Genomic DNA, 127,908 nt, shown 5'->3' with positions numbered 1-127,908 from the left:
TGAAAACAGGCCCTCAAGTAAACAAATAATGTGAAATGTGGCAGGTTGTTGACTGTGCAGAGAGAGATAACAGTGACCTCTAGTGGCAGAAAGCAGTGACAATAATCCATGTCAGCCATCAGCCACAACACATTCATTCCTACTTAGATGTCATATTAAACAGATATTTGCTAATAAAAAATAAACAGAACAAACAAAAGAAACAAATTCGAACACGCGTCAACTCAACGTTTACGGTCCCCTACTGCCTGAAGAAACCACATGTCAAGTGAAAAAACTTCTTCGCGGAAAAGTAAACGCCGGGATAATATTGGATTATCGATCACCAGAGGAAACTGCGACGCAAGTTACCAGCCTGTAGTCTCGGACGGACTCTGGTAAGCTAACGCTACTAAGCTAGCTTGCATCGCGCCGATGGTTGCGGAACGTTACTCGGTAGTGCGACTACAGGAGCTGTGCACATGGATAAGGTGCAGTAACTGTGCTAAGTGATACTGTGCAGGACTCATTGGATTGTTATAATGGACCAACAGGAGCCAGAGGCAGCCAGAAGTAAAAGGCAAGTGAAGATGACAGAAAAGGCTGTAGATGAGGCAAGGAATAAACTAATACAGCAAAGGCGGAGTAAGCTAGCTCAGCTCACAGGCAAAAGGAGGGAAATAGAAAGCATTACCATAGCATTATTGCATAAAAACTGAGCAATGGTTATAGGGAGTTGTTTGGTGACTTTGTTGAGATAAACTATGCTCTGAAACGGTTCCTTACTGAAGAGGAATTTATGGAAGACCAGCAGTGTTGGTTTAAACCTAAAGAACACGAGGCAAACATTTTCATTGTTAAAACTGAAAGATGGTTGAAGGTGTTCGATGAACGTGATGAACAAGCAAATCTATTACATTATAATGAAATCAAGCCATCAGATAGGATATCTGCAATACTGTCTACCATCAGCAGAAAGAGTGGGAAACCCGCATCTGAAAGTGGTAGTGCTGTCTCATCCACAGTGTCATCTATGCGCCTTAAAGCAGAGGTGGAAAGGCTGAAATACTAGCTAAGGTTTCCGAATTAAAATAAAAACAGGAATTGGAAAGGCAGGAAGCTGAATTAAAGGCAAAAACAGAGGAGTTGGAGTTAAACACTGCTTTAGCAACTTCAGATGCTAAGCTTAAAGTGTTGGAAGACTTTGAATCTGGGCACAGGTCGATTATAGAGTCAACACAAGGAACAAGGGACGTAAAAGAAAGGCATGCGGGTCACAGTCATGGGGAGACTGGTCCAGTCCATCCCCATAACCCACAGCTAAGCAAATATGGTCGTACGGTGCAGCAGCACAGGAACGCTGACATTAGCAGCAACGTTGTGGAGACATTATGTAGCGTTATGCAGCAGCAAGCTAACATTTCAGAACTAATGATGGAGCACCATAAAGGATCAACTCTGCCACCAATGGACATTCCCACCTTTAAAGGAGACCTGCTTGATTACCATCTGTTCATAAGGGCCATCGAACATGGAGTAGAGGACCGCACTGAAAACAACAAGGATCGGCTCTACTATTTGGAGCAGTTTACTAGTGGGCAGCCCCGAGAGCTAACTAGAAGCTGTCTCCACATGGAGCCCGCGCAAGGATATAATACGGCCAAGCAGCTTCTCAGAGAACAGTTTGGAAATGAGCATGAACTTACATAGACAAATGTCAGGGTTTAGGACTGCAGTACCCTGAAGGACCATGTGGGGTCCTCAGTGATCCAGTTTATCCTGTCACATGTGTGTGGTCTTGATTGTTTTCATTGTGTTCACCTTTGCCTTGTTTTCTAGCCTTTAAAAGGCCACCTGAGTTTCTTTGTGTTTGCCGATTCTTGGAACTTGCCACCTGGAGCTTAGCCATGTGAGATTCTAGATGCTCTACCTCTGTTAATCCTTTTTGGTTTTTGAGATCTTTTGTCGCCTCTTTTTTGGGACACCCTTAGTTACCTTGTTAAATGCCCACAACTTGTTTTTAGTTGTCTAAAAATATTTTTGAGTTACTGTCCAGCCTTAGGGAATCCTCCTGCTCTCTTCAAGTAAGGAAACCTTTTTTGATTCCCTACAAACAACTCGTCTGATCCTGATAGACAAAGCCTTAAATTGGGCTCCTATTAAACCTGAGGACGGGGAATCCTTAAACGCCTACTCACTTTTCCTTACTGGATGCTGCAACGCCATGATGGACAATAGCCACATGGAAGAAATGAGTTGTTCTGCCAGTATGAAAGCCGTGGCCACCAAGCTGCCTTACAAGCTGAGAGAAAGATGGAGGCAAATGGTTTGTGACATTCAGGAACAGCAGAACATAAAAGTAAACTTTAAAGACCTTGATGGTTTTATCCGTAGACAATCAAAAATCGCTATGCATCCAATATTTGGGGATATAAGGGATGGCCAACCAATTAAACCAGGTCCATGTGTGCACACAGAGACTAAGATACAGGATTGGAGAAGCAAGAAAACATTTAAAACAAGTGCAAGGCACATTGACCACACGTTTGAAGACATTACAGAGGACGGTGAGCAAAGAATGCAAAGCGTTCCATCAGATACTGTTACGACAAACCCATGCATGTTTAGACTCATGTAACGGGTTAAGAGGGAAGACACATAAATACAAAATAGAGTTTCTGCGTGGCAATCGAACAGGAAAGCAAACCTGCCGCCAATACGGACAACAGTTTGGATTTTGCAGTCACTAGTGCAATGGTACGTGCAGAAAAAAAAATATGTAGAGTCACTCGGGCAATTTCATTGAGCTCCCGAACGTCTTTAGTAGAAAAAACATACCTGTAGGCACGGACAACATTCCACGTCAGGAAGATTTGAAAAGATGGTCTCACCTTAAGGACGTGAGCATTCCTGTAATCAATGCAGAAGTGGGACTGCTCATCGGAGCTAACGCACACAAGGCCATGGAGCCATGGTAGGTGGTGAATAGTGTCAATGATGGACCCTACGCCGCAAGAACCAGGCTGGGGTGGATTGTAAACGGACCATTAAAGGAAAGTACTGCTCGCCAACAAAGGGGAAAACCATGTAAGGTTTCAGCAAACTGCATCTCAGTAACAAGACTCGATGACTTGGTGGATTTCTCTGAGAAGGGAAGAGACGAAGCCCTGACGCCAAACCATCTCTTGCTGCTAAAGGGAAAACCTGCATTACCACCTGGATTATTCGACCGTGATGATCTCTACACTCTACAATGTTAATTGTTTAAAACAATTGGGGGCCGGTGTTGTAGGAGCCAAAATGTGTATTGTGTTGCAGTTGCATGTTCAGTTAATCAGATCATGTGTGTGTCTAATTTCACCGTTGTGGGGGTCACTGTCATTTGTTTGTGTATAAAAATGCACGCGGGTTGCGCACTGACGTCACCCAGTTGTACGTGATGAGAGGTTTTGCGGTGGTTGGTAAAGGACAGTGGCGGAGCGGAGCTGCACAGTTTTTTGACCGTGTATAGGACAATATTGTGACATATACGCTTTGTATATTGGTACCGTGATACTCACGGAATAAAGGAAGCTGTATTTCGAGAACATTGCATAAATGAAGACAGTTGGCTTTCACAAACTGAGCGAAGCGGTGTGAGATTGCTTCTTGCACTAACCTCAGCTGATATCAGTGTTCAAACTGACCGATACATGTTGTAACCTTCGCTGTAAAAAAAGCAAATCCATCAAAATTGCACTCCCCCTGTATTTGTTTTGTGCCAGAATGGGGTGTGTGCTTCAAAGGCCAGAGGACAGACTTGGACAGGAGACAACTTGTCCCAGAACTGAACTGAAAACAGTAAACAAACTCAAGTAAACAAATGATGTGAAGTGTGTCAGGTATTTGTTGACTGTGCAGAGAGAGATAACAGTGACCTCTAGTGGCAGAAAGCAGTGATAATAATCCATGTCAGCCATCAGCCACAACACATTCATTCCTACTTTGATGTCATATTAAACAGATATTTACTGTCTGCAGAAAAAAATATTCTAATTTTAACGTTTGAGTTTTGGGTGAAAGTTTCCCATTAACTCCTCTGTGATGCACCTCATTATCTATACTGCTTTGCTTATTTCCTGTCCTGGAAAAATCAACAGCTTCATATTTTGGTACATTAATGGAAAACTGACATAATGTACATTTTGAAAATGATTAAAATACTGAGCTAACATATAATTTTTTCAAATATTCTTTATTTAAATAATTAGTTTACAAGATGCAGTATTTTTTGCCATGTAACAGCAATAAGAAAGTTTCTCCTCCAAACCAGCTACAATGTCGAAGCAGAACTTTGAATAATTGTATACTTATTTTCCTGTTTTACATAAAACTCTAAAACCCAAGCACAACTTTGAACAGAAGAATTTACACATATTGAACTTTTTCTTACCCTATGTTGTTGTCCTTCTATATTTGAATTATTGATCTGAAAACCTCCCTCACATTCAAACTTTGTTCAGACTTATGATAGTTGTCTGCATGACAGATTCACAGAGACTTACTGTTTTTTACACACTTTACTGAGGAAAATACATCATTGCATTTTAGGTTGAATGCAATGAAAAACTTTAATTGCAGTACCTTTACAGTCTATTGGCCTCTCAGGAGCCGGTCTGCAGAGTAACAAGCAACAGCGCAGGGAACGTGCCTGGGACGCAGCCACGGCAAACACTCTCATGTACAGAACTACGATGACAGAGACGGGGACACCGAACGTCACAACCAGGTCGACGGCCCCTGTGACGTAGTCGATGACAATCAAGCACTCTCCGTGGCAGGAGCTGTACCTGCTAGATGGAGTCAGGCCATCCTTTACAAATACGCCGCTGTAGCAGACAGAACAGAGCCAACAGGTGCACACACAACATCTGACTCTTTTCACTGTGACTCTGGTGGCATAATGGAGAGGCTCACAAATGGACAAATAGCGGTCCAGGGAAATGAGCACCATGGTGCCCACTGAGACGGACGTAATGATAAAGGTAACATAATTAAACAAAGCACACGCAAAGTCACCGAGAAACCAGCAGGAGACTCTGAGGAGGATTTCTACCGGCATCAACAGGAAGCCCACAAATAAGTCAGAGACGGCCAGGGAGACGATGAGGATGTTGGTGGGTGTGTGGAGGTGCCTGGTGGGAAAGAGAAACGCGTCTTTAAAGTAACAAGCCCTCACATCCACAGGCCAAAAACACCAAAACTCACTTCTAATTGTTTTAGTCACCATGAAAATCACATTTGACAAATATTTCTATAAAAGCTGCTGGCGTGGCAATATTCAACTGTTCCACCCACTCAAAGATAATAACCCTCCTAATATATAGTAGCTGTTCACTGCTTTTCTAACCCGTCATAGGGAGCAGTTTGACTTGTCAAAGGAGGAAAAGCACACGTAAGACAACTAAAACGTTAAAACACTCATTATTCAAAGACTGTACAGTTTAACAACTTGCTCAATCTTCATGAAACTTAAATTGTAGATTCTGCTGAGGGTTTAAACTCTGCCTGAAGAGGGAGACCGAGATGATGACGACCAGGTTGAGGGCTACAGTGAGCGCAGAGACGGACATCAAAGCGAGAGACAGCACGGCGTCGTTCCAAAGCACGCTGGGCTTCCTGCAGGAGACGTTGAGGAGTTGTGGAAAGCAGAGCTGCGATGCGTGCTCAGCCATCCTCTGCAGACGTGTGACGGATTCACCCCTCTCGCATCCTCTTAACTCCCTCCCCGCCGCTCTGGGTCGGTCTCTGATGGATTACGATGACCCTCCTCAGTGGACTGCACACCACGCCATCATCTTCATCACTCGCTGAGCAAGTTTCCATGCAGAACATTCTTAATTGTTGTGTGCGTTTGATATCCTGGATATCCCAGTAATCACAGTCCTCTACTCCTAAAACCCTTGACTGCAAAGGTCAATGTCATGTATAAACATGACGATTGTAATAAAGCTTATGTCGTGTGTGCCGTAGTGTTTGTGCCTCCAGACAAGACAAAAACCTGCCTCCATCGAGGGCCTCGGTGCGTTTTGCCCTGAAGGTCAGGTCATTCAAAACACAGCTTTGCTTCTTGCGTTACCCTCAGCTTATATGAGTGTTCAAACTGATGGTTGCACCCCAGTTTCTTGTTGTTGGTGTTTGCAGCTTGGCTACATTCAGACAGAATCCATCATGCAGCCCGAGATCTTAAAGAGTATTTTTACATGTCGAGAGGTCCATGCAGAAAAGCGGGAGAGTGTAAGTTTCTGAGTGACCCGGAAGTAGTGTAAGCGGCCGCCATGATTAGTGTGTAACCTTTAAGGCATTCTCTGATTTTATTTTCAAAACAAAACTAATTAGATCATTTAGGTTATCTTTCCTGTGCACCATGCATCACCTCCGGTTCGGTAATTGGTGTCAGTATTGTCTTTGCTGGGGATGTTTAATGAGCACGAACACTGCACGAGAACGTTGCAGTGGAAAAGCAAGTTTTTGGATGTTTCAAGTGGTCAAGATGGAAGCAAAAGAAGAATCGTCCGTATCCAACGCTAAAAGATGCAGGACATGCGCCTCTTCGTCAAGGGTGGCTCGTGTTCGGGAAAAAGCTGAAGCTGCGAAAGTGAGAGCGTCACACGCCAACCAAGAGGCAAAACTGAAGATGGGAAAGGCTACAGAAGAGGCCCAGACTCATAAACAAGTGCTGAAAAAAGCAAATCTGAATCAGAAATGGTTAAAATTCACATGGGCCCCGCTCACTTTACACATGCTCGCTTCATCCGTTATCATAGAAAAATACACATTGATTAAATGTTATGTATAATACCATTATGTCGCGGTTTCATTTTGCTGTTCAATAATAGTTGCATCATTTGTTGACACATAGAAGCTTGTTTTTCCCGACACCTCTGATTGCGCGATGTCATCATCTGACTAATCCACGCAGGTGTGAACAAGCTTCCCGTCTTTGGGGTTTAGACACACTGCCATTAGCAGCAACTAATGGGCAGCAAAATGCTGCCCATAGAGACAATTCAATCTCATGGGCCCTGAATGAACAAACAAACACTGATCTAGAGGGATCAGTTGTTTCTTTTCTGCTCAATAAGTCACCACAACATCCACCTCAAGTTTTTAATTTGAAAAATGTTTTTTAAATCAATTCCTTTTTGCTACCACAAGGCTGAATGTATTATATCGCTGTATTACATCAACACTTTCTAGGTTGCTCCGTGATTAAATAATTTACCACCCAAGTGGACGTGGTCGTTTGCGACCTTGCGAATGAGTTGATTAATATATGTGCAACCTTGACCATCAAAGACTACATTCAGATGAATGAAGAAGTCCAGAGATGGTGTACTTTGTGAACCCAGTTTCACAGCAAAACGTGTAACAGCTACGTTGTGGAACGTGGTATTCTCACGCTTTAGCCCCAAAATTGTGACAAAACTACATTTATTTTGGCCCGTTCATTTACGTTGCCTTGCAACTACGTCACTAGACTAATAAACGGAAGGTCTTCTACATTCTCCGATAGAAGATTCAGAAAATATAACGCATACTTCTCACTAGAAATGCCATCGAAATGCATACAAATGCTGATGCTTTCTTAAAATACTGTGTTTTTCACAGATAATAGACAGACAGTCCGCCATTTTCTTTTTTTTTTTAGTTGAGGGGAAGTTGATAGTCACGCAACTAAAACGTTGTATCGTCACGCTTTCTCCCCAAGAGCGTGAGAATACCACGTTAAACAACGTAGCTTTTACACGTTTTGCTGTGAGACTGCGTGGACTTTGTGTGCTACGAACTTCATCTGTGTTACTCTGAGAAACCACATACCAAACAAGAATTTTGAAACTCATGATAGTTTATTTCCACAGGAAATATGCCATGGATCCAGACATTGCGATTTTGTAATCCCTGAATATAGAAACTAAGATACTCTTATGTGCTTAGGGGGGATGAGTAAATAATCCCTTTGTTCAATTTAAGAGAAACTGTGGCAGACGTCATGCAGCTGACGGTTTGTGCTGCGATGTCACTTCGTGGATCCCTCTGTACCAACTTTTTTCCGTGATTGGATCCGTGCACATTTCGGACACTTCTGTAGCACAAAGCAGTGTTTGTGGAAGCACGTCTTGCACACTGTAAAAAGACAAGCAAGGGAATCATTTCTGCACCGTCTCTATAAATACCAGTGAATGTAGCATTTTGGTCTGAAATTAAGTCTCTGTTGCAAAGAACATACGACCTCAGACTGTCGAGGCCCCCGATGGACGTAATAATGTCTTTTTTTAATTACATTTTTATAAATTGGATAATACTTTCAATATATTGTAGCATCCCGGGCGTAGTTGTTCACTCAGAAGGCGAATGGACGTTGGAGCAGGAATCCTTTTATTCATTAACAGTACCAACAGTTATCGAACAGCCCCACGCTATCGGCATGCCGTAACATTACTCAACAAACTGTTATCAACCGGAAGTCATTTCAATACCAAAACACGGGAACACCCACCTCCCCTGACCCCCCCCTGCCTAGCGTGCACAGTGCCTCCCCATGATTGGCGGGATGACGTAACACTCAGGACGAACACACACACACACACACTCGTTTAAATGCAAATACAAATTATATTCCATATTCAGTGTATTTTATTGGCCTTATTCTACAACATCAGCTCTTTATTCAGCATTTTTTAAGACTAATCATATGGCATTGCTTACCTGGGCATTGCCTACATATGTCCGCCTGAAAAGGAAAGAGGACGTCTCTTTCTCTGCAGAACTCACAGATAAACCCTCGGGCCAGACACAGCTGTGTGGAAAGAGTCAAAAGAATTGGTAAAATACAGTGTTTAGGTCGAACCTATCCTTGTTACGGTTTCAGAAGCGCCACCTCCGCATTCTGCCACTGGAGTCCCTGCTCGCTATCCATTGCGCAATCGTCACCCTGTCACTTAGACACGCAAGGCCTCCTCATGTGTTTTCCATCCTGGTGACGAGCTGGCTGGCATTCTGATTGCTTGTTTTTTGCCTCATTACAGAGCTGCAGTTGCCTGTCGCCCACCGTCGCCACTTGTCTGGGTTATTGTTTTGGCTACCAACTGACACACGGCGGGACGCTGACCACTCTTCCGGATTCAGATGTATAAATGTACCGTAAGAATAACTGGACTTTCGGACCATTAAAACGCCTAGCAGGGCATTAACCTTTTCCTGTCCTTGCATTTGAGTTCAGAACACGACACAGCCCTAACAATCCTTTAACTATTAATAACATCCCACTAACAGTGCTCACGGTGGGATTTAAAGGTTTGTGTGAATCCTGATCGGTTCGAGGGAAAATACATGACACCAACTATAACATTGATTTTTCTAAATGAGTCCCAGCAACTTCAAACCAGTGGAACGATCCATTGAAAATTACATTTGATTAATAAATCTTCTATTTCAGACTGTTAAGACTGATGTTTTTCAATGTCTCCAATGTCAAAAACTGAAAACAAATCCCTTAAACTGAATTAATTACAATTATTTACAACTACTTTTTTGGAAATTTGGGGGTGTTTTGATGCCAACTTCTCTGGTCAGGTACTTTAATCCCGTCGTCAGTATTTGGGTCGTTTTTTTATCAAACACCACAGGTGTCTACTTTCTACTTTTTGGTCTTCAGCTCAGTGTGAAATTTCACTTTCATGTGAGAACTCAGTCCTGAGTTGCTGCGTCTTTGTCTCACATTTGGGCCAATGATGAACATGACATTCAGCGTCACGCATCGTGAAGATTGTAGAACGAGGTACATGCTACACGTGTTTCCTCATAGCGCCTGGGACCGACCTCACAGCTCCGGACGTGGTCGATGGCGGTGAGCAGCAGCGCTCTGGTCTGCGCCACAAGCTGACCCTTCTTCACCCTGGAGAGGTCATCCATGGAGAAGAGGTGCGGCTGCTCCATCAGGTGAGCTGGAAGCCGCTCCAACTTAGCCGTCACCCTGAGACGGAAAAACCATGTGATACTCAATAAAAATCCACCAAAGCGCTGAATTTAGGATGTTAATGTGATTAATCACCTTTCTAATCATTCTGATGTTGCATGTTTTTGTGAGTTCTGCTGCTGCCACTCGACTAATAATAAAATTCATATATATTGAGTTGATTCTTAAAGTCTGCAATCGCATTATGTTTAATCCAGTGAATATCTGATAAATATTCTGTGTACCGTCCAGATAACCTGCAGGTTGACAGCAGCTTCTTGAGGCTCATCAGATGTCCCTGCAGCTCCTGGAGGAGACACGAGAAGGGTACAAAAATGTAAAGTGACCCTAAACAAAGTGGAAGTATTAATATATGGAAATACTAAAGCAGTAACTTGGTGGTACATGAGCTGCTTTATCTGCAGGCCTCTGCGAACAGGTTGGGAAGACAAATAATAACCGTTATGACAGAGCTAATGTTGTTAATGATGAATTCTTTCACTCACCCTGAACTTGTCCAGCTCCTTCACTTTGCTGTAGAGCGTCTTTCCGACGCGTGTCAGGTCGAACAGAGGCTGATGCCAAACGGAGTCCAGCAGCTGTTTGGAGAAATCACTCACAGGGTATCTGCAATATGTATAATAATACAAAAACGGTATTTACTTGCTCTCAGGATGACAATTACCATGTCCATTACTGTGTTCAAATCCATAATACTGTTAGCACGTTTACGACATTGTGGACAGTAGTATCGGTCAGCTGCACTAATAGTTGTAGCTTTATTCAGGTTTTTATTACCGTCCAAAGTCCCAGCAGGACAAAAGTCGCCCGGGAATCACGGCTTCAGAGCCGCCGTGGCAGCAGTCACAGAAATATCTGCCAAAATAATCAGAATTAATCGACAATCCAACAGCTGGATGCATTTTTGTGTCTTTTATTAATGCTTGCAGTAGTGACGGCTTTGGTCCCCAGTTCTGTGTGTGATTGCTATTATATTTTGTACGGGTGCTACGTACCTGCCAAGATATTCACAATACCGCAGTTTCTTGATGTACCCTGGTGGCAGAGAGAGAGCGTCAGAATATGAGCACTTCTCGTACCCAAGCGTGCACTGGAGTTATCTTTTTTAAATATGGCCACTAAGGGGCAACGGATCCAGGTATTTTACATCATACACACGCACAGATGTTCCCTATTTTCAGATTTTACTCCACTGAAGCCAGAGCGGTGAGTTCTGCGAGCTGTGAATACTCACGCGGCTCCGCTTTTGTCCCACAGCCGGCGCACAGGAAGTGCTGCAGAGCCACAACGTCACTGCGCCTGGAGAAGGAAACGGTAGAATGTGAAGGTCCACATCCATCCATCCATCCATCCACCTGGATTCTGTTTTCTGGATTTCCATCCAGTGCGTTTGAGACGTCATAAGTACCTGTTGGTGGGCTGAACCGTGAAGATGATCTGGAAGCGTGGCGGGGCCCAGCTCTGGGATCCTCTCATCCTGGTCCTCAGTCGGATCTCCTCTGCCAGGCTGCTCACCGCCACACCTCCGCCATCTGGCAACTGGCAAGAAAATGTCAAATTAACCTGTGAAAAGAAGGGGGGTAATATACTGTACAGGCGCCCATTCTGTGGAACTAGAAACAATGGGAGAAGGAGATAGTGGAAGATCTACACTGTAACAAATTGCTGTAAATTTACGGTGTCTTACAGTATGTCACAGTATGTCATAATAACTGTAACATACAGTTAAATTTCCATCCCTTGCTTGTAAATTAACGGCCAATGTCATGAATAAACAGTTAAAGCTGTCAATTTACGCAGACTACCGTAATTCAACTGCATGTTACATATATTTTATGATGTGGTGGAAATACACATACAAGTGCAGTGAAGCACAATCCATCTACATCTGTTGTAGGTTAATGTATGGAAGCCCACGTCAGCCACTGAAAAACAGGTCCTGTAAGTCATCATAATGAGATAGTATATTCTCATGATATACAACGATGTCTTTGACTTACAGGACATTACTATACATGTAGCTGTCACTTTTATCCAAAACGCCCATGGTTTGACATAATTTTATGTGGAGTAACTGGGGGTTAGGTGTCTTGCTCAGGGACACTTCGACTTCGGAACAGCCAGGATTTGGACCGCTGACCTTCCGCAGCACAGCACACCCTCCCTATCCCATGCGCCGCCGTCGTTTCAGTGGCAGGAATGTAAAGATTATAAATATTTGTATTATTCAAAGTGTTCATTGCCTAAAAGTCATTTGAGTGTTAATCGTGACCGACTGCTCCTGAACGTCACGTGACGTCAGACACGTAATCTCAGTTCATCCAGAACACCTGTGCAGTTCACCATCGGAGGAGTTTCTCATTGCCTCGTCTCTACAAGGAACGTTGGTGAGTGTTATTTGCTTAACATGATTAACATTCTCTTTCCTTACATCTTGTTGTCTTCCTCATCTTTTGGATCTTTTAATATTTTACCAATGACAGTGTTTCTAAATATTTTATTTTGGTTTGTTTTACAGTAGCCACTGGATTAAGGACGCCAGCCGTCACCCTTTTACCGTTCATTGACCGTAATGTTCATGCCAATTCACTGTAATCCATTTTACGGTAGCATAGTGTAAAAAACATTTACAATAACAGTAAATTCCTGGCGTCCTTGCTGCCAGTAAGTTCCCGTTAATTTACGTAGACATTTTTTAGAGTGTAACAAAGAATCATCACTTGCTGAAGTGCATCTTTTGACGTATTCTTACTTCCTGCAGCGAGCTGCGGAGGCTTTGCCGTCCACGGCGAGGCTCACAGGAAGGAAGCCAGCTCCTCCTGAACTCCAGCACCAGCTTCTGGGCCAGCGACTCCGCACTGCATCATGGGACACCACAGAGGGACTCAGGACTCACAGAACCTGAACACAGGTGCAGACTCGGACGGACGGCGAGTCGTTCGGGTGCTCTTACTTTCTGAGAGACTCCGTCTGTGTCGGCGTGTTGTCGTCTCCACACTCTGAAACTAGAACAGGGAAATTTGGGAACGATGAAATGATGTGAGAAGCAAGTCGATAAGGTCAGCTGGAGAAACGTGCTTCTAATACAAAGGGAAACAGTCTGACTTAAAGGTCAAAATTCTTCTAGTTGCTTAAAAGTACTGAGGATGCAGTGATTAGTAGAGGAAGAAGTACCCATATTTAGTAATACTATTATAGCTTTTGTTTCGATTCATATACATATTTTTTCATTTAAATTATGTATTATGTTTTTACTGACATTTCAAAAGGAATATGTGACACACTTAGTATATAACACATTACATTTAATCCTCAAACTGTGACTTAATGTTAGGACACAAAGGTAAAGTGCTTTATTTGAATCACACCTGGTCTATTGTTCATGTATGAAATGCACCTTTTTGAATTTTACCTTCGATTCCACTGTCCGAGGAGAGGATGGAGAAAGTCTTTGGCGTATGTTCATCCTCGTGATGCTCTGCGTCCTCTTCGGCAGCCCTGCAGGTCCGTGTGCGTCTGCTTGCCTCACACCGCTGCCTGTGGCCCCGCGGCGGCGCGTCTCTGTGCGTGCACGTGTTGCCGTGCGCGTGTTGTCGCCCGTCCGTCGTGGAGGTCCGTCGATCGCAGCTCAGGGTCCATTTGACCCCCTCCAGCACCTCCAGCATCAAGTCCACCACGACGAAATGAGCGTTCTCCTGCACAGACACACAGAGACGCTGTTGAATCAGATCTGTCGTCATTATTGACGAACTGACAGTTTATCGTCGGAGTCAGATGAGACGGTCATTTTAACTCATGCAGAGATTTTAAAAGATGAATATTCAGCCATGTTAAAAATCTCTCTTAATTTAAATCATCCAATTAATTGTTTCATCAATGATTACATGTCATTTAGCTGACACTTTTATCCATTGCGACATACATTACAATTTAAACCCATGGCTTTTTGCCCGGGGAGCAATTAGGGGTTAGGTGTCTTGCTCAGGGACACTTCAACTGGGGCAGCCGGGACTCGAACCACCAACCTTGCCGTTCCCAGCGCACCCACTCTACCCCCTGCGACACGATGACCCTGATGCTGCTCTGAAGTACCAAACTACTGTAACTGATTGAACGCACCTTTTCCAGATCACAACTGGTCTTAAAGATGTCTGCAGGGACTTCTGGGATGCGGCTGCACCTTTTCTCTTTGCTATGATCTGCTGAGGTTGAAGGGACTGGCAAAACAAATACGTAGAAATAATACTTCAACTTTTATTTATAGTTAAATCAACATTTAAGGGAATTAATTTCTACAATGTGTGTTGGTAGAGAAGAAGATTCCAATGGGAGGGGATTGATTGTACCTCTCTAGAACCATTGTTTATATATTTAACTTGATACGTTATGAATCAGAGGATGAATCATTCTCACTTCATTAATTCCCTATCTGGCGTCCCCACGAGGGTGACATTTTAGCTCATTGAAATGTCTAAACTAGTCTTTCTAGTTCACAGTCCTCAAAGGAGGATTTTTTTTAACTTTAAACCCTTCAGTTTGTTCACTACTTTGGGGAGAAATACCTGCAAGACAGTGTCAGCAACAGCGTGCGTTTTAATGAGCTCATAACCAGAAGCAGGTGGACTCTGAGCATATGAAGCCTCGTTGTCTCCGCTGGTACACCTGCAACGATGAAACCTACCGGATGAGTCCGAGGCATCACAGCCGGTCGGCCCCCGGCCCTCGTCCCCCTCAGCCAATCCCTGCTGCCCGCCAAAAGGCCGGCGGGCCCAGGGGCCCAGCAGGCGGTTGAGCTGCGAGGAGGCAGGCGGGCAGAGCGGCTTCTTGGCCCGCTGTCCAGCGGACGTGCTGGGGACGGTCGGCGAAACGGGAGCAGGAGTCGGGGAGTCCAAGCTAGAGGAAATCACGCATCTGTGAAAGAACAACAGCGACGACACACGACGGCCACACGGTACAAAAAGAGAACATTTAAAAAGATTTCCATGAATGAAATTATCATAATGTGGGATGACTCTAAATCTTGCTTGAATAAAAAATATATTCATTAAAAAGGAAACAACATATTATTATTAGCAAACAGATAATAAATAGGCTGTTTTAGTTTTGTTTGCCTTATCATCATTTTGTTATAAGGATTTGACACCTAAATGGAGACGCAAAAAGAGGATTCTTGGATGAACAGCCAAGCGTCGTTCTGTTGAAGCAATGTTTTCCTTTGACAACAGAAAGAGCAGACAGATGCACGTGGAGGGGCGATGAGAAGCGGTCATGTCACCTGGACGGGGCCGACATGCCGGTGTCCTCTCCGTGCCACGAGACGGGCCTGTGGCGTCTGGAGATAACCGGACTGCTCCTGGGAAGGAAGAAGGTTTTTTCCTCCACCTCCTCTTTGCTCCACTGTGTTCCCTCCTCGTTGCCATCATCATCATCATCATTATCCTCGCCCCCGCCACTCCGCTCTGTGAACGCCGCCTGCGGTCGTTGACGGGAGAACGTGGCGTCGGTTTCCGGTGGCGACAGGAGGAGAAGCGGAACTGATCCTGAACCGGCCGGCTGCCGGTTGTGGCTTAAATGTTCTTCTGGAGCGACTTGTAGAGAGAAGGAGGAGAAGGCGGAGGGTCTTTCTTGCTGTTGTTGGAACCAGATGAATAACACTAAGAAGCCCTTGAGGCTCTGGAAGCTGCTGCGAGCGGGCGGTGGACCTCACCTGTGGTCGCAGGTACGGGGGAGTCTACGCACCAGCTGATGTATCTGGGTGTGTGGAGGGAGAAGGACGGGCCCTCGCAGCTTTCCATCTGCACAGAAGAGGCGAGGCAACGTTTGCCAGACATCAGCTACAGTGGAAACTTCATGAGAAGAAAGCAACCAGCCGTAGAGATTTTACCAACGCAAAGAACCCCAAAATGACGACTGGCGATAACTGCTGGCTTTAGTTTGATCAGTGCTGCTGCAGCTCCTGCTGCTTGTTAATATATTCTGAATACGACCATAAAACAACTTGAAGGTTCTTGGAAGTCAAAGTCTGAACTTTACTGCCCTCAGTGATACCGAACACGGGAGAAAAGATCAGACCGGACGTGTTGGTGGAAATCAGCATGAGGCCATTTCGGAACAAGAAATGTGGAGATTAGAATAAAACTGAAAGGAAGTTGAAGAAGTTTTTTTTATTTTAGGAATACACGGCGTGTTTTTGGTATGGCGCAAAACACAAAATCACTGACATTTATCAGAACGTGTGGCGTCACGAAAGGATCTGCACTTGTGTAGCAACTGTGCAGAAAACGTACGTTTCCTCAGTTCAAACAGGAGTCTACGATTTTAATATTGGCTCCTTAATAGTGTTTTTACAAATTCCAAAATGCAATATGAAAACGTTTTTCGATGTCCAAACCCCATCTGACAGGTCGATGCAGAGTAAACCTCCATTTAACTGTCTGCTGATTTCCAGTGACGACCTGTACGGCTTGACAGTAAAACTAAAACACGTTGTTATATTTACGGGTACGTTCATGTTATCTTATTAACTGATTTTATTTTATTATTTGGTTTCATGCAACAAATATGAAACTACGTAGCGTAATTTTAACAGCAGCTCAACTTGCAGATATAGATTTAGTAGTTTTACGTTGCCCCTCCCGCCACATGATTCATTGGCTTTTTAAAATTCCTTTAAATTTAAACATTCCCATATTTTTCTAGTGAGCACATAAGCACATCACTCAATGTACATCAAGTTCATAGTGGTTTCACAACATAAAGAACTGTTGAGGTCAGTAGCTGGGATGCAGCTAATTACCAGTAACCAGTAACTAATCAATCAGCACATTAATAGATCCATAAGAGATTCATCACTTTTAACCACCCTTTACAACTGGAAGACACAATATTATCCTTTAAACAATGTCTTAGGTAAAACCTGCATTTAAAAAGAAAGAAGAAAGGAAAACCTGAATAGTACTTTGGACTGAAAACAGAGTTTTTAGGAAGGAACAGTGTTCAACAAGTCGTCTCGTCTCTCTTGAAGAGGCTGGTTGGCTCAAAGCTTCCTGTGTGAGCGCAGGCTGTGATTATCTGATCATGTTGTTACCAACAAACACGTCGGCGTGTCGGCCGAGAGAACAGAGCAAAACTGTCCGAAACACAAGTACAAAGTCTTAAGAACCGCAGACTAAACCAAGCTACTCACCGTTTTGTTATCCCTCAGAATAAAGCTGTGACTTGACAGCGGCCAGGAGGACTGACGTGCGCCTCGTAAGGAAGCGAGGCGGTTGGTGAACGACACTTCCTGTATTTAACGGTGGTTTGTACTTTTTGTGGGTGAGCAGCAGTGTTTCTGCTGAAAACACAGGAGCCAAACAGCTTTGAGCCGTGCTGGAGTAATTAAACCCCAAAACAAAAAGAATAATATGTTAGAAATATGACTTAGTATGACGGGCAGTGTATTCACTCTGCACTAACCCATGCTTTTTAAAATGTGTTATTTAACTTTTGATGATTTTCTTCTGTGGATAAAAAGTGTAATTTTGTTGTTGTATAAATGTGCACTGATGAAAACGATGAGAGAAAATCACAAAAAATGCTCCAGTGGGAGTTTCATGTTCAAAGGTCATAGTGGTGCATCTTCCTCGAACAGAAACTATCGTTGGAACAGCGAAAAGCGTTTAATCAGCAGAAATGTTAAGTGGACTGATGTCTGTCCCCGCAGCTGTCAGCTGGTCGAGAGAAAGAGGAAGTTTTACTCAGAATGAAAGCAGTTTGTTCAATTTACTGTCACAGAAATGGAAATAAATTCAAAATAGCTGAAGTGGACATAAGACATTTTAATTTTACAAAAGGCTGTTTGGCAGGTGACATGTGGTTTTGGGTTACATATAGAATACAGGTTGCAGTGTGGGCTAGTTTGCACATTGTGTCATGGCAAACATACTGCGATCAGTGATCCCCACCGTTTATCTGCTGATACAAGCTTGTTATGTAATCAGTTGACTCAGCTCTTTACTATCCCACATGCACCCACACCCCCGTGCACACACACAGTCTCTTCAATGGAAAAGAATGAAAAGTATTGAGAATTACAGAGTTATTTTTACAGCAAATAGCATTGGATTTCTACCTGATAGCATGTTAATTTCTGTTATGACGCATCAGTGTTTGTTGGTTTATGAGCTCCTAAAAGGAACAGGATTATCACAATCAGCTCCAGTATCAATGCATGAATATACACTTACTAGTAAAGCTTCTGTAAAACTTTATTTTCCACTCACGAAAGGATCTGCACTTGTGTAGCAACTGTGCAGAAAACGTACGTTTCCTCAGTTCAAACAGGAGTCTACGATATCAATATGCGTTTATTTTCCACTCCTATCCTGCATGAATGGATCCGTGCAGCAGATGTCACTGTTTGCTGGCATTTCTACTGCTGTTTTAAGCCCACTACTGTTTTCGCAGCTAAACATTCTGGAAACGGGAAGAATGAGTTGATTTGGATATGCATGTATTACATATGTATACATTCATATACATTCAATTACACACGTACAATTCCACAGATTATCAATAACACACCCAAAAATATATTCTCACTAACACACATGCGCCATGAGATGGGATGTTGTTGCAACTCCGCAGTACTTTCTCTAATCTGTTCTAAATTGCTCATATGTCATCCAGACCCTGAAGAGCCTTATATCAAGAGCCTTATATGACAATTTAGAACAACGTTATTAAAGCCACTTATTGGCAATTGGAAAAAATAGGTTGTGTATGATTTCAAGATTGGATTCACTACCTTCAGACAACAGCAGGCAGTGCTGTAGTGTCACCAAAGCAACTATGCCAGCAGACTAAACTGATGTGAATTATTTCCAAAAAGATACTTTTCGTACCCAGTCTACGTTGTTCAGGCCTTCAATGCTACTGATCGCAATTCCCACGTACTCCGGCTTCCCATCCCCTCCTCTTTGGGATCATGTGAATCTCTATGTCAGCGAATGTGATGTCCCTCCCTGCATACTCAGCAGCGGAGGCCTGAAAACACACACACACACACACACACACACACACACACACACACACACACACACACACACACACACACACACACACACACACACACACAGAGAGAGAACACTTGTGTTAAATATATCAACAAACAGAAATAAATATATAAATAAATACAAAAATAAATAACACAGACCGTCATAGATGCATATAGGGGGCATTTCCCTTTGAATCACACATATTTGGCCTAAATCTGTGTCTAGACTAGCTAACTAAGTTTCACCAGCTACCTGCAGCAATAGGAGCTCTTATTTTGAAGTCAGTTCTCACACCCTCTTACCGTAATTCCTGAAACAGACTCGCACTGCGGAACACTTGGAATATTGCGCACTGTGTTTTTTCTAGTGCTAGCTTGACCGCAGCCGCTGGAACGGGACACTTATTTTGAAATCTGACAACCGGATGTCGCGTTGCGGCGCTCCTTTCGACGCTTCACGTAGCGCGCGCGCGGACGGACGGACGGACGGCTACCATCGAGGAAGGAAACGCGGCACGGCTCGGCTCGCCTGAAGAAGTCGGTGTAACGGCTGTTTTTGCCCGACCGTTAGCTAGCGCCGCACTCGATACAACCGACGTATACGCACGCGCACAGGGAGCCGCGGTGAGGTGGAGCACTGCTATGGCGACGTTGGGACCGGAGTCGGCTCGCGCTCCTCATTCCCAGCTCGGTTCTTCCCCGTCGACCCAGTCGCACATCGGCGGCGCCAACCCGCCTCCCAACCGGGGCTTGGAGCGGGCGCTGGAGGAGGCGGCGGCCAGCGGCGCCCTCAACCTCAGCACCCGAAAACTGAAGGAGTTTCCCCGGACGGCCGCCAACCACGACCTGTCGGATACGGTGGAAGCAGGTAGGCGTCTCTCCTTCGGTTAGCTAGCTTTAGGAAACACGCCCGGGGGGACAACGACGACACCCCCACCGGGTGCTGGGCGGTAACGACTCTCCGCACAGGCAGCGTGGTGGTCCTCGCTGTACTGCAGTGATGGAATTTCCCGTTAGTCGTCACGAATCAAAAGAGAATGTTTATTTATCTTTTTTTTTTACGAGTCGAGCTGCGCTAGCATGCTGCTCTGTGTTGCAGCGTGTGTGTATTTAATGTTAGACGAGGCTGCGTACGTCCCTAACTTTAACTTCACCTGGAGCTGCGCGCGCAGCTGGATGTGAACGCGTCGGGTACCTGCGTTGGCGATTGGGACATTCCCGTGAAAGGCTCCACGACTTCCCAGTTTGCAGTAAAATGTCTGCGGGATCCGAGTGCTCGGTGGGCCTTCGGTGGAATTCCCCACCACTTGCTTTTAATCCGCGCAGAGTTGTAAACACACACACACACACACACACACACACATTCTGTTTGTGCTGCCTTATTCACAAGCCTTGAGGTTACATAGTTTTTTTTACACATGCTAGTCTTTTGGATCATCTACATAGTTAGTATGTTTGTATGTATGTTAGTAGACCATGTTAAAGGCGATACCCAAATCCGCCCATCTGCTGACGCAGATGATTCCAACAGCTTCATACTGTAAGAACTGCAAACTGAATTCCACTCACCTCCGTTGTGTTGGAGAAAAAAACATTCCAAAACCTCATCCTGTAAATCTCAAACCATCACTTTTCTCTGGGGACTCTGTTCTCTTCAAGGTCAGCCCTGGAAAGTCACAGCGGCGTTATTTTGCTTCAACTATGTTTATGTACGCTAAAAAAGAAAATGTGGCTTGCACAACCGCAGTGGGTCACGTCTACAGAAACACACATACACACACACACACACACACACACACACTCCTACAGGCTGTGTGACTTTAGCTGAACTGCTCCTGGGTTTACTGGATTTGGATTCAGTCTGCTGGGATCTGATGTTTTCAAACATACCTGTGCAGAAAATAAATGCACTCAGGGGTTGTCTATTCCATCTAGCATCGCACCACAGTGCTGCCTCGCCCATCGGCGTGCATAACCAGCTACCTTGTGTTTGTGATGTGACAGTATTTTGTCAGTTGTGTTTTTTTTTTGCCATGCTCTGTGTTATAGATGATGCTTTCTGTAGTTGGTTCGGATTTCATATTCACGCATTCCCAAAACATGACATTTTCTCTGTCATGGGGACCTGTGTTTTGATTTCTTCAGAGTTTGTGGCACTAGTTCAGGTGCCGAGTCCGGTAAAGCATTTGTTAGGATTTAATGAGACTGAACAAAAAAAGTTCCCGTTGAACGACACTGCTCATTGTTGTCTTTACTTCAGAGCAACACAACGTGGGAAAATGAAGCCCTTCTGTGAGAGAACACATACATAGTTGGAGGGATGTGAATGTACTCAAGTGTCTGCTGGAATGGATGTTTGGTTACTGGCCGAACTTGGCCAGTAACCTTGGCTGCCAGGAAGGCGGGGGGCTTGTCAGGAAGGGGAACGGTTCTGAACTGTCAGTCGGTAAAGTGTGAGCCATCAGAGTGGCCTCTGACTCAGGCCACACTGTTTGATCACAGAGCTTCTTCTAGAGCGTAGAGAAAATATCCAACCACTAAGCCTTCCTTCTGCACGATTGCAAGCGCGACATGAATTAATCGCTCTCCTGTGAGTCTGCAGACTGTCGCAGGGTGCATCCAAACCAGCTTTCAGTCGGAGTGTGAATGAGCAGCCGTGCATGTCCACATCATCACCGCTGCGACTCTGAAATAAAAACGCGCAGCGATGCAGAATTGTGCCGCCGTGTGGGCGATTTTTAGGTTTTGTACAGTTGACCCGCAAACCTGCTTACTCGGGTGTTTTTAGTAGCCATGGCGGCAAGCTGCGAACATTGAACAGGTCATTAATTAAGGACGACAAGAACTTTGATCAAGACACATGATGTGAAAATCGATGAGAAGGAACCGAGTGAGTCACCACGTGCATGCACATGTGTGAAAAATGCAGACACACACTCGCACATAGTCTGAACCCATACTAGTTTCATATCAGCAGCCACACGAGTCCCAACTTGCAGTGAAACCCAAACTGAAGCCGGTTTCCTCCAATGTTTCTTTTTTACCTTTTGAGCTTTGCTGGAGAAGAAAAAGCTGACATTTTGGACGGGACGTCCGAAGGCCGACTGTTTAAAATAGTTAGTCAGTTATTTATGTGACAGAAATATTTGTCAGACAAGAAAGACGTTCAAACCCTCGGGCTTCAACGTCGATGTGTGTTACCCTTTCCATGTCAAGCAAGTGGGTCAAAGATCCGCTGGCCCAAAGTCAAATTTGGGGTCCCGGATGGGTTCTGTGTGCATGGGTAACTCGTAACTGAGATGAGAAAGATTCAGCATATTTATTTTTGAACACTTTCCAAGTGGGCTGAATGAGTTACTGGTAATCCTTATCGTTGAGGCCTGATGGCCCTCAAATATCGCACCTTGGCACAGCCGGCCGATCGCAATATTCTGTAAAATAATATTAATAATAATAATATAAAAGTTTGACTTGTTGATTTCAGAAAGTTACGCTAAGTGTCCTATACAGCCCCCAATCCTTGACATGTATATATATTAGAACTGCAACTAACAATTATTTTGATAATCGATAATTGATAATTATTACCATCATTGTAGTGCAAGTTAAGTAAATCCATACAGCTAAAAAACGACCAAGTGCTATGAGATGAATTTAAAATAGCATTTGTAAATAAATGCATTAGAGGCTTCTTAGTTGATTTAATGCAGGGGTCTCAAACTTGCGGCCCGCGGGCCAATTGCGGCCCTCGGGACGATATTTTGTGGCCCCATCCTTAATATGAAAGTGTAATGTTAGTGCGGCCCGCAAGTTTTATACTGTAACCCCACTGTCAGCTGCTGTGTGGGACATGTTATGATGTTCTGGTTTCCTACTGTGTGCTTGTCCAGTGAACGTGGCATGCATGTGACTGACATGGGGGGCGGGTCGTGTGTGTCGGCCGAGGTGCAGAGAGCAAGAGGGTGAAATTCAGTTTCCTGCCCTCTTTCGCGCAGGTGATCATGTGTGTTATTGTCGACCATGCCGTTCGGACGCTAGTCTGGCCCGCGTTCAGTTGAAGTGGGCTGCATCTGGCCCGCAGCTGATTTGAGTTTGAGACCCCTGATTTAATGGATCACCATGTGTCTCCCTTTACAGGCATAACATCAACTACCGTATAACCCACAGTATATGCGCAAGCGCACTGGACTACCATTTATGACAGCATTAAAAAGTACAACACACACAAATACGTGTATCAACAATTACCGATATGGGACAAAGCACTAAATATCAGACATCCCAATGAAAAATGAATGGTCCAAAAGAGGCGAGTAAATAAAAACGTGTCTTAGTCTTGCTAACTGCTTAACTGCTGTTATTAGCGAGCTAACGCTAGCTTGATCAGCTGGATGACGAGTGAACACGAGGCTTGTTACGTCCCTCACGTCAAAACGGGACAACGTGGACCGGGACCCCCCACGCTCACACACCTTAGACGACTAGTCGAACAGACGTCTCTCCCTGCGTCATGTGACTCACAACAACTGCCGGCTGCTCTTTCCTCTACGTCTGCTCGGCGCCTTTATTTTTATTTTTGCTCTGAAAAGGTAAAGCTAGGTGCTTTTCCAAACCAGACCAACTTGTCAGTCTGCTTTCTGTCTTTCGGCTGATATGGTGAGATCATCTACATCCGCCAGACCATAACCGTGTGTGTGATGGGGGTGTTCTTCTGCACCGGCTACCTGCTGAGGTTTCAAAGCTCAGTTCTGAGAAATAACCTCAGTCAACTTACAACGGCTGTGAGTTTGGCCATTAAGCGACTGTTTTATTATTCGATTAATTTGCAGATTATTTTCTAAGAAGCTATTCCTGGATGGTTATTGTGTAATGTGTGTAAATGGCTGTTATTGTGGGTTTGTCTTCTTTCAGTTTTGTTCTGAGCTGCAGGATGCTTTCACTTTGCTTTCTTCTTCTGATGCTGCTGATTAAAAGTAGAATAAATATACAATTACACATGACTCTATTTTTCTTCATTCTGCTATGACAGCCTGTTGGGTTGTGTGTTTGTGTGTGTCTGTGTGTGTGTGTCCGACAGAAGCCCACATTCCCAGCATCAGACAAAGCACATTTCTGCAGTGTTTAGCAGTTTTTCAGTGGACGCACACTACGTACATTAGTAAGTCATTTTGACAGAAACAACATCCCCTGTATGAGGGTTCATATGTTTGAACTACGCAGAATGTTAAATACAAAGATTTCTGATTCACATTGTGACGATTTACAGGACTTATTTAATCTGACTTGCTTCATTCTCTTTCACATTGTCACACACATCCAGATTGAAAAAGATTTGCTTTTAATTTAGGAGCAGAAACTGGCATCATCCTCCCAACCATTCAGTGTACTTCATTGTTATCTCTAGTCTCTGTTTTACCGTTTGACCCAAAGTGAGCTTGTCAATCAGTGGAATTGTTCATTTTCATTATGTTGAGTAGTGATAAAACATATTGTGATAAAGTGACAAATGCAATTTAGGTTTTCACTCAGTTCAGATTGTTCAATCACTTTTATTGAAGAAATGTTTGTTCTGTCAAGCCCACAGACTGACCAACACTCCATTTTTGTTTTTACCAACGTCCTGCATTTCATGCGGACTTGTCCATCACTGCACCAGAAAAAAATAAACCACCGTACTGAACTCTTCTGTTTATTTAAAACCACTGCAAACTTGACTGTGGGAAACTGATGACGAGAAGAGTTGCTGAACTTTGACAGGGGTTGGGTGTGCAACGGCATCATGACCATGATGATGTCATCACGACCACAATGATACCCTTCAGTGTTCAAAGATGTGTTGCTGTGCTGGATTAAAGAGTTGGGAGACCCAACCGGCTTCTGTTGTAGCTTTCTCTTTATTTTTCAAAGATAAATGACTCATCTTCATTTTTGTGGTGTCAGGACTATAAAATATGCGTTGAGATGGGAAATAGAGCCTGTTTTTAATGTGTGGATGGATGCAGGATGATCGCCTTCGGTATGATTCACAACCCGCCATTCACTCACCTCCACCTCACCGCTCTTCCTTCCATTTCATCTCCACTCTATGCGCACAGAGGCAACTGGGGATTCCCAGGAATGTGGCGGGGCGGGAAGGAGGGTCCATCCCCTGTTCCCGCCACACCTGACAGCTGGGGCAGAAGTATGCACAAAAAATCAGATTTTCACAATTAAAGATGACTTGGCAAATTAGGCTGCTAATTTTACACTTTTGAAAACTTTATTTGCTCAAAGTAAGCCTGACCTCCTACGCCTCATAAATAAATACAATAATTGTGTTCACTGAGGGCTGAATGGGCCTCATACATAGTAAATGAAGTAGTTAATGTTTTTTCTCAGAGGAGCCTCTTGAGACACCAGACAGCACGAAGGACAGCCGATATGAGAGGAGCACACCGGACTGATAAACATTATAATACAATCAAACGGGACATAATGAGAGTCGACTCTTGTGAGCTTAGGTTAGGGAGGAAAATGGTAAAATGTAAAATAGAATGTTCCATCTAATATAGATCAGATTCCAGCTAAACGCTAACATTAGCATACAAACACAGTCGCAATGACATTGCTTCTAGCTGGCACTGCTTTTGTAGAGTTTTAGCTGAAGATGGGCGGCGTTGTGATTCTCCTTCATGACACGGCGAGGTGGTGCTCTCACCAGCAGCGAGACGGGAAACGACCGCTCCCCACCTCCATTGTTTTCAGAAGGCAACGTCCGAGATCGTTTCCTGTCAGAGATCCTTTGGACACCCTCAGACCCACGAAGCTATGAAATACAGTTGGCGTTGTTTTAAGTTCTCGGCCACCCAACGTCTTTATTTGATAAATGGCTGCATTCGTGTAATGTAGGTGGTCACAGATGAAACGTGAGCGTTTTTCTTTTATGAAACCCAAACCCGCATGAGAAATGCACCCAAGTCGTCCATCTTTCTGAGCGTGACACAGTGTCTCTTCAGAAAGGGTCTTTGTACATCAGAGGAGGCCATGACTTCACTGTGAGACACCGGATCGCCGAGCCCAGCAGGAAGGGGTCTTTTTCTTTTGATACGTGACACCGGTGAGGCCGACTGTGGCCCCGCGACGCCGCTCCACACGCTGAACCCATAAAGATGTCACAAATCACGTCATTCGTTTGTAAGCCTTTGATTATTTTTAGAAAGCAGAGAGGAAATAATATTCTCTCCCGACTGAGTTCGCTCACGGCTCAAATGTGAAGTGGCGTCGTTACAGCAGCAATGCAATGAGGTCATAGCTTGTGTGCGCGTGGATGTTTGTGCCCAAATTAGGTTTTGGGGTTTTGTTTTCCTTTTCCCATCAGTGTGTCGCATCTGATTCTGCAACGATCAGATGAAGTCTGAAGCTGCTACGTGGAGCAGAAGAAACAAACACATTCACGGACTACAGAACCGATTTCTCTGACTTAAACCTTCCTCCACAGCACGGGGACTCGTTGGACTGAGGCTGGGACGAGTGGCCATGGCAACAAACCACAGTACAGATATGTCCCCTGTTATGCTAATTAACTCATGCTAACCAGCTGAGATGGTGATCGACAAGTTTGATATTTACCTCCATTTCCGTGCATGTTAGCTTCAGATTAGCATTTAGCTGAAGTATAGTCTCACTAAGCAAGCATGTCTGTAAACTACTTCTGTTTAATGGCCAATAATTTGATACCTACAATTCAGGTAACAAACCTCAACCCTATTAGACATTTCATTTGAAACGATATTTTACTGTAGTGTTGACTGGCTAGACATGTTTAAATAAATATGAATAAAAGGATACAACAACGACACGCATTCTACGTGTTTATGCATCCCCAACAACGTGCCGCTCGTCTGGGACAACAAAAAGTCTTGTTGTTGGAACATTAGGGCGACCGGGCCGCCTCTAACGTGTAAATGTTTTAACTTTTATATATTTTTTTAATCAAATCTGAATTTGCCTCCTTCTACCCATAATCCCCTTTGAATTGTCTTTGTAGTGGATTCAGATTGTGTTTTTACTGAGGATGAATAACTCTTTTTCTCTTTCCTCCACATGGCACCGCTAATATAGTTGTACAAAAAACCCTTACACTATAATGACAGCAAGTATTTGTTCAACAATTGCTAATGTGTCTGTTGCATTTTACGACAATTATGGATGCAAGTATCCTCCTTATTTAGTGTTTTAAAGCTCCTTGATGACGTCCTGCAGCTTTAGTGTTTCTAAATCTGAGCTGTACAGTCGGCGTCTGTCCTAACGCTGAATCCCTTTGAATAAATAACCAGAAGCCGTCTCTCATCCTCCAAATGTAGGCCAAACTCAACCCCCATCTCACACACACACACACACACACACACACACACACCTATCTCCCACCTAAAATACTCCTGGCATCATACTGGCATCCAAATTTCTCACACACACACACACAGGTTCACCATGACAACTGCCACACACACTTTCCATACCACTCTCCTTCAGGCTTATACTAATACACCATGAAGCACATGCCAGCATACATAAATAAGTGTTTTCATCTGCTCATAAACACACAGACACAAAGCAATATAAATCTACATCCACGTACATTTAAAGATTTGGCATTAAATTAAAACTGATCAAATAGAGTCTCAGCATTCAGTCGGTGGCAGCCTCTCTCGCTCAAGTGTGTCAATATATCTCTCTGGTGGTGTTTAGGTGTGTGTACGTGTGGTGTTTATTTATCACTGATAATTAGATATATACTTTAACCGCCATCCAAATTGTGTGTGTGTGTGTGTAGTATTTAATGTATGTATGAAATTAAAATGAAAAATACACACAATATATACAGTACAATAAAATGGCAGATTAATTAAAAAATGTAATTAAGACAGTAGTGCAATATTATTGATGTTAAATTAAGACAGTAGTGCAGTGGTTATTCAATTAAACGAGGATTTAGCCAGAGTTGATTTGTTGTACAATTACGAGACATTTGCAGTCTGGCGTTGCTGTCACGAAGACTTTCATAACGATGACGTTCCCCGCGTATCCCTTTTTTAAAACCCAACCGACCAGCCTCGGTCCACGTCGTCTCTTTGTCGACGTTTTATCAATGTTGGGAAACGCATGCCTGCACATGTTGGTGATGGTAACGGTGCAAATCTGATAAACAAGAAGAAATATTCACGTATGAGGAAGGAAATGTATTCAACGCGTTTCTTTAGATCTTGAAAAAATATTTTAAAGACGTTATTGGTCAGAATTGCTTGAACAGAGTGTGACGCTAATGTTTGCATTTCAAAGGGGGGGTGCCGTGTTACGAGCGTGCCATCCCCCCGCAGCCCTGCCAGTGGCCACACACACACACACACTAGTGATGTGCTGACAGGAGAGAAAGATGTGGGTCAGTGGTGGGGGTCTTGTTGTTGTATTTGATGTGTGTGTGTGTGTTGGCAGCAGGGTGGTGTGCGTTGCCAGTTTAGAGGAAACTCCCCCTCTCCGATCCTGTTAATGTCTGCCTGCCAGCACTCTTCCTCCTCTGTCTTCTGTGTGTGTGTGTTTTTTAAATGTTTTTCTTCATTTGTCCCTCTGTCTCACCCTGTTTCTGTCTTTCTCTGTCTGTCCACATTCTGTCTTCACTGCAACATCTTAAAACAACTTTATTTTTTAATTTTTAAATATGTTTTAACTAACTTTTATTCCTTTATTTTAAACTAACCCTTAGCCTATTACTACTAACCCATAGCGTTATATTTTATTTTATTCATCCTGCATTGTCGTCTAATGTCGTACTGTCTACTGTTTCGCACCAACCGCCAAGTCAAATTCCTTGTATGTCTGACATATTATGGCATTAAATGTTCCCTGATCAGCAATGTTTGTCTTCACCATTGTACTATCACACCTTTCTAGTTTTAATATCCTCCTCTCCACTCCAATACTTGGTGACGTGGAATAACAATTCCATAGATGATTGGGTTTGTCAATTTTGTGCCTTTTTAAAAAAAAAAATGAATTCAATCTGCAAGCAATGGAATACAACTAAATGTCATTCTGAAATGAAGAATCAATATTTATCTGTTTGAGCCCCCACAATAATCACCCAAACCCTCCCTAAATCTACACTTGTACTAATCCATGACTGTCTGCTGTTCACTGGGTCACACACACACAGACACACACACACCCCCCCAGCCAGCCAGATGGAATGCAGCTGATAGACAGAGAGGTCAATGCCTGTCATAGATGAGCACAACAGAAACACTATATTCATTAGTTGTGCCTAAAAGTGTGCATTCACACATGAATCGCACTTTTATAACAGTCTTTTATTGTTGTAGTCTGAGTAGTGTTATGTCATATCCTGTTTAAGGTTCGGTTTTTACAGCTGAACTCAGGACTGTTGAGATGATGCCAGTGAGAGGGAGGAAATCTATGTTTTAAAAAGAAGAGGCCGAAAATGTTGAGCTAATGGAAAAATAGTTGTGTCGTGGGGATTGAGAGATGTTAAATAATCCAGAACATCGGGTCACAGCCAAAGTTCAGATGTTCAGCTCGCTGTGAAGCCATTTTTATCCCCTCTGCTCTCTCTGCAGGGTTTCGGTTCATTGCTAATATCCATTGGCAATAAAACCGGTTTGTGATATCTGACTGAGACACGTAGTTTACAGGAACGGGAGAATCATAACTTGCATTCAACCATAATCCTTCTGTCTTTGTGTTCAGTTAATCGATGAAGCTTTGGTCCTTTCTAGCCTTTGATGCATTAAAACTTGATATTTGTTGGCGTAAATGTTCAATAACGAACAGCTCTGATAGCTGGTGTGTGGTCTCTGGACTGAGATGTAGTGACTGTGGAGGCCGTTGGAGTACAGTAAACTCAATGTCATGTTCGAGAAACCAGTTTGAGAGGACATGAGCTTTGAGGCATGGTGCTTTATCCTGCTGAAAGTAGAAGATGGTACACTGGTCCTAGAGGGATGGACATGGGCAGCATCTCAAACCAGCCTTCCCGTTCTCCGCCGACCTCTCGCATCAACACGGCATTTTCATCCTCACGACAGACATTTTCTCTTTTTGGGACATTCTCTGTAAACCCTATAGATGTTATAGATAGTTGTGCGTCATTATACCAGTAGGTCAGCAGTTTGTGACTCAAACCAGCCCGTCTGACACCAACCACCACGTTCAAGGTCACTGAAATCTTCTTTCTTCCTCATTCTAATGCTCGTTTTGAGCTTCACCATGTCTACCTGCTTAAATGCATTACGTTGCATTTTCAATTTGTGTTAAAAGACAATTTAACTGTGTACCTAATGGCCAGTGAGTGTATATTGTGTGTGTGTGTGTGTTTCCAGTCAAGGTCTCTCAGCATGCTGCTCTGTCAGTGTTGCTAATTTGCAACACTTCAGTCACACCGACTTTAGCTACATGGGCAGTATCACAATATGTCTGTGACAACTTAATTAGCTGTGTGTGTGTTTGTGTGTGTGCGATGAAGACGCAGACTGATCTTTCTGATCTTTTCTTCTTCTTTCGTCCTCATTTCTTTTCCATGAAGTCAGGAAAATGGGTCAAGAGGCGGAGCAGCAGCATCAGCCGTGAACGTAGTTCTCTGTGCGAAAGAGTCAATTAACCCGCAGCCGTTTTGTCCTAAAAGGGGATTTGAGCCCCTCCGGCTGCGGCCGTGTCCTTTTGTCAGAGCGCCGCTCCACTCACGATGGAGGAGTGAGTGGATGTGGGTGGATGTTCACTTACTCGTACTGTTACACAATAGTCATTTTGTAGAGCTCTGTTTACTTTGACATGAAGGGTATTTTCCTTCTTGCCATTATGAATTTAAGTTGAAACCCATCATTAAAACATCAAAAGCCCCTGGTCAGTTCCCAAAATGCAACAGGAAGTGTTTTTTTTACAGCAAGTTGTCACCATATGCATAACTAGTCCAGTGTAGCCACGGCTGTACTAACCTCTGCGATGTGAAGGGTTTCTCATTCTCACTTTATGGACATTTATAGGGAGTTCAAACTGCAGGAGGCGAAGGATTTTTGACGTTAATTTGAGTGCTTGAGTTGTGTGCGTTGACCTTAACGTGATTAAAAGTTTGGTATAAAGGGGCAGAAAGATGAAGCGGTTTGACTCTAAAAAGGGCACTTCTGTGGAACTTGGAACTGGATGCAATCGCTACGCAATAATCATATATACTTATAAAAATAGATCGTTTTTGAAATCACGTCCCGAAACAGAAATATTTGGTAGTAGAAAAACAAAGTGGACTTGAGATAATTTTTTAAGGCCATATAAATCTCTTGTCTGGTGGATGAGGAATGTTCCAGTAGCACAGGAAGAGTTTAGGGGGGAAGGGATGTGTGCGTGTGTGTGTGTGTGTGTGTGTGTGTGTGTGTGTGTGTGTGTGTGTGTGCATGAGTGTTTGTGTGTGTGCATGAGTGTTTGTGTGTTACATTCCTTATAAAGCAAATCTTGGATGTTTTTTTGTTGGAATGGCTGGTTGTCCTCAGGATTTCTACATAACCTATTTCTTGACCCACGTCCATCTGCTGCCACCACACACACACACACACTGTACATCTATGTTTAGGTCTGGAAAAACTTGGAAGATTTGCAAATATGCGTTTTTGCCCCGAGATAAACATGAAACGCACACGCACTCACATTTGTGCAGTCGTTGATGCGTACAGCGATCTGCACATGCATGTTTGCACAGACACGTGACTCTGCATCCATGCAGAAAGTCTGACATTGTCGTCATGGTGACTTCAGTTCATGTGAACCTTTCTTTCGTCCAATAACATCCTTCCATTTTCTTTCCATGTGAGAAGACTTTGCGTTTAAAGTGGTAGAAATGGGGAAAGATGGAAGTTGTTAAGAGGATGCACTCCATTATCAACAAGAAGGCTAATGTCTCATAAATAAGCACTTACCTGAGAAAATAATCAAATGTCAACCTGTCAGATATTTCTCTGGGTTAAAGGTAAAAGCGAATGTTGAATTGGCATTGGTAAAATATCTAACTGGTTATTAAACAGCCTCAGTGCTCTTGGTGTATGTTATTAATTCAGTATTGTGTATCGGAGCGTACTGCAGACAGCAGCACCTACTGAAACCAAGCAAATCATCTTCAGCATTGTCATCATCATCCTCCTCATCAGCACAAATTGAGTCTGAGGCAGCAGCACCTTCAGCATCCTGGACCGACAGTTTCCTCTGTAGTCAGCAAGTGGTGAGAACCCCCCCTCACTGACCCACCACCAGTACCTCCACCCTCCGTCTGTCGGTTAGCTCAGGGAGTCTGAATCCACATTCTGTGAGGTTTGTTTCAGATGGCCTCAGAAATATTTGATACCATTCTATCCATTGGGTTTTCGTGTGTGTGTGTGTGTGTGTGTGTGTGTGTGTGTGTGTGTGAGAGATGAAGCCTGTCATTACAGTACTGCAGGGAGGAGTCTCACTGCACAAGCAGAGGCTGCAGCCACAACACACACAAAGTGTATACATATATATATACTTATTTTATAGATCGCGAGCTGAATTTGGATCTGACCCGTAAGGACGAGAAACGTCTTCAGCCAACGTCTTCTGATTTCAGCTGCAATAAAAAGCAAATCTCCAAAGCAGACGACGAGTATAACAGCGTAGAGAATAGGCAGCAGTCACAAAGATATACACTTGGGTTGTGATGAGCAGATGTGCTCTTTCACACGGAGTGAACAGTTCACGGTTCATCCGGGTTGGGCGGCAGGAAGTCGGCGGCTGAGGTGGTAAGCCACCAAGGTCTTCCGCTGTCTCGCCTCGTGATCAGTTGGCGGTTGACTGCGACGCCTTAAACGGTAACCGCGCCCAGTGACGGGGAACCGCTTGACCTCTAGCTCGCTGCTTCAGTGTTCGCGTTGAATTGCGCCTGTTTCTGTTGTATTTGAGCTTCCATTTAAACGTGAGGTTCATCGTTCTCCATTCTTCTCCGCTTCCTTCCTTGCTCTTTCCCCGACGCGGCGCTGTTGGATGAGCTCTGTGTTAATGAGAAGGCAGGAGACATTCTTGTGTCTCAGCTGCTCAGCCTCCACATTCCTGCATTGAGTGTTTGCACCTCGAGTGGTTGTAGTTCACATCGAGACGCGTTCTCTCCGTGCACTTCAACAGGAAACATTCATGCAAGCTGCCGTCCGTAACCAGTTTGTAATTGGATCTGAATGGACGCATTTTATTTTTACTGTTTCGTTCAGAAACGCAGAGGTCACAAGGTGATCAAGAACGTTGTTGATGGAAACGTGTCATTTCATGTTAAAGCACGGATGATTAAATGACCAGTTGCTTCAACTCTGCACAATTACTTTCAATAAGTATTTGTAAGCTACGGTCAGGAAAACCTCCTCCTTTCACTCTGCCCAGATGTTTTAAAAAATGATGCCATTTCAGCTGCTGAAAGGCTTTTAGTGTGAAACATCTGTGCAGGAAGTGCGTGTTCGTACATGCCAGCGGCAACTTATAGGCAATAAAATGGATGCAATTGGAAATCCTAAGTGAGCAAAAAGCTCGTTCATGGTCGTCTTTACGATCAGCAGAGGCTGAACCCTTGAAAGGCCGCTGAGCTGCGTGATGCTGCGTGTTGAAACAAGTTCAGAATTTGTCCCTCTGTCAGCTCACGCTCTCTGAGCCAAAGGAGCGGAATCTACCTTAAAAGGCAAGTCCATTATTTATATATATATGCACACACACATAACATGTTCTGCAATCTGATGAAGCAATTTAACAATTTCAGCTCCCAATTCCCCCTAAATAGTGTAGACAACAAAGCCTGAACAAATTAGAAAACCGCAATTAAATATCCTTTATTAGATTTATATAATATTTTCTTTTTGGAAGTGTCATTCAGGGTTGGTCAGTAGTATCCATAGTAGTAATACTGATAGTATTGTGTGTCAGGTTACATGACCTCAGGCCTGTATCATCACTGTTGTCACTACTCATGACATCATGTGTAGACTCATTCACATGCAAGCTGACAGATGTGTGTCGCTGAGACTGATGTGCCCCAAAAGCCTGTGTGTGTGTGTGTGTGTGTGTGTGTGTGAAAGTGTTTTTGACTAAGGTCCCTGCGGTAAAGACCATGTAACGATCAACACTGCATTATTTTGGAGGTTAAACGTCGACAGTGCTTATGAATATCCAACACTGCGCGCGCGCACACACACACACACACTCATTCCGCCAGTAACAGCAGCGTGTTTGCTGGTCGTTGAATCAGACTGCGACTGTGTTTATCGGAGAATGAAAGCAGGACTGAGTGGCTCTTTGTTTCCTAACCACGTTGTTTTAAATAGCACTTCCTGTGACTCTGTGACCCATGATGCAACACTGCCTGTGTGATTGAATATCCACATTGCGGCGTTTGCTGACAGAATCACTGCCTCGGTTTGTAAACCATTTGCAACATCGGAGTTGTAGGAGCAGTATTTAGAGAAAACAAATCTTCTCTTTTTCTATTCTCGCTCCAGCTTCTGAAATGTAACAACTAGCTGCTTCAATCTTGTTTTATGTCGAACTAAACCGAATATATTTGTCAAATAATACACCTTTTGGCCGCTGAACTGTTCATCACATTGTTGGCCTCACTCTATTAAAAGTGACGGCAATCCCATTTACGACGCCCAATTCTAATAATAAATAACAAATGTGACTATTCGTTTTCCATAAGCACTTCAGTGTAGATAATCAACAATGCAATCTGTATCAAGTGCAGGAAGTGACTCCACAAGACGTTCTACACAAATAAGAATTAAGTGAGACGTAGCCTTTTCGTGCTTGGCCTTGTTAGATTGAGGGTTTGAATCCGAACAACAGAACTTTTCCCTGATTGTTTCCCGCACAGGAAATGAACTCTCGGTGAGTTCTCGCTCCTGCTAACAAAACAAAATGTGTTCCTAAGAGTTCGGCTTCTCGAGAACAATGTGGAGTCATTGGCCTGACGTTTCTCTGCCGCAGCTGATAACTGAAGTTGCTAAAGATGTTGTTGTTTCTAAGCTACAGCAGGATGTGATGTCATCGATCCTGGCCTTGAGCGGCCAAGTACTGACTTACCAGCGTGTGACGGCGTTAGCGTCTGTGATACATGTTGTTAATCGTTGGCTGACTGGATTGAGTATTGTTTTATACTTAAGTTTATTAGGTACAACTTGATAAAACAATGTAATCTTACAATATGTCTGTCATAATGTTGGCACTCTTAAATCCCCTATCAGCATTCCCTCTAACCTTTTGACCTGTCAGTAATCTAAGCTGATCAATAAACCTGTTTTATTCTTCCCTCTCTCTGCAGACCTCTCAAAGAACAGACTGGCCGACGTCCCCTCGGAGATCTGCCACCTGGTCGCCTTGGAGACCTTGAACCTGTATCACAACTGCATCCGGACCATCCCGGACAGCATCATCACCCTGCAGTCCCTCACCTCCTTGAATCTCAGGTACACACATTTACTTTTTTGTCTCAGCAGTCCTGCTTTTCTTCACTTTTTCTCACTTCAATATGTCAGGGAGAACTAGTGGATCTTTTGAGGCTGTTGCATTCTGGGTACAATGGAGAATTCATGTATCTGAAGCATGACTTTCTAAACAGAAGCAGATTTTGTCTGCAGGAAAGCCCCTCAGTTTTGTTTACTTTCACAGGTAGTCTGTTGACCGCTAGTAGTCAGCATCAGGAAAAAATGTTTCAACTGCAAAAATCAGCCATATGTCAGTTAAACTTAAGAAAAAAAAGCAAAATGTAGCATAACTATAATCCATATAATTTATTACATACTGAACATGTATCACATACTGAAAGCTGACTGTTTCTCATATACTGAGGATGCATCATAGCATAGTAAATAAATAATATTTTTATAAACAAAATCTCAGGAAAAGTCAGTTATTTTCGTACTTTAATTAACTTGGTGTTATTATTACAGACTGAGGAGTGTGTGTGCGCTTGTGTGCCTGCAACACACACAATTGAGCCTGAGGGGTGAAATTGTCCAGTGGGGTAATATATGAATAAAAAACACACTCTCTCACACACACATACTCAGATACTCTGGACCTTCACACAAACACACACTATCAGGTTGAGTTTAAAAGTCAAGGTGTTCGCTGCTGATGTCTCTGAGACTCTCACTGCTCCTGATAGGAGACTATGTGAAAATTAGAGAACAATGTTAAAACGCATAAATATTATTTTATTTGCGACAAGGTTAGAAGCATCATGTGTTTATCTCTAGTGAATCAGATATTTTCTTCTCTGCTGCTCAACTGATAATTAATCTGTTTAAGAGCAGCAACACACTGACAGCACAGCTCATTAGCATGACATGTCATCCACACACACATTCTCTCTCTCACACACACACACACTTACATATACACGCATTGTCACACACGCACACTTTCCAGTCATGCTGCTATCACAAAGTAAATTAGTAACGACTGATCTATTTAATTAGGCTCATAAATGCTGATCTGGTTGTGTGAAACACATGAACACAGAGGTGTGTGTGTTCTTAGATCATTGTCATCTGTATCAGAGCAGTTTAACCGTTGCGCTGCTTTGGATTCAATTGTAGCGTGTAAATATTCATCAGTGTAAGCTGTTTTTTTGGTTGCAAATTTAAGATTAGTTTTTAACATTTTCAAGACTAATTATTTAGCCTTATTTTTCTGGCCGTGATTTGTTCCATTTGAACTGATTCTTCTTCTTTTAAATCAAAGCATTATTTCATGGAACCATGCAATCCTACTAAGAGTCTACCAAATTACATTTAAATGACTTCTACCAGCTGCTTCTACCCATCAACCAATAACTCGTATTCACAAAACAGCAATGGAATGAGAACCCATTACTTAGCAATTTTTATTAGATATCCCAGAAGTTGTGTTGAGTTTTGTTACATTGTGATAGAAACCCGGTGTTATGTCCGGGCTCCGGGCTCGACGCCATCCATCATAAGGTGTGCAACGTGGTAGCATCCTCCTACCGAACATGAGCATGGTCGCTGTTTGAGTATTAGCGTGCTTATTTTAGCATTAAAGTCTAAGCACAGCTGTCCAGCCTCACCGAGCCGCTGGCAGAGGAGTCTTGTTATTTTCTCCTCCGCCTCCTAAAATGTGTGTGAACAGCTGGACAAACTCACGTATGTTTCCTGAAAGTTATTTTCAGAGCTGAGTCAGAGGGGGTTTCACAGTCGTGTGTGTGTGTGTTACTAGTAAGACATTAAAGATGCTGTTTGCTTTTCTTAGTAGGATCTATTCACACACAACATGAAGAAGTTGAAGAGGTTTGAATCATGCATGCGTTTTTCACCCTCCCCCTTACCACCGCAATTCAAGGTTGATACTTTATTTAAAGCAGAAGTGCGTGGCTCGTAGAGGAAGCATCCGGCGAGAGCGGAAAGGATCGTTCGACAGTAAAACGGTTAACTTAAGTTTAGCCCTCCTCGTGTAGACATTTAAGAATTCCAGATAAAACACAGTGGAGGTGAGTCTTCTTTCTCTGCTTTACAGATTTGAGACACAAGTGCTACAAGCAATCCACGTTTCGTCATTGTTTCACTGTACAAAAATAAACAAATCTTCTGCCTTCCGTCAGACCTTCCTTTCAAACATCAGAGTAAGAATTCAGCCTAAAAATAGTCAAACATCCCGAGCCGATCAGCATGTTTTTTTATTTGTTATTATTCTTTTTCCTTCACTCTCCTTTGTGTGTTTGTGTGAGTGAGAGAGTCTCATAGTCGGGTTCAGACTACTGTCTGTTACAGAGGAAATGACCCACATATTATTACCCCAGTTTAGTAGACCATCTGATCTAGTTTCACATGTATGTTTGCATATAAACACACGTACAAACATGGAGCCAAAGAAGTGTTGTCGATGTGAGTTGTCGACACCTCTTCAGACTCTACCTCGACTAAAAGACTAACAAATTGTAGCATTTAAATTGTACTTGTAACGCCGCTCATCTATAGCAAATTGTAAATTGGCTTATTTGAGGAAATTGCACTTTCTTGTTTCTTGTTCTTCTGAGTTTGTACCCCTATGGTTGAATGCACTTATTGTAAGTCGCTTTGGATAAAAGCGTCAGCTAAATGACATGTGATGTAATGAGTTAATACCCCCTCTCATCTCCCCATGAGGACTTTTGTCATCTCTCTGTTACTGAAAAAACCCTGAGTGTGGATTTAAAAGCACACATTATAGAACATGCTCGTTTCATAACGTGTTCACGTGTCATTTTTAATGCGGCATATGTACGGGCGTTGCTTCTCGCTTTCTTCCTATAACACAGTCTGGCTGAATTGTTCCTTGACAGTCCCGTGATGGTGACTAATTGAGGGAGTGATGCTTTATGTTGCAGCCGTAACCAGCTGGGCGCCCTGCCGGCCTGTCTGTGTGGTTTACCTCTGCGGGTTCTCAACGCCAGCAACAACAAGCTGGTCAGCCTGCCGGAGACCATCGGACAGCTGCATCGCCTCATGGAGCTGGTGAGACGCTTCACGTGCTGTCCGTGTTCGCTAAAAACATTCACACGCTATCAAAGGTGCACAATTCAACACTCGGAGTGGATCTGTTGCCTCCACATGGCTCTCAACATGGCGACGGCTGCCGTGAGCCAGTCAGTCGGATTTAAAATCAACATATTTCTGTTATGATAAAGTGTCGGCTTTATCTCTCTCTCATATATATATATATATAATATATATATATATATATATAATTATGCTGAAAGGAAATGCATCCAGGAGGTAAGAACAGAAGATGTGTTTTTTTGTTTTTCTGCAGGATATCAGCTGCAATGAGATCACGGCTCTTCCTCGCCACATCGGCAGACTCAAAGCGCTACGGGAACTGAACGTTCGCCGAAACCTCCTCTGCGTCCTGCCAGAAGGTGAGTTCCTGACGGAAGCAACTTCTTCTCTTTCTTGTGTCTAAAACAAAAATGAGTGGCTCGTTCTTTTGGGCGACTGTACATAAGAGACGGTTCTTACTAAGATTTAGTTTTTTTTCAGAGAGACAAAGCTGCTATTCACATTGACTTAAGCAGGGATTTAGATGAAACGAACCACACACACACAAAGGGACATTTGAGACCACAGAGTCCTAATACACACTTGACGTATGGCATGACTAAGCTTTGAGTGGCAGAGAGCATCACATATCATTTTGCAGAGTGTGTAAGTGTGTAAATGAGATCTTCTGAACCAGAGAAAGCTGGAGGAGTAGATTGGCACAAAGCGGCCACACTGGTTCTTATCTGTTGGACTTCCTGTGTGGCAGCACATTGGTCCGCCTGAGGCGATGAGGTCTGCTGCTGCATTGTGAACCTCCTCCTCACGCTGGATTAGAGTCAAGTCCATTTTATTTATAGAGCTTCGTACTGCAAATATCAAATTTACCTTTAGGAGCTTTCTGTCTGTACATCTCACGGAACACTCTCTGTGTTCTTTGATCGTTTGTCACGGAACGCATTTACTTATAAAACAGAAAGATTGCACAAAATAAAGAGGTTTTCTACGTCTCCCAGGATGATTCATCCATCTATTCGCCTCGACTCGTCGGGGCGGTTTTGGATTCTGTGACGTATGCGTGTCCCTGAGTGTCCCTCATTGAGGGGGGGGACAGATTGTCAGGCTCCAGTCTGAAGATCCGATCAACAAACCTGATGGAAGAATGATGTGTGTTTATCCTGTAAGCTGGCAGCCCAACTGACATTATTACCTCCTACACAGGGTTTTAATTAGAAGGAGTCTAACGAGCACCGTGTCATAATTCATGTCTATAAGTGTGCAGGATGTGACTCCACGAATGGTTTCTTCTTCTCACAAATTCAAACACCATCAGTCTGTCTGTCTTTCCCTTTTGAACACACACACTTAAAAATACACAGTTTATTTAGAGAGCGCCAGAAAGAACCAGGAATGAAAACCTCTCATCAAAAGAGTGACTCAGTTAGACCGTTAAGGAGTACTAAAACTTTTAAATCTATTTTCTTCACAAACTCAAACAGCCAAAAGTAACGCTGACTGCGTCTGTTTATCTCTGGGTTCTTTGCAGTCTAATATGTGGTTAGATCGAATGAGTTTAGACTATGATTTGTTTCAGCTGAGTGGTGCTAATCCTATTCTGATTATTCTTTTTAGTTTAATTAATATGAAACAAAAAGCTTGTTATGTGTTCTGTATCCTATTTCAATTCAGACATTTTTGATGCAAAGCGTTGGAGTTAATTGTCTAAGGCCCATGACACTGATGCAATACGTGTCAAAAATCTGTCCTGAAATGAGACTTTACAGAGACTCTTTTCTACGTTTTCAGGATAAAAGTCTATAAATCTACTTGGAAGTCATAGAAAAAAAAGAGAAGAGAAGAGAGACTACTATTTCACAACTTTTTATATTGGTTGGTATCAATATAATCAAAAGATTTACGGGAAAAAAGACCAACCTATTTTGAGTGATAAAGTGCATTAAAAATGTTGTGAATACCTTTCTTTTAACCATTTAAAGCTGGTGTACTTGGTGTAAATGTGTATCTGCAGGCTTGTCTTGTGACTCCGCTTTGATGTAACAGCTCAGGGACTAAAAATACAGTAAAGGCGTTTATTTCCAGTTATTTCACTTCTAATGAGGAGTGAAAGTTCACACGAAGAGAAACGGTCCGACGGTCTGCTAACAATTACAAACTACCTCTGAAAAGAACAGCTGCATTGTTCTGTGATGGGAAACGTCTGCGTTTTGAGGTGTTAGTGATTTTAAGGCTTATAAATAGAATAAGATTTCTGTACTCTACTGCTACGACCTGCTAATAAAGCCTCAACTTGACTCGATGCCCTTTACTAACAATCTGTACGATACGTTCAGCTTCGTGAGACCATCGTACCCAAATATAACCAGGTATGGCGCTGTGAATTAACGCAGAAACTATGTTAAATAGTAAAATTGTTAGATAGTTAAATAGTATGTGTGTGTTCTCTTTGCAGACTTGGCCGGCCTTCCCCTGGTGAAGTTTGACTTCTCCTGTAACAAGGTGTCGACCATCCCGGTGTGTTACAGGAAGATGAAACACCTCCAGTCCCTTCAGCTAGAAAACAACCCCCTTCAGAGTCCTCCTGCACAGGTGCACACTCTCTCTCTCACACACACCAGATGCAAGATGAGGTCATGTGTGTTCATTTTTCTTTCTTTGTTTATTTATTGACGTAAATTAAAAACACATTTAGTTCTTTTTAACATATTGTTTATTTAATTTAATGTATAATCCGGTATAATTAGCCTGTTGAATAATAATAGATCCGTCAAATGTATAACTGAACTTCATGCAGCATTGTAACTGACTCAAGGACATATTGACGACATCATATTGTTATAGGCATCTGATCCCTGATCTGTGCAGTAGAGTATAATGAAAAATCAGTTGCTTGTTACAGGAGATTCAGATTGAGATTAGAAAATAAAACTGCTCCGATATTTGATTTGAAGTTCACCAGAGGCAGAAGGGACACATTCTGGCTTCTGGTGTTTCAGGAAGTTAAGAGTAGAAGAGCGCTCTCCGCCTGCTGGAATGAATAATGTAAATAGCAGGTCTGCTCCATTCAAGTATTAGCTATCATGTCTTCTTTTGCGCATTAATGTCCCGTTTTATCCTGCTTCTTATCTAATTCAGGATATGATGTTTACACGCAACATGAGAAATCTGGTCCCTCATCTCCCTGTAAACACGATCATCACAGTATTCTGGTCCATGATCGTCTGCCTCGTCTCTTGATTTATCATCTCAGTCAGTCATCTCAGTGTGTTTTCTTCACAAACGTCTCATTAATACGTTTAGTGGTGTGAGTTTTAATGGTAAATATTTATTCCTTTTTAACTGTCTTTCATTGGCTGATCTAAAACTGCACAGAGCCGCGTCCTCTCACCGGCTGGAGGACGAAAGACACTCTGTTAAACAACAGCTGCTCCAAGAGTTCAGTGACTCAGCAGTCAGGTGGATGTCTGTCATGTCGTGGTAGAAGAGGAGACAGATTAATCTTCTTTTCCTTTTCAGATCTGTATTAAAGGAAAAGTTCACATATTCAAGTATCTGAGCATCGAGGCGTGTCGCAGTGAGAAGATGCCCGACTCCCTCTACCTGCCTGTCATAGAGCGACTCAGCCTATCGCGGCCCACCACCGGCAGGTCAGTCAAATATCCTGCAGTCCGCTCCTCTGCGTCAGTGTGGTTACCATGATGGGAAATCTCGCCTCCTACATTTGTTTTTGTGCTGATGTCAATTGTTCAACCATTAAATGTTAGTGGGAGCCGGTCTCAGCGCGCGCTGCAGAGTAAACACTCACTAACACTTGCACACATTGTTGATGAAGAAAATATTTAAAACACTTTGATTATTCTCTTATAACTCTCAGCAAGAAAGCAGAAACACTTCTTCTCCAAAATATCAAAAGTGTCTTTATGTGGAGTGTCTCCGCTGTCTCTTATCTAAGTGTCCTCGGTCTCTCAGGCTGCAGCCAAATCCTCCATTAGCTGAAAATGATCTTCTGGGTCTCACTGACTGTCTGCCATAAGAGATTTAGGCCTTAATTATATGAAGTATTATTTCTGGTTGCTGGATGAAGGAATAAAGAAACAATTGGAGGAAATGAAGGGACAAAACAAATAATGGCAATAAACAAAGGAACTGAGAGATTACACAGCTGGTGACGTTCACCTTGAGTGTTTTTGGAGTCCAGAAAAGCCAGAGTAGACAAAAGGCCGGTTGACGGAGGTGTGGCCAATGGGATTTTATATGATCGTAGGATTGAGGGAAGGAACAAAGGAATGTTTACTGCTTACAGGAATGAGGAATAGGCATTTTCAGAAGTGAAGAAGTAAAGAAATAAAATAAAAGCCTCCGTGATCAGGCTGAAACTGAGCCTGAGCTTTCAGAGGATGTCGAGCTCTGTAATGTCGGCCCACAGAGAGGACTCTCAACACGTGGGCCGCAGAAAAGGTTCCTTTCCTCTCGGGAGCAGACACACACATCCTTGATATAGGATGTGTGTGACATATTCCTCTGATTTGTGCTGCCTCTCTCTCCAGTGGTCTCCCCCACTCTATAGTTCTGTGGCTTTCAGTTGTATTCTCTTTACTTTCCTCCCTCTAGCTCTTCCTTATTTTTCACGCTATTTTAAAATGTCATAATTTGTGCGTGTGAGCAACTCGAGCACACATCTCAGTTGCCTAGAGGGACTGTTCACACTGCTGCTACAAGTTCCCTAAATCGTTGGTGTCTTCAAAATGATCTCCGTTTCTTTCATTTAAGAGAAATAAAACTGCTTTTACAATTGTCATCTAGTAGATTTGATCAACGAAAGCAATGTAGGTGACAAACTTTGCATCTCAGACAAATCATTTTCAATTTCTGAGTGAAATGTACATGGAAACGCACTTAGAGAGATTTACTTTACCTACGATACCTTAATTTAGCACACACACACACACACACACACACACACACACACACACACACACAGACCTCGTTTGCGAATGTGTGTCAGGTGTGTGACACGTGTTGTGTGTCTGCAGTGTGGAGGACATGGAGCAGCAGAAGAAGCAGGACAGCGACTCAGGAGTCGGCAGCGACAACGGAGACAAGAGACTGTCCGCTACCGAGGTACTGTGTGTGTGTGTGTGTGAGTGTGTGTGTGTGTGTGTGTGTGGTGCGATTGTCTCCATATGCTTTTGTTCTGGTGATCGTTTTGCATAGTTTTATTTACACAGAAGACTCCACTTATCAGAGACATTCACATTAAAGCTTGATTGTTTTATTTCATTATTTTATAATGTTGACCCTTTCCATTTATTGAGTGAAATAATGCGACTGTAGCTGCAGTAAAGCACATTTTTCATTATAGAGTGTTACACTAACACACACAATCTCAAAGCACGTTTGTATCAGTAGCTGCTATGCTAGAAAGTTCTTTGTAAATCCATCAAATAGTTTGATCGTTCACTAATCTCACAATAATGTTCATATCAAATTAAAATGCTTATCAATGCTTACATTTTACAGTATGAAATATATTAAAATGTATTTTTTGTCCGAAATCCCAAACATTCAGTTTACAGAGCTGTACAACTGGAAAAGGCAGAATACATTCTTCAATTTCAGCAGCTGGAGGCAGTAAATGTTTGGTCTTTTTTTACTTAAAATCCTAAAACTATTAATAATTTTTGTTCATTTATTTGTGTTTCAGCCGTCAGACGAAGACAGTCTGAGTCTCAACATACCGATGAGCCACATCACGGAGGAGGAGGGAATCAGTAAAGACGACTCCAGTGAACACATCAGCTCCCTGACAGGTACACACACACACACACACACACACACACACAGCTGACAGTGGACAGGACGTGGTGGTGATTAAACAACACTCTTGTGTCCTGCTCTCTCACACAGAGGAAACCAGACAGAACAGAGACCTTTCCGGACCCCTAAAAATATGACCGTGTGTGTCTGCATTATAATGGTTTATTTTCAAAAACATTAACAAATCTATTTTTATTCTTTAAATTCCCTCAACAATAAGAAGCTGCGAGACGTCCAAACCGACAATTCATTTGATTAAGAAGGAGAAACACAAAATGAACAAATGAAAAAATGTGTGCAAACGTTTTACTCCTTGACTATTTTTTTCGGATTGTTCAGTCAGCTTTCCTTCTCTAACAAGCGTGTGTGTGTGTGTGTGTGTGTGTGTGTGTGTGTGTGAGAGAGAGTGTATCTGGACTCATTTAGAGAACAGCGGCTCCCCAGATAAGCGTTTAAATAGACTTCATTCAGGTCGGAGCTGATGGAAGGTCGTCTCTGGTGAGCTGAGACGAGGGGGAAGACGAGTAGTCTGGGTTATTTGGCCCTAAAATGTCTTAATGGTGTAGATAAAGCCTGTTAACATTTTACCAAAAATATAGACATATTATAATTCACTTCATTCAATAGCAGGTTTTTAAAGTTTTTATAAAGCAGTCACTCTTTAAAACATCCTCATGTGCTATTGTTCATTTCTGACCTGCACTTTTCCCCTTTTCACACCACACTCATGTAAGTAAAATACTGGATCCTGATTGGCTCCAAACTAGTTGTGATGTCATATATCCCGCAGGTGCGTCCTGGTGTGTCCTGGAGTTTTGAGAGGAAGAATGACTGAATGTGAAAAACAAACTTCTTTAAAGGAACTTTAAAATAAAAAAGGAATACCAAAACTATAGAACAGTAAAACATTTGTGATATCAAATATAAAATTGAATAAATAATTTAGCTTTAATTTGTTTTAGTTTTTCTCCTCATTAGAGAGCGGAAGTCCCTTCTCACGTTCCTCACAATTCCTGTTTCCTTTTATTCCAGCAGACCCAAACTCCGACTCAGTCCGTCTGATCGAGGAGAGCCCTACGGAAGCCCTGAAGGACCAGTTCAGCTACCGAGACTCCGCTCTCAGCACTCGCTTCGTCAACTACATCAAGGCGAGACTTCCCGCTGCGCTGTTTCTCCTCCGTCAGTTTGTGATTAAAGATTGATGCCTTCATGAGCGAGGACGCACTCTGAGGGAAGAGGGGTTATATAAAGCTGCTCCACTTTGTTCCAGCGTTGGTTCCGCTGCTCCTGAGGTCTTTGGTTTGTTCTAATGGAGCCTTGACTGTCACTTTGTGTCAGTCATTTGCTTTTGGAGTTAGAGGTTTGTTGCGGCGTTCAGTGAGAGAGACTGTCCTGTTATAGCTGGTTACGTCACAGTGAGCCTGTGGAGACTCAGCCGTGACCAAATAAGGTCTAAACTCAAAACAAAGTGGACAACACGGAGCCCTGTGATGAATCATCGTTCAGCCGAGCAGTGAAGTTCAGTAAGTTGTGGTCATTAGTGTAACTATGGCAACGTTCTTAAACCGCAACCAAAGACGAACCATCGCAGTCAACGGTCAGAAAACGCTTCAGTGCTTCATGAGCTGACTTACTGAGCTGATATCAGGGGAAACTGTTGCATCACTAAAAATGGATCAAACAACTCAAGAAACACGTAACACGAGTCACACGATCTGAGACAATGGAAACAAACAAAGAACAGGGATGCAAACGGCGCGCTTTTCGGTGCCTCCTGCTTTTTTTCGCGCCAACAGCTAACCAACAATAATGGAGTGCTCTCAAGTGTCACTCATTGAGCGCAACAGTCACTCATTTCGGTCCTTAGTCACGCACACTCCCGCCACACATCCAATTTCTCACGCTAAAAAAAAAAGAAGAAGAAAATCGGACTTCGGTCCGAGCCGCGTTGGTTCCTCTTCAACCTCCCCATCCTGTAACGTAACTAATCACTCCCAGTTAACCCATCCCTCCCACGAGGGTAAACGAGTGGAGACTCGAGGATGGAAGGACCTGATCAAGGAGAGGAAGCGTTTGTTACAGATTCCCTATTGTTGAGTTTGTGTACCAGGGGACGGCAATAATGTCCCTGAATTCTGGCCAATAGCTGAACCAGTCTGTGCACCATGTGACAGCTGCAGCTGGTGCTGACGTGCGTGTGCGTGTCCGTGTGTGCATGTTTGTGTGTGCAGGGTCGGACAGCAGCAGACTTCGACGAGCCCCTCAGGATAGAAGAAGACGCACACTGGACATCACAACAACTGTAGGTTCATTCGTTTGTTTTTCTTTTCCTAACCGTAGGCTTCTTTTGTGGGATCAAGGGCGTTTATAATTATTGTTGAGTACAACATCGCCAAAGAACAATAAATGAATGTAAAGATATATAAAGTGAAAAGAAAACCTTAAAGAGAAAAGATTATTGAGCTTTTAAGGAGTGAAATTGGTAATAATCTGCAGGTTGTTACTATTTGTAACCCCAATAATGGACCACGATTGCAACTGTAATTGTGAGATATAACATTGTCTTTTTGGTCCCAGGTCAAAGGTGAAAGGCGGCACAGAGTTCCAGATTGACATGATCAACCAGCTGAAGGAGGCTGTGGAGCTGCTGCAGGATCCCAGCAGGTGAGAGCCGACGCAACACCTGAGAATTACAACATCAAAGGTGGAGCTGGCTGCCAAAATGATAGCAATGATTCCACACTTTACTCTGCGGAGAATCAATGCAAATGTGGACAAAGAACAGTGTAAAATTAACTAAAGTGGTGTGTTTTCCCATTACCTCATATGTTGTAAAATCAAATGTGCAAAGATGAGCCTGATTTATCAACAAGCAATCACTTTCTGTCTTATTATTATGTTTCAAATAATTAACTAATGCATGTGTTGCCCAACTGTCAGTTGAAACATACTAGCTTGTTTTCCTGAAACTTCCGTTGTTAATAAGAAAGTAAATGATCCCCTGTCGCAATTTTAGGATATAATTAAAGAAACAAAATGTTATAAAAAGCTCTTAGTATGTTTAAAGATGAAAGTATTGGTGTTACTGAATCAAATTGATTTCGTAATGTCTTGTGTTTATCAGAGTGAATGCGGAGCAGGACGACCTGTCTGGAGTTCAGCTCTATCCGGTGGAGATGGTCACAGTAGAGGACTCCCTCAAGTAAGATATTTGTTTTGTGGTTGGAAGCTGTGGTATCAGGTGAGATGCGTTTAACTCATGTAACCATAGCAACTGTTCTGCTATTGTAACGTTAGCTACTAGGGATGCGAACTGAGCGTTGACTCTCCCTCTCTCCGTCCTCCTCCACCCCCCCCCCCCTCCCCCATCCCCAGTGGGCAGGACAGCGATGACGGCATCCCCACACCAAAGGTACCGTGTGCAGAACTTTAGAACTTGACCATCAGTCCGTACACAGAACAAAACAACATGTTGTCATCAGCATACAGAATGATGTTGGAAGCCTTCCTGCAATGTGACAATGAGTAACCGCGTCTGTATTTTATATAGTTCAACAATCCCAGAGCAGTGGTAGTTCACTTGAGACCCTGTTATGGCCAAATGTGACGGCTAGGTTCTGTCTTTGATGATCTGACAAATGTTTTCTCCATCTTGTGTCTAGTGAGAAAACAATTGGGTTTTCATAACGACAGAATGGAGCGTAAACTTGAAATGGCAAATCGTTACTTTAAACATTTGTCACATTTGTCAAGTCTTTCAAGTGTGAAGTCCTTTATTGTAAAAAATAATTTCAGAAAAGCTGTTGCTTTATACATCAACTGCCCCAAAAAAAACAAATGTCCGTCACTGTTAGCACAAAAACGAAGAAAATCAGCGCTGTCTTTTTCATGCTGCCACTGGGGGCGCCACGGTCGGACATTTTGAAATGCTGCATGTGGCTTTAAACATACACTGTAGTGCACTTTCATACATTTTCTTTGATAAGTTCATTCACGTTAGATAAAGTAAACGGGTCTTTGCTGCTGTAAATTTAAGCCGATAAGTATGCAAGTAATTTAGAAACTACTTAAGGTAATTTAAAGCCTAAACGTTTGATGCGTTCTGTACCAGCACATGGAGGAAGGTGGCTATGAGTTCCAGAAGAAGAGACAGATGATTCTAGAGAAGTCCAGGTTTCAGGCCCAGCTTGCATGTCGGGAGTATGAGTGGCATATGTCAATCAAGGTAACGGTAGCACCAGCCTGGATGTAGACTCTGTCCACCTCTCAGAGGGAACTGTCCTCAGTCGTCCAGTAAACTCACCGTTTCCCTGTGTGTTCGTCTGCTGTGAGCGAATAAACCACGCTGAGCTTTCACATGTGTCACGGCTCGCGGGGCAGCAGGTCACACATGTGAACAGGGTGAGAAAATGTTTGTTTATAGCTTCGTTTCACCAGTCACTCTGTGATGAAGTCGATTTTGATAAAGTGGTGGCAGGTGAATCAACGTTCTTTCTGTCTTGCATGTCAGTGTGTGACGAGTTCATCTGGAGTGACTGGTATGTGACATCACTCCGTGTCCTGTTTGTTTTATACGCAACCAGCACAATCTCACCAAGATTATTGATCATTTTCCACTGCATCACACTAATTGTTTGAATCCATTGACAGAAAAATGTATTTTTTTTAATATTTATATTTACAAAAGTGCCTTAATGCTAAGCTAGGCTAATCGAGTCCTGACTCCCGCTCCGCAGTTAGAACATCATCATGAGATAAATGTGAATATATTCATGTGATGTTGGGAAAGAAAGCAGATAAGCCTTCAATTAAACCGACGTCAACGTGTACAGCTCACCGCCCTCAAACTGAGTGTTCAGTGTGTTACAGAAACAAACCGAGTAGTAGAAACAACGAGAACAACGCTGCTTTCTTCTCCCAGACGGGTCCAACAATGCTCTGTAGAAACTAGTGAACACACGGAGTATGTGTGTATCAAGACTTGCGGGAAAGACAAAACGGCAACACACACACACAGTGGAGGATCTGAACTTACCGATTGGTAGATTTCAAGAAGCTGAACCACAACAACCTCAGCGAGGACAAACTGCCCTTTGTAGGCATCTCGCAGCCGGTTTTGGATAAAGGTTAAAGAAACTATTGAAGTGGCTTCAAGCAAGACACCTAATTCCAGTCAACTTATTTCTGACACCCGCCCATCTCACCTCAGTATAAACCTTTGCACCCTTTGCATTTCCACCTGGGGTTAAGGTTCTTGTTTTCTTGATTTTTCATTCGTTGTGATTACATCTTTTGGTCCCTCCTAAAGGCGTTGGGCAGGTGTTTGTCTTGTGAAGCACCACAGAGGGACTTAAGCTCGCTGTTCCAACAGGATCAGTCAGACAGGATCCTGCCCAAGACAAAAGTAATAGCATAAGAGCAAAGTACATTTCTATATACAGTAGATTAACTTGATTATTTGAGACTTTGTCGTGTTACTCTGGAAATGTAGGTCATTTGAACTTAATTTTGACACTGAATCGACCTGCGGTTTATACAAGTTGAATCATGATCAAAGACGACGGGGGGAGGCATTGAGTGCAATTTTCTTTGGAGGTTAACTTCAGGTCCCTGAACTCATCACATGTGTTTCTATGTACTTTATATCTCTGTGGAGTCCTTCGTAAGTCTGTGTGTCTCCCACCCGAAGCACAGCACCCAGACCATTCATCTGTTCAATGAATTGTGCTTCCATTGTTTGTTAATGAGCCAGAGTACTTATCCGTGTTCTTTTCATTTCTGTTGCTGCAGCGACATGACAGATTTCCAGGCTGCGGGCCTCCATCCTTCTCCAGCCCGGTGTTTGGACTGAAGCCCCGTTCAGGTGAGTTGGATCTGAGATGAGAAGGTGGACCAGAAACCTGTGCTACCAGACGTGCAGGTTGATTCCTCATCAGAGTGCTTGTGAAAACGGATCCCTCCCGATAAGGTGTTCATTTGTTGGTTGTGTTAATCAGTATGAACATTAGTCATAGTCATAATGGAAGGAACTTGCTCAGAATAAAACATATTTGTGTCTGAACACCTGCCTTGACATTGACACGCATGGAGAAAGCAACAGAAAATGGAAATATGCAAAAAGATTAATCTCAGAATTGCACTTAAGTACAGTATTCAAATCTACTTTAGTTAGCAAAGGTAATGAGGCATTGAGAAGTTCCCATGACAACACAGGGCCATGATATGGAAGTCACCATCCTGAAAAGGGGTTAGTTTGAACACAATTTAATCCAGAGTTACTAGAATTAGAATTCTAATGTTCGTCCGTTGTGTCCGTAGAATCAAAGCAAACCCCAGTCCCATGCTCTATTTTTTTTATTTCTTAGACCTAGCAACCATCCAGCCTTTGTTTGCTAGCCATCGCGTGAAATGTTGCTAACTGCTAATTGAGCTAACCAAATGCTAACAGCACGTCAAAGTGATCTCTCTGTGAACCACTAATATTCAATTTGTTTTTGTGCTGTTGTGTGTTACTTGTTTTCATCTCCTGCTTCCATCTCCATGTTGTCTTTTTCTGTTTGTTCCTTCCACTCATCTGCTGCATGACTTTCAATGTGAAAACCATCTGGTCTTATTTGCCTGTATGTCTCCTACCTGTTTAAATACCGGCCTCCCATTGATCTCAATGTTTTTTTTCTGTTAACAACCACTTTTTTGGGACATCCTATCCTGGTGCCATGGGTGTTTTGGGGGTGTGTCTTTGTGGAATGAACTTTGCCTTGCTGTACTTGATTCACCATTGGTGGCCCCACCTCCCTGCACTCCACGCCCACTTCCTGCGTCTCCCTGACCACTCACAACTCCTGGTTATAGCTCCGCCCTCGCTGCCCTGCTCGCCCCCTCCTTCCTGTCTCGCCCCCTTCCTCCTCTCACAGGCCTCGCCCTGCCATAGAGACACGCCTCGTAGCCATGACGACGGAGGCATGCACAGCCGCGGTAGGTCCCACTTCTTTTAACTAAGCAGCCTCGGAGGCGGCAGAGTCACCTGGACTCAGGTGTGGCTTTCAAACGTCTCGACCAATCACGTGGGATTATCTTCACTTTTTTTTTTATCCAGGGCTGCATTTCCTTTTTTCCTTTTCTAATCATTTTTTTCCTTTTTTACCAATTGAAGCAGTTATTAGGTAGCTCACAGTTAGCTAACTTAACATAGTATTAAGACTGGAAACCGGAACTAATTTTCAAATAAATAAGATTAAGAGGATTTCATTGACTTTATTATTTTAATTTCTGTATGAAATTCCAATAATTCTAACAGAAATTTGTGTTGTGTTCGTTTCCATGGAAACTAACCAGCGCCTCCTTCTGGCATGGACTGACATCGCGCTAAGTCCAATTTTCATTTGGAGTCGACTGCCATTGTGTCGTTTCTCTGCCATAGACCATAGGTTGGGGGGTTTTAAATTGTGTGCGTGTGGCTGCAGCAGCATGCACTGATCAAAGAGAAGCTTAACCACATGATACTTTCACCCGCAGCGTTTAGTGTGTTTGTGTTGGCTGCAGACGCACATGGTAAAAGTTTTATTCAGTTTGTGTGTGTGTGTGTGTGTGACCCCATTTTTGTAGTAGTTAGCGCACAGGCTTTGAAGCTGGTTATATAAAGATTCTGGAGAGGAGCAGATTCATGGTGTGTGCAAGATGAGCCTTGGGAGGTCTGAAATGATCTAAACTCCCCACTAAAGAAGAAACTTCAATGTTGACGTGTATACCTTTTCATTTTGCGCTCCATATAAAAGGGGTTAAAATAAAGTATGGCAACAAACTAGGGTTTGCTGTGGATTAAGTTAGTTACCCTGATATTTAGAGTTTTCCCAACTTTGTATTAATTGATATCCCTGGATTAGAACATTTCCAGTGGCAACCTTACATGAATGAAGTCTGCGTTTTGTCTGTGAACAAGTGTGTATTTTTAGCTCCTATATTTTAAGTGTTAGATAATTGTCCCTAAAGGAGTATCCTACTTCCACTGGGGCGGAGCCCAAGATTTTGTGTGTGTGTGTGTGTGTGTGTGTGTTTCACTCAGTTGGTCCATATAAGGCTTTGATATTTTGCAGGAAGTTAGCAGCGACTGTTAGCTGTTAAACTGTCCACAGACACTGAGAACTTCTGAATGTTAACAAATTTCTTCTAAGCCCTCAGACTCTTCCAGTTTACTTTCAAACCTGTGTATGATGCACGGGGCCTACAGGAACTCAAGGTATCCATAGTACATCATAGCAGCATCACATTTCAACTGGGCTGCAACTGCAAACTCTTAATGTTTACATTTCATATGAAGTTTATCTTTCACCCCCAAAGTAGACTGACAAACATCTTTGAGCTGCATCAGAAGCCAGATTCATACATCCGTCTTTCGCTCAGATGATGTCACTGTCACAAAAACAGAATAAGATAAGAACCATGTTTTACAGAATCGTTTTCTGAATCGTTTCCACATGAGCGGTTGTGTTTCAGTGTGATAACGTTATGACTAATGGTCTGTAATGGGTACAGGCCTCGGGGAGCGTGACTTACACGCTGCCATCATCACTGCTGCTGACCTCATTAACAACCAATCAACCCGTGCGTGCGTGCGTGCGTGCGTGCGTGCAGCTCGGTCGGACGGAACCGAGTCGCCATAACTTCTTTATGTATTGTGTCGCACACAGAAACCTGTCTTCCTGTCCCAAAACAAGCCCGCCACCGGGGGTAATCAAGGCGTTTGGGGTTTGATTGGGGGAGTCTTTAGGTTTTCCATCTGTATGATTAAAAAAAAAATAGTTAGGATTTTTGTGAAAGTGCAACCGTTGCCTCTCGACTTCTAATCTGGTGTTTGTCGATTGGTTGCTCCTACTATTGTGATGCCCATAAGTCTCGGTGGTATTGCCATGGAAACGAGACCAGTCAGAGGCACGAGAGCAGCTTGTTGTGGGAAGGAGTGGTTGGTTGTACTTCTGCGTTACGCGGCGTTGCGCTGTAGTGTGCTGTGAATGTGTGGAAAGAGCTTGAACACCACTTAACGCCGCCAGTCAGCAGCACCAGAAAGATTATTTATCTGCAGCTTCTCTTGCACGGACTGCAGACCAGAGCGTGGACTGATCTTGTAAAAGAAGCAGGTTCCTACATTTAGCCAGCGAGGAGTAATTGGTGAAATAGATAACAAAAAGACTCACAAGCCTTCATGCAGGGCTTTAAAGATATCCTCCAAAATCTTTTAATAACTCGTCAGAGGACGGGAGACAGAAACGAGATGCTGCAGCCTCAAACTGTTTCAGACATTTACAGCAGGGAGGAGAAGCTTGTAAAACGACCCGCCTAAGATCTTCCCCAATAAATACAGAATATATGCTGTCTAGATCACTTCCAGCACATTTTTATGTTCGTATTTGAGTTCAGTCCTTAGTTCAGCTACAGGCCGTGAGGGTTGTTTAACAGGTTCGCAGTGCAGAAAACATTAACATCCTGCAGACTTCATGTCTTCTGCTCTTCACAACGAGATGAAGCTGGATTAAACTGTCTGTAGCGCCTCCTGGTGGCGGATGTGTGTGTGTGTGTGTGTGTGTTTGGTCTTGTGTGAAGCGGCCATACGTCATTCTCACTCTGTTTTTTATTTATGTTACTGATTCTGATGGTTCTTATTAATTCCCAGCCTCGTTCTGAATAGTTTGATATTTTTGGGAAATTGGCTTTCTCTCTAAGAATCAGTGTTTTTTAGGTGGATACAACTCATCTGTGCACAGTCAATGATGCAGCTGCTGGTTAGCTTAGTTTTGGCACAAAGACTGGTGAAAAACCAATAACTTGAGTCAGTCTACAGGGGGGATTCCTCCCGCCTTCACCTCAATGGCTCACTGATCATCACATGTGCTTGTAACATGTTTTGTCTAATTGTTGTTAATCTGGTCCCCTTATTTAAGTACTCTGTGTGTAAGTGAATGTTGCGCATCAGGAAACATTTATTGCCAAAATATGTCAAACATACAAGGAATTTGTCTCGGCGGTTGGTGCGTGACAGTAGGCAGTGTAACAATAGACAACAAGACCGCAGTGCACAAGTAATGAAATAAAGTAAAATGCTAATGCAAAGGGTTAGTAGCTATGGGTTAGTATAAAACAAGAGAATAAGAAAAAAGTTGAAAAATATTAAGCATAAAGTGCACTAGCGAACAAGTAACAAGGTGACGAGTGACGACAAAGTGATAAATTACAGTTAAAGTGACATGTGCAGTGTGAAGGGGAGTGACCGGTGGAATGTTATAGTCAGGCAGTGGGGGACCGGCTCTGTTGATGAGCCCGACTGCCGACGGGAAGAAACTGTTGGTGTGGCGGGAGGTCTTAGTCCTGATGGACCTCAGCCTCCTGCCAGATGGAAGGGGCACAAACAGGTTTTGTCCGGGGTGAGAGGGGTCGGCTACCATCTTTTTAGCTCGCTTACATGTGCTTCCCACATCTGTCATGGCCCAAAGGTCTTTTCTGTGTCACTGAGTGCAGATGTGGATGTCCAGGAAGTCACTTGGCTTATTTGTGCCCAGTTATTTTGCATCCATTCTGCTGCTTGAGTACCAACTGAAGCTCGGTAACAAAGACACCTCAATATCTTTGTTACCACGTCCGCAGCATCCTTCAAAATGATCACACCAATGAATCAACACAAACTCAACATGATAACCTTCATGAAAGAGACTTAATGGCAGAGCGCTGGCATTAGACCGATGGATAGATTTGAAAAATCTGAGCATCTCCTCGCTGATTTAACCTCTTCGTTCCTCCTCAGAAGTCCCCGCTCGTCTTGTATGTTTCAGCGATGGCGGTGTGTTGCTGTGTGAATGTTCCCAACGCCGCCCGGCTTCTTCCTCTTCGTCTGTTTCAGTGTTCCTGCGGAGCCACAAGAGTCTGGAGTCTGTTGATCCCCAGTTCACCATGAGGAGAAAGATGGAGCAGCTGCGAGAGGAGCTGGAGCTCACGGAGCAGCTGCGAGACGTGGGTCACCTTTATTACTCATTAGTGCGATTAAAGAGAAAAGAGAAAGCTCTGTCCACCAATTAGTCATGACTTACACTCAACTTAAAAAAAAAATTTATATAGAGAGAAATATTAGATGATTACACAACCTGTCGGTTGAAAACATTGACTGCGTTCTTGATATCGACTCACACACCTGCTTCTAACGTTCTGTCCTTCCTCAGAGCATCGAGAGCAGACTGAAGGTCGTCCTCCCCGAGGACCTCGGGTCGTCTCTGATGGACGGCGTCGTCCTCTGCCACCTGGCCAATCACATCCGCCCGCGCTCCGTCGGCAGCATCCACGTTCCATCCCCTGCGGTGGTGCGTATGAGTCCCGACCTTTGACCCCTGAGAGGAATATTTAAGGTGCTCTGCAACCCGAGATCGACTTTGTGTGCCTTTTTGTACTTCCAGCCCAAACTCAGCATGGCCAAGTGTCGGAGAAACGTGGAGAACTTCCTGGACGCCTGCAGAAAGATCGGCCTGTCGGAGGTAAGACATGTTTACGATAACTTTACCAACTACAGTGCTTTGCCTCTCTGGACTGGGGGTCGTTTCTATCAAGGCTTTTTGTAGCCTAACTAGTTATCATTTCTAAACAAACCGGGCAGCATCACTGCTGCTCAAGTCAGTCCTGGTTTTTGAACCAGCAACCCCCGCACCTGAAAACATCCCCAGTTCATCAGAGGAATTTCCCTCCTAATGCAACAGTTGCACTTTGGCTTCACAAGAATAACTACTGATCAGACAGAGGCTTCCTCCTCAGTCACATGAAAGCCGTCTGCGTCTGAGGGGAACAAAGTAGTAAAAGTACTAGTAAAAAGTATAAAAGTGATCACATTAGCTTGTGATTTATGTTTGGTAAGTGAGGGGAAAGCAAAAATTGAGGGTAATTGAATGACAGTGATGACAACATTAAACTGTAAACCAGATCTGGGAGAAAAGGCTGATGACTCCATGTTTTTAACAGCACATGTTCTCAACAATTTTTGTCACCTGATCACAAGCCTGAACAATTAATTGAGAATGAATTAAATAAATATTATCTTAAATTGAGAACTGCTGAATGAAACAATTTAGTAAACGTCTTCTACCCCCCGGGTTATGTTTTGTGTCTCTAGATTAAAACATGGGAACCGCTCAGCGTTCCCCCAGAACTGGTTTAATCTTCCTACCCTTTTCTCCTCATGGCTTTTAAATTCTGTTGTTTGATTGTTGAAGTTATTGCTTAATCATCATCGCTATCATCGCTGCCTATGGCTTCCAGCTCCCACCATCATGACCGCTGCATCGGGTTGAAACAGAGCGGCTTCTGGTTTTGTGTGTGCGTGTGTGTATGATTGTGTGTTTTTATGTGTCCTGACTCTGGACTCTGGACACATTTTTTTTTGTATGGATTCAAAAAATGAGCCACGTTCATTAGTGCTGTTCAGAAGATTTAATTAGCTTTGGAAAATCAGGCTCGTTTCTTCCCCCATTATTTTCCATTATTTGTGCTAAGCTAATCTTTATATTTAGCTTTATAGTATACAAACATGTACAGTATCAGTCTTCTTATCAAAGTATAGTTGAAAACAGCAAATAACACATACTCCAAAATCTAAAGGTACAGTGGGTGAAGACAGAAAATTAAGTTTTATTATTGAGGGCCATAAAATTCTGAACATAATTTAAACCTTTGTTTAATTATTTTGTCTTCACATTTGCAGTACATTAGTCTGGGTCCTTCCTTTGAGAGATATAATGATTATATTATACATTAATACTTTTTCTGAGCTGTTGATCTGAACTGACTCGTTGACCTTTGACCTCCATCTGTGCTGCTTACCTCCGTGTGGACGCTTGCCAACTAGTGAACTTTTATTGGCCACAATTATGCAGTTAACTTGCCAATGATAGCTTCTGTGCTAATGTGCTAATGATCGCTTTTGTGCCATTGTGTTAATGATAGTTTCTGTGCTAACGTGCTAATGATGGCTTCTGTGCTGGCTTGCTGCACTGGCTCTCCCATCAGCCTCTTGGGCCACTCCTCTTCATGGTCTGCTTACTGGGCGAGAGGGGAGCTCAAAACTGTTCTCCATCCTCAGTAAGCATCCCTGCTTTTTGCCATGGTAACCCCTGCCTGCTCCCCCCTCACACCACCAGCTCTCACTCTAGTCTGTGGCCTTTGACCTCTGAGTTAACCTCCTGCCTTTTCTTTCTCTTTTTTACTTTCCTACTGGATGCACCACGTCCTCCTCATACTCTCCCTCTTGTTTTATTCTTTTTTAACATAACTTTTTGCCTCTTACCCATTTTCTTATCATTCCTTTTGTTTTCCTTTTTAAATTGTTTTCCCTCTACTTCCCCATCTACTTCTGGTTCTTTGTCACCGCTCATCTCCTCCATTCCACCTACTTTTCCTCCACCTGGGTTTTGGTTCTTTCTTGTTTTTGTTTTTTCCACCTCATCCCTTCATTGTAAATATTTCACATTCTCTCTTGCTGTAACTTTTATTTACCGCCTACTTTCTTACTTTCTCCTTCTTACTTCTTGTATGTTCCATCTTCATTTCCTCCTTTTCCCATTGCCTTTTCCTCATCTCCTTCATCTCTTATCACCTTGTTTCCACCTCCTTCTCTTCCCTCTTTCATCATTCCCTGGCTTTTTCCCTTCCCTCCTCCCTCGTTTCCTTTCTTCCCCTCGGACTTTTGTTCCGTTTCCACCCTCTGGCCTTTTCACCTCCTCCCTCCCTTCCTACATTTATTTTCATCCATCTTACGAATGTGGGAGCTAGTCTTCCCTCTGTTCGCCCTATGACATCATCCAGTGCCGCCTGCAGCCAGTTTGCAACACAGTTCAGACGCTGTTTGCCTTGGATACGACCTCTTCAAACGGGAAACGGGAAAAGGCGATCTCAACTCCAAACCCCGCCTCCTCCAGGGTGGCAGAGACTCCGTCACTGGTTTCCGTTACCACTCAAACCCCGCCTCCCGCCTGGCAAATCTGGGACCTTATTGGCTCGAGCCTGCTTCACGTCCTCTGCCTAGTTCTGCTGTTCGTGGCCTATAGTTGGAGCGAGCTAACGTAACCGTGACAACAGCCTCCTGGCGGTCACCCGCCCTCTTTCCGCCCCGGCTCCTTTGTTTTTGGTATTTGATGCATTCAATGCACATAGGAAACATAGTTACAAATATATTAACGTTATCTGGAAATGTTCATTAGTGCTGATATTTTTGTGAGCCGTTAGCATTTTAGCATTTCCTGTAAGTCCACATTGGAGCTTTATACAGCTACCACACCCACAATAGGTTTTCAGTAGCAAACAGGATTCGTTAAACAGAGGGGAATAATGAAGCAGAAATTACTGCACACCAGATCAATATAAACACCGCAGTGGTTGATTCATTTAGCCGTTCTCCAAATAAAAAGAAATGGTCTTATAAGGAGATTTTTTGAAAGATTTAGGTGACTATGTCTTTGTTTACGTGAACATTTATAGTAAAGTAAGAGATCCGTATCTTCACCAAACCACATTGTGTATCTATAAACATCAGTAAACACTGGTTTCATAAAAATGAAAAAAGTTTAATTGTCTGCATTTACAGTTGTACAGATATTGAAAAAAATACAGTTTAAAAAGTACATCTGCACAGCCAACATGGCCGCCAAACGGAAGCGCTAAAAGCCGCCGTGTCATGGCAGACGCACTGGAAAGAGCTCCATGACCACGCGTTTAACTTTGAATACCGGAGGATTCCTTGCACATTTAAAATGAGTATTTCATAGTTGTTCCCATGTTTCAGAGTAGCTGGACAGTTTAATAAGCACATGATCCCCGAATGGTTCAGTGGCTCATAACTAAAGAGATGAGGGTTAAACGGAAGCCATATTATTAAGAATCATTTTAATCAGTTAGTTAATTAACAGATATTAATTGTTATTTAAATGATATTTCAGTGTGTTCTAAAAACGTAAGATGTGAATTTTATTTTGATCTAATTATTTATATTTGTCCTACTTTGTGAATTTATAACTCCTGTCTCCTGATATGCAATGAGACCGTTTGGAATCAGTTGAAGGGCTTTAGACATTAGATGAGTACATGAAGTAAGATATATATTGTTATTATTATTAAGGAGTTTATTGTGGGGGTTTGGTACGTGGTGGAGTAGATTATTACTGTTTGTAATGTTTAGAGTTGCTCAGTGCAATTTATAAGAAAGCAGCGTTTCAAATTCATATTCTGTGAATTATGGAAGCTGCTGCTTTTGTTTTTTTACTTTGTGCTGATGTGAATGGATGTCATGTATGAGGAGGATTGTTTTCATGCTTATCTTTGGTGTTTGACTGTTAAACTGCGTTTATTATCTCCGTCTTTAAGGCGCCATCTATTGTTTAAGATGGAGGCGGAGAGAAAGTCTGGCACACGCCTGTACCATTTAAAATAAGTTGCTAGTGGACTTTAAAGGTTCTGGTGGACAGATGTATTTATTTGTTTACCTTCTGACCCGTTCCTGGTCTTTATGCTAAGCTAACTGTCTGCTGGCTGTAGACTCAGTTTGCTTCACGTCAAACAAGACAAATGAGCATAAAATAAAATTACTTTTAACTCCAGGTTATTTTATATGTGACGATATCACATGTCCTAAATATGAAACATTTATATGTCTGCTATGATGAACTGCTATTTTTCCTGTAAATAAACGAAAACCATCAGTAATCTAGTAAATGAATATGTAAAAGTCGAGGACGCGCGGGACAAGCCGTGTTAGACTGTGGGCTGTGGCTATCTCCTGGACGCAGTGCATCCGTGTGCAGCCCGGCATGTGCCAAACTCTGCAGAGTTTTGGTCTCTAAATCCTTTGTGTCTCTTCTCTGCCTCCACATCTGCTCCTCCGCGTCCCTCTGACTCTGCTCTCGCAGGACAAACTGTGTCTTCCTCACCACATCCTGGAGGAGAAGGGCCTGGTGAAGTTGTGCGTCACGGTGCAGGCGCTGGTGGAGGAGGCGTCGCCCAGAAACGCCCTCCTGACGTGAGCGGCGGACACGGGCGGAGCTTCCCCTGAACCGACACGTAAAACAAACGCACACCTGGATCAAAACCGCGGCACGCCGCCGCGATCGTTCTGCATGCATTCCCAGTGACGGAGTGATTACGTTAGATCCAAGGATGCAAAATGGTGTTCAGGGAACAAATGATTTATTTGCTGATTTGTGGGAGGGAACTTGTGGGCGGAGTCATATTGCTTCCATACAGGTGTCATGTTCCAGCATCTTATGGTTCCAGGTGATTCCTCACCTTTAATGGGTTTTTTTTTTTAAGCGCGGGAGGTGTGAGTGAAATGAACACAGATTTCCTCCATTTCTTGAAACACAAGAGATGCAAACCGTCAACTAACTAAATACAACTCTAGGATTAAAAAGAAAGGAAGGATCCTTTCGTTGGTTGTACCAAAAAAAAGACCTGTCAAAGTATTAGGGCCACTTTGACAGGTCACCTGTTGCTTCTCCGGACGAGGTTACAATATTGGAGTAAAACAAAAGTAAGAATATTAGAAGATGAAGTCACATTCTACTACATAAAACACTTTTTAAAATTGTATTTTAAAGAAGTGTGGTATTAAAAATGGCCTTTGATGCTTCTGAAAATAAGGCTTTTTTTCCAAATCGGGATATTACTTTTTTCTTAAAATGATTCATATTTTAAGAATAAAGCAGCAGTATTACAACGTTTGGCGTAAAGTGTTTTGTTATTTTGCATTAATTACTCAAATTTACTAATTTATTTTTCATAAAAATGTGACATAATACACATTTCTTTTTTGTTTTTCTCCACAACCGTGGTCCTAAAACTCTGTTGTACAAAAATAGTTGCAGAGACATTCAATTATTTAAATAAGAAATAAGACCATAAGCCCATCAAGTGCCCCAAACCGTGAAGAAGTCTCACCGACTTAGTGAGTAAAACCAAAAGGTTAGTTTTAACATAGAGGATGAGGCAAGTTTTAACCACAATTTGTATTTAAACATAAAGATATTTATAATATAAAGATAAGCCATTTGAGCCGTTGTACACTTTCGAAAAGATATGCCAAAAAATATTTTTCTCTAATATATTTTAGCTATAATTTAGACAGTTTTCTAGAAGTTTTGCTGACTTTCTGTGGAGGTCTGTGTCCTTGAACCACGTCTGTTTATCAAGCATCTCGGATTGACTCTCACAGGTATCCGTCTTTTAGTTTTTTTCCTCACCTTGAATCTTTTCCTACGTGTAGTCAGTCCGTGCTCACTCAAGGCGTCTGCAGGACTTTTTCAGTGATTTCAACCGCTGATTTGAGCAATTAATGTTTTATTTTTTAGATTGATTTCTCTTAATGCGACACACAAAGTAAAAAGAAAACCACGTCTGCATCTTCAAGCTGAAACCGTCGGAGCATCTTGAGTTCACGTGTAGATGTCCATCAGCTTCCACACAGAGACACGCCTGGCAAATGTCAGAGTTCTGTTTTAGATGATTATATGTTCACGATGGCATTTATCACAAAATCTAAATCTGATGTCATGGCTCCCACTGCGTGTGTGCGTGCGTGGGTGAGGTCAGAGGTCATGTGACTGAGTGCTTCTGTGTGTACAAAGAAGGGGCTAGTTGGCCCGAATCATGTGGTTATGAAGATCACTAGGCTTTATTTTGAAGGGGCAGTAAGTTTGTGTTAAACGAACTGGATTGATCTTCCTAACAACTGCAGCAGCCGATTATGTTTCATATAATATTATAATAATCTCCAGAGATGGTTCGGTCTTTCCTTAATCTGAATTAATTCATTCCGGAATCTGATCGACCGCTTTTCCCAGTTTAATATAAAATATTTCCTCTTTCTGGATGACGCCGTAGGCGCTGGATAATTATAATAAACATCACCGGCAGAGTTAGTATTTTCTTTAAATGATAATAGAATTATTTTGATAGAATATTATTATTGACTTCTCAAATACTAAAGTATCAAAACGCTTGATTTTTAATCTTCTTACAAAAAGTGTTGTTGAAGGAAAGAAGACGTCTATGTGATGACTAGATTATATTAAGACATGAATCATGTTGGTAACTTTGAGTTGTTCTGGATCCACGTTCTGCCCCTTTTAAAACCTCCTGGCAGGTCTGAGATCAGATTGCGTGTCTCCTGAACGCCATAAGGAAACCACAAGTGTCTCGACACTCTTGGACCAGCAGGCTCATATGGATGAGTGATTAGGTTTCTTTTCTGTACATAAGATGCAACTTGTCACCAAAAGCTACATCAAGATTCAGCAGTAAAAAATGCTAAAATGAATGTTTCCACTGGATCGATTTGACAGTTGCCAAAACAAACATCTACTTAAACTAAATGTACTGTAGCCTGTGTACATATTATTTATCACAAGGATTTCCTGCTCTTGAATTAATGTTTGAAAAAATAGTGATTAATGTCTTTCCTTGTGTGCTGTATATTTCTGAAAACACTCATCTGATTATTCCACAATAACACGTATAAGATACAAGATAAATAAATGTTCACATCTTTCGACACTGTGGTCAGCGTGGTGAAGTAATGGAACTGCTTTATATTCATTATATCAGCTTGTGTTATCTGACAACAGTATTTTAGAAGTAGAGCAACCAACCCTTTCCCATATGTCTTGCGTACACGGATGGATATTATGGATACTTTTGATTTAATTGGAAACACCTGCTAAAAACAGTCAAATAATTCAGCATTATAAGAATATGGGTGGTTTTAGCAAAGTTATTTCAATGTACTTGTTCTAAATGAACATTACTTCTTATAATCATATTTCATATTCAGTTTTGTACTCGTTGCATCACATTCATTTTGGGGGGAAAAAAAGCAATAAAACCAAACCGGCTGCTTCCCAGACAGAATCTGCACTTTAAACTTCTATATTTATATCTTTGTTTTGGCAACTGAGAATCTTAAATCACCTTTTTAATCTGAAACGAGAGAACCGAGTTAAGAAATGTGACGCTGATGTACATTGTGTAAATGTGGTGAATCAGACCTGCTGAAGCAGTGTTGCTTTTAATGTCTTATTTTGTATATAAACATTGTCCAGAAATGGCCCGTGATCACATTTTTGTACTTTTTCTGACTGGGAGGAAATTTATTTTTTATGTGACTTTGATGTAACTCTGACCCTTTTGTGTACATTGAAATGCATGAAATGTCCCTTTAATGTTGCCTTAAACTGCTGTGAATACTGTATATAATGCACTGTATTTGTCATCACTATCAGTAAAGACCTCTGTCTAAATAATGCAACCAAGTGGGAGTACTTCATGCGCAAACTATTTCCTTCAGCACTAAAAACATGCTACGCTGAGGTCAGAGGTCGAGCGTATAAAGGCAATAAATAGATTCATACGAGCACTTCGAACCAGTAAAGTCCATGTGACAAGATTCATAAAAGTTGCTCTGTGTCTTAACATGAAGATAGTGTACTTGTCCACAAGAGTTAAGAACGAATGAATAGAATTTTATTCTTGATCAAACTTTTCTTTTTAAATTTCCACTGGCTCAATCATCCAAAGGTTTGAGACATTAAACGGAAGGTCAAAGTTGTGGGATTTGGTTTCCAGGGAACGGAGGACGCTCTGCTGGCGATTGACATCTTCTGTGGTGGCTGATCAGGCGTTGAGGAACTTGGCGTGGTGCTTGATGTGATCGCTCATGAAGGAGTAGATGAAGAAGTAGCTGTGGTCGTAGCCCTGCGGGAGGAGACACGACTTCAAGGTCTCGAACTTTAATAAGTACATTTTGCTGCTTTCATTTCATATCCTTTGGTGTCAGACGAGAGTTGCACAATAGATCTGTGGTCAAAAGGAAGCTCCAGCAATAAGATCAGACGGACGACTTGCGTAAAGACGAGAGTTTGCAACAAAATATGAATAAACCGGAAATAAGGCACTTTGTTAGCAGATCCTTAAGAACAGAGATGATAGTTTTTGTAATAAAATGTTGATGAATGATTTTCTGCAGTCTTTTTACTTGATATTTATAGTGAGTTAATGGTTATTTTACAGACTGAGGACAAACATTACTTCACCATGTTTTAACGTTAAAGTTTAAACCAGACCGTAAAGGAAAAATAAAGCGATTACCCGAATAAAAACAAACCCACTTGACCACATGTCACCGGGAGGTGCTTTACCCAGCATGCAACTGTCATGCTGATCAGTTAGCAGACGCGTGTTGGAACTGACCGGCTGCAGTCTGAAGACCACGGGCACCTTCTTCTCGGAGCAGACGGCGATCAGGTTGTCGGGCAGCAGCTGGCTGGCGGAGAGGAACTGGTCGTCCCGGCCCTGATCGATGAGGACGTCGAGCTGAGGGCCGCAGTACGCCGCCGCCAGCGCGGTGGCATCGTACGCCTGAGCGAGGGGGGAGAGGACCCTTAAACTGCCGCACAACCATGAAATTACATTTTGGTTTTATTTGTCTCTGGCATCAGTGAACACAGTGAGTTTGTGGTGAGGACACTGCATTCACCAGTTTTAGTGGTTTCCTTTCATGCTAATAATCACCTGCTCACTGATGCAGCGTTGATTGTCAATGATTGACAGTCCTCGGCGTGTGTAATTATTAGTTATTATCTCACCTCCCACGCGGACCTGTCGGGGCCCAGGTAACCCGAGAAGGCCTTCTGCCCCCAGGGGCACTGCATGGGGTTACAGATGGGGGCGAATGCAGACACGGCCTGCAGGAAGCATCAGTCAGCTTTATCCACCAAGCACGTGCACTCTCACATTGCTCTCAATGCTCTTACACACACTTTCACGTGTTACATTTACTCTGAATAAACGGTTGATGGGAGGATGGTTGACGATAATCAGTCATCTGGTTGCTTCCTGAACGATAGGCCGATACCTTGTATTTCCCAGGGTTCTTCAAGGCGCAGATGAGCGCCCCGTGGCCGCCCATGGAGTGACCGCTGATGGACATCTTGTCTGGATCCGTGGGGAAGTTAGCGTTGATTAATTTGGGGAGCTGAGAGAGCGAGAGAGAGACTGTCAGGGACACTAGTGTAAAAAAAACAAAAGGTCGAGGGTTTTTTTCAGGTGTCCAACGCACCTCCTCGGTAATGTAGGAGTACATGCGGTAGTTGGTCTTCCAGGGGTCCTGCGTGGCGTTGACGTAGAAACCAGCCCCGGTGCCAAAATCCCAGTTCTCATCCTCGCCCTCGATGTTGCAGCCACCTGATGCATGTTGGGAAAAGACGACGCGTCAAAAGCGTTTGACAGGAGACCATCTCAATTTTCTGAGGTACCACAACATATTATGAAAGTTATTCATCGGGTCCAAATTAAGCTGTATCTCCCCCCCACACAGGTGTGTTTGTTTTACTGCCAGCGTGTGCTTTCGTACGTGGACTGGTGTCCGGGGCGACCACGATGAGGCCGTGCTCTGCAGCCGGGACCTGACTGCCTGCTTTGGTGATGAAGTTCTGCTCCGTACACGTCAGACCTGCAGAGAAACATGGGATGAGTTAAAATCCATCGAGTCTGGTGATTTTCTAAACACACCAGTAGACACGGTAGACCTTTCTTTGCATTTTAAATGGATTCCCTCAGTTGTTATCAGGCTACACACATATATATATGATATCCAATATACATCACCAGAGAGCCAGTACATGACGGGACACTTGTCGGTCTCAGCCTTCGGAGGCAGATAGACGGCGAACTTCATCTTACACTTGAGCTCGGTGCTGCATGAAGAAACACAAACGTACATGAATGCATACCTTCATAGGTGTGTGTGTGTGTGTGTGTGTGTGTGTGTGTGTGTGTGTGTGTGTGTGTGTGTGTGTGTGTGTGTGTGTGTGTACTTTTGAGGCTTTGGCACACAAATCTCACCTTTCATGTTCAAAAACCTTCTGGAAGCCCCCAGCGCACCTGTTGGAGGACACCTGAGTGAGGGCCATGCTGCTCTGTGGAAAGAGCAGAATGAGAATTGTGTTTGTCAAGGTGCACGTACCGATACCTGCAATCATGATTAAAACAATAATACATATTTTGCTACTGCTGTTGCTTATTTCAAACGACAGCTAGACTAAACCCACTGCAAAAGAAAAGTATTTCAGTATGGACATTTTGGGATAGTGTCAATTAACTGAAACTATTGTTGTCTCGGGAGCACGTTGAGGACCTTTTTACAAAAAGTAACGTAATTAACATGTCAATATAGTCAAGATAGTTAAGTGATATTTAGCAGTAATGTATGTTATGCACAGTTCTGCACCACACATAAGGACCCATTATGGCGGCTGTAACACAGATAATTAAATGTACAAATAGAAAACCTGTCAAATCAATAGCTAACGTTGAATTACGTCATTGATTAGAATTAGTGAACGCAATACGGCCAGTTTAACAAGATGCATTATTCATGTAGCCCAAAACAGCGTTTCGATACCAAAACAGGTGTATAAATCATCCTCAGGGAGTGATTTTAAAGTAGTTGTTTCTTAAGCGGAGTTTGGCGGGGGGGGCGTGCATGGATTAGCAAGTAAAGTTAGCTCATGTACCGTTAGCTCTCATTTACGAGTGTCCACTAGAGGTTAAACCTTTTCATAACGTGTGACAAAGCAAACGTGCGAACTGGAAGTATCATTATCCGGTGCATACCTTATTTATCCACGGTACTTAGCTGAAAGGTGGGTTCAAACGGTCGGCTAACGCCACACTAGACGACCAGAAGGTGACGCTACGAAGTCCAACAACGTCAGTCTGGACGTGATGACGTCACGGGAGACCCCTTTACGTTGACTGCTCGAACGTAACGTGGACGTTCAGACACTAGATGGCGATGTTGCTTGGTAGAATACAGTACGTACAAAATACGGTATATTTAATTTGATTGATTAATTAGTCGGTCAATTATAACATTGTATATTATTGTATCATGAATTTATAATAATTATGCTAATAATTTATAATATATATCAGACATTAGAGTCTCTCCAATTTACATAATACCTCCCCACTGAGTTTTTCAAAGCTTTGTAAAACTAGAGGTCCAAAATGCAATTCAGCTATCATGTTTACCACTTATCAAACTATTGCAGCTGTCTATCCTCAAACAGGTCTCCTGAAACCATGGGAAAGAACCTGTTATAATAACTAAAGCCAGTAAAACATAAGAAAAATGTAATTGCAGTTAAAATTCTGTGAAAAGATTTCTGTCACTTATCTCCCCATATCATCAGATTCCTCAGCAGTCTTCATCCACACCACATATGCAAAACCTGGATTGTAAATGTCTTATTAATAAACAGAACACAGACGCTTGTGTCCTGTATGTCTTTTCAGCATGGTTCCTAAATTAGACCGTTACAAATCATCCGCCGCCCACATCCCTCCAAAATAAAACAGATTAGATTAGCTCAACATCCTCAGTGCTCTCCTTGCTCTCAACATGATTATACTCATGCCTGCAGTCATTTAGCCATGTGTGCTGGGAAGATTCCATTTATAAGTGAATCTGTCACACATTACTGTTTTTCTGCTCATCATTTATATCTGTCAGGCAGCAGTCAGAATATTATGAGAATAAAGTACCATTATGGGGACAAAGTTGTACTACGTTAAAAATGAATCTGTAATATTGCAGCTATAAAGTATAAAGCTTACACTTTGGTCACAATGTCCAATGACCTGTGTGGACGGCTTCTTTTTGGCACGACATTGTCACGGTGAAAAGTTAGTTAATTCTGGGGATTTGATGTTTCTTGCATGTTCATGCAGTTATTCAGACAAACACACATGTGGTTCACATTTTCATGTATCGAGGAATCAACTTTGCTGAAACAAACACGGGGGAAAGATCTCAAATTTTGTCGTACTTTCATACTTGTTTCTTCATCTTAGAGAGCATTAACGTCAGATAACCTCACAGTTCATATAAAATATAACGATGAATCCCTGCGGGCGTCATAAGTCCTTTTTAAATATTCACTTAAATGTGAGGATAGAGAAAGGGGCAGAAGAAGTATTTTGGGATGATTTGTGCTTTAATAATCAATGAGGAAATGACACCAGTCATTAGTCACCATATTATTAGTTGTAACACTAATTCCTCTATTTCTGAATCCAGTTGCATAATCTAGAAGTCCCTTAAAACATTTTCCGTGTGAAGAGATTTCCAATTTTCCCCAAAAAAAGATTTTTAAGTACATTTTAAGTATTTGATGAACTTAAGATCGATGCAGCCTGTTGTCTCGAGGCCACGTGGAGTCGTCCCCTCGTCGGTGAACACGGTCTGTGGGCGCTTGTGTCTAATGACAATATGAATAATAAATGGACGTTCCCTGGTTCATCACGCAGAGGCTGGAGCGAGTGTTAGCATCACCTTGTATCCTGTTTAAAAAGAAAGGTGTGTTATTTGAACTTGAGAAACACATTATGTGGACCGGAAAAATACATCAAATTAAGGCAAAAACACCAATGAAATTATTTTGTGAATCATTATTTTGCCATCCTCGGGCGGCATCTGCAAATCAATAGTTTGGACTGCAAACCAAAAGATTTACATTGCTAATAATTTGGATTATCGCCCCGAAATTTGAGAAGCTGTTTGCCATTACTTCAATGAGTCAAACAAATCATTTGTTATCCCTCTTAAACTGTGGTTTTCTGCTATTGTGCATTTATAACGATTAAAGTCACAATCAACACAGTACAATTCCAACGATAATTGCATAATTAAAGGTAGTTATTCATGGTGCTCATGCGTCGTGTCCACAGACTGCCGACAGATGGACGTCTGTTGGCCCTTTTCTCCCACCTGAACCTGAATCGGCATCGTTCCACTAATGATGCGAGTGACAGATCCTCACGTGCCAGAGGAGGAAATGGAACAGACACACGAGAGCGATCAGATGAGCCCAAAGCCGGAGCGAGTGAACATGTGATGTGGCGAGTTGGTGTCCTTGAAAAGGACGTCACGGGGGCCTTTCGATGCAGCACGAGAAGCTAATCAGATTGGAGAAAAGCGGTGAATGGATGAATGGATGGAAGCTCCTTTCTCAGCTCTGCCCCGCTAGTTACATGTGTCCTGCAAATCAAATAACATGCTTTCGCTTTACCAGCAGGCGCTCGGGGCAGAAGCAGGATGATGTTCCCTCGCGTCATCGGGAGTGTTGGACGCGCTCAATCGATGTTGGCCTGTCTCGTCCGTTAGGAACCCTGCAGCGTTTCATCAGCCGGTTCACTGAGTGAATCCCCTTCTCATTCACCTTTGAACTCTTGAACACTTAGTTAAGAGAAACAGATTAAGTGATGAGGTTGTCATGTTACAACAGATGAAAACAGTATAAGACGCCTAATGTTTGAATGTTGAATAGTAACAGCAAATTAGAAGTTTCAGTGCGCGGCGGGCGAGAATGCAGATATTATAATACTTATAATTGTGCATTACAGGGTTTCCACGGCAACCGCGATGGAGCATTCCTGCGTTCTCAGCAGCACTTCATCACTCTCACACAATGGCGCTCCCGTCGCGTCGCCTCTAACTTCTCTGTAGGAGTCGGTTACGCTCCAGTTGGACTCTTGTTCAGGGCTTTCATGCTTTATCAAAGACCCCCAGCTGTGCGCTGCGTCGGGGGGAAGCCGGAGCGTCAGTCATCTTCCCGGAGGCGTCTGGAAGCTCCTCAGAGCAGCAGGGATCCGAGGGGGCAGGCGTTCAGGGGGGGTCTGAAGCAAGCTACCGACCTTTGAAGTGTATGATCACGAGACATCTATCCGTTTTCATTATAAGGGTCGTCTATGTTGTAGTTTCACCGTATTTGTCACTCCGTACACACATCTGGTCACATCTGTCTGTCCTGATCCGTCTGTGCTAATCGATACCGAGGTCGGTGTGTGTTGAGCCAACGGGGATCACGATCCTCTTTGAATTGATCGCGGGCCTCTGTCGGCGGCGGCGTGACGAACGGGATTAAAGTGTGCGCCGCCGCATGGCGATCAGCATCAGCACCGATCAGCATCCAGCGGGCTGATGTTTGCACGCCGCCCGCCTTCACCGTGTAGATTTTACAACGATTACTTGTGTACAACAGTTTACTTCACCAGTTAATGTCAACTGATTATTTTTAACTCATATACGCAGAGTAACACAAACACACACACACACACACAGAGACACACACACAGGGATCAGCTGAGGTGACGGTTGAGCTCTGCTAGGAGGTACAGCATGAATATGGATGAGTTTATAAATAATTCTGGCAGCATTAATCCGCCGCAGCACGCCAGGTTCTCTGTGTGAAAGCTGAATGAGTGTCAGAGACTCAGGAATCACTGATTGTTAAACTGCTTCATTACTTTGGCCAGACGATTTCCCTCAGACCCGAAATAACATCTAAAGCTACTACGGTGAACTCAAAAAGATGGCTGACGGTCTCATTTGCTTTTTTTGGGGCCACGAAGAGGCTTCATTCTAAATTGAAACGCTTTCATGACAAGTTAAAAGTTCCTCACGGTGACTTTCTGCGGTGGAGCCTTGGGGGCGATTGGATGTTTTATAGATTCATCGATTCATTATTAGATCATATGAGTTTTAAGGTGTTTTATTTCTAATGCACATCGCATGAGAGACACTCGAGGTTGGCTCCAGGAAGCATCTGCATCGTCTTCCAGCAGCGTCGGAAAGGAGAACAAGTCTTCTCAGTGACTGTTTCTCCACGCGAAGAGCCGGTGCTGATTCGACAGCCAAGTTAGCGTTTGACGAATCAATCAGCATCACATCTGGGACCTCCAGCTGTGAGCCGTTTCCCTCTAAAGACAAAAGGCTTGATGAACCACCTTGACATTGTGGCGGGAATAGTTTCCCCCCGTGAGAGTCCGTCGCTGTGTCGCGTGTCAAAATGAAAGCCGCCTCCACCCAGACACATCTCACATCTGTGTTCAAGTATCCAAAGAGGGAATTCCCGTCTCGCGGTAGAATAAATGAACCAAGCAAGAGCTTGGAGGACCAGGAGGACCAGGAGGACCAGAAGGACCATGTGGTCTCACACGCTGCTCGCACAGGGAAAATACTTAAGACTTAAGACAGACTTTTCATTTGACCCCCAGAGGAGTTTTGAGTTTGCTAATTGCGAAGGTTTCTCACGAATACGTGAGAGGATTAAATGACAACGACATTTTAGACTATTAAAACAATGCTGAATTATCTATTGGCTATTCCATTATTTCTCAGTGGTATTATTTGTCCTATAAGGACATCAGAAATAACAATATCATTGGGAGGAATTAGTAATTCACAATGATTCACTAACTATGCTGTGCGGGTGTGTTCTTTCTTCACTCTGAGAAGGGTGATACTACTATTTCAATAATGTTTTGTGTATTTTAGAACTGCTGGACTAAGTAGAGGCCCGTTATGGGGCTAATTGCTAATAATTTAACTGGTGGAGGCCTGACAGCTTGCTGGTAACTGTACAACAGGACGCGGTTTTCCTCTTGTTGCACTAAAAAGCCTTCCGTTTATTTCCACCGGCGGTTGGTGAAAATTCCTCTCTGTCACTGGGAGTGATAGATGGTCTCGGCGCTTTATGATCCAAAGGTGTGAGGACACACGTGACCGCCAGCTGTTTGACTGGTTTCTGGGAAGCCTGGAAGAAACGCAAACTGTAAATCAAGGAGTCCACGTTTTGTTTCATGTCTTTGTCGTCTCGATTTGCTCAGAGTTTCCTTACTGACTCATCTTGAGGTTACAGAGGGGAGGAGGGCGAGGGGGGGGGGGGGGGGGATGGGGCAGAAGGTGGAGGTATCATGGACTCTGGTCCAAAGGGACTTAAATACAAGCAATGCTCCTCCTGACTCGTTGCACTGGACATTCAGCTCGCTTCCGCCCGCTGCAGTGGCTACAGGGATCTGCTGTGTATTAAGAGTCATTTCTGGCAGATATTACAGGGATGATGTGTCAGCTGAGGCACAAATCCACGGTACAGAAAATGTTCTTCATGGAATAAATTATTCAATGTAGCGTTCACTTCATTTAGCCGGGAATATGCCATTCAGATTGGAATTTAAGGCAAATATGAAGATTTTACTTCTTATTCATCATCGTTCCTATAAACCCAAATACCTTTAAAGGAAAACTGCTACAATCTTTGTGTTTTTCATAGTTTTTCCTCCCTAATTCTCTGCAACCAACGTGTTTCTCAAAATGTGAAACTGCTCCTTTTTATTTCCTTTCCAAGTCTCGAGTCGTTCGCCGGGGAAGAGCTCCGTCCCACGTGTCGGCACAGCGGTGGTCCTAAATTCCAGGCAGTCACTGCGGGGAGATAAACTTCCAGGCAGCGCCACGCTTCCGTGCTCGAGGTGGGAATCGGAAAGGAAAGCCTGTTAAATTCCGGGGATCATTTAACTCAAGTTTCCACCAGTCTGCCTCTGACATCCGCTCGGTCTGTTCTTCCAACGCCGGACTGAAAGAACTTTGCTCAAAACAACATTTGGCGAGCTGTTGTTTGTCTGAACTTTATTTCTTTAATAATAATTGAATAATAATTAGTTTTGGTGCTTTCTTTGCTCTTCTGTTTCCGTCTCTTTCTGCCTCCAGCTCTCGTGTGGACGAATGCTGGAGGGAGGCAGTGACGTCAGCGACACGCGGCACCGTCAACGCAGCCGCACATCTTCAAGAGGCCCGACCTTTCCTGACCTTTCGCTGTCGCCCGCTTTATATTCTGCTGGGTTCTTCTTTGGAGGGGACCAGCATGTCTTGTGAGAGCTGACGATGGAGGAGGATTATGAGAGTTGTTCAGCCGTGTGTTGTTGTGGCGAAATAACCTCTCCGGCGCACAAAGAAACACAACAGAAGCCACGAACGCCCAATAAGCAGGTCGACCTTTGCGTTGGTCACTGAAAGCAGACCCCCCCACACCTCTCCTGTTCCCGCTCGTCTGATAAGATTTGGGCAGCCAATCAGCCCCAATCAGTGTCATTCGGGTGCAGAGAGCAGTTGCCATGGCAGCCACAACGCCACATCACGACTTCCATCGGTGACACGTAGGTGAACTGTAGACGCGCTGCACCACACACACACACACACACACACACACACACACACATTACGTTGATTTAAGAACACAGTTTATAGTGCAGATGGTTATATTTGCTTTACACACACAGTCACGCTCCTTGTTGTTTGATTGACGGCTCCCTCTCCGGCTCTCAGCGCGCTCCGTCTGTCAGAGCAGCAGGCGAGAGCCGAGCGGCGCTCCATCATGTCGGGCTTTGGCGCGGCGACTCACCGCGCCTCTTTTCCTTCGGAGGGCGTCGAGTCCGAACCTCCACGACGGACGGAACCTGTTTGCGGTCCTCGCATCCTCGCCGGTGTTCACATGGAGCGTGTTCTCTTCTCCAGAGGTTCACATTTATTAAAATGGGACTTCACCTTATATTCACACATTTACTGTGAGTTCTTTACATAAATGCTCCTTATGAAGAGGCTTCACGGGCCGACGCCCCAATAACCCTTGACCCCAAAGAACGGTGCGTCTGATTGATGTCAACTGGTGTGTCGTTCTTTGAGGAGCTTGAACAGGTTCAGCGCCTCAGGTACGGTTCACGAGGACTCAACGTAGTTTTCAAAATGATTCTCTGTGGCCCTGAAGTCAGTTAGGTTGGTTCTTGAGTGAAAACGATAACAGAACAAAGGATGATGCCAAACTCAACCCTAATGGATATAATATATGTATTATTTCAGCATATTTGTGAAAGTATATTCATACTTCTGATGTTGGGTGTTAGTTTAAATAGACATTTAGGATGCCAAATATTCAAATGTGGGGTTCTGTGTGTTCTTTGAATATTGTCGGTTCCTGTAAATCTGTTGTATCGCTCTATGAATGTGTACTAGGTACTGTAACTACTTTGGCTTTGGTATTTACTGTATATATATTTTTGGGGTGGACATTTGGATGCTATATACACATATTTGTGTGAGTACTGTGTGCTGTGTACAAAACCCATATGCCAATACACACTTTTGGGCTGTATACGCATACATTTGGGTGTTTACATAAATATTTGGGTCTGTACACACACCATGCTGTGCAGAGAGCCCGGGCGCCTCTTTGTGGTGGTGCGTTTGAATATCTGTGTCCTCAGTGAACTTGGGCTGCACTGTCGCCTCATTAAGCTCTATTTCGTTTTAAGTGGACGAGATGATTTGATTGGCTGTCACTCGACCCGCTGACTCCAACGACACATTGATCTGCTGCAGCCTCCGCGGGTTACTCTGATCACATTAATCAAAATAATCAGTCGGTGACGCTCATAGCAAACGCTCATTTGTTTACAGACTCACGGCAATGAAGAGGATTCGATGTCGATGACCTCGCCCTCCCTATGAAGGCTGTAATTATTTCTCCCATCAGTGCCGCTGAAGATGCATTTAGTGATCCAGCTTCCGCACGAATAAGAAGAACTGAGTTATTCAGTTTGGGCTTCTTTCCCTTATGTTCAGGCTTCTTAAAGTAACAATCTCGCACATTGTCTGCAAAGTATCAGGTTGTTTTGGATTAGATTGCTGACATCAAACCGTTCAATTCCTACAAAGATACATGTTTGTGGACACTCTTTTCACGATTTGCTTTGAGCATGAAAATGTCACTGTCTGTTATGCGTTGCTTCCTGCGTCTGTTTGCTCCCAGATTGGTTTCTTCCTTCTAGAAACGTTTCTTTTTCTGATTTAAGAAGCTGCAAGAAAGTAAACACGTTACAAGTTTTCAAATGCCAAGATAGCAATCAGAGCTTTTAAATGTGTCAAAGAAGGCAAACAAGACCAATTTTAGACTCTCTGTAACAACAGTGGGTTTATAATAATCAGGTTATAATAATTGGTTCACAATTCAAGCAACAAAAAGACGAGTTGTTCATAAACCTTTGGTCTACAACTTCATAACGACTTATACAATACAGGAATAGAAAAAGAACACGCCAGAAGAATCAATTAGCTTTGTGCCAGTTGTGATTTTTATTTTTCAGCAGGATGCACAGAAGGGGAATAATTGTGTCGGCCATGGTGTGAAAAGGTGTGAACGTGAAATAATTATAATAATTCACATTTTCCTTTCATTTCTTTCCCCCGATCGGATGCACAACAGGAGACGTCACGCCTCCGTCCTTTATAAAGAATATTGTGACTGCGAAAATCATTCTCGTGAGCCTTTGCAATTATCGGCATCTGTTTTTCCGGGAGAATGGGCTGACGGAACATTTTTCAGCCCCCTGGGGTTCACGAATAAAGGGCCAACGCAGCAACGGCGAACCGCAGTGCAGCAGCTCGGCAGGTGAGAGGCAGGTAAGCTCGTCTGCGCCGCTTTGAATCAACACCAGGGCGGGAGGAGACTTCCTGTGCTTCACCTGCCAAAGAGAGACGGACCACCTGCCACTCAGGGAGGAATCTCTCAGACTGGACCCCAAGAAACACAAAAAAATTGAGAAAAAGATGAACGCATAAGAGATAAAAACCTCTGAGAGAATCCCGCTGTGGTGCCGTTTTATTTACACAGCCGACACGCTGACTGGTGATGATCAGCAGGGATCCGTGAGTCACTCCCTGGTATTGAGGCCTTGCTACAGCTGCACAACGGAGTTAGAAGAAGAAATGGATCCTTCTCGGGAGCGCAGGGGAAGATTACCGGTGGTCTGGACGACTGATTTGATCAGGAGCGGCTGCTTTTAACTGGAATGTACGATCGCTGTCTAATGTTAGTTATTATCGACCGATGGAGCCGTGATCTCTCTCGGCTTTTAAAGGATGTTTTGGAGGTTTGTTGACGTTTTAATGAAGAATCAAAAATATTTTTTAAAATTATATATTTATTTGGAGCTCTGTGAAAGGATTTCAAAATGTTGTCTTGAAGTAATAAGACACATAACAAGATATTGTTAGGGAGACCGTGCACTGAAGACATAATGAGAGGAGATTCTGTCATATTAAACTGATGAGTACACCAGCGGACACAGATTAATGATCTTGTCGAGCAATAAATGACCTTCTCCATGTTTGATTCATTTCACATTCACGTGTTTAATTAGCTTCTATTAATTTAACTACTTTTCATCAAGTGTTTAATATTTTACAACATCAGTCAATGACTTTGCTAAATAATTGAAAAAGAAGGTTCACCTGAAGACTCACTTAACGAGTCTGACCGTAGGCCTTCTAACATTGATGTATATAATGTATGTATGATGTGCGAGGAGTTTCTTAGGCTGTACTTGGTCCTGTGATGGAGGATCTGCACGCAGTCTCTCCATCTCTTCTCCACCAGACACCTCCGCTCTCCATCTCGTTCATTTGGCTGCCGTCGACCACCAATCATGTGTTGGTTCACCTCCTCATTTCCTCCTCGACCTGCATCCTGCCGACTGCCTTTTCACCTCCTGCCGTGAGTTCTTAACATCAATACGTATCCCTGTATGGAGGAAGACGAACTGCTACTTTTGGAGGCCGTGTCATGTCGGCGCCTGCTGCCTCCCCCCCAAAGAAACAAAACTCAAGTCAGGATCACCTCCGAGTGACAGTCCGAGCAAAGCGAAGACGACGCCACGACGCTGACGTGTCCGTGAAGTGTCGGATGGGGGACACGCTGCTGGTTTTAAAGCCGACGGGTGAACCGGCGCCCTTCACCCTTCCATTAGCGTCGTGCAAGATCACCGCCAACACTGCAGTGTGCGCTCGTTGCCTCACCATCACGTGTTCACACAAACGTGGACACGCACACTTTGTGCTCAAGGAGTCCCACGGAGCCACCTGAGGGGCTCCGTCTTGTTTGATTGTCAGGTGGTATTTGGAAGGGCGAGACGTGGCGGAGAGGAGCTGCAGGAAACAGCCAGGACCAGAGAGGCCAAAAACACACACAGCCAAATACGCACACGCGTGTGACCGGGTGCAAGGGTACTCCGTGACTTTCCTGAGAACTGTCGTTGAAGCTAAAATGTTTTGGTTGTGCTTTGATGTGAAATATTTAAATGATAATCATATGCATGCAAATGAACGCAAAATACAAACAAATACTGCTGTAAAGGAAGTGAATGTGCAGAGTTTTTAGGTTTTGCTTTTGTTCATTCTGCACAAAACACCACGAAAAACATCAAAAATAAGGTGCTGTTCGGGGAGGTTGGATGATCACGCACATGTGTCAGCAGATTACAGAGTTGTAAGGTTACATATTTGGCGATAACCACTATATCCATCGAATGCAGGGCTGCGTTTACATTAAAGACCATGTTTTCGTCGTTAGTTTCAAAATGATCAATTATCAATCAAAAAGTTTCCAGTCATAATTACAAATCGGATGTTAACTTATTGTTAAATGACCGTATACGTTTTAAATGACATTTTGTGAATAAAGCACAAAGCCACTTGTACACACCTTGTTATTTAGGCAAGTCATTAAACGCTGGACTGACCTGAAAACTTAAAGTAAAACATTATCTATTGTTTGAACGGGATCCCGTGAGAGGGCGAGCAGAGGAGGTGTAGCACCTTCTGCGGGACTAACGGAGGAAGAGAAGGTAAACGGCCCGAGGAGCGTGACAGCAGGTTAAGAACAGAGAGGTTTTGCCGTGAACTAAATCTGCTTCATCCACCTCACCTTCTGCTGAGAAACAGCCAAACAGCTTAGAACGCAGACAGTGTGCGTGTGTGCGTGTGCGTGTGTGTGTGAGGAGAAACAGCTGAGGGGCGAGATCAAAGAGGAGGCAGCAAGGTGCAGACTAAAAGGGACATGAAAGGGTAAAGACGGAGGCCGAGTCGGGAGAGGTGACGGAGGGTGGGGGAGAGCGAGGACGTAGAAGAAGAGAGACGAGGAGAGTTAGATTTGAAGTACGTTTACTCTTCAGCTTTCATGATTAACTTTTTGGGGCTCTGATTGAGGCTTGTTTGGGCCCCATATGGGGTCCTCTCGTTTCCAAAGGGTCTCAGCGTTTCTCTCCTCAGCCTTTTTCAGCCATACGGTGTCAGTATTTGTAAGTGGACGCAAGGTTTCATTCTCTTTTTGGATTTCCACACTAAAATGCAGTTTTTTAGCCCTCTGTGTGCTACAAACACAGAACACTGTATATACAAAATATATATTAAAGCTCTGGAAGAGCAGCTCTGGAATGAGCAGCGTCTGCAGTGCGTGATGCCAGCAGTTTACGGTACACAGGTCATCAGATTTAGGCCTAACTGCTTTTTGATCGGCGCTATTAAAGATTTTGAAGACAACCTGAGGAAGTAAAATAGATGATGAAATACCCGACATTCATGCTGGACTCTCTTTATCTCCACAGGAAGCCGCTCTACAAGGACCCGAGTGTCCACATTGGCAGGGTGGCTGTTGCCATGAGCGAGGTGCTTCCCCATGTGTGACTCATACCTGCTGGCTGCATGAGTCATGGGAGGAGGGGGAGGGGGGGGGGGGGGGAGGGGGGGAGGGGTGCGTGTGCGCATATACCACAGAGCTCATTCTGCATAGAAAAAGCCAATTATTATTAGAGCAGGTTTTCGCCAAACAAATAACAAATATCTAGATTTATAAAAACTCGCTATGTGACATAGCCAGGTGCGAGTGCCGCAGCGATGTCGTCTAAGTGCATTAAAGTGCAAAGTCAAACACAAAGAATGCTAACATGTTAGAATATTACTTCAACAATTCCATACAAACGTGTACGAGCACCCAAATTACCCAGAACAATTAAATTGCTTGGCAGCAGAATAATAATTTGTTATTAGTAAAAACATTATCTGTCGCTGCGTTTATTTAATGAAACCTTCTGACCATGTGAAATGTGTGCTCAGCGTCTAAAGTAGAGTTTATTTAAATCATCACGATAAAGACAGATTTGATTTTGTAGGACTGGGAGGAATATTGTACCAAAGGGAAGAAAGTCTAATAATATTGAGGCTGCCCCATTGCTTCGCGGCTAACATATTCAAAGCTCGGCCGTGTTATTGAAGTTTGTATAAAAAGCACAGATGGAGGTTGAAGTAATCCATTATGTAATCTTATTCATCCCGAGGGAGTCGCTGAACTTGATTACTATCTTCCTCTTATTTTTTCCTGTTATACTCTCCAGTGCTGCTTTGGCAAAGAGGTCAGAGGTCAGAGGTGTAAGAGCGGTTCGGTCAGAGGTCGGTCCGACACTTTGGTACAAATGGAGATCAGCCGACAACTGCTGGATGCATCAATTTGACAACAGTCGAGGTCCACGGAGAACAAATGAAAACTAATGACTTTGACTTTTTCACATAACGATCCAGTGAAACGAGTTCACGTGAGAAGAGAACGAGTGAGAGCTCATGTGAAATGTTCAGCAGCTCCGGATCTCTCAATGAGCCCGTTAAATATCTGATCAACACAGCTGTCAACGGGGTCTGTAACGGGTCACATTTGCATGACCCATCGTTGCACTGAGGCGTGTCTGTTCGTAGCAAGGGACTGTGTGTTGGGCAGCAGCACTGGGAGGAGAGCGTCCAGTAGATACTGAAGCAGCGACCTGCTGCTGCGCTCTCGGCCTGCTGCTTTTGCTTCGTAGTTGTGGGCACAACACGATGTCCAGCGCTTCTCGCCAACACACACAGCAATACGGATTCTCAAGACAGACACTGCGGCGAGACGATGCTTTTTTGTTTTTTTACCGTGATAGCGGCGTGCATTGATGGTGAACACAGCGAGACAATAACAATGTCGCTGTCACAGCAAACGGAGGAAGAAACAAATGAGATGAAAGGAAAAGAGTCTGAGTCACACGACGCTCGAGTCTCAGATGTCAGATGAGCGCTAGGTGGGTGTTTGTTTAAATCAGGGTTGGAGAGCACAGAGAAACATGTGTTGTGTGAACACATGGAAGCGAGCCAGACGAGTGCTCTGATTCGTCCTGCGAGGGTAAAAAAAGGGGGACTATATACCGTATTTATCACATTACGGAAGGATGAAAGTAGGATTTCTGCATCCTCGCCTTGTAGAAACAGTGTGTGTGTGTCTGTGTGTGTGCGTGTGTGGAAATGGCCAGGGATATATTTTTAGAAATCCTTTTGAAAGAGGGTCCAGGGGCTGAAATGTGTTTTGATTCCTTTTTTTCCTTTTTTTCTTCTCCTGGCGGAAACTGTTGTATTGACTCAAAGATCTCAGCCAAACACTCGACACACATTTACTGCCTCTCTGAGAAAAAAATCCTTTTGGATTTTCAGAAGACGATGTTGACATTCCCTGCAGCTCAACACACTTCACACTCACGTCAGCGCTTCGACACCTTTTACCTTCATCACACAAGTTCCAAAATCAGAACTTCTCCAGAGCCGCATAGCCTCGCATATATACGTTTACACGTTTCGCATCGGCTCCGCCAGCCCGTACAGTCAATATATACTAGACCCGTCAACATAAACGCGTTAATATATGCAATTAATGTGGCCGAGATTAATGCGACAAAATATTTTCACGTAGTTAACGTAGCTTTGTTTACTTCCGGAAGTAAACCGGAAGTTGACCGCAGAAACCGAACGGCCGCCAGCTGCAGTCAGTTACATCGGAGAAAGCGAGACGGAAGCTCAAGGTGGAGAGAGCTTCTCGTATTGGATGTAAAACAAAGACATACAGCGGAGATGTGCGCAGAGGAATTACTCCTTGTGTCTAACCGAAGGGGGGTGAGTGACAAACGGACCACTTAAAGCACCGCTAGGCTGAGCTAGCTGCTAGGCTAAGCTAGCTGGAAGAGTTGCTAATTCTGCCTCCAAGATGATCAAATGTTTGTTTAAAATAACATTAACAATAATAGTGTCTAATATAAACATTTTCTCAAGTGATTTCTCATTACTAGATTGTCTTTAGAAGAAAAACAAACATTCATTAAAAACAGCAGCCCTAATATATACTTAATATGAAATAATTTAAAAGGAAGAGTCTGTTTCTTAAAGACCTTTGTGTGGAGGCTGAATTCCATTATAATCTTGATTGTCCTGATATACACGTTTTCTTCTCATTTAGTATTTGTGGTTTAACAAAGCTCACAATGACTCCCATTCAATGTGCCGCCCTAATTACGACAACTAATAAAACCACCAAGGCACAAACATAATTATGAAACATGATGTAGTTCAAATGAGGAAGCGAGGAATAATAACCAGAGCGAAGTAATAAATAGAAATAAAGAATAAAATAGCTTCATTGTTCCCTCTATCACTCTACTCTCTTTTGTGGTTTAATTTAATTTCTGCTTTAATTAAATCCTCTCTTCACAAAGTAATAGAATGACGGTGGAGGTGCCATATATATAGATATGTATATATATTAATTTAATGAGCGGGAGGTGAGGAGGATTAATACTGGCACCGTACATTCTGCAGATCACAATACCACAAAATACCCTGAAACCAGCAGTGACATTATTCACCAAATAAATACAAAACAAAAGATTCTGTGGAGAAGAAGAAAAATGTGTTTTATTTTTCCACACTGAGGGTTGAACACTGAAAACGTTGAATGAATGTTGTTGAGATTGAAGACGAACAAACTGGTGTTCGCAGGTAACATTCTGTCCGTTCTACTACAAGCCGACGATATATTTTTTATATTTTCATTAAATCGTGTTTATCCGATGACCCAAGCAGTGAAGCACTTAATCTAATTATTCATTGTTACTGAGGTCACAATGAGGAGATTTAACTTAGAGGTACAGGTGTAAAAGACATATAAAGCGATACAAAACACACACACACACACAGGATTTCAAGAAGAGCTGCACATCATTAATGCATAAACATACATGTAATGATCAAGGGTTTCAATCAGTTTTGAATGTCGTCTCTCATAGGAGTCAACAAAACGAAATGCCAAAGACGTTGACTAAAATCCACCTGATTCCAGATGATTCACTCAGCAGAGGGAACGGGATTCCTCCTCTGGATCCCGTTGGTCACGCTGTCCACAGCGAGAACCATGAAAGAGTTTGAACCACAAACATCTCAGCCCCTCTCTTTGATCCACGGCTCTTGGCTCCACCTGCTCCTTCGCTCCGTCGCCTCAGCGGTGACGAGTTCGGGCCGTAATAAGGACTCAGCGGTTCTGTTTGTTGACTCATCTTCTTGACACTAATCTGCAGGAGAGACTGGAAATCTAGAAATATATATATATATATATATATATATCTCAATGAAGATAAGCACACGTTAACCAAATGTGTTAATAAAAAACTGGCAACACCATCAATTGCTAAGTTTCAGTGTAGGAGTTGTTCTAATCTTAAGACACTTTAAAATAGTCATAACTCATTTTAATGAGATTTCTAGTCCCTTAGAATTCACATTAAAGTATCAAATGTTAAAAACACAAACTGGATCTTTTGATTACATGATTTTCATGACGTTATACTTCAGTACTACTTTACTGAGCTAAAAGACTAATAAACAAGATTTTAGTGCAAGACGGAGTCCGTTTTTTTGGCAGTGATGCTGCGAATGCAAAACTTGGAGGACTTCTATCAAGCGTTCTTTCTGCAGCGTTTATAACAAACGCACCCTGAGAGGCGTTTGAAACCAGGAGATTCACGCTGCCTGAATTCAGCAGCAGAGGAAACTCAACGGAACAACATGCAGTGTAAATAACATGTTGGGTAAATAGTCCCAAACTGTTTTTCTGAGTACAGAACTGCCCAAATATATGCAAATAAATGTGTTTGAGTTAGTGCAGTAAGTGCAAAGAGGCTTCAGGCTGCAGAGTGAAGGAGATATTTGTAAATATGTTATATAAATGAAAAATTGTGGTTCGTAAAAAAAAAATTAAGAAGTCATAATGAAGAAGTGAAGTCGAGTTCCGGGTAGGACCGACAAAGAAATGGACGGTTCAGTCGTATGAAAACATAACATGCATTTATCCTCAATGGCTACTGAACACGCCAATCAATACGTGATCGAAGCCCCGGCTTCTTTTTAATTTTAGTTGTTTTTTTTCTGCAAGAAATGGCTGAGTGTGCAAAAAGCAAATAGCACTAAATCGGCTATTGGTAGGGAGCTCCCAATGAACTTACAAAAGATGCACACTAAGACACACACACACACACGCACAACAACCAAACATCCTCCCTCAGCACCGGTTTGTGAAGCATCATGGAAATTCAAATTGCAAAAGCAATTTCCTACGACAGCTTGTTGTTTCTAACGTTGAGGAAATTCGTCGCTCAGAATTGGCAAATGTCTTCCACCCTGTGTGTATTTTATGATGTGCTGGATGTTCCTGGTTAACAGCACACAAACAGAACTTTGTCCTTAAATAAGTTCCTCCTACTTTTTTCTAGTTATTTTTGAGAAGAGTTTTTTTAATTGGGGATTTATCTTTTGATCGAGGCAACAAAGTCTGTTATAATTAATATACTATGAGTGTCACAATAGTCAGTGAATAATCCTCTACCAATAAACACCATACAACACTTAATGTGCAGGATTTTATGTTTATATTTTAAATTACAGTAGAGAGGAGCTTTAGCTGGTCCTCTGAGACTGCCTCACGAATATTTGACTAGTTACCGAAAACCATCACTGACTTAAAAAAACAATTCGCGCCCTTTCCATAAACAGAGAGAAACAGGGTTTTTTCATTTTATCTGAGGCTTTGATGAGACTTCATGTGCCGACGATTCCTTCTTCACTGAGAACATGAAATCATTAAGATGAAGTTTTGGAAATTTAAAAGAAATCAACAAAATCAAGAGTTTTATCCCAATGCAATGAAGCACTTAAAAACCTGCAGGGGTTTGCTGTTTCTTTTTCCGTCTTGTATTTATTCTCTCTCTCCTGTGTGTGTGTGTGTGTGTGTGTGTGTGTGTGTGTGTGTGTGTGTGTGTGTGTGTGTGTGTGTGTGTGTGTGTGTGTGTGTGTGTGTGTGTGTGTGTGCGTTGTCTATCGTGGATGCTGATCTCTTGGATGAGAGACATTCAACCCTGACCTGATTTTCATAAAATCAACCCAGCATTTGATGCTATTCATGATGCTTTTCCCTCTATTGCAATTCTGGCAAAACCTAATCACATTGTTTTTCAATATTAGTCCCATTTTCTGCTGCTATTAAACTTTGTAATGGTAGATAGATAGAGATAGATAGATAGAGATAACAGTGTCAGTGCCGCGCTCATTGATCCACCATTGAGCCATCAATAACGTTTTTTCTCTTCAGAGAGGCTCTTTGCAGAAAATGGAAGAGAAAGAAGGAGCCTGAGAGATTTTGACGGACAGTCGGCTGGAGAGAAGATTCAGTAAATGACGAAGAGCGTCAGAGACTCAGCGAGTGAACACGGGACACAGTAATTACCCTTCGGACTGACGGAGGTACAACAGAGAGACTCGTTCCCTCATTTGGTCCCACCCCACACTTGATGTCCTGGGGTTTTAAACACAAGAAGCACATTTATATCTGTAAAGATGAACCTTCCCCCAGTGGTGCGATAGAAAAGCACCCCAAACACCAGGTGTATTTGTCCAATTACCACAAAAACATCTCACTTAATGTAAGATACAGTCACCCAAATCATTACATTGAACTGGTTACATGTTTTCATATAACAATCTATAAGATCTTGTAATGTAAAATAGTTGTACAATTTTCTGCAAAAAAAAAATACTCCGGTCACAAGTATTTACAAAGCAAGTTGTCACTTGTTATATAGTCTTTTCGCAATTAAAATACAAAGTGGGAACAGTGTAAATATTAGGGACTACAATAACAATAAGTAACACATACACATTTTCTTCATAGTTCATCAACATGAGCTCAGAAAAAATTGTATACGTAGGAGAAATGCGTATGGATTGAAACATGAATAGTGTGCGTACAGTCTTAAAAAAATGGACCAAGACAACAAAAATAGGGGGGGATTTAAATTGGACAACAGTACTGCACACAATCCGCTTACAACAACACAAATTGCAGTTACACACCAAAGACGTGGTCGAAAAAAACACGTAAAATGTTGCCAAATCCCTTGAAGATAAAAATAAACACAAAGGCTTTAAAACACATTAAAGGCTCAAAGAGAGAAAACGGAAGCAGAGTAATATCGCCTTCCTTTAAACAAGTATTAGCCGTCGTTCTTTTACAAAACACTTAAAGACTCAACAGTAAAAAATAAATGTGGAAACGAGGAAAGCATCGTGTCATCAGAGAATCGACTCATTGAGTCCTCGAGTCCAAGAAAGAGAACGAGAATGTTTGATAATCTTCATTTAGATTTTATTTTAATTTTATTAGTTACCAGTGTATTAATCCACCGACAGATGAAGGCTGTAAATGAAGATTAACATACATTTCTACCGCCGTGATTAAATCAGGGCATTGAAGAGCGCATCTCCATTTCCTCCTAATGGGTACAAAGACACAACAACTAACTGTAATATCTGGTGATCCAACACAAACACACACAAAGGGCTCTGCGGCTGTTACGTAAGCTGTGAACTCACTGTCAAGGTGAAGAGGAAATAGTCTCCAAGATGTTCCAGTGCCATTAAAATCATTTCACAAGACCCGCCACGTGCTGCAGGAACATCTGTGCTCAGATGGCTCCTGTGCACTTGGACCGAGCTCTTTGCGGCTGTCTGGATGGAAACCATGAAAAAAAAAAAAAAAAAAAGTTAAATTCATGAGTCATGCCTGCAAATTTAAAAAGCAATGTCTTGTATAAAGTCAGAAGAAAAAAAGCTCCACCCGGAACCAACACTGATGAAAGATGACTGAGCCCTGACGCATGCATGTGCATAGGTACAGTGTGAGTCTGGAGAGGAAGGACACACACACACACACACACACAGAGCACAGGACCTTCACACTCGCCAAGAGAAGAGAGGATGCACTGAACGTGAGCGAGAATTAGAGACGCTTAATAGAGAGAGCGAGAGCCAATACGGTGCATGGGAGAGAGTCCCTGGGTAAAGAGAGAGAGAGGGGGGGGGGGGCTGAATGCGTGAGGAGAGTGAAGGCAGAAAATCATTCAGCTCCTGACCAGCGCGCAAGACGAGCCAACTACTTACCGACTCGGAGGATCTGCATGGAACATCTGCGGCGAGCTGAAGGTCTGACCGAGGAACGAGAGACGTCGTTCTTCTGTTCGGTTCCCTTTGGAAAAGAGGTTCGGAAACATCCTTCGAGGGAGAGATGAAGGTTTGAAGAACCTGGTGGATTTTTTTTTTTTTTTGCAGCTGAAAGGAATACTGAAGCAGGTCCGAGGGGGATATGAAGAGATTCCCAACCGAGGGGCTGAAGAAAGCAAAGCAGAGTAAAAAATGAACATACTTCAGAGCTCTGCTCTCGGGGAGTGATATCTTTCCTGTTGGGACTTTTTTTTTTATCAGCGAACTGAGCGTCTGAGGAGAGACTAGCGAGAGGTGAAAGTTAGCCAAGTGTCTCCGGGTAACACACGTGTCAAATACCATCATGTTCATCATCAATCTCGGCCGCCCGCGGACGCACTCTCACAGGTGCAGCTATGAGTTGAAACAAGACGACAAGGACACTCGAGGATTCCCACACACATCCGTGAGCGCGCACACGCGCTGTAATTGCCTCCGTGCAGCTATGTAGTCGAGGATCGACTCACCTTGACAAAGGCTTCCTCTCAAGATCGGCTTCGAAAGTTTTGTGTTAGTTCGCTCTTCCAAGGATGCTTTCCTTTCCTTTCATCCTTGGATGCTTAGTCCGCGGGAAAACGGAAGACTACCGGTAAGGCTTCATCCGTTTGAAAAGCGACTCGGAAGAGATGAAATTCAGATTTTTTTGGAGATCAGGGGCTTCCAATAGGCCCAATGTTTTCATCATGAGTGGGGTTTTGACAAGCGCAGACTTCAAGAAACCTGAAACTGTGTCCCCCGTCGCTCCAGCTTCAAATGGACTCTGCAATGGGAAGATGAGAGGAGTTTTCTTTTTTTAAATGATTAAAAACATGTGAGGTAAAATCACTCTGGAACTGTTTTTTCTTTCCAGTACTGCACACAGTGGCTGTACAAATCAAACAAGTTCATTTCTATCCATTCAACATTGTCCTTTGAACCCGAACAGCTGCGCTTTTTGTTGTGCGGCTATTTGTTGTCACCGTGGCAGAGAAGCTCCTCCGACAGGCGACCTCGGGCTTCAGAGTGTCCTCTGAGATGATGGACTAAACACGTGACAGCACGTATCCAAAACACCGCCCGTTCCTCAAGGTGTCGTGCTCATGGCGTTCGCCTGGGGTGGGGGGCGAAGGATTTTGGACAGTGGGTAAATGATGACGAGTCTTTCCTCTTTCTTTCTCCACACTGACCCGATTTTCCCGGCAGCAGTCCTGAGGCGTTTCCGTCTCTGGTTTGTGACGCCGGCACCATGAACCTGCGTGCCGGCAACGTGTCAGAGTTGATCTCCAACACTGTCAGAGCCGTAACGGCTCTGGAGTCCAATACCTGGTCTCCGCGTGGGTTTGAGGACAGCACCCTGCGGATCAATAACGTGACGGCCTCGGGGTGTCAAGGGAACGGCGCGCACAGAAATGGCGTTGACATTCAGTCAGGGGACTCGTCCTACCCCGACGTTGGAGGAGTCCACGGCGAGGACGGCGGCAGGATTTACGGGTCTCATTGTCCTCAGCAAGGGATGGCGACGGAGAAGAACTGGGCGGCGCTTTTGATTTTGGTCGTCATCGCCGTCACTGTCATGGGCAACATCCTGGTGATCCTGGCCGTGTCCCTGGAGAAGAAGCTGCAGAACGCCACCAACTATTTCTTGATGTCTCTGGCAGTCGCTGACATGCTGTTGGGCATCCTGGTCATGCCGGTCTCCATGGTGACCATTCTCTATGGTAAGCTCTGACATTTGGTGTGTGGCTGTCTCCAGTCCAACGGGGCAAACATACATTTCCCCCCAAAGTGTGTGATTGTTTTCTTTGACAAAATGTCCTTTTCCTTTCGAGGCTTTTTGTTTCTCTCCTTGTGACTCTTGTCACAGGTGGAGAACGGCGGTGATGATGGTGTGCATGGTGGTGTCGCTTCGGTGCACACAGAGAGCTGCAGAAGCAGTGAACTTACGGGAATGAATGAAAGGGGCCAGAGTGGTGTGCAAAATAACAACAACATCTGCAATTGACGTCAGAGTTAGCAGAGGCTGTCGTGCCCTTAATGGACACCGGGTTCATTATGGGCAACTTTTGCAAGACCGTTACCTCTCAAAATGATACTTATGTACATTGGAGCCCGGGAGCTTGAGCAGATAGCAGGGTAATACTTTTACATCACATTCCATGTAGTGAATGTGATGTAAAAGTACAGCTGATCTCAGGTAATGCAGGTATGACGTCCTGAGCATGGGTTTCCCATCGACTCCCATTGCCATCCCTAAAACCATCACACCATCACAATAACGCGAGAACCTGCAGCTCTGCACTGCAATCGCTGTGCTGGTGGTTCCTGATGCTTCCCCTTGTCAAGCTGAACGTTTCCTCTCCGCTCGCCCTCATTTCCTCTGTTAATCTCCGCGCCGCAAACACATCCACACACCTTCGCCGCTGTCACGGCAATGTCACGAGCCGCTGCTCCCACGAGAGGCTTTAGGCCCCCGAGTAGCAAATTCATCTGCACGAGTCGAAAGGAGGAGCGCATCCAGAAAGGAACGACCCCCCCCCCCCCCCCCCCCCAGTGCGTAGTACTCCGACTTCCCCGCTCTGCGACGAGGAGAGAAAAGAAGTGGTTTGGCCGCACGGCGCTAAACACAAACGGGCTGCGTGAGTTTTCTGATTTCATTTACTGACCGGGAGCCTTGTTTCCGGGTGTGAGGGCGATAATCTCACGGAGCGAGTGGCTGATCGTGGGGTAGGTTGAGATTTATGTCATCTCGCGGATAACCGGGGGGGGGGGGGACCCAGAGGTGAGGATGAGGACGGTTATTAATGAGCGCATAGATTGGTTCAGTCGTGGCTCTGCAGATTAGATCGCTAACGGGGGTCACCAATGAGGTTAAGGGCACTCGCGCGTGAAACAACAGGTGGTCCTTTCAGAATTGCCGTCATATATGAGCCTAGTGGACAAGCAACACGGGGCAATCTAGCATGAGTACAAATAAACAGGTAACTGCAAGTGACGTCAATGTGGCACTAAAGAACTAGTCCCCTCTAACAGGACACGGATGGATGAACCACACATCCAACATGTGAGTCTTTGTTTGATCTTTTTTCAAGTAGAAACAGCTGGTGCTATTGCAGCAAAGACGGTACCTAAAAAGATTTCTCCTGTCAAACAACAAACCCAGAACCGGCTGTCCCGACATCTCGGGTCATCTCTCTCTCTCAATGACATTTGGGATTATTCTCTTCTGAGAATCTGACTGTTATTTCACCCAGTGATGCTGTCCTGTCTGACGTGTTTGTCATGTCAGGTGAAAGTCGTGAGGATTTAACAGATCAAGCTCGAGTGTGTCTTGGGAAATGTGGGATTAGCCTCACCACCGAGAGCACCCGCACACGAGCTATTCCCACATAACACGTCACAGTGTAGAATGCAAACACAATATCCTGCTACGTGGTTGGGGTTCGCTTCCTCCTGTACTCGCCCCTGTGTGTTTTTTAGTTGCGTTCTCCGGAGACGAGCTGTCACAAAAAAACTCGTCAGACTGATGAGCTTTCTCACCTCACGCAATCCTCCTGGCACTCGTCTCCCTGGTTTTGAAGAGCCCGAGTAATTTGAGACGTTTCACTTCGCTGGCGTCTGCTCCCGCGATGGCTGAAGATGTACAGTTGAGAGAGTCTATTTGAATTATCTCCCGACTAAAGCAGGAATAAACATTGCGATCGGCTTCTCTTTAACAGATGGCTGGTGCGCATTCCGGGGGAGATGCTGTATTAAAGAGGCACGTTTCATTTTCCCCCGAAGAGAACGAGAGTTTCAAAGTTTCTCACTTTAAGGTGGCGGCACTCCACAGTTTGCCGATCGTTCAAGCACTAAGCGGATTGTTGCAGTTCACATCCGTTACGAGCAAATGTCAACATTTCAGAAAATCGAGCCCAACAAGCCGGACCTTTTTGTTTTTTGTTTCTATGCAGCATTCTAAAGGAGTACATGTCGCGTTATGTGCGTACGTGTTGCCGAGTCCAGAGACGTCTCGCCTCCTCGGCTCGTTCAGCCGAAGCCGCCGCTTTGCTCCGGGAATGCGTCTCCTTTTGTTCTTGCCACATTCAGCCCGTCGTCACTTTGGATCACAGCAGAAAGCCGGGATTGATCGGCGTGTTGTACAAACACCTCCAGCGGTTCTAAGAGGGCCGGACTTAAGTGTCTCTGTTTGATGTCCACTTGCAAACCCCGTCACGCACGCAAATAGTCTGCTTTTAGCATTAAATAACCTCCACTCTTTCCACCGAGGACGGGGGGGCTTTTGTAATTCAGTTGCTCGGTAATCAATGCCTCGGGCCTTTGGTCCTTTGGTCACTATGGGCAACGGTGAGACCCGGAGGGCCTTCGGGAACAGCGTATTCCGCTCCGAGCTCAGTGGACGCTTGTCCACCGGTGAAACCGCATCGCTGTGTTCTCACTTCTCACCAGCGTGGGATTGGCGTTCCTCTCAGAGGGCCTTCAGCATGACAGACAGAGGACAGACACTCGCGTCTCAAAGCTCTCAGGTGTCAATGTGGCTTCTTTGGGGGGCGGGTAGATATACATACACATTGTAAATTGACCTGCTTTGTTTTTTGCTGGTTTTTGAACAATGAAGTCACCATTTCACAGACTGGAACGTGTATATATTATGAATTTGTACCATTTTATGTCACCTTGCAGTGAAAGAAATGTATAGAATGTTCTTTGTTGCAGTACAATGCGCATGACAGCTGACAGGAAGTAATCATGGGCCAGAGTTGTTGCTTAGTAACTGAACTCCATTAAAAACACACCGAAATGGAGGGTGAATTCAAGTGTATTCAGGCGCACAGTAAGAGAGTATTTTGAACACCCTAACGAAGGGTTATGTTCCCTTCATGCACCTGAAAATTAGAATGACACGCGTGTGAAAGATAAGAAGCCAAATACAGCACATCTGTTGCGCCGTGTTCTCCCGTGAAAGCGGAACTTGATGTATGGAAATTGTTAACTTACGAACCATATCATTTAACAACACCACAAACTGTATCCTGCAAAACACGTCACACAAATGAACGTCCTGTAGTATTTATTTGACTAGTCATGCTGAGCTTCGTAGGCCGGCGCGTCCACAGCGAGCGCTACGCCCGCAGCGCTATCTGTAATCCTGAAACCCGGATTAAAGAGCACACAAAGGCAGAGCGCCTTCATCTGCTGCTCCTGCAACACATTACCCAGCCGCGTATTGACGAGGCAAATCATTGTTTTCTGCCTCTATTAATGTTCTGAATCCAACACCTTTTGAAGAGCAACTCTAATCCTCTTACTCCTGCTGACCTCGAGTGGAATGAGCTGTGCGCTCTCGCCGTTAGCATCGCCCTCAGTAGACCTGCCGGCAGAAGGGCAATTATAGATAAAGTGATTACGTGACGATGAATCACCATTAGTGACCGAATGCCAACAAAAAAAACAACAGCGATATTAAAGGTTAAATAGATAAAGCAGAATCTCCTCAGCCATATTTTATGTCGGCCGTTTCCATAAGAGATGAAGTCCCCTGAAAGGCTCTGGACACAGTTCAGGCTTTAATAACGCGAGCTCACTTTTTTACTCCCGAGAAGTAGGGCGGGTGTAAGTCTTACATAACAGGGGGGGGGGGGGGGGGAGTCCTCAGACGCTGGTGTGGAAGGCTGCATCGACGAGGCAGTCGCCCCGAGCGAAAATAACCTCTAATTCGTCGCCTCGGTGGGAGAAAGGATGAGGAACAGGGACAGAGAGGGAGACGGAGCATCCCGAGTGGAAAGCAGCCCGTGTTGTGCACATCCAATTGGGCGCGACTGCATGAGATAGAGGGGATTTGGTCGTTTTTGTGTGTCCCTGAGCTGCAGAGCGAAGCACAAAGCGGCCTCGACAAAATAACAGAGAGCTGCAGCTGGCATTCAAATCATCAGCCTTCTCCTCCCGCTCGCATGACCAGACGGAACAAAACGAAACGGATGCAAACAAAAGGGCACAAACGTTATTAGGCTCTGCTGGGCAGATGTGAGACAGCCGGGCGAGAAGGTCAAGATGTGGAAGGAAGCTGTAACAATGAATGTGTGGATGGGGGGACACGCAGGTTAGCAGACAAACACCAGAGGCGATTCATAGCTGATATCTTATATAATACACTGTATGTAAATGGTTTGAAAAAAGGAAAGCAGATTTTTGTGCCGTTTAAGTGATAGAAGAAGTCCTGCAGTTTTCTTTTTACATTTTAACTGAGTGTAATCCAGAAGAAAGGTTGTGAGTTAATGGAGATGCAAAATTAAACCTGTGAATGTGAATTTTGCAACATTAAAAATTTTGTGCGCAAATATAATTTGATTAAATTAATATTATTCGTGCGTAAATGCACGAATAATATTATTGTTATGATTCTTTTTGGATGACAAACAACATATGCATATTCGCTTTTTATCTATGAGTTTTCAGTAAATCATAAATTCTAAAAATTCAAGCAAATGCTGTTTTCAAACCATTTGATCCCATTTCTGCTGTAAAAAAAACAAAACTGGAATGAAGAAAATTTGAATCAGCATTCAAAAACCCCGTCTTCTATAGCGCTTATCCAGGGTTCCCCCCTGGACCGTCAATCACAAGGCCGACATACAACCATTCAGTCTCCCACTCACCAATTAACCCATCCTGCATCTTTGCATTCAAAAACCTTTCATATATTATTTTATATGCAATAGTGACAATTAAAAACCAAGTATATGACAATTTACAGTAAAAAATTAGATTTTAGAAGAGTTAATTCTCCAAAAATGAAATGAGGTAAAGGTTCAGTGAATATTACCATTGCAAAAGCATTAAAGTTTGCTTTTATGAACGACAGACTTTCTCAATCCTGACTGTCAATTGGTTTTCACTCACAGAAACTTTGCTTCTTACTCCTGAGAGCAGCATGTAATTAATGTTGAATAATTAGGTCTTATGATGACACACTGCTTTGGCACGTTGTAATTTGGATCGAGCACATTTGGTTCTGCGAGGGGGGGCGGCTCTCACTTTTCAATACACCGAAGACCCACGTGAGCCTCTTCCTCACATGCGATGTGTTTAAACTCTGCACGGTCACAGCGATAAAATGCACTCGTGTGAATGGAACTATTTGTGTATAGCCGTCCACTCATTAATATTCCGTAAACAGCGCAAACATTTTATTTTAATGGCACCACAGTGTCCATGTCTCTGTTTCTGAGGGGAATTGCATTTGCCTCATTGCAAATAAATTCCCCAAATCAAACAAAAAAGATATGATTGTGTGAAGTAATGATCATCACAATTGTTTTTATCGTAATATCGTTAAAATGTATTGATGAAATATAGAGTTGTGATTCCAACGAGCTCAAGGTTAAAGTCAAAGGATGGGAAGGTGAACGTGGGCTTTGTACGAGATGATGTACTAGTCAATCTCCAAAAACCTCCTATTTTAGTACCTTCATGTTTATTGTTCTCACTGTTTTTACCTCTTTAATAAACAGTGTTTTAGCCCACAGTATCTGACTTTTTTAAAGTTCTATATTCAGACTTACGTGTGTTCAAGTAGTAGTTTTCTCTTCTATCTTTAGTTCAGTTTCATTTAAATGGCGCATAATCACTTTGAAACATGTCTTGAAATGTGATGTCGTGTCTTAAATTGTCTTTGCGGTTGAGAGCTAAACAAAAAAAAAGAGTGAAACAGATGTTTAATTAGTCGGCAGAGAATCTGTTTCACAGATGAAAAGGTTTGGCAATCAACACAGCGGGAGCTCAGACGGAGCAAGCAAACACATGAAAGCAAATGTAATTATTAAAGGGGATCATTCACCTTCAAACCAAATGCAATGGTGATGCCAGTGCAAAAGTATCAGCATACAAATACCACAGGTACAATGTATTACATCATTGTTATTGAAGCACCATATTGAGAGAAAACTGGCACGTTGTGGGTCCAGTGCCTGTTTTATTGTGTAGTGTCCCTGGGTTTACTTCCCTTCCTGCCCTGGCGTGTATTTCCCTCGTGTGTGAGTGTGATTGTCTGTCCCTGATTGTTTCCTGCTGTGTCCGATCCCCTGCACCTCCCCAGCGTGTTCAAACCACGTGTGTCCCTCGTCTCCCGGCCGTCTCGTCTTTGTGGATCTTAGTGTCGTGTTGCGGAGTGTGAGTCGGTTTTTGCCCCCAGGCATTTTTTGATATTCTGCCACCGTTACCCTAAAGAGAGTACATCACATTTGTACATCAACCAGAAGGTTTCAGATCAAACTCGATTTGCAGAACATTTCCCGGGAACAGATGAAGTGCTTGTTGTTAATAAACGAATGAAAAGAAAACCTCTGGCGCCCGAGGAGAAAGCTGCAGGGTTTTTGTCCTCCTGCTGTGTTCATTATGTGGTCAGTGTGGGTGGAAACATTCATCACTGCTCTTACCGTGTTCTTGTTGTTTTGTTGTGGCTGCTGCCACAGCTGACGACGTAATGAGAACCATCAGGGCTGTTGTTTGAGCAATTACACTAACACTGAGTGGGCTGTGAACTTTAACCATGCAACCACTTTAGGTTCAATGTGGTTGCACGCTGAACCTGCACAAATCGCACCTTTAATGACTTTTTTACTGAACGTGTTGGTGTAACTCATTACACTCAAAGGCGTCACACAGACGTCCACGTCGCCGATGAAGACTCTGAGGGCATCAGTTAGTGTTCAGGAGTTGTGCCTCTTTTAAGATTTGGTGACTCTCTCTGACCTGCTGCCTTCACACAGCTGGCGAGCCCGGTGATGTCACTTCCTGTTGTGCGACCTCCTCAAGTCAATGAAAACAAGCGGCGTTTGGCCCGTGCAGGGTCCGTAGTTGTTGGCTGGCTTAGTCGAATTGTTGTCGCTCAGGATGAAAAACAGTGGAAAGTCAATTAGGATTTGTGGGGGGCGCCTGAATTAAAGGTGGTCTCAGGGTCAAAAGGTCAAACTGCACCTCCTGGGGGTTGTTGGTCCGACACACACGGATCTTGTGTGTTGCTCAGCGTGACCCACAGTGTTTTGTTGCCTGATCCAATGCGGTTTTAAAGCCCAGAAATGTGCAAACAACCGATTTTATAAAGATAAATAATTGACTACAATCTTTGTTGTGATCTGACAAAAATAACTTTATTTTCATTTTCCTTACTGTTTGGCGCGTTGTGATCTAGGTTATGTGTGTGCGCGTGCATGTATGTGTGTTGACACGTCACTGTTTATTATGCAGACCACATGCTGAGTGTGTGAGAGAGACAGTGTGTCTTCATCGTCGCTCCTCCTCACATTTCTTGGCCTGAACGAGGTCGTCTCCGAACCCTCACAATATGTTTCCTAATTAAAGTGCCTCTGAAACAGCGTTCTGTCTTCCCCATCCTCCAAACTAATGACCTCCTGCCTCCAAAAGTATCTTAACACAACTTCACTTAATTACAGAAATCTGTTTCCGGGAACCTTTTCTCTTTTTTTGTTTTTGTTTTTTTGAGTCCACTTGTCTGACTTTTGTTTTTAAAGTTGCATTTGAAAGCCGCAGTGCGTCAGTTTCTCCCGTTGGCTCTGCAGACGCCTTCGGTCAGTGAGCGCTCTGGTAAAGCAAACATTATTTTTCGTACATTTTGACGGAGATCGTTTTCTTTTCTGAAGATACTCAGTGTGTGTTTCAGACAGGTGTGTGTGTGTGTGTGTGTGCAGCCTCCTGGTTGATTAAATCCCGCTGCGCAGGTGCTGGAGATGTTGTGATGAACACACTCAACCAACGCTGAAGCTATTTAGAACACGTGTTTGCTGCTTTGCATTATTGATGCAGCCGTTGTGCATCACCTGCTTGATTTATGATGAACTAGACGCAGTAAAAGACCCTTTGCACGCTAAACGCTTTGACACGTCAACGATCTAAATAACTAGAGCCTACGAGAGTGCGACACAAGACTTTTTAAGAACAAAGCGGAAGGTTCTTCACAAAAAGTCAGCAGGTGTCTGTGTTCCATCCTTTAAGTTACATGAACTGTAATACATCACGTTTTTGCTTCGCATTCTGGAATTTAGGAATCTCCTCCGTCTTTATTCTTGATTAAAGAATGAATGACTTTCTCCTTCAGAACATTCAAACATCACCGTGTACTCTTTTGTCCCACCAACAATCCCTGATGTGAAAATGTTGAACTTGCTTGTCTTTGCTTGTCGTCTACCCGAGACCTTCGTTACATCAGACACCGCAGGATCCGAACACCTGCATGAAGAGCGAGCGCTTCATGCCGACCACGTAGCCGCCATGTCTTCTATTTATAAAGAAAAATAAATATGTTCTCTTTACCGAAGCCCTTGAGCTCTGGGTAGTCTAAGGAATGAGCTGGTAGATACGAGAGGCAGAAATGAGTTTTCTCTGCGGGGCGGCTCAGATCAGTCTCCCGGGGATGATTCATCCGACGTGAAGACATGAAGTGAAGCCAATGCTCCCGACCGTCCAGAGGAGCCAGAGGTCTGATCAGGATACGCCTTCTTTTTGTGATGGTTTTCCTCATTTTTTAGGATTTAAAGGTGAGAAAGAGGGACAGCAGTGCAGGAGGCAAACACGTGCGTGGTGGCGCCCTCAGTTCACATGACAACATGATCTTGGTACCTATTTGCTCCAGCGTCCGACAAGCAATATGAACACTGTCGTGTTGATAAGATGACCACTTTAGAGAAAAACACGCCTTTGCGATGTTTAATGTAGGCATCAATCCATATCTGTATTTTTCTAGTAAGTATTTATGGATTAGATGGATGCTGCTTGTTCATTCATTAATAATTTGGCGTGAATCTGCCTCTAGAAACAGACTCTCCTCGTATTGATGTGTTGAATCCGCTTCAGTTCATGCCGATGATTCAATTCGGAGAAGGCTGCCGTGGGCGCCGCGTGTCTGCGTCTGCGATGCGTGGAGGTATCGCGCGCGCTTCCGGCCTCAGACTGTCTGCAGCGTGTGCTCAGGTTCCGTCCGCATGACTCACCCGTGCATCACCGCGCGGTCACCGTGTCATTGGAATGTGAAGGCTACAGATAGGCAGCGTGTCCATGGAACCGCCGATGAGTCCAGTTATGCTGAAACAAATACAGTCAGAGGAGACGGCTGCTTCTCTGCTAGGCACATTCAGTCAATTCATTAGTCGACTGACTGATAATTGTCAAAATTTGAATGTGTTGATACGCTGTCACGGTTGGCGCTTTTTTTAGCACGACTCTGAAATAACAAATAAATGTCTCGTCTTCCTCTCTCCACCTTTTCCCGCGCAGATTACGGGTGGCCGCTGCCCTCCGACCTTTGTCCCATCTGGATTTACCTGGACGTCCTGTTCTCCACCGCGTCCATCATGCACCTGTGCGCCATCTCCCTGGACCGATACATCGGGATACGCAACCCGATCCACCACAGCCGCTTCAACTCCCACACCAAGGCCCGCATCAAGATCATGGCAGTTTGGACCATTTCAGTTGGTGAGCGCACACTCGCTTGTTGAAAGAGAAAGTCTTGTTTTGTTTTTTTCGCTGGAAGGCCGAGTGCGGAGGAAGGGGCAGAGGCGCCGTCATTGAGAGCAGGAGGGCAGTCGCATCGAAGGTGATTTTTACACTCTTGTGGGTGGAAGTGCTGCCCGGTCAATGGCGCCGTAGATTAGCGAGAAACATAATGACGGGGCTGCAGACGGCGGAGGTCGTGGGAGGAGAAGAGAAGCTGAGTGCTCTTTAGCTCTGCACCGCCACTGGGAATACAAAGAAAGAGAAAAAAGGGGAAGAAGAGTAGGAAAATGTGCATTTCAGCTGATAGCATTTCAGGTAGCAAGCTAGCAAGCAAAAATAAACCCTCAGTTTCCGTTCGACTGGAAGTGGAAATATCAAAAAGCGTCGCCTCGTCTCTGTCCTATTGGATATGTTTGTTAGTCAACATGCTCTCACACTAAGCTAATTAAAATGAGCCATGTTGGAATATTTCCTTTTCATCCCGGTGGCAGTGAGCCAAGGCTTTAGATCATATCAGACGGATGGAGTGCGGCGACTGTTTGGATCGCTGAAAGGGCGCCTTTCCAATCCAACGTCACTAGGTCCTAAATCCTAAATCCTGAATCCTCAGTCCAAAGAATTATACAAAGTCCCGCAGGACTCCAGAGAGTGTTCGCTGTGATCATCTACCTGATCACTACTTCATCATAAGCGGAAGTAACTGTCAGCTTCAGGAAATGCACGCAAGTCGTTTTAGTTTTATTCATCTGCCGCTTATGTGAATATTTCACAATATTCCTTCCGGCGGTTGGAAATACAAAAGCAAACGTGACAACATAAGTGTGTTATTGATGAGCTGTTGAGATCCAGCTGTCAGGGACTAAAGTGTCATTTTTGGGGCAAACCAGAAATCACCTGGTAGCACAAAAGACACATTCCTGCTGAATAGTCCTCATGGTGAAGCACAACAGAGAAACGCCTTCCTGCTACTTCACATTGTTTCCATCATTTTTCCCTCTACTTTCAAGAAAAACTGCTGCATCTTTATAAATATCTGCCGTTGAGATGCTCGCGGTGGCCTCATCTTCATAAACACTGACACTCATCGTGTCTTTACGATGTTTTATATTCATGTTTCTCCTTGATCTGACATCCTGTTCTGCTGCTTCATATTGTCCCGAACACTGGGTGAGATTTATTGCCTTGCTTTTACTTCAAGTCTATGCAGGAGATTTAGCATCGAATGGGATTTTGTTTTAAAGTAATAATAGTAAATGTCATGTGAAAGTCAGTGTCATTGAATTAAGAAAGCTCCTGAACACTTTTTGAAAATACATTTAGCAAAAATACAATTCAAGCGTGAGTCGAGAGGTTTGTTTGCAAGTTTTCATTCGGCTTTAACCCGATTTAAAGGACAATACATAGTATTAGGAAACTAGTTATTACCGTTATTTGGTTATTTCGCCAACAAAATGGTCTGCAGGGACAGTTTAAAGAGTAAAACATCCCTGCTGAGTGCAACAAACGGAGATTGGAGATGAATAATATTATAATGAATCCACTGAAGTCTATTGATTGGCTGCTACAATGAATCCATCTTCAAAGACAAAATGGTGTGAATGAGTTCAATAGCAGTTGCCCACATTGTTCCCAGGAGGGGCGGGTGGAGCAAACGGGTGGGGGATGAGGTCAGTGAGGTGTGGGAAGGGAGAATTTGCCCAATCAAACTGGGGAAAACTAAATAAATAAATACCCTCCACCTCTTTATTTCATTGGACTAAACAAACCTCCGCGGGCACATTGTGTTTCCTCCAAACGTTATCGAGTGAAAGCTGAGGCACGAGTGAGTCGTCAGCCTTCAGGCCTGCGTCTGCTTCCTGTTGCCTCCACTTCATTAGCGCGCCGGCGTTCTGCTCCGGCGCGCTAATGGCCGAGTCACGCCGGAGCTGCAGAGCGTTCATCCCGCCTTCCTCCCTCGAGCAGATCCGCACCCCGAACGCGTGTTGCGTTGCACACAAAGCGATGAATTGCACAAAAACGAGACACAAGGATGAACTGGTTGAAAGATAAATAACCTTTTAAGCCAAAAGGGGATTTTCAGGTCCAGACTTCAAATGTTTGTGTTTTCAGTTTTAATATTGAATTCTTATTTAAAACGTATATTTTATTTGCAGTTTTTTTTCTATGCATAATGTTTAGGGTTTCGGAAAGCTCTCGAGGGAGGCCTCACTCCTTTGTTCTCGTCCCGGCCGGAAACGAAGAATCAAAAGAGTCAGCTTGCTTAAATTCAAAAATCAATAGGTATTTAATAACTAAACAACGTTATAAGGAACACAATTACAAAATGAAATACAAAGCGAACGGTAAAATATTTTGCGAAATAGAGAATCCTCTGAGCAAGTCTAAAGCGACTTATCAAAGCGACAGTCCTTTCCCCACTTTGGTCCTTTGAAAACTCTTGAGGTGTGTCTTCTTGGGTGCATTTGAATGTCATTGGCTTCTTCTTCAGTGTCCCCTCCTGCATTGTCCCCTTCACATCGAGGTGTGAAGCTGCAGCTGTAACCTGAAACCTCCCTTTACTACCTGTCCCTCACATTTCAATGCACTCAATGTAGATTCAGTTGGCTTTATGCCTCAATGAGTGAATTTAACAAAGCATGCATAGTTTGTCTTCATCTGTTAACTAGTACACCTTCATTCCAACACATCATAAATGATCACCGTCCATCACACTTCATCATAAGATCTGAAACAGTTCATGTTGTCCAACACTCAAGACATTTGCCCCAGTCGGCTGCCTCGCATTAAGTTGTTCATTTATTAGCTGACAGGAGAAAAAACTCCCAAAAAAACCCTTTTGGGGGCTAAAATTGGGAGAAATCCATAAAGGACGGCAATTAGCATCCGTCCCCAGGTTTTAACATCACATTGTGACAAAATGTTAATGTGTACAGTGTTTACATGATTTAAATAACTATGAATTGTGTTTGATTGAAATTGTATTCACTTCATCTAACATGTTAATGTAATAACTAATTGTAGCCGGGCTAGCGCTACCACCGACGGGTTCTGTACAGACGCACGGACACACGGATGGGAGTAACCAGTTTTTATTGTCCAAAAAGGGGGAATGGCAGTGAGCAGGAATAAGCCCGTTCTGTCCAGCTTCGCTCAGCCCTCGCGTGCTGCTCCCGTGCTCCGCTCAGCTCTGCTCGGCTCATGTTCCTTCCCCCGACCTGGATCCTGCTCACTGCTTTTGAAGAAGGCAATTAGTGCAGATTCCACACACCTGCTTACTCTTCACCTACCAGCACCGTCCCCTGAACCACTCCCCCGCTCTCCCCCCTGCAGCTGAGCTAACCACGCCCCTCCACCACATACCCCCACCGCCCGACTTAGGCCGGGGAGCCATCCGGCCGAACCGACTCCCCCCCCCCTCCCTCCTGAGGGCGGGAAAGGAAGTCCGCCACGACCATCTGCGCCCCCGGCCTATGGATCACCTTGAAGTTAAAAGGCTGTAGAGCCAGATACCACCGAGTGATCCGGGCGTTGGCATCCTTCATGCGGTGGAGCCACTGCAGCGGGGCGTGGTCCGAACAGAGAGTGAACTGGCGTCCCAGGAGGTAATACCGCAGGGAGTCGACCGCCCACCGGATGGCCAGGCACTCTTTTTCGACCGTACTGTACCTGGCCTCTCTTTCCGACAGCTTCCGGCTGATGTAGAGGACCGGGCGGTCCACCCCCTGCACCTGCTGGGACAAAACGGCCCCCAGCCCTCTGTTCGACGCATCAGTCTGCAAGACAAAAGGGAGAGAGAAGTCAGGTGTATGGAGCAATGGTTCCCCACAGAGGGCTCGTTTCACCCCCTCAACCGCCCACTGGCACCGCTCCGTCCACTGGACCGGATCTGAGGCACCTTTCCGGGTCAGGTCAGTTAAGGGGCTGGTCAGCTCCGCAAAGCCCGGGATGAACCTCCTGTAGTAGCCTGCCAGCCCCAAAAACCGCCTCACCTCTTTTTTCGTCTTGGGCCGTGGGCAGGCTGCAATGGCTGCGGTCTTGTCCACCTGCGGGCGCACCCGCCCGCCGCCCAAGTGGTACCCCAGATACCGTACCTCCCTCCGTCCAACTGCACACTTCCCCGGGTTGGCGGTGAGCCCAGCCTGCCTCAGGGACTCCAGCACCGCGCCCACCCGCCGCACATGCTCCGCCCACTTGGTGCTGTGGATGATGACGTCATCCAGGTAGGCGGCAGCATACGCAGCGTGCGGACGCAGCACTCGGTCCATGAGGCGCTGGAAGGTGGCCGGGGCGCCGAACAGCCCGAAGGGAAGCGTGGTGAATTGGTACAATCCAAACGGAGTGGAGAACGCCGACTTTTGCCTGGACTCTGGTGACAAGGGAATCTGCCAGTAGCCCTTGGTCAAATCCAGTGTCGTAAAAAACTGCGCGGTGCCCAATCGGTCCAGGAGTTCGTCGACCCGGGGCATCGGGTAAGCGTCAAACCGTGAGACCGCATTCACCTTGCGATAATCCACACAGAACCTTATTGAGCCATCCTTCTTGGTGACAAGAACAATGGGGCTGCACCAGGCGCTGTTGGACTCTTCTATTACCCCCATCTCCAGCATAGCGGCCAATTCTCGCTGAACCATTTTCTTCTTGTGTTCAGGTAACCTGTAGGGCCGCGTCCGCACCGTCACGCCCGGGGACGTCTCAATGTGATGCACTATGAGGTCCGTGCGACCTGGCCGGGAGGAGAACACATCATTAAATTGATCTTGCAACCGGGCTATGTCCGCTTGCTGGGCTGCAGAGAGACGGGCGTCGGACGGGAGCCGGGTGGGATCGGTGGACTTTGGGACCTCTGGCCCCAGCTCCTCGCTCTCCGCTACTGCAGACACCAGGGACACGGACTCAGTCTCTCTCCATGCTTTAAGGAGGTTGAGGTGGTAGATCTGCGTGGCTCCCCCCCTGTCAGATCGCACCACCTCGTAGTCGACGTCCCCTACCCGCCGTGTGACCACAAAGGGCCCTTGCCACTTGGCGAGTAGTTTTGAGCTGGAAGAAGGAAGTAATACAAGCACTTTCTCTCCCGGTGTGAATTGTCTCAGCTTGGCCCCTCTGTTGTACAGCCGCTGTTGCCGTTCCTGGGCCTGGAGCAAATTCTCACGTGACAACTCACCCAGTGTGTGGAGTTTGGCTCGCAGGTCCAGGACGTACTGAATCTCGTTCTTACCGGGGCTCGGACCCTCCTCCCAGTGTTCCTTAAGCAGGTCGAGCACCCCCCGTGGTCTCCTGCCGAACAGCAGCTCGAAGGGAGAAAATCCCGTGGAGGCCTGGGGGACCTCCCGTACTGCAAACAACAGAGGGTCAAGCCATTTATCCCAATTACGTTCATCGTCGTGAATAAACTTACGAATCATGGATTTCAGTGTCTTGTTCAGCCGCTCCACCAGGCCGTCAGTCTGGGGATGGTACACACTGGTCCGAACGGACTTAACCCCCAACAATTCGTACAGTTCTCGTAGTGTGCGTGACATGAACGAGGTGCCCTGGTCCGTCAGAATCTCTTTCGGGATTCCGACTCGGGAGATGACCTGAAACAGCGCCTGCGCAACATTCTTGGCGGAGATGCTGCGCAACGGCACTGCCTCGGGATATCGGGTTGCGTAATCCACCAGAACCAACACAAAGCGATACCCCCGTGCACTCCGGTGAAATGGCCCGATGAGGTCCATACCTAAGCGTTCGAACGGCAGCTCCATTAACGGCAGCGGACGCAACGGCGCTTTCGGGATGGCCCGGCTGGTTCACCAGCTGGCACTGCGGGCAGGATGCACACCAGCGGCGCACATCCGCCCAGATGCCTGGCCAGTAAAATCGGGCTACTATCCGGTCCAGAGTTTTGTCGCTACCCAGGTGGCCCGCCATCGGGTTATAGTGAGCCGCCTGGAAAACCGTTTCCCGGCGGCTTTTCGGTACCAACAACTGCGTAATTTCCTGCCCTGTCTGAGTGTCGCGACTCACTCTGTATAGCCTGTCCCTAATCAGTGAAAAGTGCGGGTATGATAATACGGCGTCGGGGCGCACCACTTGACCATCAATTTGCATCACTTGGTCGAAGGCAAAGCGTAGAGTATCATCACGAGACTGCTCCAGTGGAAAATCTTCCATGGAGCGTAGCTCTGGCATCGGCGGCGTCCCCATAGGAGGCCCCGCCGATTCCCCCTCCCCGTCTGCAGCGTCGGACAACCTCGCGTCACCGCCGAGCGCCGCACACACCCCGCATGTCCCTACTGGTCGCGAACGCACCCCCGCGCACTGCCCCGCTAACCTATGAAACCCCGACCAGTCTGTCCCCAAAATCAGGGGGTGCGTCAGGCGGGAGCTAACCGCGACCCTTACTCTATGCTTTTTACCCCCAAACCTAATCTCTATCGGCACCACTGGGTAGTCGTGAATATCCCCATGCACACACTTAATACTCACCCGGGATGCCTCCACCAATGCCCCGGGTCGAACCAGTCTCTGGTGGATCATGGACTGCGTGCAGCCAGAGTCCACCATCGCCTGATGTATACCCCCCTGGATCCTTACCGGAACGCTGTACGTCGCTCCCAGACCGGGGGAGGGTGCTGGAGGCCCGGCAACCCGTACCGTTTGGCCCACCTCCATTAGCGGGCACTCCCGCCGGTAGTGTCCGGGCTGCCCGCACCTCCAACACTCCTGCCCTGGCGGTTGAGGAGCCCTCTGTAGGTCAGGGAGGGTGCCGGCCAGGCCGGGTGGATCAGTACCCCGTTGAGGGGCTAGGGCGCGCTGGGACGGAGGGGGCCGAGCCGCAACAGGAAGCGGGGAACTCCGTCGTGGCGCGGGAACGGGCTGCGTCGATGCGGTCGGCCGACCGCCCTCCCCACGGCCCCCGGGGTGCACCGCCAGGTGGTCCTCGGCGAGGGTCACGGCGGCTTCCAGCGTCGCCGGCCGGTGGTAGCGGACCCAGGCAGCCGTCCGCGGCGGAAGACCCTCCAGGAACTGTTCTGTCACCACCTTCTCCACCACCGCCGGCGCCCCTCCCGCGCCCTCCGGCTGCAGCCACCTGTTGGCCGCGTCTGCGAGTCGCTGGGCAAACGCAAACGGGCGGTCCCCCGGCCCCAGCCTCGCCTCTCGGAACCGCCTCCTATGGTCCTCGGGGGAGAGCCCCAGTCGGTCCATGATGGCCTTCCTCACGCTGGCGTAGATGTGCCTGGGACCGGGAGGCAGGCCCAGGGCCGCTGTCTGCGCCTCCCCGGTTAGGAGCGGCAGGAGGCGGATCGCCCACTCGTCCGCCGGCCAGCCACACGCCCCCGCCATCGCCTCGAACATCTCCAGATATGACTGCACGTCGTCCTCCGGGGTCATTTTGTGCACCACCACGCCCGCATACGCCGAGGGACCCGGCACCGTCGGGGAAGCGACTGGTCGGGCTGCTAATTGTTCCAGTACCTGGGTCTGCCGGTCTGCAGCAGCCTGCAGCGCCCCCAGGACGTGCCGGTTGGCCTCGGCCTGCTCGCGCTGCATCGCGGCGATCTCCCCCAGCATCCGTCCGAGCGCGACCGCCGGCTCCATCAGGCCCTCTCCGTGGTCGTTTGCGTCCATCCCTGGCCAGGCGCCACTGTAGCCGGGCTAGCGCTACCACCGACGGGTTCTGTACAGACGCACGGACACACGGATGGGAGTAACCAGTTTTTATTGTCCAAAAAGGGGGAATGGCAGTGAGCAGGAATAAGCCCGTTCTGTCCAGCTTCGCTCAGCCCTCGCGTGCTGCTCCCGTGCTCCGCTCAGCTCTGCTCGGCTCATGTTCCTTCCCCCGACCTGGATCCTGCTCACTGCTTTTGAAGAAGGCAATTAGTGCAGATTCCACACACCTGCTTACTCTTCACCTACCAGCACCGTCCCCTGAACCACTCCCCCGCTCTCCCCCCTGCAGCTGAGCTAACCACGCCCCTCCACCACACTAATATCTAATAACACACAAACTATAATTCTAACACTAAACATTATTACACATACTATAATTTCCTGACTAGGGGTGCACTTCTGGCTTAAATCCCTAACAATAAGGAAACTGTTTCAAATTTCCCTGTGCCACAAATAAAATTCTCTTTCATCTTAGATATATAAACAACACAAATCTGTGTTGTTTTTGCCCTTTGGAGAAGAAATGACTCCGCAAAGGTTTTAAGTGATGCAACGACGGCCTGTTTGTCCTCCAGCTGAGAACGCATCACTAATTCACCCGTGTGGCGATTATCTGGTGCAAGTGTACGAGCAGAAACCGTCAACATTCAGTATTTGATCAAAGTTACGATGGACACCACCAAGGGCGTAGGTTTGGTCTCCCGCAACACACCCCCTCGTAATAATACCAAGGAGTTTGCAAATATATTGTGCGCATTTAGTTTTCTAACAGGAAATTCAAATTGAAAAAACATTGGCGGGAACAATCGCGTCTTTCCCGAAGTTTGGTCTTCCCGTGACTCGTCCCTACAGGGACGCCGTGCGGCCGCCCTTGGACACCACAGCCCTCGAGAACCAGCTGTCAGGCTGAGTTTGAATAAACTCATGAGAAAGACACAGGGAGAAACTGCAGGAAGCAGCTAGTCTTAAAATAATAATGAGACTTTCGTCAGGCCAACGGAAAGGCTTCGTCTGCCGGCAGTGAAGAGGACAGTTTGTACATAATTGGGCAGAAACAACAGTGTGTTCCTCACACACCCTCAGTTTGTTCCATGTAATTTTAGCATTTATCTGAACAACTCTGCTCAGACACTTTCCTTTACACGTTCTTTCCCTCTTGAGCTGTGATTTAAATCTGGCTGTGAGCGTTTCGTCCGGCGTCTGCGTTTTTCTTTTTTAACATTTATCTGTAAATACCTGGAGGCAAAAGAAAAAAGAAGCCTTTCTGCCGGAGCTGCACGCGGTCGACGGGAGAAAGAGCCTAATGGCGCCTGCGTGGGCTCGGCGGGGCGGCGCTCTGAGGCCTCGGGCGACGTCACAGACGGCCTTCACGCCGCGTTGCGCCGTTCGCACGCACAGCCTCGCTCTCCTCCGCAGGTCTGTCAGGAGGAGGATCTGATTGGACATCTGAGAGGGGGGGTGCACACGCACGAATGCAAGCTGGAAAACGTGTGCCTTTGTGGCTCTTGAGGATCTTTTGAGAGGATCGATTCATTTGGGTTTTTTGATCTTCAGAGTGATGCTCCTCACTCTGAAGATACGGTTCCAGTTGGTGGGATCAGGCGTTTAGCTGCGATGAGGGACTAGAGAAGGCAGACGGAATGTCCCACAAAGACAGACGTTCGGGGCTGTGGGTGTTTTTATTTAATCCACACTGACACGTTCATGCCTTTCTTCACAAACGCTTTTCTCTGTACTGAACATCCTGCACTTGGTGAAGTGTGAGAGGAAGACGTCTGCGTCTTCTCCACGATTAAGTATCGCTTTTTTTATTTATTCAATTAAACCCGAGTTAACTTCCCCCCTCAAGTTTGCTTTAAAAAATAAATGAGGCTGGCCCCAACTAGAAGGAAGTCTTTGGTTTGACACAAAGGATTAATTCAAAGCTGACGTGAAAGTCAGCCAGGAAAACGTAGCGACGTAGTTTATTTAACATGAACAAAAACCGTATTCTCGGGTGTATTTACAGTCGAGTGTATTTATTAACCCAGTAAACAATCCGAGTCTCGGGTGGATTTATAAATAAACACTAGAGTTTCCTATGTGGGGTGTAAATGCTGTTTTTCTTTGCTTCCTCCTCATGAGCCAGAGGCCGATCTCTCAGTGTGTACGAGTACACAACGTGCATCGAGTGTAAGGTAGTAGATCCTCACAGTCACACAAACACTGGAATGAACAGTTGTTTTTCACCTCAGGGCTGAATCTTTCAAGTGAATCACTGCTTTTCACCATTCCTCATCTCATCCATATTCACTGTAATCCTGGCTGAAGCCTGGAGTTCCTTTCAGGCATCAGCAGACAGACACGACAAACAGGTGAATGTCCCAAAGCTCTCCGTGGAGATGTTGGATCACACGTTTGCCTCAACAAACTCTTCGTCTGCCGCATGTGATAAAAGCATTTTACAGCAATAATCAGTAATGCAGTAACGACACCCTTAGAATTAGTGATTCTGAATCCAAATGTAAGATCGCAGTACCAACTCACAGTGACAGCAGGTACAGAAAGCTGAAGTAATTCACCGCTTTTTCAACATCATTACAGTGTAATAAAATGCTTCTGAAGAGCAGTCTTGAATAGGATATAAATTAGAATTCATATAGAAGTAAACCACGTTTTGATTTTTCTCTCAAGTTCCATTGTTGCATTATGAACTGAAACTTTGAAAATCAGCTCCTTTTGTGTCTAAAATGTCCCCCCTCCTCCCTGTTTTCCGCCGCCCTTTCATCTTCTCTCCTTTTTCCTTTCTCCACCACCGCCCTGCATTCATGTATTTAGAGCATTGAGCATAGAGAATTGCCATCAGGGAGAAACTGCTTTTTACTGGTGGATTCTGTAGACGTGTGTGGGGGGGGGGGGGGGGGGCGGATGCTCAAGGGCAACGCGGTGTTCGCAGGCGCTCACATCAATGATGTCACCTCGACAAATCCCACTTCATCTTCTGGATATGGAGCCGACAGTGATGATAGTTCTTACTCTGTGTATAACGCTAATGAGAAGTCGGCCTCCACCTCTCTTTCAACTTCAGTCCGCCACACGGAACATTTAAAGCCTCTGATGTTGAGGAGCACGGCCGTGATTAGTCAGAAAACCAATCTCCCGCCTTTTTAGACACTCACGAACCTTCAAAAATTCACAGCAGACGGCCTGTATTCACCCTCCGAATCTGCTTCTGTGATGAGGAGCCCGCGGCGGCTCCACCGCGCCGCCTGAATATCATCACCGTGCACTTTTAATAACGGCAAACGCCAGAGAGAAGTGCGTCCCTGAGCGCCGGGGTCTGGTGGGTCAATGTGGTGCTTCACCTGTCAATCAAAAAATGGTTGCACGCTGCAGTTTAACTTTCTGCAGGACGGTATGCTGGGTGAAAAAAGAATATTTAAACTGTTTGGTTGATGAGCAGGTCTAAAGCCAGAGACACGTTAGCTTAGCTTAGCATAAAGACAAGAAACAGGTGGGAACGGCTAGCGTGGCTTTGTCGTAACATTACGTCAACAGAAGCTGCAACGAAAGACTGTTTGACATTTGATTTGACTCACCAGCACGTCGACGCTCATTATGTCCTCGTGCAAACCTCACGACTGAACCCCTCCAGCTGCTTTCTGCTCAAACCATCCGGACTTAACGAGAATTATCCTTCTGTGACCCTCCTGCTCCCAACATGCAGCAGCAGCCGCTGCCGTCGCTGTGTCTCCAACCTTCGCGTTCTCTTCAGCTCCTGTGGATGTGGACTGTTCACAGCTGGCGCGGCCTCCGCTAAAACTTTTCTTGGCTTATTTTAAATTCCTTCAGTTTAATAACAGCGCGGGATAAAAACTACCTGAATTCAGATTGAGGAAAGTAGGTGAAAAGCAAGTTTCACCAGGCAAATCGAGACTGAAACGTGCGCTTCGCCGCTGAGAGAAAGGTTTACAAATGTAAGTTAGATAACGATGCGAGTCGAGCTGCCGTATCGGTGGAGGTCGGACCTCAGACCCACAGAGGAGAGGCGGCTGACGGGGAAAGGTGGAGGCCGAGCTCCACTTTCCTCTCAAATTGTGACACACAGCGAACATGGGGAGAAAAAGCTTTAGGGCCGGACCGAAAATAGCAGTGCTTCTCTGCTGCTTATTTCTGTTTACCAAACCCTGTGTTATCCGTAAAAACGCTCTTCCTTGAGTTAGTCTGTTTGTACAGGTTTTAACCTCCATCTTTCATCCTTCACCAGCTGAAACCAGAATCCGTCCTTTAGATTCTCACCACTTCCATATCATGTCCTTCAAATGCTAAAAATACTTCAAAACTTCCAACTGCGGTAACTTTTTGCAAATCCTAAAAATAAAAAGCTTCCGATGTAGCAGCGTAGGCGTGTTTTTAACCCTAATCCCTCCACCACTGCAAAAAAAAAACGACGCTTTCCTCTGAATCACAATGATCGTCCCGGCTTTGTACTTTTCTTCTCATCACTGCGCCGCTTCCTTCCCCTCTGCAGGGATCTCCATGCCCATTCCTGTCCTGGGACTCAGAGACCACTCCAAGGTCTTCAAAGACGGCAGCTGCATGCTGACGGACAACAACTTCGTGCTGGTCGGCTCCTTCGTGGCCTTCTTCGTGCCCCTCACCATCATGGTGGTCACCTACTTCCTGACCATCAGCGCGCTGCAGAACGAAGCCACCCTCTGCCTGGACCAGCTGGTCCCGCGGCCCAAATGGAGCACGACGTTCACCTTGAGCTTCTTGCCGCAAACCTCTCTGTCCTCCGAGAAACTCTTCAGGCGCTCGATAAGCCGCGAGGCCGGCGGCCGGGGGAGCGGCGGCGGCGGCGGCGGCCTGGGAGGCGCCCGCGGCAGCCTCTCCGGCTCGCTCTTCGGCCGCCGTACGATGCAGTCCATCGGCAACGAGCAGAAGGCCTCCAAGGTCCTCGGGGTGGTGTTTTTCCTCTTCGTGGTCATGTGGTGTCCGTTTTTCGTCACCAACGTGCTGGTGGTGGTGTGCGACGCGGCGGCGTGCGACGCGGGGCTCATGGGCGGCCTGCTGAACATCTTCGTGTGGGTCGGGTACCTGTCCTCGGCGGTCAATCCGCTGGTGTACACGCTGTTCAACAAGACGTACCGGGCGGCGTTCCTGCGCTACGTCCGCTGCCGGTACCGGCCGGAGAAGAAGCGCCTGCAGCTCATACTGGTGAACACCATCCCGCCGATGGCCTACAGCTCCGCCCAGCTGCCCGCGGCGGGAGACGTCCAGAGGTTACGAAACGGAGCGGACGTCCCCGGCGGCGAGGCGAAGGATTCCTCTTCGACCCGACAGGACGCGGAGAAGTTGGCGCCGGACAGAAGTCACGCGGACAAGCGGGAGAGCTGCGTTTGAGTGAACGTCTGCTTCAGGCCGTTAAAAATAAAGCGAGGGGTTCGAGGGTTAAAGTGCCAAAGACAAAGTGCCTCCCGGTCAGGATTTTTAGAAACTGAGGTCTTGAGTTTCCCATCGCGTCACAAAACGATCAGGCTCAACTTTTAGGTTTAAAAATGTCCAGATACACACTTCATGACCGGGATCGTTGGTTCAGTTCTTTATAGCAACGGAACTCTTTTTGATATTATTAGATACAATATATTGACGTTTCAGAGCCTCCAACAACCCGCCTGCACGTGAAATCAATCTCGAAAACATATTTTGTTTGTTTTTCACTTAATCTTTCCCAAAGATATTGAATCAATCAATATCCTCCAGACTGAGAACGGAGCACGTAAAAGTAAAAGGGTACAAAATGTGTCGTAACTCGTGACCCAATCTCTTTGGACAAAAAGATGAAAAAAATAATAAAACGACTGCGCGGGTTGGACTGGACGTTACAGATATCCAGGATGAGCACTGAGCTCCGGGGCTGCAGACTCTCCCAGAGGTCTGATAGAGCTGCCAGATGGGGGAAGGAAAAGCTGCGGCTGAAAATGCATATTACATCTGGAAAAACTCAGTAGAATGATGTTACACAGAGACGACGTGTGTAAATCTATATTCGTATTCTGTTATGTGAAGAAGTGTAAATGATTGTCGCGGTCAAAAACTTGTGTTCTTTGTTAATGGGATTTTTTTTTTCCACAGAGGTGATATTGTAAAATGAGAGACTTTGGCAGAAAATTGCGATTTAAGTGCAAATATTTCCACTTTAAAAGCAGCGTGTTCTCCTCAGACTACCGGGGCATCAAGGTCACTGCTTCCGGCTTTTACCCGGAACAAAAGGGTTGTTGGTTGCCAGGTGAATAAATATTGTTTTGATGGTGTGCAGACAGGACGGAAACCAGACTGATGCACGGAGGTCGTCCTGAACCATGGACGCATTAACAAGGTGCGCTCACATCCGTGGACTCTCGTCTAAGAAAAAAAACACGAGTCGATGCGACAGAAATTCACAAAAAATAGAATAAAGGAGGAGGAGTTTGTCGGGCGTCATTTTTTTTGTTGGACCCACGATTGTTTTGTTTGAGTTCACGTTTGAATTGATGCCATTGGGTTTGATTTGGTGAGATAAGAGTTACACACGTGTCGCCTCTTTGAAGGTGTAACGCTGGATCACAACGATATGATCTCAAAACAACAGACCGACGCCTCCCGATCGAAGGTCCTCTGTTTGTTTTCATCTCTTTCGCCTGTCGTCAAAACCACCATGAACTCCTTCTTTCTTTTCACAACAAGGCACGGCACAAAATCTGAGACCAAAAGCCAGGACGTCTTTCAGTGGGACGGCTTTTCATGAACGCAGTATCCAGAGAAAAGCGCTTTTAGGCTCAAGGGTTTGTTTCTGTTGCAGTAAGCTGCGGATGTCATTTCTCCGTTGACGCATCCACGGATCAAACGGTGACGACCGCAGTAAAGGCAAGACTCGGGGGAAGTGGTGGACATCAATGTGGAATATAACAGTGGAATGTGAAAATATGTGATCACCAAAATGAACTCAATGTGTTTGTGTCTCTGATGTTTCCTGTTTGTGGGAAATGATGAGGAGTCCACTTCCCAAATGGTGAATATCCCACTACACGCAGGATTGATGATTCCACTAGTACTACTTTTTTGAGACAAATCATGTGATTGGTGATCGAAGTATTTAATTGTGGGGTAACGCTCTTCAGATGCGGTCAGGCGGCTCAGGGTTTATCAAGAGATACAAAGAGGATATTTACTATAAGTTGTGTGAGCAAGAAACGGAGCCAAAAGAAGTTATTAATCGTTTCCACAGATGTTATTTACAGCAGCAGGTGAAGTAGCGCATTGAGGCTGCTCATTAATAACAGTGATGAAGGCGCAGAAACATTATCGCGGCAGGTGGCTGCTTTTTAGCGGTGACGGAGCGTTTAGCAGTGATGCATTTTTACCGGCTGAGTGTGAACCTGCATTAACATAGAAACACAAAAAGATTCTTCACTGGGGTCTGAATAAGTTCTGTACTGCACTAGAGGCTCTAATCGTAACGGACGTTTCCAGGACGCGGATCGTGGTTGGATTATGTGTCACATCCTCCCATAAGATTGGTGGAACTGGGGTTTGTTTACAGCTGTTTAAAACGCCGTCTTGTTGCGTCTTGTTTTTCCACACCGGCGTCATCAATAGTTCCCTTTCCCGCTCTTTTAGACTCGGGGGTAAACCCCCAAGAATCATCGCTATCGTGTTCAACAAAACCACGGAAATAAAACCGCCTCGGACGGAGCTGCTGCCGTCTGTGTGACTCAAGGACCATCGACACCTTTTCTGATGACACGTACCTTCACAGACTGGAGCCCGCTTTGGTTTGAAGGACTTTTTTAAACTATAGTGTCCACTTTGGAAATTGATGTTTGATGGTTGCAGTTATGCTTTTTTTTTTTTTTACATGTGTCAAACAGGGTTTTTCTTATTCTTTTGAAGACAAAGTCAAATGAAAAAAAGAGAGGAATCATTTTTCATGTGTGGATGAATAAATATTTGTGTAGATAAAGAGAACAAGGACACAAGGCTTCCTTTCTGTGTTCATTTGACATATTTTGTGTAAGCGGAGTCCACTTTATTCATGTCAGTTTAGGTTTATGATGATTTAATGATTCGCTGAGGGAAACATTGTGGATTTGGTCAAAATGAATTTTCCTGGACTTTTGTCGTCATGGCTATAATATGAAATATGTGTTTAACGGAACAACTGCAGAAGTGTTTAAAACAAAGTAGTAGGAAACGAACAGCAGTCTGCAGATGTTTTGCAGACGCAGTGAGAACGTTTCTGTAATCTCATGAACGAAGGCTGTTGCACGAGATCATCACTCAGAAACAATTGGTAAATTGAAGGAAGCTCGAACAAACAACGAATCCAGAACCAAGAAGAAACTGAGCGTAAAAGGCCACGTGCACGGTAATAAGTGCGGAGTTGCGTCATTGTCATTCAGGCTTTTCCTCTTGCGACGATTCATCGGCGGCGCCCCGGGGCCACGCTGGTGATTTGGGAACCTCGGTGGCACACAGAGTTCTCCTGCGCTCCCCCGAGGGGATCGAAGTCCATAAACCCAAATAGCATCCGATTCCCCGGAGAGTGAAGCTGTTGGGTTTTTGTTCACAGAATAAATTGGGTTACTAGAAGCAAACAGGCGAGAAACGAGAAACATCGTTACTGTGAAACCTGTTTGCATCACCAGTAAATGTACGTCAACGCACACCGACCCTCCAGAGAAAAGTCATTTTATTTGACTTACCCCCCTCGTCAACAAGTCATTTCAGACTCTGAAGGAATCCATCAGGAAAAGGAAGATCCTCGTTTAAAAGCCGTTGGGATCACATTTCACTGAGCTGAAATATTTACTTTTTATTAGAAATGTTGCTGGACCAACATGTGAGGATCTGATGTAAGGTGATGCATGATACTGTAGATGAACATCTACAGTATCATAATGTAAGAGGAACATAAGGAATAACGGAATGAAGCGTGGAAGCCTCTGAAGGGCCAAAGTAACAGCACATGAAAACTGACTCAGGAATATTATTTTCTGCATCACAAACAATTATTGCTCCATCTTCTAATAATCTGCATCTTTTAGTAATAACGACTTCCTTCTCCGTGTGCTTCCTTGCTGATGATCAATATTCAGACTCAGACTAATTGAGAGCACAAGCTGGATCTTTGGGAAGAGAGAGTGTGATATCGTACTAATCTAAGTTACCGTCCAGCCCTCCGATTGGTCTTTGTGTAGAATTGATTTTTTTCCCCATCTGTCTTCTGCTATTAAAATAGAACACACACACAAATAACAGTAATTACAAAGTAAACTGTCCTTTAAGGCCGAATAAATAATAATCTAGTGTAACATTTGTTGCTCTTTCACAAACAGTCGTAAAAACCAAATGACTGACTTGCACAATTTGATCTGAACCACGTTACATCTCGATCCTCCTCAGTAGTTAAGACGAAAATGTTCATCTTATGGCTGCAGAATATAAGAAAACTAAAAGGACCAGTCGTGTTCCTTCTGGGAACCATGAATATCAGCACAAACATTCACATCCATCCATCAAACCCTTATTAGATTCTTTTTTCTCTGCATCCTTCAGCTCGGATAAAAGCCGTCATAAATAAGGCAGCAGAAGGGAACTCGCTCTCATTAGGCTGATGTATTTTTGACAATGTGAATCTTCCCGGGTGTCTGAACTAATGGACTGGTGTTTGTGTGGAGGAGATCATGACGGCTGTGAATGCATAATCCTCTGGGTGGGTCCTAATCCAGCAGACCGCCTTCTGTTCCTGCAAACCAGGGCGGTGAAATGTCAGCGAGCACGACTGCTGCGATCGCTGCACCTGCTGATCCACACACACACACACACACACACACATCATTACCCTTTAAATACACACTCATTTCCTCTTTTTTTAAGGGTGCGTTTCACTCAAGCCATGAATTATTCAAACAGCGATCTGTTAAATATTCGGCTGGCTCTCCAGAAAAAAAAACGCTCAGCAGGCTCCATCAGCCCACAGGAAGACGTTTTTGAGGACGACATTGAGTAAATAGTTTTCTTCCTGGGAAAGTTTGAAGCCTTCAAACGTGGGCTCACTAACGCCAACTGAGTAATGTGAATTCATCAGGGGTAGAAAGTTTAGTTTTTAAGTTGTTTGAGCGCCGTGTAATTAAAGGATTCTTCACAGACCCCTGGGGGAGGGGGGGGGGGGGGGGGGGGGGTGGCGTGGGCAGAAGAGGGGATTAATTGCCAGATGAAATGAGAGGATTGTCCTGACAAAGCACTCGATAGAAAAAGTATTTTTGAAGTTGGAGGTTGAGAGACAACAGGAGAGGAGGATACGGTGTCACAAGGAAGGAAGGGGTCAGGAAAAGGAGCTGGGAGAGAGACTATTGGAACACATTTACCTTCAGTGAACCCGTGCAGCAGGAGATAAAGCGAGAGTTTATCTGGAACTGGGAGTTCTGGAACGTTCTCAGAGTAAAAGAACACCACAAGAGCAGATAAGATAAGACTAAACCAGATTCCACACAACTGATCCTAAACACTCATTTTCTGTCTCCCGATCCCAAGGAAATCAAACATGGTGTTTTCCCCCCGTTTGCCGTGTATTCAGGCTCTACAGGCTCATTGATCTGCTGCTGGCTTCACTCCACTTTTGACACATCGCTTACAAAGCACCGCCATTACCTGACTCGATTCAAACCAGTTCTTTTCCGCGCGGCTGTGCATCATTTCGATGTTGACACTTCGGCTCAGAGTATCATCATCGCTCATTGCAGATCCATGAATGAATTAATTGAGAATACCCTGAGAAGTTATTCCAAGTGATTAATCAGCTCATCTCTACTGTATTTTCATTCATGACGCCAATCCAGCAGCGAAATAATTCATCTTTAAACCTTAAAATGTCTGAACCTTGAGTGAAGGGAGGCTGCAGACAATGAATCACTCACCACTGAACTTCACCTCTTTCTTTGGACTGTGGGAGGAAGCCGGAGGACCCACATTGACACGTCCAACATCGGGGAAACGGTCGTCGCTGTAGAAAGATTTCTTGGAAGAAGCTCAAGGACCTTTTTTCTATGCGGTGATCGTCACATTTTCATGTAGAATATCTCGTCATGTGAACATGTTTCCCTAGAGAGAACTCCTCTTCGCGCAAGTTAACTTTTATTTACCGAGGGGAGAGAAAAGCGAAGCAGGACGAGGCGGGAGGAAGAGGAGGACGAGGAGGACAGACTGACAGGCTTTGATGAAACAACTTGTCACACGCCCACATTTTGGTGACTTTCTTCGAGTTTATTTTAACGTCAAGAACTAATCCCTTCCTCTGTTTCCCAAGGAACGGAGATGTAATATGTCTCTTCGTTAGGGATTTTCAAGTCAAAACCTAGACACAGAGATATTTACATCAATCTGTTTTAATCACGTCTTCTATCTGACAACATATAACAACAAGGACAAGCAGCTAAAAAGAGCAGAGAAAAAGATTAAATAAATGTTAAAAGGGATTAAAAGAAAGAAAGTAAATTATCTAGGAGAGAGAATGAAAATTAACAATAAAGAAGGCATCACATTTTTAATTGACAAGGAAGGGAACATTTTTCACAGCGTCCTCAAAGGAAAAACTGCATATCCGACGTCCACAGAGAGTAAACAACGATAAAAGAGCCAAGAGCCACAATTCATGTCGTAAAAGTTCATCAAGAGTTTAAATCCCAACAAAAAACTCTCCCCTGCACAAGACGAAACCCATCGATGGAGACTGTGAATAAATAACCCAAAATGGACTCTTTTCCTCCTCCAGTCGTCACGTGTGTTGCGTAATAGTGAGGACGGTCGAGACGGGCAGGAAGCAGGAAATCCGGTTTGGGGAGTTCGTAGGTTCACGCAGACACAAAGTCCTTAAACACCAGGACAACTGGATCGGTGCAGAAGTTTGGGGACTTTGGGTGCTGATGTGAGAGAGAAAAGGAGAGCGGTTGTCATGGTGACTTCCTATTCAGTCCCCCTGTCTGGCTGCTTGGAAACGCAGCATAATTGGCCTTGTTAATAAAAGAGTATCAAAACAAAACATCAACTGACAACTTAGAGCACACACACACACACACACACACACACACACACACACGGGTCAGTTTGCTCTCTATTTGGAGTTTGTATTCTTCTAATATATGATAAAATAGCACAGCAGACAGCGTGTGGGTCTACAACATTAAACAATACCGAGAGCGAGTCCACGGCCCTGCAGCGCCCCGATGACGCAAACAGATGGACTTTGTCTTTGAAATCGTTTCTCTTGCAAAAGCAAAGCCGCTGCGGTTAAACCCTTCCGAATGTATTGTTAGAAATAAGCTCATTACTCTGCACCAAGTAGGTAATTGGTTCATCGCTGCCCCCTGTGAGCACAGAAAACACTCTCTGCACGGTCAATGTGAAGCACAGTTGGACGGGTAACATTCATTTAGGGGCAGCTCGGTATGATTTGTTTCCCCACTTAAAAGTTATAGATGACTCTGCATCGTCTCTTTTCCATTTAGGCTGAAAGTGCCACTCAATACACAGGAACTTAAAACTAATTATATTCTGAAACCTCTTATATATATTTATATTTGCTAGAGTAACTGGTTTTAACTGTACTAGTAAGACTGGGGACACAATGAATACACATTTGTATGTAGGAAGTATCCTGACTTTATATGTTTTGAGCCTCTTAGCTGACAGAATGAGCTGTAAAGGTAATGGCACTTCCCTCGAGTGTGTGATGTGCAAATGAGACAACGACACAAAAGCCTTCCGGCGCCTTCGCCTTCATCTCCGTTTGACACACGGAGAGAGAAAAGCTTGAGTGGGTTTTCTGATTTGGTTCAGACTGCGTTGTCCCTCACCTGCTGTCGCCTCCTCCGAGTCTCCCTCCAACAGAGCTGATGTGAAGATGATGGAGTCTGGAGCAAAGGAGGACGCGCCGAGCCCACGGCTGAAAAACGTTTGAAGCCAAACAGTCTCGGAGAGGCAATCGGATTGGAACGTCTCCAATAATCTTGAAGTAGTCACGTCCTCCCGACTCGGACACTTGATGCATAATGAGCACTACGCTTCTTTTTGGGCACAAGTTAGCGTGGCTTTAACAATCTGAGGAGGGACGCATAAGATTTGATCCCCAAGGGGAGAACGTGGGATTTCTGCAGCAGAAAAAGGCGATATGATGAAACTCCAGCAGAGGAGAAACGTGTGTGTGGTGTTTTAAAGCAGAGTTTAAATCAGGCCTTGGAGTAAATTCTAATCAAATGTAAATCTTAAAATCTGTTTGTTACTGCTGCCTCTGGTTTTCACATGCAAGAAATCCATCATTGTTGATTTATGATATGAAATATATATATATACTGTATAGAAAAAGTCCCATATTATTAGCGGTGGAAGAGGCATTCAGATTCATTACCTCAAATAAATTTTGCTTTTATTCTATGACATAACCTGTTTCTTCACTTTTAATGAGGAGTCTGTGTACTTTATACCAGTATTTGCATTCAGCTCAAAGCGTTTCTGAGCTGCAGAGCTGTTAGTAGACTCATTTTAACATGATCATTGTGACAAGAAGCTATAAAAAACAAGCGTTTATGTTCATGCATTGTTTTGTATATTCATTCTGCATGTTGTTGGATAACGCTGGAGAACTGAGGTGTCCTCTCTGGGGGGGGGGCTCCCAGGAACGCAGCTCTTCTCACACCTCCCAAATACAAAAAGAAACGTGTGCCACCTCCCTGGTTGATGGTCACTCTCCATTTCCCCCTGCTGTTATTTTCCACGGCGCTCTGGTGTCATCAGAGCTTTCAAAAGATAAATTTACCTCAAGGACGAAATATTTCTACGAGCCGCCAGATGAAAGAGTTTAATGGCCCGTGCCGTTATTATTATTATAGACCCGCATGGTCTTCGGCGAGCGGTGGGATTGATGGAACGAAAATAATGCTAAATAAATTCAATATATGAAGAGCCCCATTACACCGTCAGTTAACCATTATTAACGACGTCCTTCACAATGTTTCAGTCCCGCAGGCCAAACATGAACGCTTTCTCCCTCAGAGAGCCGTTATTGGAATAAGATGTAATTATTATAAAATGGACACTGGCAGGCGGATACCGTGAGAGAGATGTGGAGATTGTATCTCTAAGAAATACAATCATCTTACAGTTGGACAAAGTACCTGGTGGAAAGTATATTATATGTATGTTGTTCTGCATTGTACACATGTGAGCGTCTCCTCCAGCAACGCACTCGACATATCAACCCACCGCGCTTACAACAGGACTGAGTGGACACTTGGCCTCCACTTAGCAAGCTAACAAAGTACAGCCGAGGCTGATGAGAATCACCCATCACGTCTCATCGGGGGAAGAAGTCAGCGGATCAATGTCGTTGATGGGATTCATCCACTGGGGAACACACATGTCACAAACCTCATTTTTACATCCCATCGAGCAGAGATGGAGGCGAGCCGACGGGACGGACGAGACTTGGATCTGCTCGGTGCACGAGACGAGATTCACATCCCATCAGTTCGTGCTGACGCTCACGTCGGCCTACAGACTGGTGTTGTTTTGAGGGCCCGACCCCCTGAGGACCACGGCGGAGGGGGCGGGGGGGTGAATCTACAAACTCGGGTAGCTGGGAGACATTTGATATATATTCTAATTGTTTAATCCTTGATTGTAGAAAACCGTTTTTTCCGCCTTGTTATTGCGAGTTGACTTACCTAAATCCATTTGTCAGCGATACGACAGTCTAATTCTCTTTCACACCTGGAAGCTGCGAGATACGAACCAGCGGAGCAGCTGGAAGGGGAATGGGTTTTTTTCAGCGGGGAGGTTTGTGACGACTGTGACTTACATTGAGTATCAACTCTCATCCCTGCAGGGCTGCAGTTTAGCTCATAGTGTCATTTAGTCTCAGTTCATATTTGTGTCTTTGTCATTACATGATTATTCACGGTTCACTCATTTCATACACACGATACGCGTGGTGTTGCATGATGAAATTGTTTCATGCAATTTACAGCAAAAGGAAATAAAGGACATAGTTCCATGTCAGTCCTGACCGAAGTAATGTTTTCTATCCGCTCACCAGCAGGTCCTGCATTCAGTGGCTTTTTTTTTTTTTTTACAGCTTCTCCTCTAAACACGATGAGTCTTCAGAGTGATCCGAGTAACGATCCGAATGTCAGACGACCTTTAAACTGTCACATCGATCACATGACTCAGTGACAGTCTACCAAAGGCCGACCGGCTTTTAACGGTTTGTCTTGGCCAGGAAGAATCAATTAAAAGAAGTGCATTCATTTCAGGCGAGGTGCCTCCCTGCTGTGCGCCGGTAGGTCATCCGCCTCTGAAGAGGCTCTCAGAAAAAGCACATTTTCAAAGTTCGACTCTGCGTCTTAAAGAAAAACAGCAACACTGCCACACTTACTTTAGAGTGGAATTTTTTTGTTTGTTTCAAAGTTATTAGTAATAATTATTACTCTTTCCACCTCAATCAGTTTCTGAGATTATATTAGTTATCTCTTGATCAATTGTTACATGTCAAGTCGCGCAGGACGCTCAGAGCCTGAATGTCATGTGGTTGTGATTTTTCTCATCCACACATCCAACAATCAATTGACTTGCTTCACACAGAGTTCTGGAAAGGTGGAAGCACATTTACCACCTGCGTGTTAACGTGGTGCCGTTGAGCTGCGTCGGGAGCTCCACGGTCAATTTAGGCCAGCGGATCCCAAACTCAAGAACGCCGCGGCCCACTTTGAAATCTGAAAATCTTTCGCGGCAAAACATAATGATTAAATGACCTCAAGAATTTAACCAAAAATCAAACATCCGCGAGCAAAAGTTCGTCTCCGCGAGGTATTTGCTCGCTTGCGAAACGTGAACTTCGTTGCTCGCGAGGAGAATTTCTGCTCGCGCTCGAAGGAGTTTTCTACGCGCTCGCTGTTGTTCTTTTTGACAGTGAGGAGGAGACGGTGCTTTCAGGGTCCGATCGATGCCGCGAGGTGCGTCCGCTCCCGCCGCCCCCCCTCGCCATCCACGCCTTAAATCTTCGGCTGCTTTTAGAATAACTTATTTTCCCCGTTAAGATGGTTCAGCTACTGTAGAGAAAAGGGCGCCGTCTCTCGCTGTTTAATTTCATGAAGTGCTCGGCGAGAACGACAGCTTTGTTTCTCCGACGCGCCCTGAAAGCAGCTCCACATCTGAGCGCCGCTCAGCATCTCGCCGTCGTAGACGAGCTTTGGCATGTTTGGCAGAGCGCCTTGAGCGCCGTGTACAACCAGTATGGATCAACCGATTAACCAATTGATCCATATATATATATATATAAGGCGATCCGGGCACTGTAGCTTTGAGAAAATTAAAGTTTTTTAAGTTTGCCTTGGAGTGCGGAAAATGCGGTATATTTACTTTAATACTGCAAGAGGGCGCCGCATTTGTTGAACAACGACGAGCAGCCGTTTCGAGCGAGAGCCTTATTGTTTTATTAATCTGTCCGTTTACATTTTTTGTGCTTCATCAACTAATGTTTCACATAACTAATGTGCCGCATCATAAATATTTTTATATTAATTTCAAACTTTTAAAAATTGAAAATGAAAAAACTTTATTTATTTATTGTAAATGATCTCTCGCGGCCCACACTTTGGGAATTGCTGATTTAGACAGATGGGCGAGAACAGAGATTAGTGACCTCTCCAGTAACGGGACACTTTGTCCCCCGGCGGATTTCCCGTTCTGGAAAGCTCTCGGGACAGAGAAGGTTTGGCTGAGGGGGATCTATCAGAACACTCCCGTCAAAGGGACCGTTGCCGCTGCTTCTCCCGCCGAATTAAGACCCGACAGTACGAACCGCAGCCTCCGTCCCCTCCGGCCCCCCGAATGCACCCGCGGAGCGCGTCGCCGAGCAGCATCCACCTGCGGCTCTGACGGATGCAAAGGAAGGCCGGAGCGGCAATGCTCTCGCAGAACCCCCCCCCCCCCCCCCCACCCCCCCCCAAACCCTCCGATCCCCCGCGGTCCCACGTCAGAGCGATGACTCGTGTTACTTTAAAGAGAATGTGAATCCGATGCCTCGCGTTCGCACCTCTCCTCCCAAAGCCGCCCCCAGGGACGCGCGGCATGGAAGCGCACGGAGTGGAGGACGTGAATAATGGACACGCGCGTGTTCTTGGGCATTGTGACATTTGAGGTGCCGGGAAGGTTCACACCCCATCGGCACGTGTCGCATCCCCGTCCACTCCCGCCGCCCCCCTGAATTATTCATACTGGGACTCCTGGTAAACAAACACATGTTTCATATTCATCCACCAGTTTCTCTGCAGCTAAAGATTCTTTAGCTTTTCTGTTTATTTTCCTCACATATTACTTGTTTTCTATTTTCTTTTTAGAGGATGCTCTCAAAACATTGATAAAAGATAATAAATGATTACATTTACACAAGCGTTAATGTTTCTGAATACCGTGAGCTGAAGGAGCTAAGCTAACTGGGCAATGATCTACTGAGAGAGGAAACGTTTCATTGAAAAATGGTTCATTCTTTAATCTTTTTTTTTTGCATATTCCAAACTCATTGTTAGCTTACACTAAAATAAAACAAAATTCTTGACATTATTGTACTTTTTCTCTGCTCTTGTATTTGGTGACAAACTGGGGTATTGGCTGTTTATCTGACGAGCCAATTAATCCTCACTAAAAGAACATTTAGAATCTGACGAATCCCATATGGATTAAATGTCATCTCAATGATAGAACTACAATAAAGGTGTTGGTAAAAGCAAATGCAGGCAAAGCGTTCACTATATGATATCCATGCATGGAGGCGTGAGAGACGACAGCAGGGGAAAGGTCAACGCAGAGGAGGATGCGCATGGAAAGTGAGCTTAATGTCACCCAACAAGCGCTGCAGGGGCTTCTGGGAGTGTGAGTTTTTGGTTTGCGAGGCAGGAACATTCTTCCTGTAAGCGTAGATCTTATTAGACAGAGATTATCTGTGTTCCATACAAGGAGATCAAAGTGTGTTGGATGTGTATGTCCAGGACTGACCTTTCATGCTGTAGTCTGAATAAAGAGAATAAATTGAATGTTTGTACAAGAGATAAAGTGACCGTAGAGATTTGTGGAAGAAAAAACGGTTGACACCGAGGTCACCATTACAAAAACCCCAAGAAGAATTAGATAAATAAATAGTATCAAAGGAATATGTGTTAGCATATAAACCTCAAATAAATGTCAATAACTGGAAACACAAACATCATTGGCAACACATCGGCATCTTGTTTTCAACAGAAAAGTAGCACGGAACAACTTTGGAAAAGCAACCTAATGTTTGCTGTGGCCCCGGCGACCACAATATTCCACCTTAAGTCTGTGAAACAAAGAAACACGGCGGCTCGACCATGTCTCATTCTCAGAATAACAAGCGCTTGATTCCCTCCCCGCGAAATAAGGCACACACACTTTCAGGTAAACGGAATCCAGACTCCACATCTGGAGCACGAGCTGTCAATCTGCGAGAACCGGACATTGTAACAGGAATGAAACAAAGTGCGAGGGAGCGTTGTGGGTTTATTACACTCCAATATCTCATGTGCAAGCACACAGACACACACAACACACACACAGACACACACACACACGGCGCCATTACGCTTCTCATTCCATGGAGACTGAGCAGAGGAGCGAGATGAAAGTGAGTCCAGATGAAGCAAACCAGCGAAACACACCGTATTTCTGGGGGTGAAGACATCCCAGTATTTCTCCACAAAATATGATCAACAAATAAATTATAATGTATTAATAGAAGTTGTGGTAAACCTGTAATGAGAAAATCCACAAGCTACAGAGCAGATAAAGTGACTTTATTTCATTTAAAATGAGCTCCTCTGTTAGCAGATGTTCCGTTAGCACTTATCCGACGCAAATCAACGGTTTTGTTTGACATCTTCCGAAAAGCTGGACAAACACCCTTTTTTTGCGTTGGGAAACGTACAAACAATGAGCAGTAACTTGGTGAGGGTCGTCATGGGAACCGTTGGCGCTCTACCAGCGGTGGTCATGACTCAAGTGCAGATTCAGCAGAGATAATTACTACCGAGAGAGAGAGAGAGAGAGAGAGAGAGAGAGATTGAGAGAGGAGAGAGAGAGAGAGATGAGAGAGGAGAGAGAGAGAGAGAGAGAGAGAGAGAGAGAGAGAGAGAGAGATCACTGCAGCAGCACTTTGCTGACTTCCCCCAAATTGTTAATAAATCAGTTTCATGGATTTTTTCTTTTTTTTTTGTCAAACGCGCCAGCGACAAATCTTTGGAGCCACCGCCCCCCTTTTACCCCCCTGTGGAGTTGACTTGGGGGGGTAATAACTTGAATAGAGAGCCACTGGGTGCCGGAGAGCCAATTTGAACCCCCCCCCCCCCCCCCCCCCCCCACACACACACACCAAAAACTTGCCAAAAAAATGGCAAGAATCTTAAAATGGGCTGAAATTGAGCGTCTGCCGGGGAGGTGTGACAGAGAGAGTCCTCAGCCATGTGACGGATGGAGCCTGAGGTAGAGAAACTATTCCAGGGAGTCATCATTCCAAAGATTGTCATGCCTTCATTTTTCCCGTCTTAATTGTGACCGAAAGGGGCAATGAACGAGAAGCTTTGGGAGGCTGAAAGGGAAAGTTTACATTATTAGATGACCTTTCCACGACGAACCACAACACGTTCACCAACAATTCGGTGGAGTGAAACAACGACTGGCGGGGGGGGGGGGGGGGGTGAATGTGTTGCTCACGGAGGAATTAATGATTTTACTGAATCTCGCGATTCGACGGGTAACTAAAACCACACGGAACAATCAACGTTTTCACATAAACAACAACAAACACAAGTTTACCTCCAACGGCTTCAAAGCGCACAGCGCCACGTGCACAAAGTCAGTCACCACATGCCGGTTGGGTTTGTTCATGCAGTTATTAAGCGTTATTTTGATGGCAAGTTGTGTAGCTCATTCAAAACAGTAGCAGATACTCTGACACATTAAACAAGCTTGCCAAAAGCAATTAAACCAAAGTAGCCCCCAAAGCATTAGAAGTGAGCATCGAGTGGACCGGCGGGAATAACACAAACTGCAGCAAAGAGATACAACAAGATCAAAATAAATCCAGGAACACTTGAACATCTCACAACCAGACTGTTCATTGTTGATTGATAACATCATCATACTTGTGGTTTACATCCATCCAGTTTATTACCCCTGATGCTAATATGCTAATCTGTGCCTCCTCAGGGAGGAGGCTCCATCTGTCAATGCAGGACTGTGTGTGTGTGTGTGTGTGTGTGTGTGTGTGTGTGTGTGTGTGTGTGTGTGCGCGCTGACCCCAGGCTGCTGGTTGTTCACACATCACATGCAGAGGAGGACATCTGTCGGTCCAGCTGTTTCCAGGCGTCCGCAGAAACCACCTGACTTCTTGTCAGCTGAGATCACAGTGTGTGTGTGTGTGTGTGTGTGTGTGTGTGTGTGTGTTTGTGTGTCACAAGCAAACATGCTGAGGGAGAAATTATTTGTGACATTTTTTATTTAGCTACTTAGCTACTTCTAATGAATAGCTGGTTCATTGAGTTACATCACATTTAAATCGATTTATTCGACACACAGGTCACCTGCATTGAGGGAGAAAGTTGCATAATCCAAGAAAAAGATCTGGGAGACTAAGAATACGCTTGAACGGCGCACAAGGTTTTACTTGGCAGCTGAGGCATTAATTGTGGTTTGAAAAGTCGACGCGGTACCTGCAGGAGGACAGGTTGGAGTGTGAGTGACAGCTCCATCAGCAGGCGGCCTCGATCATCTAGATTTAAAAAGACACCTGCCCCTTGCCTCTCCTCTACACGTGGAGCACAGAGAAGGAGCACAGCGGGAGTCGGCGCCCACCTGCGGGGAGGACGAGCCTCGCTGATGAGCAGAGAGGGACGGACGGACGGCGCCGCTGATGGCGACACAAACTGCGTGACGATCAAACCCAGCAGCCTCCCGTGAACTTCCGGAGATGTGAGTCACCACAGACAGAAGGAGTGTTTTTTTCCAGCAGTTTTTAATCTTGAAAGACGTTTTTTTTGTATAAAACCTGAGCTGCTCCAACGCCAAAGAAAGAATGATTAAAAAACAGTGAATGGAGGAATGTTTAAGAAAACTGTTGCATGTTGAGAAAGAAGAGAATTCATGTGAGAAGAAACAGATTTATCATCAGTTATTGGGCATCAATTTCAATACAATTCCTTCAGGTCCTTTAAGGCCTCATTTTGTTACAATACATAAAATCACCATGTTTTAAAAAGTCACTTTTATTTCTTTAAATATATACGGTACCTGATGGCAACAGAGAGATAAAAAACCCACATCCACAAGTTTTGGTAAACTTTTTACTCCAGACCACGCAGGTTTATTGGGATTTCCAGCACTGAATACAAATGTAGTTTTTCTTAATGGTGTAAACTGACCAACAAACCCCCCCCCAGCTCGCTGGGGCAGATCGGCCTTATCGCCCCGCGAGTAAATTAACTGGCAGCCGCAGCAGCACGACTCCCCCCCCCAAAAAAAGGCTGAACCTTATCAGCCCGAGCCAGCCGAGAGCCGACCTGCGTGCATTCACACCGCGGGACCTCCATCACGGCCTGCGCCGAAAGGTGGAGGCGCCGAGAAGGAGTAGCCGTCTGCACCGGGGAGATGAAGGAGAGATGGAAGAGAGAGTTATGAAGCTCAGGAGCTCCAGGCGGAATCACAGACCGGACTCTTCCACCATAGTCGCTCAGATAACCCTCTGCGGAGATTACACAGTAAAAGGGAATCCGAAACACCACACAGATGAAATGTTAAAAGTTATTAGTCACTTCTTGACCAAAGCAATTTTTTACATTTTTTTTAAAAAGGTGTAGATCCGTGGGACAAGTAGTGAGGACAGATGCGTCTTCAGGGTTCTCTCGGTGAAACAGTGCTCGGGTTTCCCTTCAGTCAGACATGTCGTTCAGCAGCTGGAGGTGGGAGTTCCACACGTGATGCGCGTTGACGCTTCTGAAGCCGGATCGAACGCCCCCGGAAGCGTTTGAATGGCTTCACTTGGAAAAACGCAGCGAAGGACTTTGTAGCGTTTACATCTTTACTG

General features: G+C 44.6%; 4 protein-coding genes and 1 long non-coding RNA gene across 14 annotated transcripts; 2 read left to right on the top strand and 3 right to left on the bottom strand.

The window, feature by feature from the left end:
- Nucleotides 1–7,849: 7,849 nt before the first annotated feature.
- Nucleotides 7,850–19,900, bottom strand: rubcnl (rubicon like autophagy enhancer). Of its 3 annotated transcripts, none has more exons than XM_040202494.2 (18): nucleotides 19,338–19,900; nucleotides 18,883–19,024; nucleotides 15,705–15,792; nucleotides 15,273–15,585; nucleotides 14,679–14,908; nucleotides 14,117–14,214; nucleotides 13,410–13,692; nucleotides 12,951–13,002; nucleotides 12,750–12,855; nucleotides 11,406–11,536; nucleotides 11,232–11,296; nucleotides 10,993–11,032; nucleotides 10,775–10,852; nucleotides 10,483–10,603; nucleotides 10,222–10,283; nucleotides 9,841–9,994; nucleotides 8,728–8,818; nucleotides 7,850–8,145 (listed from the first exon to the last, which is right to left on the bottom strand). In XM_040202494.2, the coding sequence occupies exons 3-18, from the start codon at nucleotides 15,790–15,792 to the stop codon at nucleotides 8,039–8,041; spliced, it is 2,019 nt and encodes a 672-aa protein (XP_040058428.2). In that variant the 5' UTR covers nucleotides 18,883–19,024; nucleotides 19,338–19,900; the 3' UTR covers nucleotides 7,850–8,038. The 3 variants fall into 3 exon arrangements, with proteins under 3 accessions (XP_040058428.2, XP_077946569.1, XP_040058427.2); XM_078090443.1 differs by having other exon boundaries at nucleotides 19,642–19,778; XM_040202493.2 differs by lacking the exons at nucleotides 18,883–19,024; nucleotides 19,338–19,900 and adding an exon at nucleotides 17,184–17,295.
- On the top strand, nucleotides 19,385–63,752 carry lrch1 (leucine-rich repeats and calponin homology (CH) domain containing 1). Of its 7 annotated transcripts, none has more exons than XM_078090440.1 (19): nucleotides 19,385–19,902; nucleotides 35,383–35,527; nucleotides 38,449–38,575; nucleotides 38,874–38,979; nucleotides 41,070–41,206; nucleotides 42,134–42,264; nucleotides 43,651–43,738; nucleotides 44,322–44,427; nucleotides 45,467–45,582; nucleotides 46,666–46,736; nucleotides 47,012–47,098; nucleotides 47,559–47,636; nucleotides 47,810–47,846; nucleotides 50,225–50,297; nucleotides 51,287–51,409; nucleotides 55,323–55,432; nucleotides 55,639–55,776; nucleotides 55,870–55,947; nucleotides 60,361–63,752. In XM_078090440.1, the coding sequence occupies exons 1-19, from the start codon at nucleotides 19,677–19,679 to the stop codon at nucleotides 60,472–60,474; spliced, it is 2,091 nt and encodes a 696-aa protein (XP_077946566.1). In that variant the 5' UTR covers nucleotides 19,385–19,676; the 3' UTR covers nucleotides 60,475–63,752. The 7 variants fall into 7 exon arrangements, with proteins under 7 accessions (XP_077946566.1, XP_077946563.1, XP_077946567.1 ...); XM_078090437.1 differs by lacking the exon at nucleotides 60,361–63,752 and adding an exon at nucleotides 58,232–60,153; XM_078090438.1 differs by lacking the exon at nucleotides 60,361–63,752 and adding an exon at nucleotides 58,232–60,153 and having other exon boundaries at nucleotides 19,430–19,902; nucleotides 45,470–45,582.
- Nucleotides 63,753–63,945: 193 nt separating this feature from the next.
- esd (esterase D/formylglutathione hydrolase) lies at nucleotides 63,946–67,264 on the bottom strand. 2 transcript variants are annotated; one of them, XM_040202496.2, is made up of 9 exons: nucleotides 67,118–67,264; nucleotides 66,347–66,420; nucleotides 66,110–66,198; nucleotides 65,856–65,954; nucleotides 65,562–65,686; nucleotides 65,358–65,477; nucleotides 65,089–65,187; nucleotides 64,694–64,861; nucleotides 63,946–64,198 (listed from the first exon to the last, which is right to left on the bottom strand). In XM_040202496.2, exons 2-9 carry the CDS (start codon nucleotides 66,412–66,414, stop codon nucleotides 64,118–64,120), a joined length of 849 nt encoding a protein of 282 aa, XP_040058430.2. In that variant the 5' UTR covers nucleotides 66,415–66,420; nucleotides 67,118–67,264; the 3' UTR covers nucleotides 63,946–64,117. The 2 variants fall into 2 exon arrangements, with proteins under 2 accessions (XP_040058430.2, XP_077946570.1); XM_078090444.1 differs by having other exon boundaries at nucleotides 66,347–66,415; nucleotides 67,118–67,220.
- Nucleotides 67,265–81,907: 14,643 nt separating this feature from the next.
- Nucleotides 81,908–86,633, bottom strand: LOC144388764 (uncharacterized). Its single transcript, XR_013453001.1, has 3 exons — nucleotides 86,502–86,633; nucleotides 85,935–86,069; nucleotides 81,908–82,602 (listed from the first exon to the last, which is right to left on the bottom strand). It is a non-coding gene; the product is annotated as an uncharacterized LOC144388764 (long non-coding RNA).
- An 11-nt stretch (nucleotides 86,634–86,644) lies between these two features.
- Nucleotides 86,645–113,729, top strand: htr2aa (5-hydroxytryptamine (serotonin) receptor 2A, genome duplicate a). Its single transcript, XM_040202034.2, has 3 exons — nucleotides 86,645–88,297; nucleotides 97,866–98,066; nucleotides 110,251–113,729. Exons 1-3 carry the CDS (start codon nucleotides 87,826–87,828, stop codon nucleotides 111,123–111,125), a joined length of 1,548 nt encoding a protein of 515 aa, XP_040057968.2. The 5' UTR covers nucleotides 86,645–87,825; the 3' UTR covers nucleotides 111,126–113,729.
- The last annotated feature ends 14,179 nt before the right edge of the window (nucleotides 113,730–127,908 follow it).

Source organism: Gasterosteus aculeatus, chromosome 16 (assembly GCF_964276395.1).
Source record: "Gasterosteus aculeatus chromosome 16, fGasAcu3.hap1.1, whole genome shotgun sequence".
NCBI lineage: Eukaryota > Metazoa > Chordata > Actinopteri > Perciformes > Gasterosteidae > Gasterosteus > Gasterosteus aculeatus.
The sequence above is the reverse complement of the archived record's forward strand: the minus strand, read 5'-3'. Positions and strand labels throughout refer to the sequence as shown.

What these genes read in the sequence shown, in the direction of transcription:
- rubcnl (XM_040202494.2), bottom strand. Translation starts at nt 15,792, where the DNA reads ATGGAAAGCTGCGAGGGCCCGTCCTTCTCCCTCCACACACCCAGATAC. An exon ending in GGCATGTCGGCCCCGTCCAG is followed by an intron (nt 14,909 to 15,272) that starts GTGACATGACCG and finishes GTTCTTTCACAG; the next exon opens with ATGCGTGATTTCCTCTAGCT. An exon ending in ACGGTTCAGCCCACCAACAG is followed by an intron (nt 11,297 to 11,405) that starts GTACTTATGACG and finishes TTCCTTCTCCAG; the next exon opens with GCGCAGTGACGTTGTGGCTC.
- lrch1 (XM_078090437.1), top strand. Translation starts at nt 19,677, where the DNA reads ATGGCGACGTTGGGACCGGAGTCGGCTCGCGCTCCTCATTCCCAGCTC. An exon ending in AGAGACTGTCCGCTACCGAG is followed by an intron (nt 43,739 to 44,321) that starts GTACTGTGTGTG and finishes TTTGTGTTTCAG; the next exon opens with CCGTCAGACGAAGACAGTCT. An exon ending in ACAGTAGAGGACTCCCTCAA is followed by an intron (nt 47,637 to 47,809) that starts GTAAGATATTTG and finishes CCCCATCCCCAG; the next exon opens with TGGGCAGGACAGCGATGACG.
- esd (XM_040202496.2), bottom strand. Translation starts at nt 66,414, where the DNA reads ATGGCCCTCACTCAGGTGTCCTCCAACAGGTGCGCTGGGGGCTTCCAG. An exon ending in AAGGTTTTTGAACATGAAAG is followed by an intron (nt 66,199 to 66,346) that starts GTGAGATTTGTG and finishes TTCTTCATGCAG; the next exon opens with CACCGAGCTCAAGTGTAAGA. An exon ending in AGAACCCTGGGAAATACAAG is followed by an intron (nt 65,188 to 65,357) that starts GTATCGGCCTAT and finishes TGCTTCCTGCAG; the next exon opens with GCCGTGTCTGCATTCGCCCC.
- htr2aa (XM_040202034.2), top strand. Translation starts at nt 87,826, where the DNA reads ATGAACCTGCGTGCCGGCAACGTGTCAGAGTTGATCTCCAACACTGTC. An exon ending in CATGGTGACCATTCTCTATG is followed by an intron (nt 88,298 to 97,865) that starts GTAAGCTCTGAC and finishes TTTCCCGCGCAG; the next exon opens with ATTACGGGTGGCCGCTGCCC. An exon ending in AGTTTGGACCATTTCAGTTG is followed by an intron (nt 98,067 to 110,250) that starts GTGAGCGCACAC and finishes TCCCCTCTGCAG; the next exon opens with GGATCTCCATGCCCATTCCT.